This window comes from Eriocheir sinensis, chromosome 56, assembly GCF_024679095.1.
Source record: "Eriocheir sinensis breed Jianghai 21 chromosome 56, ASM2467909v1, whole genome shotgun sequence".
NCBI classification, from domain to species: Eukaryota; Metazoa; Arthropoda; class Malacostraca; order Decapoda; family Varunidae; genus Eriocheir; species Eriocheir sinensis.
Window position 1 is genome coordinate 1,467,320 of NC_066564.1, and position 144,179 is coordinate 1,611,498.

The 144,179-nt window shown below is 46.0% G+C and overlaps 3 protein-coding genes across 13 annotated transcripts in view; 1 reads left to right on the top strand and 2 right to left on the bottom strand.

Moving 5' to 3' along the window:
- Nucleotides 1-1,230, bottom strand: part of LOC126984157 (nucleolar protein 58-like) — an 8,110-nt gene extending 6,880 nt beyond the window's left edge. Inside the window, exons 1-2 of the mRNA XM_050837553.1 lie at nucleotides 1,073-1,230; nucleotides 465-541 (exon numbers count right to left, since the gene is read on the bottom strand). Of these exons, the coding sequence (XP_050693510.1) occupies nucleotides 465-541; nucleotides 1,073-1,117 (122 nt within the window). The 5' untranslated portion in view covers nucleotides 1,118-1,230. The remainder of the gene's footprint in view (nucleotides 1-464; nucleotides 542-1,072) is intronic.
- A 635-nt stretch (nucleotides 1,231-1,865) lies between these two features.
- LOC126984158 (solute carrier family 25 member 44-like) lies at nucleotides 1,866-7,640 on the top strand. 8 transcript variants are annotated; one of them, XM_050837560.1, is made up of 6 exons: nucleotides 1,866-2,015; nucleotides 4,042-4,722; nucleotides 4,933-5,231; nucleotides 5,372-5,504; nucleotides 6,052-6,179; nucleotides 7,101-7,640. In XM_050837560.1, exons 2-6 carry the CDS (start codon nucleotides 4,464-4,466, stop codon nucleotides 7,290-7,292), a joined length of 1,011 nt encoding a protein of 336 aa, XP_050693517.1. In that variant the 5' UTR covers nucleotides 1,866-2,015; nucleotides 4,042-4,463; the 3' UTR covers nucleotides 7,293-7,640. The 8 variants fall into 8 exon arrangements, with proteins under 8 accessions (XP_050693517.1, XP_050693512.1, XP_050693515.1 ...); XM_050837555.1 differs by having other exon boundaries at nucleotides 1,971-2,084; XM_050837558.1 differs by having other exon boundaries at nucleotides 2,014-2,148.
- A 77-nt stretch (nucleotides 7,641-7,717) lies between these two features.
- LOC126984154 (uncharacterized) lies at nucleotides 7,718-109,693 on the bottom strand. 4 transcript variants are annotated; one of them, XM_050837547.1, is made up of 11 exons: nucleotides 109,457-109,693; nucleotides 64,367-65,741; nucleotides 52,896-53,016; nucleotides 42,152-42,320; nucleotides 22,334-22,480; nucleotides 21,798-21,948; nucleotides 18,806-18,889; nucleotides 17,021-17,167; nucleotides 16,480-16,686; nucleotides 9,779-15,833; nucleotides 7,718-9,729 (listed from the first exon to the last, which is right to left on the bottom strand). In XM_050837547.1, the coding sequence occupies exons 2-10, from the start codon at nucleotides 65,310-65,312 to the stop codon at nucleotides 15,067-15,069; spliced, it is 2,739 nt and encodes a 912-aa protein (XP_050693504.1). In that variant the 5' UTR covers nucleotides 65,313-65,741; nucleotides 109,457-109,693; the 3' UTR covers nucleotides 7,718-9,729; nucleotides 9,779-15,066. The 4 variants fall into 4 exon arrangements, with proteins under 4 accessions (XP_050693504.1, XP_050693505.1, XP_050693502.1 ...); XM_050837548.1 differs by having other exon boundaries at nucleotides 17,021-17,125; nucleotides 109,251-109,693; XM_050837545.1 differs by having other exon boundaries at nucleotides 109,251-109,693.
- Nucleotides 109,694-144,179: the final 34,486 nt, after the last annotated feature.

Genomic DNA, 144,179 nt, shown 5'->3' on the forward strand with positions numbered 1-144,179 from the left:
TAGTCTGAGGATGACCTCTGCACTTAAGCTGGTTACTGTCCTGTTAATAAACCCTAATACCCTGTTAACCCTATTCCTCGCACTAATACATTGCTTCCTTAGTTTTAGGTCAGAGTTCACTAACACTCCCAAATCACACTCTGCTCTACCTATCACTGTGGAGTCTAAACTATACCCGTGTAATGGGTTGCGTGTTCCTACACTTAGTACGCTACACTTGGTGATGTTAAAATTCATCTGCCATTTCTCTGACCAAGCTGACAGTTTGTTGAGATCCTCCTGCAGTGATCTAGCATCCTCCCTTGTCCTAACAATGCATCCTATTTTGGTGTCATCCGGAAATTTACCTATGTCACTAGTTATCACATTGTCTATGTCATTGATGTAAATAATGAATAAAAGCGTACTAAATAAAAGTTACTAATACTATATGTAGTTTACATGTAACGCACAAAAGAACTTACACTTTACTTGCTTTCTCTACAGACACAAAGTCTTCAAATAGATTATCCACTTGCTGAAGCTTCTTTTCATCCAGCAACTGTAAACAGAAAATAACATTAATACAACACTTACTATTAAAGTTTCCTCCCACACAGATGTATGGAAAACGACTGGGAAAAAGTAACAGAACAGAATTGGAAAGAAGCGCAAAGGAAAAAATCATAACAGAAGAAACAAACCTATGAACATACTTTAACACAGCACTGGAGGTGAGTTTGCTTTGGCTTAAATCTGCATCTAAGGTCTTCGTTCGTATATATATGATGAAGAACAATGCCCTGAATCGGCCATTGTAATATTTGGTAAAACTCCAGCCCCCCCTCCCCACCAACACAAGCCTGGGGACCTGTGCTATTTTCTCGGTATATTAGAAGCAGCAGTTAGCTAGATTAACCTCTAAATTAACCCAAAATCTTGTTATCCCCGTGAGAAGCATGCAAGTGGAGCCGAGCCTGGGGTGTGCTAGACGGCCCTCACACTAACGGCCTATTTAGAGGAGACCTGTGAATGCCAGGGACGTGAGGCCACCACTGCAGGTTCTCTGATAACTAGGCAACATATGACTTACCTTGAAGACGGCAAAGCCCGCTGCGGTTTCAAATAAGACCAACATGTTGTCGCCCCTCAGTCTCTGCCGCCGCTGCTGCTCCCATGTGGTGGCGCCGCATGGACCAACGGAGCCAGATTATCGTACTCAGAGCCGTGTATTAAACTATTTACCGGATTCTGCCCAACAACTGCTGCCAAGAAACACCAATAATTAACCATTTAAACGATAACCATATATGAAGGCAGTTATCTGGGTGATCAAAGCAGTTTTAGGGTTGGATATCGGCAAACATAAGAGGCAGAGTACGACAATTTGGCACCGTTGCGCGGCACCCAAACAAACATTTTGTCCACATACATTACAAGTTAATTAAGAAACATTAAGTGGCCTAAAATATAGAAAACAATACTTAAAAATAAATGGTGCTAGTTTATTGTTGATTGAAGTTGAATACATATAATCTACAGTAAGGAAATGGTGCCAGCATTAACATTTTTTTAATAGGAAAGTTCCAGGGTTTCTTCCTCTGTTTCATATATGAGGCAGGTGGCGTCTTTTCATAGTAATCAAACTTGAGGCATAATTATGTAATGTCGCACTAAGTTACTTCACTAATCTTCTTGTGTAGTCTGTAGATACTTCAGTGTTACCTTCAGGTTTTCAATGTGTTTTAGGTTAATACTCGTGGCTGTCATCCTTTATTCATCTTATTTTTCCTTCTTCATGCAGTTTCATGCACTTTTTTCTGCTATTGCATGTCACGTCTCTTGCTGTGAGGTCTTTCAGTCTAAAACCAGCGACTCGATCGGCCTGCAGACAACTACGGCTTCGTTTTTCTTCACTGCTATATTCCTCCTGATTTTTTAGACGGAGAATAACAGTTTTAATAAATATAAAATGTATATATAGTGCTGCATAATGTGTCATCTCAAACATGAGAATAACGATGAGTGGCCCAGAGGTGAGTCAGTCCGGGGGCGGCGAACAGCTGATTGTTATACCATTACGTAACGCAATATTTCCCTCCACGGTAAGGACTCACCACGTTCCTTGTACTCACTGCTAATGTACGTACACTACAGCAGCTGACTACAGTAGGTACCGGCAGTTATTGATAAAATGTCAGTTATCAAGATTTTTTTTTACAGAAAACTCGAATTTATAGTTTCAGAGTATTCAGTTTGGCACGTTATAATTAATAAGTTTTGTAGAGGCAGTGTGTTGAGCTTTATCCAAAGAAAAGTGAGGCCCGCGGGTGTTGCGTCACTCACTGCCATCATTTCGTCTGCTCGGAGTCAAGACCTCGGTGGGCGAAGGTGAGGCGCCCACGCTGCCCGGTAACCACGGTGCCCTGCCGCTATTTACTGTTGCTTGCCCAGAACACTGTAGCCCGTGGCGGGTGTGTGTGTGTGTGCCAGTGCCCGGGGACAGGTGAGGGTCAGGGTGGGTGGGTGCCCGTGAGCCGCGGGTCAGGGGCTGCCGATGACCTTCCCCGCACTAGGTCTGTGTGGGAGCAGGTCAGGGCGAGGCTGCACGTGTTGTGGAAGTTCTTGAGCAGTGAGTCGAGAAGGAAGCACAGCAGCCATAAGCCACAGCTACTGGACGCCAGGAATAGACTGAAGGTCAGACTAACATAGAAAGTGAAAGTCACCCTCTGTTTTCTTGGCAAAACATATAATCTGAGCATACCTCAGTGACTGGCCTGCATGCTTGCTGACATTGTCACAGACAACAAAGAGCAATACCAGCCAAATTATTTCTCTAAGGGACAGTTATTTTTGACAACAAGACTTCTAGTGAACCGTTATCACTCAGTAATAATTCTTTAACCCCTAAGGGTTAAGTTTTGGTGCCCACACTACAGAATGGACATAAACTTGCTAGAATCAGTTCAGAGGAGGATGACCAAGATGATTCAGGGACTGAGGAACCTCCCATATCAAGATAGGCTGAAACACCTCAACTCACGTTCGCTAGAAAGACGAAGAGTGCGGGAAGATCTGATAAAAGTATTCAAATGGATCAAGGGTTACAACAAAGGTGATATAAGTGAAGTACCGAGAATTAGCCAGCAGGATAGAACACGCAGTAATGGATTTAAATTAGAAAAGTATAGATTTAGGAGGGAAATAGGCAGGCATGGTTTAGTAATAGGGTGGTAGGGGAATGGAATAGACTCAGCAATTACATAGTGAGTGCAGGGAGATAGCTTGATTTAAGAGTAGACTGGATAGCTTCATGGATGAGGGGAAAATTTACGAAACCTTAGCCACCTCTGGCAAAGTTAATACTTACATCATGGATTTCTTTTTGGTCCCTGAATGCAGTGCAGTGACAAGTGACTTCCGGTAAGGAGAAAGAATCTAATTCAGGGACTATTTATTGCTGAAAATAGGGGATAATAATTCACGAAAGCGTCGTCTCCTCTGGCGACAGTGCCGCTTCCGCAGCCGCAAAATAGCTCGCAGAGGGTTTAGGGTGGGTGACCATATTCAAACTATTCCAACCAAACTTTACGACCTAACAGCTAACGGGGGGGCTTTGCCCCCCTCGACCCCCCTTCTTATCAGCATTTTTCCCTTATATATGGTACCTAATATAGATTCTTAAAGCACTTAAAGCTGTGCCAGCTATGATGTCCCTCATTAATGACTTGTTTTATCTCCAGCAGTTCACTATTCTCATTTTTAGAATTCTTTCAACAATTTAGATGATGTGTGAGGTAATGGTGACTGGACAGTATCTGTTTGCCTTGCTTCTGCTTCCTCTTTTACGGATTGGGGGGATGGCTCCTACTTTGATGTCTTCAGGAATGGATCCAGAGTGGAGTGATATCTATGTCATCAGTCGTGCTTTTGGCAATGTACCTTTTACTCTTAGGCTTCATACACTGAGCACTCAGTAGGCGACCACACTTTTCAGACACCCTGAATGACATTTTAAAATTCTATATTAATCAAATTACAATTGCCCTTTCTTTATTTCAGGTATCACTGGACAGCCTGCACTGGAAGTCATGATGCCAAAAGGAGGACAAAATGCCAATGAAATGATTGTCATTGGAAAAACTAGTGTATTTTCATGAAAATTAACCTGTATGGGAAAAGAACAATAGAAAATGCTATGGCCACCAACAAGCTTGAATGTTTGCATTTTTATAAATCTTTATATCTTCAAGTCCTTGACACTAAGTGTCATAATATAAGAAAATACCCAAATTTTATATTTTTTTTGTAATGAAGTGACACTTGATACATACAAAGTGAACTAGTAGAATATGATTTCAAATAGAACTTCAATTATTAATATTTCATATTTTATGGAATATATTTTGTTAAACTATGAAATACTTATAAAAGATTTTAAAAATATGAAAATTATTTGACATTATTGTATAATTAAACGTGGAATGTCTTATGGTGTCACTCCAAGAACCATGGAGTCTCTTGGTGTGCCAAACATGGACAGCAGCGGAGGCTACATCCGCACCATTGAGTGGGACATGATGAACAAACACAAGTTTTTCCCATTATCCATGTTGAGCTCCTTCTCGGTAAGGTGCATGCTCTACCCCTTCACTCTCATAAAGACACGAATACAGATACAAAGGCAGTCTGAAGTTTACAAAGGGACCTTTGATGCATTCCAGAAGATAGTAAAAACTGAAGGTAGCTATGTCTTATGTGCATCATACTTTAAATACTTGAATTGTACATATTGAATAGCAAACATGTGGTTGATTTACTTAGACTAATTAATTCTAGAATGTCCATGAATCATCTGATTATTATGATTAGTAGGTTTAAAAATTCTGCTTTATAACCATTATCTTAACTCCAGTTTATGAAAGGAGGATAAAATTCATATCACTATTGCAGGGATGGGAGGTTTATACAAAGGATTCTGGATGAGTGCCTTCCAGCTGGTGTCCGGGATATTCTACATCACGACGTATGAGAATGTCCGCCACTTCCTGCAGCAGCGAGGGGTCAAAGACTCCAGGGTCAGGGCTCTTGCAGGAGGTGCATGTGCCTCCTTGGTCGGCCAGACTATCATAGTTCCCTTTGATGTTATATCCCAACACATGATGGTGCTTGGTCAGGCAGAGGGTTATGGAAAATCAAGGATTGTTGTCAATCCTCTTAAGATTGACTATGTTGGTCGCAAAAAGCCACAGGTATTATTTTATTAATGTCTAAGTTTCATTCCCTTTTCTGCTTTGATACAAATTTAAAAGTTCAGTACATAACTTGCAAACATAATTCATATACGTATATAAAAACTTTATAATAAAATAATTAGTCCACAATTTTTCAGATTGCACTGGACATTATTCGGAATATTTACAAGTTGGATGGTGTCAAAGGGTTTTACAGAGGGTACATGGCCTCCATATGTGCCTATGTGCCAAACTCAGCTCTGTGGTGGTCATTTTACCATTTTTATCAAGGTAAGCCATTTTTACTTTTATCTACACCAGAGTTGGTTATTATTCCCCTACTCTGACTAACCAAGTTAACAAACCTACAACTTTGCTCTCCTTAACCCGTGCACTGCATGTGACTTCAAACTTTAGTAAATTGGAGGCTATGGTGATATGTGGCAACCAGTAGGTCACTCCTGGTTCAGTTGACAGCAGGAGTGTCAGAACTGGATGCCAGCCGTCACCAATGGGTTAATTTTGTATCCAAAAATCTCTCTCTCTCTCTCTCTCTCTCTCTCTCTCAAGCAAAAGTGGCTTTAAAAAGCAGAAACTGAGCAGGCAGAAGAGATGTTAGTGTTGTGTTTTAGCAGTGCTTAAGATTATTGATACTATTGATATTATTATTGATACTATTTTATTGATACTAAAACGAACTGAAAAGAAAATGTGACTTCATGTGTCCATGCGCATTACCAGTGGGGGGCTTCATGCAAAGGATACCTGTCAAGGATACGGAGTCTATGGTATACCTATTAGAGATAACTAGTTTGTTTATTTGACTGTTGACTTTCAGAACAATTGGCTCACCTCGCACCTGAGGGCACCTCAACCCTTCTTCTGCAATGTGTGGCAGCTCCCTTAGGAGGTGTCACAACAGTATTGCTCACTAATCCCTTGGACATTGTGCGGGCTCGTTTGCAGGTCTGTATCTTGAGATAGTAGGGGATCCAAATTGCAGACTGAAAGAGAATAAGCTTATATGATTCTAGCAAATTCAGATGTAGGAGTCAAAACCCCCATGTTTAACTCTGAAGTGCTTTGCATATGATTATAAAATGCCATGATTTTTATGTGTCCTTAGCATACTTTGATACATTTTCCAGAATAACACAGTACTAATTGAATTTTAACTTTTCTATATATATATAGCTTTCATATCCTCCTACTGTAAATATTGTGAAAGTCAAATAGAATCTCAAGGGGTAGAAGGGAGACCACCTGCAAGGTAGATTGATAAGACTGAGGAGTACAGTCATCCTTTAACATTTGCAGTTTTAACTTTCATGGATTTGAATATTCGCAGATATGTCTGCTAACAAGGTGTTCATAAGTTTTCTTGGCCCCTTGAAATGGTCAGTCAGTTCATTCTCACCATTCTGTTGACCTACCCCTCACCATATCATCACTTTAGTTCCATGAGGAAAAGGGCAGTATAGGAGGGTTTTTAAGGCAGGCAGCATATGTTTGTAAAAATTTAACATTCACGGGGGTCTCTGTTACATACCCTCGCGAATGTTGAGGAACAACTTCAAGTGCCCTTTTGTTGGTAGTGTCTGAAACAGCCTTCCCTTGTCTGTATTTTCTTTCCCCTGCCTACATTTTTAGTAGTCTCAAGAAGGGAATATCAAAACCCCTCTCCAAATGATTCTGACTCTGTTTGGAATTCTAATGTTATACACTAATAGCAGGAGCAGCACCAGCAGGCTATTTTGTTATTTCCTTTTGATTCACCTTGAGTTGCCTCCTTTTCTGTAAAAAGTTAAAAGGAAATATACTATCTCCAGCCTACATAACCTTCTCAAGGTGCTTGTATCCACTGCTAACATGTCCTTTATTCTACAGGTGCAGAGAGCTGGAAATTTTGGACACACATTCAAAATACTTTGGGCAGAGGAGAAGATGGGAATTCTAAGCAAGGGTCTTTCTCCTCGACTTTTCCAGTCAGTCATCTTCTCATTCACCATTATTCTTGGATACGAGTCAGTGAAGAGAGTTTCTGTGAGTGAAGAGTACAAGGATGAAGTGAAATGGTGAATATGACCCTATTTAGACAGGACTACAATGTATGTATTTATGAAAGTGGCAAGTTTTGTACTGATGAAGTAGTCAGGGATTAGATGAAAATTTCGGGTTTAGTGAATGATTTTGCATAATTAGCTGGGAAATGTTTGTGGCAAGAAAAGCAAGGATCAAATCTGAAGGTGTATGTTACAGAACATGGATTCAGTGTAAATTATCCATGCTTGTTGTTTGTATATATTGTAAGTTTTGATATGTAAAAATTGTGTATTTCTTGCAGAATAGTTTTTGTAATTGACCAGCACAAATTACCACTTATTGTGTTACATGATGTATGCTGTCAGTAAACTATATTTATTATAAGTTATTTACTTATCATATTGTGTCAGCATATTTTGTTGATATAATTTAAGACTGAAAATGCATTTCACCATTAGAAATTGCTAGAAATTTGCAATGACCTGACAATTACATGGATATCAGAAACAAGGCAATACATGGGTAATCTATGATTTTTTCTACATTCTAGTCTGGATGCCTCATCATACTGTGTTTGGGGAAAAGAGTTACAGATGGAGAACAACAGTTTATCTCCTCTCTTCAAGCCCTTGATATCAAAATGAGTGTTGAAGCCTTTGAAAGTCCCTGTAATTATGTTAGCAACAGTTCCTCTTCACTCCTTTCAAGCATACATGACAAGATGCGACTTTTCTCACAATAATTACCTTGATATCTGGCAACGATTTTTTATTAAAAGTACTGAATTATTAATGTATTATTTTGTAACTTTTCCATGCTTGCAATGAAGTGACAGTTTTCAATAACTGCATTAGCATTTTAGAAATTTATTAATTTTCAGTGCAGCAAATGACTTAATCATTGCATGGAAACTTTATTGTGATGGGAAATCAGCATAGATATGATTCCTATAAACATTATGTTAAATAAATATTCCAGACAGACATTATTCTGTTCATATGATTGAGACAATTGTTTGGTTGTCACATGGTAATCTGACAAGAGTGTGACAGGTGCAGTCAATTAATGGATAATCTGACAAGAGTGTGACAAGTTCAGTCAATTAATAATTACAAAATGTATGAATAGTTTTGTCACTGCATTGTGCTACTTTTTACCCATGGCCCTAAACTATTATTACTGTGTAAGAGAATGAGGTGTATTACTCATAAGAGTATGTTGTCTCCTAATTTTTCAGTTTTATGAAAAATATGGGAACTGTAAACTATGCAGATGGTTAACATCTAAACCAAGAACAATATATTAATAAAAATGAAAATTGAATAGACTCAGCTGGTCTGTAGTCCATTAGTGAGTCTTTGCTTTTAGGTGTATTGTTAAAGCCCCTTGTGCTAGTTTCTATGTATATTTTTTAGCATTTATCTACTTCACTTGCTTCATTTCAGGAACCAGAATATCACCATGAACTTTAGGGTGATAGTAGCTCACTTAGGACCATAATAAAACAAAGTAAATGTTTCTAATCATTAAAGAGATTATTAAGTAAAAAATGAAGATTGTTAGAGTACAGGTCTGATGACAGAAGAGCCCAGAGTACTGAATAAGCTAAATATTTAGGCAATAATATGCTGGGGAGCTAGGCAGTCAAATAGAAATACAACCGGTTTGTTCTGGTATGTGAGGAACAGTCTGAAGGCTACTAAATAGTACATATATTTGTTTTCACATTAGCAAACTTGGTATTCTTGTACATTGGAGTCCCTGATTGTTACCTCAAATTTTTAGTACTCTAGTTCATCTATGATGCTAGTGATTGAAAAAGAAATGTTGATATGGGTGTATATATGTCATAATACTGCAGCATAGCTACTTGGTGACTTGTAGTATGGAAATATATAAACATAATGCTCAGAAAGTTTTGGAACTGCATCCGAGCATAAGCTGGTTTATGTACTGTACTTATGTTTTGTGTTACCAGCCGATTGTTAATGTATATGTAAAGGATTTGACATACCATAAACAAGTTTCATTTGCTTTACTAGAAATCCTTGAAGATGGGAGAGTTCAGATTGCATCAAAAAGTTGTCATACGTAGTGGTATCTTCTAAGTGGATCATTTTAAATGATTTTATCAAGAGCATGGGGACCCATGGGCATGGTACTTGGATATATTCATTCTCTATTATGAATTCCCATCCAACTGTATCTCACCCATAACTAATATATCACGACCCTATCAGTTTATATTTTAAGTTGTAGTGGTGGCCAGGGAATTTATCCTCTAAAGAAACCCGTGTCCCTGCCCACTACTAGTATTTAGTCAAACCCCTCTAAGGGATCCTGTGTCCCTGCCCACCACTAGTATTTAGTCCAACCCCTCTAAGGGATCCTGTGTCCCTGCCCACCACTAGTATTTAGTCCAACCCCTCTAAGGGATCCTGTGTCCCTGCCCACCACTAGTATTTAGTCCAACCTCTCTAAGGGATCCTGTGTCCCTGCCCACCACTAGTATTTAGTCCAACCCCTCTAAGGGATCCTGTGTCCCTGCACACCACTAGTATTTAGTCCAACCCCTGAAGTGGGACCTGCAACCCTGACCCATTTCTGCTGGGGGCCAGACTATGAGGCGGGGCCCCTCGATGCTACACGCTGGATGAGCCTGCCACCTATGACCAGTGCTGGGAAAAGCCACCTAGGCCCCTGTATTCCAAAAAGATGAAGGCCTCCAAGCCACTCTATTTGTTTAAGGGATAAATTTTGGAAAAATTTAGGTTCAGAAAAATAATAGGGAAAAACTGGTTCATGAACAGGGTAATGGACGAGTGGAGTAAAGTGAACAGGCATGTAGCTGAGGCAAACATGGTTGAAACCTTTAATTAAAGTTAGATATATTTATGGATGGGAAGAAATACATGTATGGTGAATAACCCATCTAAAGGAGCTGCCATGTGTAGGCCCTTGCAGCTGTTTCCTTTATCATAAAAAAGTGGTGTACCAAAGAGACTAAATGGTGAGGTTATTGCCTTGTGTTTATTCAGCATGACCCTCAGTTACCTCTCTGATCAATTAATTTTTCTTCCCAGTTTTACTTTTAGTGCTGGGAAACAATGGAACCTACCAGTGTAAAAGAAGCAACAAATAAATAATACTGAAGATAAAGGAATTGCAAGAAACAAAACAGTACAGATTTGACCAACAACATGATCAACCTTAAAACTTGGCGAGAAACAGTATAATAAAAATCAGATTGCCAGAAATTTAATTGGGAAGTAAAAAACAAACCAAAGACCAACAAAAAACTCCCTTGGTGCTTCTCACCCTGATGGGCAGCGCCACAACCTTGTACACCTTGGGCCCGGGTGTCTGGGTGCACTCCCTGCTAACTCTACTAACCCTAGGGCTTTTCCTTTTTTTTTTTCATTTTTCTCTGCTGAAACTATTTTCAACTTTTCACCTTGTCTTTTGATGCAAAATAAGAGTGGTAAAATACAAAACCGCTACTAAATATAAGATAATTCCTAAATTGGTTGGTAATATTTTTTAACAGTTTAGCAAACATTTGAGGTTTCAACTTTAATGAACATTTGGTTCAGCATACAGCACGTTCCCCTCATCCTTCCAGTATAGCAATGGCAAGACTTTAGTGCGTCCCCGTTTTCTAAGATAAATTATCTTTGATCAATAGCATATATATTGACTTATAATAGAATAAATGTCTCCCAGATCCCACCCTTCCCCTCACGGTGGCTTACCCATCCCCAGCGTTCCTATTCCTCAACCTGGCAGATTCTCCTTCCAACTAGCGGCGGTTCTTCAGTCCAACGGCTGTCCGGGCAAGATTTCTCACAAAAGCCTGCGACAGACCCTAAACCCGTACCTTGGGTTCGCCGAAACGACTTGCATTTCTTACATTTCTTACATTTCTTAAAACCTTTCAATCTATGAGTAAATTTGCCCCGAAGGAAATATTTGAATCACAGAGTTACATTAAGAGAGAATAAAGAATGAAAGAAGAGACAGAGATATTAAGAAGGAAGATGAGAGATGGAGAGTGACCTCCTCTTCACTCTGGCAAGGGATTCCCACACACGTTAAATTCTTTGTTTTATTGATAAGGAACATATCAAACTAGGAAATGCATAAACAAATGTGAACATGAACAAGGTTTGCTTAATTTTTATGGGATAACAGTTTTGGAAATTCTTAAGTTGTCTTTTCTGGGTCCGGTGAGTCTCCTGCCCCACCCCCCCTCACCTTCACCGCCACAACCATCACCACCGCCAGGCACGCTGACTCTCAGGTGCTGGCAAACACTGTGAGGAAATTATGTGCCTTATATATCAAAATTACTATATGCTTGCTTATATAAAGCAAATTTTACAAAATATAACATGTATTAAATTCTTCAACTAACAGTGGAATGGCTGCCTGTATAGAGCTTTATGAATGATGTTTAATTACTTTGAGAAGCTTAGAGAATGAAATCACACCATGTAAATTTTGATTACTTCAAAATTGTCTCAGCCAGACTGAAAAATATAACAAAAACTTTGAGAGGATATTCATACAGACATGAAGCATACAAGTGGAGTTCAGATGATGATATAGTTAATATTTTTAATTATATTGAGTATTGGCAAGGTACTTAGAAATCTCCACTTGATAATTTCACTCAAATTAATGTTTGCTAGTCAGGGTCATGGAGCAATAACTAACACAGCATCCCTGCAGAAGAGACTGCATCAGTTTTAGAATTTAACAAAATTTATTCCCTGCTTCACACTGCACAACCCTGAGAGACTGGAACAAATTTAGTTATTGATGTTTGTATTCCCATTAAATGTATATCCATGAGGGTACATAAAGGACACCCTGACGACTTAGTAACAGACATATGCACACACGCTTTCATTCTCTCCCCTTGCAACCGAAGACCTAACGAGACTATGAACAACAGGTAACGTTTCACAAATCATTATTACAAACTTAACGAGACAATAATCTTGAATATGAATACTTCACACAACACCACCTCTTATAAACATCATTAATTTGTAGGTTTGAGTCTACATTTGATTAGTGTTACTGTGATAATGATATCAAGGGTACATTTTTGCTGTTTGATCTACCTGCAAAGGAGACAATCACACCACCGACCACAGGATGGAGGCACACTGTTCTAGCAGCACACGGGGAAAGAAAATCCTCTGCGTGAAGCCCAACTGGAACTGGTCATTTGATTCAGGTTTCAAACACACTATGCTAAGGCCGCTTGGGCACTGGTGGCGCCTAGAAATTATAGTCAGGGCTGATGGTCTGTGAAATAAACTCGTAATAGGTGAAATATATGTGGTTGAAAATTCAACCTCCACAGTTGTAAATCAGATAAACTGTATTTCCATGACTACTATTAAATGTTTCAAATGTTTCCTCTGAAGCAGTACTGGAGAGTATTGAGCACCACCCGTAAGGCCACCAGTGTAGTTTCTATCCGTAGTTAGTGATTCAGTGTTTCATTTCACGTAGATGGTGAGCAATACACGCTTTATTTTAATACATAAATAAAATAAAATCGAAAACACTACTGATCATCTTCCAGTGTTTGCAAAGTAACAATCTGTGAGTCATAACGAATTCGCCGAATAAGGACCTCCGGTTCACGGCACACTGAAGGACGCCTCGCAGTTCGAGACCTCGGGTTTTGCTTTCCGTGGTGGTTCATGAGCAGAGCAGCTGGCATACTCAATTACATGGAATTAAAGTTTATTTTACTGTCCACCGTTTCGGCAAGATTTAAATTTAGAGAAACTAAAATTTCTTTTTACTACATTAATTTTCTTGACTATCAGGTTTCTGGAAGCGTCATATACACTCAGCTCTGACCAGCGTGTTGTTTGTGACAGTAACTTTTCAGATGAGAAGGCGAGATAACAGATGTGTGTCTGTGTGTGTGTGTGTGTGTGTGTGTGTGTGTGTGTTACGACTCATTTTTGTCTTTCGACTTCCCTTGCTTTATGCAGATCCTTGTCCGTTTGCATTACTGCTTGTTTAGCCGAGGCCAGGTTTGGGGGCCTAGGTTTGCACCCTTGAGTTACCCGCCATTGCAGGAGCCGGACCACCACCCGGGATGTGGGACACGACCCTGCCTGACTCCCGGTAGCCACTCACTGCTGGGTGGACAGGGGCACGGGTCAAGGGAGACTGCCCATGTATCTCTGCTCCGTCCGGTGTGTGTGTGTGTGTGTGTGTGTGTGTGTGCTTACTTATTCTTTATTAGTTAGCTGGTTTCACGAGGCTGGGGCGTAGCATTTACGTTCTTTGATATCATATATTCTTACGGTACACTATTACAAAACCGAAGCAACTTTTACCTGCTTTGGTCAAGGTTCTTTGTACATCCTCACCTCAGATATTTTACGGCTGAATACCTTTTACAAATCATCGTTGCTATACCAATTTCATATCCAAAAAAATTTAGTGCTGTGAACATTTCCTTCCTCGTCCCCGCAGTCTGCCCTCCCCAGCCCCCTCCCCCGCAGCCTCCACACATCACCAGCCTGGCGGCGCGGCACACACGCACGAGTGCAAAATAATGAAACAATTACTCAGTAAAAAATACTGTTGAAAATAAAGCTAAAGGTAACACATGTAGTACACTATGATATGAACGAACACAGCCTCAAGTAAGTTGTCAAAATAATCTTTAAGACATAATAATGATAAATGATTTATTGGTGGCTGTAGCAGTGGTTGTCTTCGTCATTCACTCTCACTTAAGCACCCAACGACTCATCGTTACGTGGCCCAAAACAAACACCGTCGGTTGATTATTGTTATGTGCTTAAGAGTCGCATTCATATGTGTATAAGGCAACCCATGTACTGTTTAATACTGAAATAAGATTAATATAATTATCTTACACTGAATAACAAGAATAACAGTAATAACAGTATCAGTTTGATCCTCAGATACATTTGATCTGGCAAAACTGAAATGTGTCTGTGCAGGAAAATATGATGACACTCCGACCCAACCTGACGGACACAGGTAAGACATGTCACCTGCGCCTTAATGGTCTGGCATCCCGTAAGGAGTAAATGTAATGATGAGTAAAATAAATATACAATGAATCTATACAGGTAAATGATGAAGCACCTTGAACAGCCTGGAGATTTACCACTTAGGTCTATTTTGAGAATATTCAAGAACCGATTAAATGCGAATCACGACGAAAATATAATTATACACGTGATTCATTGTTTACAAACCGACATCTGGAGGTCGCGAAGGCAGTTACAAACTGTTGATCAGCTTCATACAGGAATAATTTGTATTGCATAGAGAAGCGTGCACGGCAAGTCTTGTCTTTCATGGCAAACATCATCCACATGGTTGAGGGAGTTGAGATAATGTGGGATGCACCTATACACGTGGGGGCAAGTATTACTCTACGGAAATGGAAGATATAAATCAAAAGACACGAGGGATGCTTGCCACAAAACCTTGCCTTCCGAGACCACGAAGAAAGGCTCTAGCTTGGCACATTTCAGGCACGTAATAACAAGTTTCTCATCTAACAACAACAGCAACACTCTGGAAATTATCACATCAGTAACCACCACCATGATCACTTTCTTTTGACTTATTTTCACCTGGAAATTTGATTCAGTCTCACTTTGGTCTCACTCGCTCACACACTATGAAGTGAAATACGCTTCGAAAGAAGTTAACATAATTATATCGATTCGATAAATGATATTTTCGTATACCCCTCTGTCAAATGTTCACGGAGTTCATGACTGAGGGTCACTTAGTATCGCATGGGACTAAGTGCGTAGTAGTTCAAGCGTCCGTACTCAGCGTCGCCTATTTCGAACGGGAGCTTCAGGCCCATGTTCTGTTTGTTTATGCCAGGCTCTGCCGCTCCATCGCGAGGTGTCTTTGTGTTTTCCTTTGCAACCGAGTCCTGCCGCACCCCCTTAGGTCTGGGCTCCGGGTGCGACTGAGAATCCACAGAATCAAAGGACTCTCTTCTAATGACCTCAAGATCTGTACTAGAGTCTGAATTGTTAGGGTCCGACTGTCCCGTTTTCTTTAACCGAGGTCTCTTAGATCTAGATGAAGAATATTTGGGACTGGCACTCACGCTTAAGGAACTGATCACCTCAACATCCGACGGAGGAGTTCCTAAATCTCCCCTCTGAAGTTCAATAACCTCCGTGTGGCTCTCTTCAGCTCCTTCCTTAGAGCCTTCCGCACTCAAAGGGGGAAGCCTGTTTCTGGAGGGACTCGCAAATTCGCTCTCACGATCACTGCCTTCAGAAGCCTCGTGAATCACACTGGACTGGACGTCTGCAGGTGATACAGATGCCCTTGCTCTCAGCCTGAAGCTCGTAGGACAGCACGACAATTCGGGGAGACCAGCGAGGACATTTGTGGAAGAGGCATCAGACGGTGTGCGACCTGCGTCCGAGGAAGATCGTTTAAATGCCCCCCTCCTACGACCAACCTGCCTGGGCCTGTTGATGACCACCTGCAGCTCCTCGTCTGGGGTGTTCACCAGGGTGACCGTGTGTCCTGCGGAGGAGAAAGGAAAATATGAAAGTGTGAATATAAACAGTACAATAAATTCCAGAAACAATATACAATCAACCAGTATATAAGTGTCCATAGGCTGCAAACAAACAACAACAAAAATATGAAAGCTGTGTAACCCGGAAAAAAAACACCTACAGAAAATAATTACAGTAGGCCTACATCATGAGGCAGTGAGATTTCAGACCCAGTTGCAGAAATCAGCTTCCAGGGCAAGGACGAAAAGGAGATCAGTCGGGTTATTATGAGTGGTATTTTAGGGTCATGGTACAGAAGAAGGTTCAAACTACCTGCAGGGTCATAAAACTGTCCCTGGAAATGCCCACAAATCCTACGAAAGCATTGTCAAATATGTGTGCTTGGGCGCCGAAATGTTTTATAATCGACTCACATCAACTATTTCCAAAGGCCAAAATGGAGATCAGTCGGGTTCTAATGAATGTTTTTTTAGGTTCATGGTACAGAAGAAGGGTCAGACTACCACCAGGCTAAAAAAAAACTCCCTGGAAATGCCCACAACTCATCGAAAGCCACGTCAAATATGTTTGCTTGGGAGAAGAAAGGTTTTATAACACGAGTCTTAACCCCGCGGCAAGTTCTCTTGGGTGGGATGACCTCCGCCGCTCACCGAGGAGATGGGCGGCGATGACCTTGGTGGCGTTGCGTCCCGTGAGCCGCGGGGGTTGGGCGGCCAGCACGCGCATCACCCGCTCCACCGCCGGCCCGTCCGCGCCCTCCATCACGGCCGCGGGAGGAGGCCGCCCCAGGATCTCGGCGGCCAGGGCGCGCGTGTTGAGCGGGTGCACGTTTTCCTTGAAGTCGTTTTCTATGTTACCTGAGGGAGGGAGGACACGTGGGGGACCTGTTGTTGTGCTGTTAATCAATTATGTGGTTCCGACTATTTTTTCTCTCTATCTTTCTGTCTATCTATCTATCTCAATCATGTGGTTCCGATTATTATTTTCTCTCTAACTATCTGTCTATCTATCTATCTATCTATCTCAAGCATGTGGTTCAGATTTTTTCGTATCTCTCTCTCTCTCTCTCTCTCTCTCTCTCTCTCTCTCTCTCTCTCTCTCTCTCTCTCTCTCTCTCTCTCTCTCTCTCTCTCTCTCTCTCTCTCTCTCTCTCTCTCTCTCACACACACACACACACACACACACACACACCTGGCGGGGAGTAGTGTGCCACCACGATGACCTTGCCCGACCTGCTCCTCGCCTTGCCCACCCCGAACTCGCGGCTGCTCTGCCACACCATCTGCGTGAACGGGCCTGCGCGGGAGGACCTCGGTGAGTGGGGGAGAGCTGGCAACACTGGTCAAAGTTGAGGTCACATGGTGCAGCATGCCAACAAAAATTTGCATGGAAAAATATATATATGCATTTAAACTAGATGTCACACAAAAGCAGAAAAAAAACTATATATATTTCATGTACTTTAATTCATACGTTAAGAAAGTTCCAGTCATTTTCACACTCAAGGAAATATGAATAATAGAGGTCGAAATGAAAGTGAAAACACAAACAAAGACGGGAGTGAAAGTGAAAATAATACAAACGTTCTCTGCATAAGGGAAGAAAGTGAGGGTGGAGCGGCAGGTAGAGAGAGTCACGTTAGGAAAGGTAAGCTCGGATGCAACTATAAAAGGAAGGAAATGGAGGCGACAGAGCAAATATGGATGGATGAAAGGAAGAAGGGCGTGAGTGAAATACGGTGAGATGGAAGAGATAAAGTTGGAGAAAGAAGAATGGCGAGAGAAAAGAAACATACGAGGGGAGGAGGGAGGAAGAGGTGACATAAGGATGCAAAACAAAGGATGCGGAGAGAGGGAAGGATGGAGAAATAGAGAGACAGGGAAATAAGGGGAGGCGGGAGAGAGTTCTGGAATGATAGAGAGAGAAAGGAGGAAGGGATAAAGGTGAGGTGAGGAGGTACATGAAGGAAGGAGAGACGGAGAGTGAGGAGCGGTGGAAAAGGATGAGGTAAGGAGAGATGAGGATAAGCAGGAGTGAGATAAGGCAGGATAGAGTGAAGTACAGAAGGGAGGAGAGAAGGAAGGTGAGGAAGGGATATAAGTGAAAGAAAGAAGATGAAGAAGAGGATGAAGAGTAAGTAGCGGGCTTTTTTTTCACATTTGTTTCCTTTTTTTTATGCCCTTGAACTGACTCCTTTGCTTAAAAAAAATAATAAGGAGAGAGGAAGTGAGATTTAGAGAAGATACGAGATGATGAAGAGCAAGAGTGAAATGAAGAAAAAGATGGACAGTAAAGATGGAAGGGAGAAAGATGATGTGAGGAAGAGAAGTGAGATAAAGAAAGGAAAAGAAAGAAGGAGCATGACGATAAGGAAAGAAAAGGTGAGATTAGGGGAAAAACGAGATGAGAAAGACCAAGAGTGAAATAGAAAAAAAAAAGATGGATAGTGAAGATGGAGGGAGAGAGAGATAATGTGAGGAGAGGCATAAGAGAAGAAGGGTAAGGGAAAAAAATGTGAGACGAGAAAGAGCGAGAATGAAAAAAAAAAGATGAATAGTGAAGATGGAGGGGAGAGAGATAATGTGAAGAGGGGCATAAGTAAGATAAAGAAGGGTGAGGAGCAGGAATATAAGGAAAATGAAGGTAAGATTAGGGGAAATAAATGAAGAAGAGCGAAAGTGATAATGATGGAGGGAAGAAAGATGATGTGAAGAGGGGAAAGGGGATGAAGAAGAAGAAGAGCGAAGTGAAAAAAATGGAGAGGAGAAAGATGATGTAAAGAGAGGAAGAGGGATGAAGGAGAAAAGCGAAGGTGAAAAAGATGGAGGGGATAAAGAGGATGTGAAGAGGGACATTGGTAAGATAAAGAAAGGAACACGAGAAAGGAGCAGGAAGGTAAAAGCGAAAGTGAAGGGGAGAGGAAGGGAAGGTCATTGGGGGGAGGGTGGGGGCGGGGGGGGGCTCTCTCTCTCTCACCCTGACTGGCCTGTAGTTTGTTGGACGGCCTATTGAATCTGTACTGCCGGACGCTGCTGTACCAATAGGCGGCCACTTCCTCCCCTGCGAAGGAAAAAAAAGAGTGTTACGTGACTCTCTCTCTCTCTCTCTCTCTCTCTCTCTCTCTCTCTCTCTCTCTCTCTCTCTCTCTCTTCGACAACCTCCTCCATCTCATATCTAGAATCGTATTTCCTGAAGGTTAAGAGACGAGCATAATTATTTTCCTTACGATAATTTCCCTTCTTTTCATTTTTTCCTTACATTTATCTTTTTTTTATTTTTCTCATTTGCTCGTGGGGTGGAATATTTCAGTCTAGCACGAGAGGAATGGTAAAATAAATAAATGCATAAATAAATAAACCCATATGTACTTGCCGAACGTAAACAAACCTCGATAATGTGAGTGAATTGAAATGAGTGTGTCGCCCTTTCCAACTTTCCGTCATCTAGTTTCTGTGTGTGGGGGGAAGGAGGGGGCGAGATGATTTTTTTGTGGGTGGTGGTGGGTGGGGTGGAAACAGCCTTGCCCTGACGTAGTAAAGGAATGGGGTAAAGGAGGAGGAGGAGGAGGAGGAGGGAAGGAGGAGGTTGAGGCGTGGCAGGAGAGGGCGGCGGCAAGCAAGACCCTCCCCCTCGCAGCGCTACCAACACCGCCACAAGGGATCAGAAATAGAGCCGCATGTTGCAGAGGAGAGCTGTTCCGACAGACAAGGCGCCCAATCACTCCCCGCACCCGCTCCTCATACAATCCCAGCCTGAGCGAAAGTGACATGCCGTAATCCAACAAATTTCAGTGTCATGCAAACGCCTGGCCCAATTATGGAGCAGCGCCGGTGTGTTGATCAAGGTAAAAGCGTCAGCTGTGCCTCCCGACGGTGCAGAGGCCGTACGCTAGCTCGTTCCCTGCAGCCTCGTGTGGGAAGGACGTCTCCCTCCTCCCTCCTCACTCAGTGCTCGCCGTGGAGGTTATCTTACATTTCCCGAAGGACGGCATGCATTCAGAAGACGAGCTCAAGAAACATCTAAGACGCGTGTTTCCTTCTTCCCCCGGCCTGGCCTGGAGGGCGAGGCGCGGCCCACCTGGCGGCCGGCGAGCCCCGCTTGGCGGCCCCACTAAAGGGGACGAATCCTCCAGGTCCTCTCGTGGACAGGCCGGCGACGCGTGCTCAGCGGGATCATCAGGCAGCATCCACACTCACTCTCCTGATTATGTATACTCACGGCTGCCTCAATATATAGTATTTATGCCCTCTGATTGATAGGAAACGGAACATATATCAGTATAATCTCATCAAAGGTGCTGGATTCTGTTAATCGATCCTGAGATCCTTAAAATTCATCTTTTCTTCCATCAAAACGTTTATTAAGACCAACATGACGGACATCAAAAAATCACGCCCCAATCACTGATACGAACCGGCTTGAGCGTGAGGAGGAAGAGAACACTCGTTTATGTTGCTTGGCGGAAGGAACGTCACAGTGGGCCTGGAAGCCGAGGTGCTGAGGGGCAAACGGGAAGAGGAGTGCCGTCAGGGCTGGTCACCGGGAGGCATTTGGTCCACAGTCATCCCGGAGAAATACCTTGCAGTGTTAAATATGAAGGAGCCGGGGTATGTATGAGTTTACGAGGCGCCGTGATGGCCCACTGGTGAAGTTTATGTTGGGGGGACACAGCTGGGAGTCTGCGCTCTGTTCCCGCTCAATGCTACTGTTACTATATATTCGAGCTGATCACCCTTCATTCACTCGCCCACTCCCAGGATACATACTCTTATCAGCAACGCTGTAGCTGGTAGTGGTGTGTGGGCCGTGGCCTCTTAGGGCTGTGATAGGGGGCCACTCCGGCTACTTTGCTGAAGTTATGGGCGTCGGGGAGGGCTTAGGGCGAGGCCACAAAGGCTTAGTTACTCTACTTGCCGAACGTGGAGGGGGGAAGGTGAGGGTAATGGGATGTAGAGTCAGGGATGGGCGGAAGGGGGAATGTCGGCTACAGAGTGAGGCAAGGATGTTTGGAAGACTTCATGAGGCCTCGGAGAGGATCAAGCACTGAGTGCTGAGCCTTAGTGTGGGATGTATTAGACACCAGAACATCAGAGAAAGACTGAGAGCTGGCTTGGTCCCGGAGTCTCAGCTTCCCACAGCCACCTTGGACTCGCGAGGTCTGTGATTGTATGTTCACACTGATATTGGTTTATGAAAACGTTGTCGCTTCTCCCTTGAAAATGACCTGAAGAAGGCAAAAAAAAAAAAGACAAGTGGAGGAAAGATGAAAGTGAAGAAAAAAATCTTTACAGGCGAATGAACAGCGGTGTCTACATGAATTAACCAATAATTTCCACAGTTTTATGTCCGAGATAACGATTGCAAATACAAAATTGGAGCAACGAAGGTACGACTCTGTGTTTAGGGAGCACAATAATGCACCAAAGATATTTACAAGACGTACAATTATCGGTGATAATAAATGTTATCTTTTAACATGCGTGTCAAGCACCAGTACATTATTCTGTCTCCTTTAAGAAGAAAACAAAGACAGTGTTTTGGCTGTGTTTGACGATCGCCTTGACACTCAGGGTTGGAACACTTCACGCCGCGACGCTGCCCGTGAATAATGTTGTACAAACAGCTAATGACAGACTGGCTGGGGCCGAGCTGCAACGAAGGAACGAACTGCTGTAATCAACGTCTCGGGTGACCGAGAACAACAAATGAACAAGAAATATTTTACGCAAAAACACTGCACAGAAAAACGAGCGGCATAAAGTGAAGACCGACTATTTTAAGGCGACAGAAAATATGAGCCACTAAATCCGACTGTGGGAGTATCTGAGCCAAGATGCGTGACCATCGGTGGAGGTGTCGGTGTCAGTGGCTCATCGTGCCAAGACGCGCATCATTCTCGCACTCCTTTGAGCATAAATAACCCCGAGCACTGCACCTCCGTCTGGCGGCGCGGCGGCGAGGAACTGACCTGTGATGTCGGGCATGACGGAGGTGCGGCCCCGCAGGATGAGCGCCGTGTTCCTGCAGAAGAGATTCTCGCCAAGCTCTGGGTCGCCGCGGTGCCTGAGGGTGCCGGTGTGGGCCAGGTGGTTCACCCATTCCTGGGCCATGCCGCACAGCTGAAGGGGAAGAGACACATTCAGTATGGCGGCGGTACACTGCCCTACCCCTACACATCTCCGCATACTCCTGGCACCGTCAAGTCTGGATACCTGGCCACGTGACGCAGCAAACATACACCTGTCACACACCTGAACATTGATCAACACCAAATGCTTGCCTCATATGTTTACCTGTCTAACTCGTGCCCACTGTTCCTACTTTACGTGTTTATATTTAAGGGCATAAGGAGCTAGCGTTGATTCCCGCCAGATTCAGCCTGCTACAGTAACCCTCCTCGTTTATCCAGAACACTAAACAACTTTTACATGTCTTTATTGCATGCACACGGCCGACGTTAGCAGGGACACAAGGACACCAGCACACGCAGACGCCAGCACCCACCTTGTTGGAGAGGGTGAGGGGCGCGGAGGAGTGGCGGGCACGGTACAAGTTGTGGGCTTGAAGGCACGACTGCACGAACTCACTCTCCTCCCAGCACGGCTCCGGCTCCAGCCCGCGCGGGGACACCACCGGCCGCAGGGAGGCTATCTGAGGGAGGCGGCGGGGGAGTGAGGGCTGTGTGTGTGTGTGTGTGTGTGTGTGTGTGTGTGTGTGTGTGTGTGTGTGTGTGTGTTCTCTCTCTCTCTCTCTCTCTCTCTCTCTCTCTCTCTCTCTCTCTCTCTCTCTCTCTCTCTCTCTCTCTCTCTCTCTCTCTCTCTCTCGGCAGGACACTTACATAGGGCGCCTCCGATTGCCGACACATCACACAGCACATCTTCCCTTCCTTCCTCGGGCCTCACTACCTCCCTCCTCACCCAGGCCGCGAAGTTTTCCCCGTCCTTGGCACTCCGATCTCACCAAGATTATGTATTCTTCCGCGACACACGGCGGCACTTTTTAGCACTACGGGGCGGTAAGGGCGTAAGAAGGGAAAGAAAGAATGGGAGTGGAAACAGATACTTCCTCAAACACCGAATTCTATTTTTTTAGTAGGTCTTTGATTATTATTTTGAGGGGAAGTGCGTGTTGGAGGCGGCCGTCAAGAGGTGAGGGTTTCTCTTACCTAGAAAACACCTGAGGGATTATAATGAAGTGCAGGTGCAGGTGACGTAACAAGCTAGGGGCGGAGAAGGGGAGGGGCGGCATCAGCAGGTGGTGGCGGTGGTTAGGTGCCAGGTAGAATGGACTTGCGGGGGGCGAGTGCTAGGGGGCGGGGGGGAGGTGTCGGGGGCGTCGGGGGTGCCAGGGCTGGGACGGTGAGGTAAAGATGAAGTCTCTGATAAATTTAGATTGTGCCTAAATTAGTATAGCGCGGTACTGGTGTGAGCGGCGTGAATAACAATACAAGCGTGACAGGGCCGGAGGGCGTGGTGGGGGCGGTGCGGGAGGGGCGGGAGACAAAGGAGTGGGGTGCGGCACTGCGGGGGTGGCTGCGGTCCATTGGGTGTTCACAGGGACAGTCAGGCAGGCACGCTGAAGCACTACAACAAACACGTTCAAAGGAAGAGACTCGGGCGGTAACTCAAGGTCGGCAATCTTGACGAGTTCAGGCAAACGCTTCGCTAAAGTAAACAGTTGGCTTTGTGGTGCACTGACAACCATGACGTCCAGACAAGGGTGTTTGTCTGTCAGGTTTCTGTTGTTTCACGACACAACGCAGAGCAGCTCCCAGGAACAGGTGTCGCCGCCGTGCCAGTGCAGCGTCTACTCCAGGGAGCAGCGGCGCCACCCACCACACTGATGCTGGCGGAGTACCGATCATGGGCCACTTTCGACGAAATATACTTGAACGGCAACAATGGATTGTATCAACACCTCTCGACGGTCAAAAATAGAAAACGTGTCAGAAAAGACAGCTGAGAAAAGCCATCGTGCCTGGACGGAGGCCAAGAGAAGCGGTAAAGGGAGAGCACTGGTGCCAGGGGACGCGGCCTGCCCACCACACTGACTGACCGCCGCTCTGGCGCGGTATCTTCAACACTTCACTCCTTATGCAGCAAATTTCAACTGTACACATTAATTCAACATTACATACTTATCATTTTAAACAGAACTGCAGCAAAACAAACTGAAACAACGGGGATGAGCAGCTTGCACCTCAAAACTAAAACACGTATGTACACACGTCCGCGGAGGAGTGGGGTGGCAGGGGAAGTATATTTATAAGCGGCTCGCGGCGCACCAACACAACACATGAGTCGCACCGCCCCTCGTCCGTCACTATCTACACCCCCGAGACTTTAATGGACCAGACACGAATTCCATAACTATTAATGATGAGTTTAGCCGAAAACAAAGTGAATAACAAATTCAAGGCTTTTCCTGCACAACTCATCATTAGTGTTGCTTCTGGCGCCCCCATGGAGTTGCCACCGTGACGCAGGCGACTCAGCTGATCACTCAACTAACATGTTGCAGACACACCTTGTTACTCTACCTCATGTAACAAAGAAGGATGCAGGCGGAGGGGACATGGAAGGAAGCGAGAACCATCACCACCACCACCACCACCACCACAGCTACCATGAGCCACCATCACCACCATCCCCTGGCCATCACCATTCCTCCTTCAGGCAGACACTATAGGGCCGTACAAGTGCCCATCAAGACTCAGTGCAGCAGCAAAGGTCACGCCCAGAACACACACACACGTAAGAATGTTAATATGCAGCCAAGGAAAGGTCAGAGGGTCATGTTAGTGGTGCACTCGTCACGGCGCTGTGTGGCTCACGTTAGTATCAAGGGGAATGTGCGTGGCGTGCTGCAGACCATCACACATTTCACCTCTATTTTAGCCCCTTCCCGGCACATGCGGCGGCTACCCCCACCCCTCTCTCTCTCTCTTCCACCTCCCAGCCTTCCCTCTCCCTCCCTCCGCGCCTCCGTCCACCCACGCAGCGCCACACACCTTCGCCAGGCTCCACGTCAGGTGAGAACGTACCTCCTCCTTGTTGCCGGGTTTCGATCTAGTCGGGTCGATGGTCTGGTGGAGTGGTATTTGATATTATTCATTCTATCTTTTTTTTTTTTACAGTACAGGAAGCAGCTCAAGGGCAAAAACTACTGAGAAAAAGTCCACTAAACGCTGCCGCTAAAAAATATAGATTTGAAGAGTGACTAAAAGAGAGGTCAACTTTCTTACTCCCTTTCCGTCGCTTCTGTTGACATTTCTTTTTTACTTTCCTTTCTTTCTACCGTCCATTTACCTGTCTTTACCTTTTTCTTTACTTCTTTACCTGATTGAGCCTCTATCCGCGTCTTTATCCCCCCTTTCTATCCATCTTTACAGTAATATTCTCTACATCCTATACTTTTTATTTTATACTTCTTTATTAGTTCGTGAAAAGTTAAAATAAAAAAAAGCTAATGACCGAACGAAGCAAGAGCATTTCCTATCTTCATCTCTTAACTATTTCCTCCACGGGACCAAACACACGGAAAAAGAAGTCTGTGGGAAATTTTGCAACTTAAAGCATACAAATACTAATCGCACCAAAGAAAAAAAAAAGACTGCAGATACAACGGTTATGCAGGCTCAGGCACTCTAAAAAATGGGAAGAATGAAGAGTGAGAAGTAAATGAAGAAGGGATGTAGGGGGTGAAAAGTGGAAGAGAAAAGATGAAGAATGTGATAGAGGAGTGATGTTTAGGAAGGGAGAGTTAGGAGAGGAGAGAAAAGGAGAGGAGAGGAGAGAAGAGGAGGTAGGGATGTAGGAAATAAAAAAGAATGTACGTGGAGATATGCTTTAGAGAGTAACAGAGATGGGATGCTGGTGAGAGAGAGAAAGAGAGAGAGAGAGAGAGAGAGAGAGAGAGAGAGAGAGAGAGAGAGAGAGAGAGAGAGAGAGAGAGAGAGAGAGAGAGAGAGAGAGAGAGGAGGAGGTGAGAGGAGAGAGAGAGAAGACCATGGGGAAGATATTGAGAGCTGAGGATCGAGGAGGAGGAGGAAGAGGAGGAGGAGGCATGTGGGGTGGGTGTAGGCATGGAAAGGGAAGGGGTGTCAGGGCGGGATGTGGAGGTGGGGGTGATGGTATGCCACTGTGAAGGCGTAGGAGGGGAAAGGAGGGGAAACAATGAAACTCTCTGGAGTGAAATGCAAAAGTAAAGTGGAAGAAGGAGGATGAAGAACTTAGATTTACAATAGGAGAGAACGAAAAAAAAAAGAAAGAAAAGGAAAGTGTGCGTGGGAAAACTAGAGAGAAAGAAAGAACGGAAAGAAAGCAGCGAAGAGGAGGAGGGGAGGGGAGAGGGAAAATAGGAGAGGAGAGTTGATGAAAGTGCATGAGGGATGAGGAGGAGGAAGATGAAGGAGTGGATACGAAGGAGGTTCATGCGGAGATACAAAGACGCTGAAGGAGGGTTAAAGGTGAAGGATGGATTGACACACGAAGGAAAGGAGAAGGTGGAGGAGGAGGAGGAGGAGGAGGAGGACCGCAGAGAGAAAGAAAGGAAGAAGATGGGAGGGAAAATCACGCATGGGAAGGAAAATTTGAAGAAGAGGGAGAGAAGGTGGAGAGACGAGAGGTAATAGAAAAGGGAGGAGGAGATGGGAGGGAAAATCAGGTAAGGGAAGGAAAAATTGAAGAGGGAGAGAAGATGCACAGGAGAGGTGAGAGAAAGAGAGATGGGAGGGAAACTCAGGTAAGGGAAGGAAAACTTGAAGAGGGAGAGAAGATGCACAGGAGAGGTGAGAGAAAGAGAGATGGGAGGGAAAATCAGGTAAGGGAAGGAAAAATTGAAGAGGGAGAGAAGATGCACAGAAGAGGTGAGAGAAAGAGAGATGGGAGGGAAAATCAGGTAAGGGATAGAAATATTGAAGAGGGAGAGAATGTGTACAGAGGTGAGAGAAAGGGAGGAGATGGGAGGGAAACTCAGGTAAGGGAAGGAAAAATTGAAGAGGGAGAGAAGGTGCACACAGAGGCGAGAGAAAAGGAAAAATCTGATGAGAGGGAAAAAAAATCGCATAACAGAAGGAAAAAATGATTCGTAATTATTCTCGTGTACTTTCTGATCTTTTTTTTTTTTTTTTTGCTACCTGGAAGAAAAAAAAAAAAAAGCAGTAAATACGAAGGGGAGAAAATGATACAAAAAGTGACTATTACAACTGCATACTGAACACACACACACACACACACACACACACACACACACACCTCAAAGGGCAGAGAGTTTGCGGCAACGAGAACGAAAAAGCACAGGTGATGATGAACGAACCGCCGCATAATTAAAACAAAACTCTCTCTCTCTCTCTCTCTCTCTCTCTCTCTCTCTCACGACACCTTCGGAATGTCTCGCACCTGGTCGTAAATCTTGCTATCACGGACACTCCTGACGCGGGATTACAGGACGGGACTCACCTGACGACACCCACACCTGCATACCTGTAGTGGCGGGAGGGGGGGAGGGGGGCTGAAGGGAGGGGTAAAGAGAGGGGGGAGGAGGAATCTGTAAGGAAGAACGGAGGGGGCTGGAGGGGGGAGAGAAGAGGGAGGAAAAGGTTTGAAGGGAGAGAGAGAGGTGTGATGGAAGGGAGGGATCTGTAGGGAGGAACGGAGGGGGCTGTGAAAGGAAGGAAGGGGGCTGGAGGGGGGAGAGAAGAGGGAGGAAAAGGTTTGAAGGGAGAGAGAGAGGTGTGATGGAAGGGAGGGATCTGTAGGGAAGAACGGAGAGGGCTGTGGAAGGGAGGGATGGAGGGAGGAAGGGAGGGGAGAGAAATGCCCAAAACACCCAAGAAAGCCTTGTCAAATGTGTTCTTGGCCTCCGAAATGTTTATGAATTTGACCCGGAGTCTGTGTAAGCGACCAACCCACACTCGCCCTTCCCTCCCCCGCCCGCTTCTACCCCTCACCTCATCCTTTCTCTCTCCACTTTACTTTCTCATTTCCCATTTTAATTATCTCGGCCAGACATTATCATTCTCTCTTCCCTTCCCTCATATGCTCTTCTCCACTCCTCCATTCTTTCCTTCCTCTCTCCACTTTATTTCCCATCTCTTTCCCCATTCCACTCCTTGTCCTGTCTTCCCTGCCCTTCCCTTCCCTTCTCATCTCTCACCTGCTCGTATCTCTCTTCCCCTCCCTTCCCTTACCACATATGCCCTTCTCTACCCGTTAACTTCTCCTTCTTCCCTTCACTTTCATTTACTCATCAGAGGTTTCTCCCTTCCTTACCCTTCCTTCACACCTGAGCTACCCTTTTCTCGTCCCCTCCCTTCCCTTCATTTTAACTATTCTTCTCTACCTCTCATTTTCTTTCCCCTCTCCATGTTAATTTTCCCTTCCCCTTTTCATTCTCCTGTCCATGGCCTCCTCCTCCTCTCCTTTCCCTCTCCTTCTCTTCCTTTTAATTAGGTTAGGTTAGGTTAGGTTCTATTCTTCTCTACCCTTCATCTTCTTTCCTTTCTCCATATCAATTCCCTCTTCCCCTCCCACACCACCGCGGGGGTCCCCAACTCCCCCTCCCCAACACCGCTCTTCCCTCTCACTCACCTGATACAACACGCACAGGTGATCGTAAATTTTCTTAGCAACACTCGTGCTAACCTTTGCTAATGAGTTACACGTGTCTGCAAGGTTAAATACTCCTTCCAAACATGCCTGTGTAGAACTTTATTATAGTGTCTGAACACCTGCACTGAGGATATACACCTTTCGTTTTATCTGCCACCTACATTGCAAGAAACCGTAACAACTGAAACTATAAATATCTACGTGGATTTTCATGTTGTAGCGCAGGAAAACGTTAAAGCTCTGCACACACGAACAAGTTATATACACGCTTTACATGGCACTTGGATTAAAAGAAACTGTAGTGGGACGATAATTGAGACACCATGAAATATCTACGTGGATTTTCATGTTGTAGAGCAGGAAAACGTTAAAACCTCTGCCACACGAACAAGTTATATACACGTTTCACACAGCACCTCCATCAAAAGAAACTGTAGTGGAACGATAATTGAGACACCATGAAATATCTACGTGGATTTTCATGTTATAGAGCAGAAAAACGTTAAACCTCTGCCACACTAACAAGTTATATACACGTTTCACACGGCACCTGCATTATAAGAAACTGTAGTGTAACAATAATTGAGATGTCATGAAATATCTACGTGGATTTTCATGTTATAGAGCAGGAAAACGTTAAAACCTCTGCCACACTAACAAGTTATATACACGTTTCACACGGCACCTGCATTATAAGAAACTGTAGTGTAACAATAATTGAGATGTCATGAAATATCTACGTGGATTTTCATGTTATAGAGCAGAAAAAACGTTAAAACCTCTGCCACACGAACAAGTTAGATATACGTTTCACACGGCACCTGCATTATAAGAAACTGTAAACAATAACTGACACGTCATGAAATATCTATGTGGATTTTCACGTTGTGGAGAAAGTAAATGTAAAACCGCTGCACAGGAACAAGTTACAAGCTGATAAATAAACGAATGCTTCACTCTGCGGGATCAATCACAGAGGACGTCATGGAGGGTGTGTCATCGTTATTAGGTCTGTGGCGCCGTCTCGAGGAAGCAAAACACAACTTTCTATGTGGACTGAGTTTGGGAGGGATGAGTCTAGGTTGAGTTTATGTGCTCCTAAACTCAACCCTCTTTGTGGATTGTGTTTAGGTTGAGTTTATGTCCTCCTAAACTCAACCCTCATTGTGAATTGAGTTTAGGAGGGATGAGTTTAAGTTAAGTTTATGTCCTAAACTCAACCCTCTTTGTCGATTGAGTTTAGGTTGAGTTTATGTGCTCCCAAACTCAACCCTCCTAAACTCAACCTTCCTTAACTCAACCCTCCTAATTCAACCCATCTAATCTCAACCCTTTAGGAGCCCAAACATGTCGGGGAGCGTGAGGGGCGCCGCGTGATGGGAGCCTAACCACTTGTCACGGATGATGAGACCCCGAAGAAGGTCACGAACTCATAATCAAACGAGTCGTGGAGGGCGTACGTACGAGTGTTGCTTAGTGTGTGTGTGTGTGTGTGTGTGTGTGTGTGTGTGTGTGTGTGTGTGTGTGTGTGTTTTCTGTTGGTGGGCACAAACACAAACGGGAAAGGAGTGTTTTTTTTTTTTCGAGGGTTAACTCAAGACTAAAGAAAGCAATGACCAAAGAAACACAACAGGGAGCAGAGGATGATGATCTCAGAAGAAGAAAAAACGAGCCCCCCCCCCCCACGCACACACACACATGCACACACATTCGACGACGGATAACACGAAATTCCTAAAGTCAACTGAACCAAGTGAGGCACGCCCGGCACCTGCCCTCACCTGTGCCACCTTACCTGTCCTCACCTGGCTGTCCGCGCACGAAGGAACCAAGGAACAAGCTCTCCCCGGTAACCCTTCCTTGCCTACACGCCACTGGCAAGGTCCCGAGGTTCTCCGCTGCCCTAACTTCAAATTACCTTCCTCATGGCACAATAAAATACTAGATACTGCTATGCTTCGCTGCGCCGGCAAAGCTATACACCCCAAGACGACCTCCACGACTCCACGACGCTGCCAGATGTAAAAGTACCTCTCAACCCCCCTCAACGACCATGCCCCCCCTTCCCCCGACACAGCGCTCCTTGCGTTCTGGTGGCAGGTTGCGTGCAGGCAGGAAGCTCACGGGGTCATAAATTATAAGGACTTTCGAGTGATTTTTAGCCCTCCCTTTTCCTCCTACAAGCAGTCGTTTTGCGTGTAGTGTTTAGCTCTGGCCTCTCGTGTTACGGCGAGGGCGATGAAGGATCATGGCGCCACGGTACCTGTCAGTGTCATGCCTCCCGCGCCGCTGTGTAACCCTTCAAGAAGCATGTGTTGTGTCCCCCATAAGTGCTCCTCCTCGCCACCCTTGCCGCCGACAGTCTCCACTCCGCCATCATTCACTGCACGACGCACCAGACACACCCACCCGTCCACTGCCTTCCCTTACACTCCTGCCTTCCGCTACCTGTACCACGCCTTCCTGCTTTTCCTTCCCTTCCCTTCCCTTCAACACCCACCCGTCCGCTGCCTTCCCTTCCACTCCTTCCCTTCATGCTTACCTTCCCTTCCCTTCAACACCCACCCGTCCGCTGCCTTCCCTTCCACTCCTTCCCTTCCCTTCCCTTCAACACCCACCCGTCCGCTGCCTTCCCTTCCACTCCTTCCCTTCATGCTTACCTTCCCTTCCCTTCAACACCCTCCCGTCCGCTGCCTTCCCTTATACCCTTCCCTCTGCTACCCATGTCAGGCCTTCATGCTTTCCCTTCCCTTCCCTTCAACACTCACCCGTCCATTCTACTTTCTATTTCTTTTCTATCCTATCACACCTTCCTCCATGTTGTTGTTTTTTTCTCCCCTTTCCCTCCCACGAATACCTACCAATGTCACTTGCCTTTTCTTCCAATCATCTCTTCTTCCTCCACATCGAATCTTTCTTCCTTCCTATATCGCCATTTTTTTCCTTCCTATTACACATCAAACCTTCCTTTTATTTTTCTCTTCCACTCTCACTCCTATGCAAATCACTCTCCCTTCCTCTTCCACTCTCGCTCCTATACATATCACTCTTCCTTTCTCTTCCACCCTAACCCTCTTCGCCAGTCACGCCACAGCCACCCACAGCCACCCACACCCACCCACCTCTAATCAGCAGCAGGGAATAGCGTGGCATACGACTGTGACCCTTAAGGCAACTGATTAATAGTTCAATTATATACGGGTCTTAATTTAGCCTGATGTTGGAGCGTGACTCGGCCAGACAGCCAGAAGGACAAACGACAAACATTAGGACACACACGCACGTCCTTCAGCCTTCTATGGTGATGAGGGGCCGGAGGGACGAGGGGAGAGGGAGAGAGAGAGGGGAAAGTAATGTCAGTGTAATGAAACAGGTGAAGGGTGTAACGTTCCGTCGTGACACTTATGTATTGTAGTAAGCCCTGAGCACGTATAGAAGAGTAGGCCTAAAGCAAGATACGTAAGATGGCATAAGAAAACTATACTATTTTTTTTTTTGGGGGGGGGGCATTTGTTGGACTTTAAGGACAGGTAGTTGGAGAAAATGAGTGCTATTCATGTATGTATAAAAAGATTCTTCCATAAAAACTCCATATTTTTCTTATTTACTTAACGTGAGATGGCATAAGAAAACAATACCTCTTATTTCTTAGCATTTGTTGGACTTCTAGGACTGGATGCTGAAAAGATTCTAATATTTATGTAGGTATAAAAATTAACCTTTCCATAAAACTCTGATCCTTCATTTTCCTTTTTATTTATTCGTAAGATGGCATAAGAAAACTAGACTCCTGTTGTGTTTTTTTAGCATTTGTTGGACTTCAAGGACTGGTTGCTGAAAAGAGTTTAATATTCATGTATGCATAAGAATAATCTCCCATAAAAAACTCTGATCCTTATTTTTCCCTTCTTACGATAGAATAGAAGGACCGAAGGACGAGAAAACTGTCCGGAAAAATACTGCTCCTGATAAAGTGCACAGAATATGCAAAGAAAAAAATGTATATACGATGAAATTTAGTTCCAAAGATGTCTTGATCCTCCCCTCATGAAAGAGATATGCTCACACTGAAGCTGCATCTGTTCCTGCCCTTAGAGAACAGACAAACGAGAGGGATGTAGTCTGATATACTTACATGCTCTTAAGTCTCTGTATTACTTCAATGTTTTCTTCTGGTCCCTATGTTCGTACACCTTTGGGCAACACCTGTGAGTCGAGGCACGCCAAAATTACGGTGACGGGGCGGCGCCGGCACTCGCCCGTGTGAGCCAACAGGGTGTAATTTGGGTCCGAGTGTGTCCCCCGCCAGGCACACACACCCCTAGTCTCGGGTGGGCCATGACGTCTCCCCCCCCACCCCCCACCCCACGCGCCTTGGCTCACCTGCCACCTGAATCACCGCCAATTACACTTTGAACTCAAACACCACGACGATAACACACACACACACACACACACACACACACACACACACACACACACACACACACACACACACACACACACACACAAAAGCTTGAGGTCCTTTTTCTCTACTTTTTTTTTCTTAGTCTTTATGTCGGTGAACAAGGCGGTTCATGTGTTGCGGTAGCATTTTTTTCAGTGTTGCATTGAATGTTGCAGACGCAATGGTGGCGGGAGGGGGGGCGGGGAGGAGGGGGGCAGGGAGGGGGTTGGGAGCGGGAGGAGGGGGGCAGGGAGGGGGATGGGGAGGAGGGGGGCATGGAGGGTGGGAGCGGGGAGAAAGGGGGGAATGGAATAGGCGAACGGGGAGGAGGGGTTTCTGCATGAGGGTCGTTACTCCCTGAAGTCTGGCAAGGGTGTGGCAAGGGGGGGGGGGGGGTAGAGGAAGGGAGGTAAAAGGGGGGGGGGGGGAGTGACCAGAGCCGACGTGCGATAAAAAATAGAAAAGAAAAGACTGATGGGCGGACCGCTGAACTCATGGAAGGAGGGATGAACAGCCAGGAACATCAATCAATTATGGCACACGTGTTCTGAATGGAGGTATAGTAGAATAGAAGTATAGTAGTAATATAATTTAGGAGCAGTAAGTACCGAGCTTATTCTTTCATCATTTTCTTTTTTTTACGCCCTTGCACTGTCTCCTCTTCTGTAAAAAAAATATGTATATCTAGGTAAAGTTTGGGACCAATGTTATAGGAAAAAAAAAAAAAAAGGAAGTTAGGGGCAAATACTGTGGGAAATAAACATAAAAAGAGGTACAGTTAGCGGTATATTATTTTTACAGTGAAGAAAGCAACTCGAGGGGCATAAATTAAGAGAAAAAAAAGCCTGCTGATCACCACCCCTATATAAAAAAGAGTATAGATGAGAGGCCAAAAGAGCTCAGTTTCAGGTGGAGGGATACAAAAAAAGGAATGGTCTACGTACGCTGTGAAGAAACGCCAAACCACAAAGCCGATAATGATGAAAAAAGTTAGAGAAATTATTAACACATTATTAATACTTGGAAAACACAATAGGAAAACACGTACAGTACACGACCCTCGAAACAATGTCAGCAATAAAAAAAAAAAATAATAATAAATAAATAAATAAATAAATAAATCTTGCGTTATTTCTGAAGGGACATTGAAGTGAAGGAAGTTGCAGTATTCTCTCTCTCTCTCTCTCTCTCTCTCTCTCTCTCTCTCTCTCTCTCTCTCTCTCTCTCTCTCTCTCTCTCTCTCTCTCTCTCTCTCTCTCTCTCTCTCTCTCTCTCTCTCTCTCTCTCTCTCTCTCTCTCTCTCTCTCTCTCTCTCTCTCTCTCTCTCTCTCTCTCTCTCTCTCTCTCTCTCTCTCTCTCTCTCTCTCTCTCTCCCCCCCCCCCTGTGCGGCAAGCGAGGTCATTCTTCTATCCGTTCTTTTTTTAACCTGCTGTTCTGCATTCCCACTTAGGATCGTGCTGCTTCTAATCTTAGTTCGCACCTGACTCGTGTGATCGCCGTTGGGGGTATTTTTAGAGCGTTTCATGGTAATAATAGCGACAGGTGATGAGGGGGTGGGAAGGAGAGGGGGAGGAAGGAGGGAGGGAGGAAAGGGAGAGAGGGAGTTCAGCAAAGGGAGGGAATAGTTTTGCACCCTGAAGGTAGGACGCGACACCATGGAGAATCTGAGGCAGAGCAGGGGAGAAGGAGAAGGAGCAGGAGGAGATGGGGGGGGGGGGGGGGGGCAGGGGACTCTCCTTCGGCCCCAGCAACACCCCGGGGTAAATACAGATAATCAATACTGAACCCGGTGGTGGCGAGGCGAAGGAAAGGTGAGGGGACACACACACACACACACACACACACACACACACACACACACACAAATCATTACAAACATTATCAACACTGAAAGAATGAAGGAAAAAAAATGCAACGATACTTAACTTGGACGTCCAGCTGAAGAGTCCAATGAGAGGGAAGGGAGGGAGGGAGGGAGTCAGGCAGTCGAGCAGGTTAATAACAGGTGAAGTGGACGAAATCAAGGAGGATCAATAGAGACGATGAAAGAGGCGTTTTGAGGAGGAGGAGGAGGAGGAGGAGGAGGAGGAGGAGGAGGAGGAGGAGGAGGAGGAGGCGAAAGGGTTTAACTGTTGGAGGGTCCCCGCTGGTTAAGAGGCAACGGTGACACTAATTCAAGAGGGAAGAAAACAAGGGGAGGAGGAAAAGGTTGAGGAGGAGAACGATTAAAAAAAAGGAGGAAGAAGTGGAGGTAGAAGAGGAGGGGGAAATGCATCGCAGGAGAGGTTGTACGTGGAAAAAGAAGATAAAAGGAGAGAGGAGGAAAGAAGGGAAGCTTACGTGGCAGGTGTGAAGGGAAGGAAGGAAGAGCTACAACGAGGGGGGGCGGAGGTCACGACAGGCAGCTTCATCACCCTCCTCCTGATGTTGACTACACTGTTATTACCTGATACTACTACTTTCCTGTATTACACGCGTTTGTTTATCCTGAATAAGCCATGAATCCTGTATGTAACACTTATATTTGACGGTACAAAACTAATGAATTTTTTTTTCTATGCGCTGGGCTGCCGGACCGCTTGTAATCAATCCGTTTCTAAAGAAAGCCCGAGCCGGGGTGAAGGGCGCACCCGGGAGGCGAGACTCGGCGAGGGAAGAGGCGTGGTCCACGGGGCCCCGCCACCCGGGGCTGACACGCATCCTCCTCCTCCTCCTCCTCCTCCTCCTCCTCTAGGCAGCGGAGTTGGGCGTGGCTGTGTATGTGCGAGTGGATGTGTAAGTGTTACTCCACATGCATACATGCATGCATGCATGAATGCATACATACATACATACATACATATATACATATATACGTACATACATATATACATATATACGTACATACATATATACGTAACACACACACACACACACACACACACACACACATCAAACTAAAATTAAATGACACACACACGAAATTTACTGAAGCCGTTATACGTAATTCTTAATCCAGGTAAACGCAAGAGACCAATCCACCGCCGACCTTGACTTCCTGAGCGACACACGAGATAATGGAATCACGCCGCCGGGACCCGTGACGTGACCTTCGTGAGCGTCCCGGCACCACTCTGCCCCGGCCGAGTGGCGGGGGCGGCAGAACGGCCAGTGAGGAGGCGAGAGGATTATTTTGGCAATATCCACTGAAGTGCATATTTCTCTTCGACGGGATGACGATGATTATGAATTACGTAAGTGCTGAGTCTGAATGCGGTCTTGAAAACGTGGTTAATCTTGCTTTGAATTAAAATAAAAAAATAAAAAGGAAAAGGAAAATGCTGCTAATGACATGCCCTCAAGTCGCAATGGCGCTAATTCGTTCAGGTCTCCGTGGCAGCAATACGCGCAGGGATAAATTGCATAAACTGAGATAAATTGCAAAAACTTCGATCTTTTTAAGGGCAGCGTAATTTTAGCCCACGCCCGTCTGGTCATGTTAAGGACGGGAAGAGCCCTGGGGGATTACCTGTGACGGTGATTATGTTATTTGTCTCACACTTTCCCTTGAGTGCATTTCGGGTAGGGTCCTGCTCACGCCTCTCTTGTCCAGGCTGACTTTCACGGCAATGACGAGTATGTGTGGAGTACAACACGACGGTAACCTAACATATTTTTATCTTTTTATTTTATATCTACCTCGATTTTTTTTCTTTGTTTGTCTGTTGTGTATTTTAAGACATTTATTACCCTACCCAACTCTCCCTCCATTTTTATAATCTTCTACGTTCTCTCGTCCTCTTTCACCTCTCGTCACTCTCACTTTCATTTCTCTTTCTCGGCGTCTCAGGTGTTTGGGGGCAGCTGAACAGGCGGCTTATAGTGTCCGCATTCCTCCCTCTCTACCTGCTTCATCTCTTATATTGATGATAATAATAATAACTTCATTATTGATTAGATGCTGTTTCGGCCTCACATATCTGGCATTTCCCCATCCAAGGCCAGTGACGGAGACAGGCTGAGGCACCGAGGATATGAACCAAGCTTAAGGCTGTCCAGGGGCGGGGTTATGGGGGACTTGATTAGGAAAGATCATGGAACCTAACCTACGGCGAAGAGACAGATGAGTTCAAGCTTTTTTCACAGCTCAGGGGCAACAAAAACATGAAACAAAAAAGTCCTCAAACTCAAAAGAGACCCTGAAACCTTTATTGGTGTTGAAGCCTATAGGACCCAAATACTGTAGGGAACAATGAGCCGTTTCGAATATTGTACCGCCACCAAGTGAAATAAACATCGGTAAGCTCTGCATGTAACAGTCTCCCGTTGGCCAAGCTCGCCTTCAACTCTGCCTCGGCCATAACACACCTCATTAACGCACACTAAAAATAGAAATCGTCCATAGCTTGATATGCTGATACCACCGCCCGCCCAGACGCCGTCCCATCAAACTATATCAATGCCCTCCTTGACATGAGAGGCAACATTAATGCATCACACACATGACTTTTAATCAGCAGGAATCTATCGAGCATGAGTAACCGGTGTATTTTTGGGCGTCGTTTTAATGGCCCGCCGCCGCTTCGTGCCTTCCCATCATCGTCGGGTTTGCATAACGTGGTGTGTTCGGGCTGATGGAGCGCGTCACCGGTCTGATCGATGGACGGCCGCCGGGGAAATAAAACTCATTCAGCCGAGCGTTGCGTGTGTCGGTGAAATAATAGCGCGTGTTACAAGGAAGCTCAGGGCCATATTTTTAAACATTTCTGCGCCCAAGAACACGTAATTTACTAGTCTTTCGTGGGAGTTTAGGGCATTTGCAGGGGTACTTTTATGACCCTGGTGGTAGTCTGAGCCGTCTTCTGTACCGTGAACCTAAAAGAACACTCATTAGAACTCGATTAACCTCCTTTTGGCCTTTGGAAATAGTTGGTGTGAGGGGTGGGAGCATCTGACAATACCAACCTCCGACACACACAACATAACTATGATTACCTCAAAACAAGCCACTTTCGCCACGCTCACATGGTCTTCGCGGCAGTCACCAATAACTCAGTGTTCATTTCGGGTGTGTCTCCCCTCCCTCCCTTCCTCCTTCCGTGCATGCGACGTCTCAAATGACACATCAAAAGACTTCATTATACGCTCTTACAGTCTTTTTTTTTTTACAACAAAGGAGACAGCTCAAGGGCACAACAACAAGAAAGGAAACAACAATAAAAAAAGCCCGCTACTCGCTGCTATTTGTCGTTGTTTTGATTGAAGACATAAGCCATTAATCCATTTTTGTTATCAATCCATGTTTTCCTCGTGTAACAACAAGCTTTTTTTTCTATTTTCGTTCAGTTCTCAGTCTCCTCTCTTGCCGGAAATAAAAGAAAGACGTCCGTTAAGCGCTTCGTAATCAATCAGTCAGCGGCAAAAGTCTTTGGGGAGCAAGAAAATGATAAATGGGCGAAGGAAACGCGGCTCAGGTATTAAAAAACAAGTGTGCCAATCCATAACAGTCCCGGTCAGCGCTTTTTCGCGTCACGGAGTTAGTCTGAGAGGGCAAGAGGCGAGGAGGGAGGGTACAAATAAGAGGCGCTATGCTTTCTAACATACTCAGTTTTCAATACGCAAATATACGAAAGTTGTAGACCGAAGCACAATAAATAACGCAACTTAACACTAGAATTTTAACCAAAGGGGCTATTACAGTAGGCATACTTTCCGTGGATCTTCAGTCAAACCACGATTTCCGCTGGCGTGATTCTCATATTTCCGTGGTTTTCTGACGTGTCCACGATCTGCCAAAGCTACAGTAGATTTCACCAAAGGACAACGGTATTACTCACCATCATCATCAGCAATAACAAGAAACAAATGAGAACCACGCTAGCGGAAATCGTGGTTTGACTGAAGATCCACGGAAAATTTGCCCAGTGTAATAGCCCCTTAAGTAATGCAATAGCCGGCCTTTACAGTAGTTAAAGTACGCGTGACATTGACATGCTTCCACTTATATACATTCTGATCTTCATGTCTATATATCTGCTTCAGTCCTAGCCAATCTACATTCTACCTTCCTCCTCTCCTCTCCTTGCCTCCTCCTCCTCTACTCATCCTCCTCTCCTCTACCCTCCTCCGTTTCCAGCGTCTTACTTGTTGTGTCTTGTCGCTAGTTTCATTTCCTCAGTTCGTCTTTCCACCTCTCTCTCCGACTCGACTTCTATATATCAAAATCGGCGACAAAAGTATTTTATTCAATCTATGCATTCCAATCCCCCAAAACAACGCAATATTTCTTCCCAAGGACACGCATTTTTCCACATACATATTTAACTTTGCACAGGTTCGTTGTGTATTACAGGGCGAGAAGAAAATGTGAAGAAATACTTAAAAATAAACAAGGACATTACAGTCATTTCACGCCCACGCAAATCTCGACCTCAGCAAGACACAGCGAGAGAAAGAAAAAGAAAATGAGAGAGAGAGAGAGAGAGAGAGAGAGAGAGAGAGAGAGAGAGAGAGAGAGAGAGAGAGAGAGAGAGAGAAACAGACAGAGACAAACAGACAGAAAGACAAACAGACATACACAGACAGACAGACATTCAGTGACCGAGTGGGTATAGTGAAAAAAAGGCAAAAAAAAAAAAAAAATGATGAAGACACAAAAACAACAACAAAAATAAGGCAAAACAACTAAAAAAAAAAGGGACAAAACATGATAAAACGTGAGAAAAAAAAACGTAACCAGGTAAGTGTCGTGGAAAAGGGGCGAAAAAATACAGACGTGGCGTGACAGAATGCCATATCCTAGTGATGCAATGGCCGCGGAATGCATATCAAGGTAAAGAGGGAGAAAACGCTGGGAAGAAGAGAGAACAAGAAACCACACACAAGACAAGACACAACCATGGCATTTTAGATCACATAAAATAAAAAATAAAAACTAGAAGAAGCGTAACAATGATAAAATGATAATAATGATAGTATTTGTAATGCAGTGAAAATAAAACCAGAAGCAGTGATTTGAGGGCCTTACTATTTTTTTTTTTTTGTTTATTGCCCTTGAGTTGTTTTGTTAACCGTAAAAAGAAAACGAAAACACTAATAAATTAAAATATCAGTAATAGGGAGATGGTGATGGCGAGGAGGAGGAGGACGAAGGGAAGGAGAAGGACGAGGACGAGGACGAGGAGGAGAGGAAGAAGATGAAGCCAGAGGAACAGCACAAACACCTGACACATTGAGAGCAGCGTTTACCTGTCTGGCGGTGCAGGTAAGGTGCGTTACGTGCGGCTGATTGACTAATGAAGTGAAGAGAATCTGCATATTGATCACCCGTACCCCCGCTCCTTCCCACCCACCCCACACACACCATGCACAGTAACAAACCCAGCCCACCTTTGTCATTGCACCTGTCCGTTACCGAGTACCTGTCATGGAGCAACTAATTAGTATACCTTTCCCTATACCTCGTTAGTTATATGTTTCTGTACCCTGATATTTTGTTTCCCTATCATCAACTGTATGTCCTTATAGTCCAACCATTTCAAATAGTCCGTTTGGGCGGTGGATTTCGCGGGTCCTTTCCTCCCCTCTGTTTTGCCACACTGTCCCAACACCTATTTTTCCCTCTCATACGTTACCTATAGCTAGCATATGAGAGGAAGGGATATGTGTTGGGACTGTGTGGCAGAGCAGAGGGGAGGAAAGGACCCGCGAAATCCACCGCCCAAACGGACTATTTTTTTTATAGCTTGACTTTACTTACTATAAAAAAAATTAAGACTGGTTACTTTGTCATATAACTCATACCAAATACTTTTGACAATTCTTAGGACAAAATTATGGTATGTCTTTACGGTGCAGGAAAACGTCTGGCCTCCGATCAAGACTTACAGTAGGCAGAACATTGGATAAATAACAGTTCTGACCCTCCCGTCTTATACATGTTCTCTCCCTGTTAGTTTCACCTTTCCTAGCTTAGTTTTCCCTTACCAGACTCTCTTCACGTGTATCAAGCATATGTGACCCATCTTATGCAACAAAGCCTGTGGACGTCTTCCTATAGTACTTCTCCTACTTTTTCCTCTCCTTCCTACATAAGCATAGTTGTGCGAAAACGATGAACTCCTTTATGAATCACACTGGCGGATATTTCGTTGCGAGAGGAGTAAATTAACGAGCTCGGGCGTAAGTACAGCGAGTGCAAAGCAGGCAAATCCGTTACAAATGAACAGAATTTACGTTGCCTGTCCTTCCGTGTATCTATGTTTCCACCCCTCTTCCCCTCTCTCTCCTAAAGAACACCACCGCGGAGCCCAGACGCACGGCACATCGTCTCTCATGACCCACCTACACCCTGCCTCGCAAACACCTGTTATCGCAGCTGGGGCCCCGCAGTACAAGTGATGGACTCGCGGCTGACGTGCTGGCCGCCGCTCCCCCCCCCCCCCCCAGTAGTCATGACGTGAGGAGTGACGTCACGAGGGTAGCACGCCAGGAGGCTCCCTCAGGTGCCGCCCATCAGCCTGACTTAGTGGCTATGTGCCGCCGCCGCCTCGCCGCCAACACACGAGTCCAAATCCTTGAGGAACAACGACCCACCGATACCAGGCGTCTTCCATCTTGCTCCTGAAGGATATGTGCCTCGGATGTCTTAAAGCCGATAACCAGGGACGGCTCGGTGCCGCACGCCTAAAGGACGCTCCATAAAACGTTAACAGTTCCCGCAACGTGATACGATGCCATTTGGGAACTGTTGGTGGCTTCCCTCCCGTGCCGCTGTTGCAGTTTACGTTTCCTGATGATTTCATTTGCCAAACAGACTCGCAACATTCGAAACGGCCTACGTGATGCGCTCCGGGTGGCGGCGGCCGCGGCGAAAAAGAGGATCCAGGCAACCAAGAGTGAAAGGCGGGAGGACGAAGAGAAGTAGCGGGGCGCCGGGGTTTGCTGCAGCGATGGGGATCATAGGACATAAAACTGGGGAAGCCTGAATATCTTGAATACGAAATGCCCCGTAAATGAAGTTTATGTGCGATGCAGAGTTCATAATGTTTGCATATGCTTATACATAGGTGAAACATAAACACTGAGAGGTAGGACTGTCACAGCGTTGGCCTCACCAACTAATCATTTAGCCGACTACGTTGGATAAAATTTCACAGTGGCTGGGCGCGCACTTTTGTTGGGGTAAAAAGAAAAAGAAAATATGTTTTACACTGCACGGGGCCCGTGAATAGCACCAGCTCGTCGCGCCATGACAGTAACGGCAGCAAGAAATGTAACTTTACCTTTCTAATGAGTTTCTTCCTCGACTCCCGCGCCCTCAAGTCGTCCTGGGTGACGGTGTTCGAGGGGGAGCCAATCACGCGGCGCAGGGGCGGCGGCTCCCCCACCGCCCCCTCCCGCTGGAAGATCTGGCCGGCCTCGCGGTACACAAGCTGCGACACCAACTCCCGTCTGTGCCACGCCGCCGCCGCCCGAACGAGGTGGACGGAAGAGATAAAAAAAGAAAGATTAGAAAAAAATTACGAGGACTATACTATCTATTTTATGAAGCAGTTATCAATCAACCATAACAATAAACAGATAAATATCATATAAACAAAATGTAGCTTAGAATGTGTGGCACAGTATTATCTCTACTCACTTGAACCATACAACAACAACGTGTTCTGGAGGCTACGTTATGAACTCCGATAAACGTTTTGTCAGCCTCTGAATTTCATCATGACACGCATCCATTGGGGAACAGCATTTGTACTCGTGGGCATTATTACCCCCTCAACCCCCCCCCCCCCACACACACACTCCCCCCTCCCCTCTCCAAACACACAGCTAAGGGTCCTAATGCGAGAGGTGTGAGACGAGATTAATGATTCTCCTCTGTGTGTGTGTGTGTGTGTGTGTGTGTGTGTGTGTGTGTGTAAAATTCCCTACTTACTCCTCGGTAACACACCCTAAAAAAAAAAAATACACACACACACACACACACACACACACACACACAGTACACGGGCTGGGTGTGTCCTGCGGCCCCACCCAGACGAGGCAATTAAGGGGCAGGTGATATGGGCCCCACCTTTGCCTGCACGCGCCACGCACCACGCCCAAACTACTGCCGGGGGTGTTTAGGGTGTCATGGCAAGGAAGGTGTGACGGTAACGTTGATGTAGTGCACCGAAAAGTGTGTCTGATGATAATGGTGGTGTTGGTGGCGTTGCAAGTGCTGGTGGTAGTGGTGTTGATGTTGTTGTTGATAGTGGTGGAGAGGAGCGGGTAGGACGGTAAGAGTGGGTCAGACGGCACTGCAAGGGAGCATAATCTGGGGCAGTGCTGAGCAAAACAGAGGCGCAGGTGCTGAATGCTGGTTATGATCGTGATGGCGTGGCTCAAGGCGGTAGGTAAATGGCGCGGACCACAAAGTGACTACCAGCCAGGTAAGTAAGTAAGGGAAGGCGAAGTAAGGGAACAGACAAGGGAAGGAAGGTGAAGCGAGGGGGAGCAGCGACCTTGGAACACCTGAGCCGTCTTGTTATGGTACCGCACAGCATAACGGAGCATAACGGAACACAACGGAACACAGCACAGCACGCAAGCAATTAAAGGCTGGAATGAAAGGATGGAAGGAAGGGTTGTATCTCGTGTCCTGGGGCCGTCAAGTTACTACCGTGTGTGTGTGTGTGTGTGTGTGTGTCACTTGGCATAGCTCCACTGACTCAACTGGAACACGGTGAAAAAGTAAAGCAAGAAAACAAACATTCAGGAAGAGAGACGATGACCGCCGCGACGGAAAGTTACAGACGCCAAACAACCGACCAAGTATGTCCGGAAAGAGAGAGAGAAAAAAAAAAACGAAACAAATAAAGCAAGCAGATGGGCAAGAAAAAGCAAGCAAGCAAGTAGGCAATAAAGAAAGAAAAAAAGAAAGAAAACGAAAGAAAGAAAGAAAGAAAGAAAGAAAGAAAGGAAGGAAAGAAAGAGAAAAATAGACAGCAAGCGAGGAAACAAGAAAGAAAACAGAAAGAGGAAAGAAAAAAAACAGAGAAACACTAAAAACACAGACAGAAAGACAGGCATAAATAAAGGAAGAATAAATTAGAAAAAGAAAAACAAGAAGAAAAAAAACTAACAAAGACAAGGAAAGAAAACAACGAAGAACAAGCAAGAAATAAACAAAACAAACACTCACACTAACTCCACCACCCCCACCAACCCAAACAAACAGGGAAACACAAACTAAAGAACCCCAAACAGACACACAAACACACATACTCACAAAATAAGGCGGACAAATCAACGCCTTATCAACCGACCTTGACTTTAATCCCCTTTCCATTTTCCTTCCTTCCTTCCAGCTTGTTTCCGTTCTCAGTGGGGAGCAGCCCCTTGAGACAGCTTCCTAACGCCTCACGCTACGCCCGGGACCTAAAAATCCACAATAAAATAACTTCGGCTCTCTCTCTCTAATCATCAGGTCTCCGCCGTGATTCCCGTCGTCCTGAGAGGCGTTCACTCAATAAGTTCGGGAGTCAGAGGAAAAATTGGCGGCGCTGCGAGAAGATAAACAGAGGAGAGAGGCTGGGACGAGGCAGGCGGCGGGAGCAAACACGGGAGTGGATGCAGGAGTGAGGAATTGGAGGAGGTGGCGGAGGATGGAGGAGGAAGAGAGAGAAGTAAAGGAGTGATTTTGACGTTTTTTATCTTTCCTCTATTTTCCTCCAGTGCATGACATATATTGGTTACTTTGTGATGTGGATGTTTTAGTTCACTTTCTCTGTCATGGTTTGTACTGCTAGAAAGGTACGTGAATGAGGATTAATTGTACTTGGTGTGGACACAATGCCTTATGTTTAGGGTGACGGGTTTCCTATACAGTGTTCTTAGCCAATGAATAGCGAACTGAAAAGCAAAACTATAAAACGGTCACAGAATTCTTTACACACACACACACACACACACACACACACACACACACAGATACAAATAAAGCTTAGGTGATTAGATCCAATAACCATCACGACACAAACGGCTGCAATACCTGTAGCGCTCCAGATGAGGCGAGAAGACGGAGAAGAGGGAGCGGAGACGAGGGGGCTGGAGGAAGATGGAGGCGGAAGAGGAGGGGGCGGGGAGGAGGGGCTCGTTTTCCGCCATGACCCACCTTCAGCACGACACAAACACGGCACAAACACGACCACAACCGATACTCAAGACGAAAAGTAGAGGGCAGGGCGTCACATAATGGCCGGACCCTCCTCGGCCGGCCAAGGCATGGAGGCGGCGGCGGCGGTGGCAACAATGGTGGTGACTGTGTTGGTTTGATTTGACGGACGGCGGAACGGAGAGCCGCGTTACAACATAATATTATCACACGCGACCGAGGCTGATCGTCCCTCACGCACACACTCGGTCACGCATGTTCATGAGGGTGAGGGAGGCGGCGAGAACGCAGACAAGGACCACAGACAAACAGGTTCCTGCACACGCGAGTACTGAGAAATCAAGGGAGGCTCTACGATTTAAAGGAGAGAGGATCGTGGGCGCCGCAACACACATGCAAGTCTGTCTGTCTATTGTTCCGCCGCTGCACAAAAATAAGCTTTTCGCGGCGTTTAAATGTGTGCCGCGCGTTGACTTTTATTGGCGTTGATGTGCCGCTGTGTGCCTGCATGCTGTGTTAGTGTGTGTGTGTGTGTGTGTGTGTGTGTGTGTGTGTGTGTGTGTGTGTGTTGTTATAGTGGCCCTCCGTGTTGCTGGAAGAGTCGGTTCGCATGCAAAATGACCAACATCGACTTCGCACATTTTGCATTAAACTTTATTCCATTATTGATATTGAAAGCATCGCCTCAATCACCACCGCCACCACGCCTCCCCGCACCTGTTCCCTTCACATCCACCTTCCTCTTCTCTCCCCGCTCACCTTTATTAGTCAGTGATTGTCCATCGTCACCTGTCCCTCCCCCACAACACCCACATCGCCGCTCACCACTCATTCCACAGACAACCATCCTTCGGCTCTCCTTCCCCCACCATCAACCACTCATGTCCCTCCATCTGAACTTTTCGTAAACACCTTCCGTATGATATCCCCGTCCCCCTGTGACCCCTCACCCGCTGCCTGCCCCACCCACACCCACGCCCAGACCCATGTCCTCACAGCATCATGACACACGCACTAGTCTACATCGCCGCCGCACGCAGCTTAAGCAGCCCCACGCGAGACCGTTGCCCCGCCACGGCTCCCCCGACGTGACAAAGGCAACACCGCACGTCACGGTACACTCGCTGTATTCCCTCCCGGACCCGTCTGGCGGCCCTGTGCTTATATGCATACACGGACGCGTACATACATGCCTGCATACGAGGATGCGCACGTATACACGTATTATGAAGATATGCTGCATAGATAAGTACAAATATAAGAATAACCACACAAATTCATACACACAAAACACACACACACATACACACACACACACACACATACATACATACATACATACATACATACATACACACACACATGCATATAAACATACAGGTAATCCAACAATACAAAAGCTCCCTTTCATTACACAAAGAAGCAGAGTGTAGCAAGCTGCACACCAGGACTCGTACGGCAAAAAAAGTATCTCAGGTCTGTCCCGTGACCGACAATCCTCTTAGCAGAACAAAACAGTCCGACCATCCTCGTCTGGCCCATCAAGGCAGGGCGAGGTTAAGACGAGCGACAAAAAATAACAATTTGAGCGTCGCTTCTTATATGACGCATTCTTGTGGAGCGACCCTGGACGACGGGACGCGGACAGGAGCAAGGCCAGGGAGGATGACGAGCAGGTGGACAGACGAGCGGGTGGTATAAGCGATCACGTAAGGAGGCAGGGTGGCGGCCATTTGGGATACAAGTGCGGTAGGAAGGGAATGCGGTACGTAGGGCATTAGGTAGTGAAGATAGGTAGCAAGCTTGTTAGGTAGGTAGGCAGGTAAAGATAACAGGTATAGGTGAGTAAGAAAGTTCGTAAACATGAATATGAGTAGGTGAGTATCTAGGTAGGCCAGTTGGTAGGTAGGTAGTGAATATGAGGCTGGGTGGATAAGTAGGCAGGACAGGTATTTAGTATGACAAGCAGAGAGAACAGGTAGAGGACAAGTAGGGAGACTGCAGAACAGGTAACTAAGTGAGAGGATAGGTTAGTCAGCGGGTAAGCAGGTAAGTAGGTATAAATAGGTAAGTAGGTAAGACAGGTAATAGTTGAAAGAAGGACGAACAGAGATGCCAGGTGTAAGTAGGTAAAAATGGGTAAGCAGGTAAATGTCTCAGTAGGTAGGCCAGTAGGTAGGCATGCAGACAAACAGGATAAGTAGGTCAGGTGGGCAGAGAAGTAGGATAAGCAGGCAATGGGTAACGAGGACATACTAGCAGACGCATGAGTAGGTAAATACGTGAGTAGGTAGGGCAGTAGGCAGGCATGTAGAAGTAGGTCACATAGGCAGAGAAGTAGGATAAGCAGGCAGTACGTACCAAGGACAGATAGACGCTTAAGTAGGTAAATCAGTAGGTAGGCATGCAGATAAATAGGAGAAGTAGGTCAGGTGGGCAGAGAAGTAGGATAAGCAGGCAGTGGGTAACACGGACATACTGGTAGACGCATAAGTAGGTAAATAGGTGAGTAGGTAGGCCAGTAGGTAGGCATGCGGGTAAATAGGAGAAGTAGGTCAGAGGAGTAGGATAAACATGCAGCGGGTGTGAAGGTCAGACAGGTAGGCTGGTAAGTAAGGCGGTGGACCAGGTGTGTTAGCGCGGACAGGCGGGCAGGTAAGGTCAGAGTGGTGCCTTACCTGTCTGTGTTTTATTGTCCGTGTGTTCCCGACGTCCGTCTGCAGATTATCGCGCAACGAGGCAGCGCCGCGTCGCCTGCCGTGTCTCAAGGTCAGAGTGCTCCTCAATCCTCTATCTAGGTCTGTCCTCAGCCCCGCATCCCCCCCTCCCTCCCCCCCCTATCGGGCTTCTTCGCTGCACGTGACCGCTACTCCCCTAATACCCTCAGCTCCTCCCTTCCCTCACGTCCTTGTCTCCTTCCTTACCTCCATAACCCCCCCCCCCCCGCCTTCTTCCATCAAGGCTGCACCTCCCTTCCCCTCTCCCTCGCCCCCTTGGCCTCCTCACCAGTACGCCGTCCCCTGGCCCCCTCCTTTCTCTGCTTCCCGCCTCCCTGCTATTACACCGTCATCCCTCCTCCTAATGCGCCTCTCTTTTCCTCTCCCGTGACCACGACCTGGCCAACAACGCAATCCAAGACCAACACGAAGAAAAGGAGAAATCGTTGACTCAAACCGTCTCGTCCTCATGATCACGGCAATAAAGGTTCCACGTGATCGCCATAATAAAAGTTAATATCTTCGCCGGTCCCATTTTCCTTCGCGAGGCATCGTAAAATAAAAAGTAAAGCCCCCTCAGATTATACCCTGACTGACGTCAACGACTGCAAGCATTCATCAGTTACCTTTACAGGCAGCGAGAAAAGGTGCATGGCGCCGTGCGTCACCATAACCACGAGGCGTGAAGTCAATTTTCCGACACAAAACTCTGTATATCAGAGGCGATGACTCCTATTATTTAGTAATGGCACGGAGTCACAGGCGCTGAGTAACCCACAGTGTCTCCAGACGCAGTGCATTACAGGGTGAAAATCACCCTTGCTTCACCGAATCCCTCGGAGGCCATCTTGTGCCTCCAGGAACTTCCCAGAGCATGGCTGCCGGCCGCTGTTGGCTGATTCCTCGTAGACATTCCCGGACCACGAGCGTGAAGAGCAACACTGCGGCGGCCGAGGAGGGGCGGCTGCAGGTAAACACAGCCTACGCAGGACACACGCGTTCGTGCAGCCCAAAAATGATAATGGCTAAGTAGCGTAATCTGTCACGCGACGCAGGACGGTGGGTCGTGAAGAGTCCTGCCTTGTTCACTGTTCCACGGCCTGGCGCTCTTCACTCCTCCAGCGCCCACCTTCCCGTCCCCTTTCCTTCCGTTTCCTTACCCTTACCCATTCCCTTTTTGAAACCCTTACCTCCCCCGACTTGGAAGGGACAAGAGACCCTGACAAGCCATTGGGAGGGGCGTGAGGCAGACGCTGAAGCACCCGAAAAAAGTTTCCGATTCACGAGGAAGATGACGCCAAGTTTGCAGATTTTGAAAACTGAATTCTCAAAACAACTTGAAAGTCTTAAGTGCGTGGTGGTGCCTGAGAGCGTGAGGCCCGAGGAAGGGGAGGGAAAGGATGAGGAATGAAGGAAGGAGCAGTAGTGAAGGGAGGGGGAGGATGTAGAATGGAGGAAGAAGCAGGAGAGAAAGGAGGGGAAGGATGAGGAATGAAGGAAGGAGCAGGAGTGGAGGGAGGGGGAGGATGAAGACTGAAGGAAGGAGCAGGAGAGAAAGGAGGGGAAGGAGCACGAGTGAATGGAGAGGAAAGATGAGGAATGGAGGAAGGATCAGGAGTGGAGGGAGGGGAAGGATGAGGAATGAAGGAATGGAGGAAGGAGTAGGAGTGGAGGGATAGCAGACGAGGAGGAGAATGTTGTGCCTGGGTGATGACCGAGAGTGAAATCAACTGAAAGACGTAAAAGTCACAAAAGGAAAGAGGCGGAGGGGACGAGGGGGCGGTGGTGTTGGCGGCAATGGGGATAGAGCAGGGAGCGAGGAAAGGGAGGTGGTGGTGGTGGTGGTGGTGGGGGTTTGAGGCTCCAAGGTTCATTCGGGAACGTGACAGGCACACCTCGCAGGGACATGCTGAGGTGGGCTTTACAGTGGCCATCAACCCTCAATGCTTCTCTCCTTCAAATTACTCTGAGCCTTCCTGCATCCCTTCAACCCCTGTTTGCGTCCGCCCTTCCTATGCGTTCTCCTCAGTGACTTCCTTCTCCCCTCAGTGAGTTCCTTCTGCCCTCAGTGAGTTCCTTCTGCCCTCAATGAGTTCCTTCTCCCCTCAGTGACTTCCTTCTGCCCTCAGTGAGTTCCTTCTGCCCTCAATGAGTTCCTTCTGCCCTCAGTGAGTTCCTTCTCCCCTCAGTGACTTCCTCCCGTGTCACTCTGCGTCCATCAGTGCCCATCTTTTTTGTTCCCTTCACTTTATTCAGTACATATATTTTTTTTTAAGGTTCTTCACGACTTCTCAAATGTGTGCTGTACCCGTCCGTTAGTCTTCCCATGCTCTATTCGTACTTTCTGCTCTTTATTTTCCTTGAGGCTTTATTATATACTAGTTAAATGTCCTCCTTCGTTTCGTATTTTTCCGCATCAATCTTGAGGGAATTTTCCGTCATCCATTCAGTTTCGTCCTCCAAATTCCACGGAAAGCTTTATTCACTGTTTACTGTCTCCCTGAGAGCTCCCGCGCCCCATTACGCCTCTCCTCTCCGCCCTGCAGCGAGGACACCCGCCCCCACACCACACACCAACAGGACCTCCACCCGCACGGCCCAAAAACAAACAGATCGCCGTAAAACAATAAAACGTCCGTCACCGCCGCCCTCACTTCGCGTCTCCTTCACCCTCAACACTGGAGACGTGTGCCAAAAACTGCCTCTGATTAACGTAAAAGCACAAACCTCTAATTAACGAACATACAGCTACGAAGAGGGAATTACAACGAACGAGTATACAAAGACAAGCAGAGACACCCTCAAAAATCTATTTACGAACAGGCATTATGATTTTCTTGTTTACTTTTTAGAGGATGTTGAGGATTCGCTGGGAAATGGGTCACAAGTATCTTAGCAGCACGGGAGGAAGAGGGAAGAGGAGAGGAGAAAGAGAAGAGACGGAGGGAAGAGAGACATAATATTTTCTAAAGTTGGTGATATAAACTACGAGTAGCTCCCTCCAGACGCCTCTTCTCTCTTTTTCCATCTCCGGCAGGCTCAGAGGAAGAGAAGAGAAAGAGAGACAGAGAGGGAGGGAGGGAGAGCCAACAGAAGAGTGAGTGAGGAAGGGAGGGGAAAAATGGTGGCGGTAAAGAGAGTGAAGGGAGGAGAAACTAAGAGAGATAAGAGGAAGGAAAAGTGAAGGAGGAAAAAAAGGAAGGAAATGAAAGGCGTGCGTGATGGAGACGGTGGAAGAGGGGAGGTGGCTAGGTGGAAAGGGAGGAAGGTAGGAGAGCGGGAAGTGGGTGAGGGAGGAGAGTGTGTGGGTGGACGAGTGGGTGGAAGGGGTAGGTATTTTTTTTCCCAACAAAGGAGACAGCTCAAGGGCACACAAAAAAAAGGAAACAATAATAATAAAAAGCCCGCTACTCGCTGTTCCTAGGTATGAGAGAGAACAGTGTGTGGGTGGAATGGTGGACGGGTGGAATGGTGGGCGGGCGGGTGGGTGGAGTTGTTTAGTATTCTCGAGGGTGACATGTGGTCGTCTATGCGCGCGGCGGCGTGGAGTGGTGGCAGGTAATGACGTGCGTGTGTGTGTTCCCACGCCACACCTGAAGCAGCCCGCCACGCCCTCGCAATCTCTCTCTCTCTCTCTCTCTCTCTCTCTGTTCCTCTTTTTATCTCATTCTATTGGCTTATTATTCTTTTTTTTTGTCATTTCTCACTTTTTTCTTTTTTGCTTTTTTTTTTTCTAATGGGGTCTGTTACTCTCTCTCTCATCAACCAACCATCTCACCCACACCCACAAGCAAACAAACAAACAAACACACGCGATATAATATGACAAATGCACGCCTTGGTTAGCGCACGCGAGCACACAAAAGATAATATTACTCTCTCTCTCTCTCTCTCTCTCTCTCTTATTACACACGCTTAATCATATATATTTACACAGAACAGTCATCCCTCACACCTCCCTCACACCTTCTCATCTCTCCCTTCTCTTCCACTCACCACTCACCCCTCTCCACTTCTCTCTCCCTCTTCCTTTCCACTTGTCACTCCCTCTTCCTCTTCCCTTCTCTCTCCCTCTCCCTCTTCCTCCTTCCAAGTTCATTTTTCTTTCCCTCCCTTTTCCTCTTCACTTCTCTCTCCTTCCTTATCCATATCCTCCCTCTCCACTTCTCTTCTCTCTCCCTCTTCGCTTTTTTCTCCCTCACCACTTCACTTATCTCTCCCTCTCTCTCCACTTCTCCCTCCCTCTCTCTCCATTTCTCCCTCTTCCTCTTCACTTCTCCCTCCCTCTTCTTTTCCACTTCTCCCTCCCTCTTCCTCTCCATTTCTCCCTCTTCCTCTTCACTTCTCTCTCCCTCCCTCTCCCTCCTTCCATCTTCACTTTTCTCCCCATCCCTCTCCCTCTCCCTCTCTCTTCCCTCAACACCCTTCTCTCTCAGTCCTCTTTTTAGTTCTCAACAAATCGACGGCGGGCCACGCACTCCTGTCATTACACAAACAGACAGACAGACGGACAGACAGACGGATGAGTAAACAGGAAGGAAGAGTGACAAGAATCGAGAAGTGACACCTCAACACCTGCTTAAGAATGATGGGAGGAGGAGGAGGAGGAGGAGGAGTGATGGTGTGAATGAAAGAAAGAGAGAGAGAGAGAGAGAGAGAGAGAGAGAGAGAGAGAGAGAGAGAGAGAGAGAGAGAGAGAGAGAGAGAGAGAGAGAGAGAGAGAGAGAGAGAGAGAGAGAGAGAGAGAGAGAGAGAGAGAGAGAGAGAACAAGACAGACACACACGACGAATGGGGTAGAACACTGAAGACAATACACATCTTAAAATTACAAACAAACAAACAAACAAACAAACAAGAGACAGAAATAGAGAAAACAGAAAATTTCAACACACTTATTTACAACCTTTAAAAATCTACCAGTATAAATCTACGTCCACCCCCCGCCCCCCCAATCAACACCTGTGTCACCTGTGGGAATGAAGCTTGAACTCGCATGTAGGAAATAAAAAAGAACACACACACACACACACACACACACACACACACACACACACACACACACACACACACACACACACTTATCCCAGACCTCTCAACACCTGTCACTACCTATGGGAAAAAAATCTCCACCGTGGGAACGTAGCCACACTCACTTGTATATGTTGTAGAGGACCCGTAGATCGTCCTGGTAGCGCGCGGGGTGGAGCTCAGCGCGTTCCTTCTCCCTCTGAATGTCCAGCAAAGAGCGAACAGCCCGAAGCTCCCTGCCGCCCTCTGTCGGGTAGGGGAGAACACGGTATAGGGGGCAGGGTGGCATGGAGGGAACGAAGGGAGGAGAATGCAGGAAGAAGAGGGAGAGAGGAGGGAAGAGAAAGAGGGAGGGAGAAAACCGTGACATGTGGAGGCAGGGTGGCATGGAGGGGGCCGAGAGAGGAATGCAGGGAGGAAATGTAGAGAGAAGGCGAAGAGGGAGAAGAGAAAGAGGAAGGGAAGCATAGAAGAAAAAAGGGGTGGTGTCTTCAGGGAGGGAGTGCCATGGAGGGAGAGGAATGCAGGAAGGAATGGTGGACGGTAAACAAAGAGGGAAAAGAAAAAGAGGAAGGAAAACAGAAGCAGAAAGGCTAGAGCATAGAGGAAGACAGGGTGGTATTTGCAGGGAGAGAAGAGAATGCGGAAGGGAAGCACAGAGGAAGAACAGAGAGTGGAGAGAAGAGAAAGAGGAAGAGAAGTAAAGAGAAAGGGTGGTGTGAAGGGAGGGAAGAAGAGAGGGAGAAGAAACGAGAAAGAGGGAGAAAGGGTGATGTGTAAAAGAAGGGAAGAAGAGAAGGAAAATAGGGAGAGGATGTGCTTGAAGAGAAGAAAGGAGGACGAAGGGAAGTGAGCAAATAGGAATGGAAGAAGAGGGGGACGAAATGAGAAGTGAAGGAAGGAGGGCAAGAAGTGAGGCAGGTTTGCAAAAAGAGAAGAGGAGAGGAAGAAAGATATGCAGTGCGGTGAGAGAGGAAGATGAGAAGAGAGGAAGAGTGCAATGGAGGGTAAAAGAGAGGAAGGAGAGAGGGAAGGGATGCAGGAGGGGATGAAGAAGAGAAGGAAGGAGGGAATGCAAGACACGAATCTCTTGCCAACCTCTGTATGTTAGGTGAGGAATGAAAGGAATGAAAGAAAGAAAGAAAAAGAAAGGAAGGAAGAGGAAAGAAGGAAGGTAAGAGGGTAAAGGAACAGAAAAAAATAAGGTAAGTAATGAAATAATAAATGGAGAAAAAGCATGAAGAAAAGGAAGGAAGGAAAGAAGGAAGGAAGACAAGGAAGGAAGGAAGGAAGGAAGGAATGGAGGAAGGAAGGAGGGCAGGAAGGAAGGAAGGAATGGAGGAAGGAAGGAAGGAAGAGTTAATGAGGGCAGGAAAGAAGGAAGAAATGGAGGAAGGAAAAAAGGAAGGAAGGAAAATAAGATGGCAAGGGAGAGACGTGACGGGGAAAATAAAGAACGGTGAACTAAATGAATGAATAAAAAGAGAAAGTGAGACCTTCTGATCATTATTATTACTGGCAGGTGTGTGTGTGTGTGTGTGTGTGTGTGTGTGTGAGAGAGAGAGAGAGAGAGAGAGAGAGAGAGAGAGAGAGAGAGAGAGAGAGAGAGAGAGAGAGAGAGAGAGAGAGAGAGAGAGAGAGAGAGAATACACAAACCACTTAGTACATACGCTATACAACCTTCTCTACAACGTAAAACAAAGGTTCACTCAAACATCTCCCTCCTTATTCTCCACACCTCTCCCCTCTTCCCCCCCGCCGCCACAGCGTTACCAACACCCTCACTGCACCCTCAACACCCCTTGTTCCACCCCCTCCCAATACACACACTTCAGAAGACAGACTAACCCTTGACCCTTCCCTTACATTCCTATATAAACACCAGTATTTTCGAACGACGAATTAGCATTTATTTATAGTTATGTGAGGAGGTAAGATTAGGTGTTGTTGTTGTTAATGGTGGTGGTGGTGACGGCGATGTTGTTGTTGTTGTTGTTGCTGTTGTTGTTGTTGTTGTTGTTGTTAGTGGTGGTGGAGGTGCCTGTGATACATTCCCTCCCTCCCTCCCAACTGGTAAGACTTCCCTCCACCTCCCTCCCTCCCAACTGATAAGACTTCCCTCCCTCCCTTCGTTTAGGCCAAGGAGAATAAACAGTCTTGGTAATATAGGTCAAGGATTTTTTTTAGCAAGTGTGTGTTTGGGGGCGCAAGTTCTTAGCGAGGATGGGATACAATTACCGAACTTGACGTAATTATAGGCTTGGGGCGTGTTGTGGTGCTGATGTAAGTGGGAGGGGGACTGGCTGACCAACTGACACTCTCTCTCTCTCTCTCAATCTCTCAATCTATCTACCTATCTATCTACCTACCTACCTACCTATCTACCTGTCTACTTATCTACCTATTTATCTATCTATTTTTCCATCTATCTATCTATCGTAAACCTGCATCCCTTCACCACTGCATATAACGGTTGAGTCATTATAATATGTTTCTTCATTACCGTCTATTATTTTCATTCTTTTTATTTCTTTACCCCAATTGTTTGTTTTTTTCTTCTTTTATTTCCTTGCCCCAGTTGTTTATCAGGAGCTCAATCTTCGCCTGCCCTAATTAATGATCGACCCTCGGCCTTTACGATATTTGTTTTCATTCATTCGTGGCAATTATGGTGCCAGAGGTCACTAGCGTGTTAATTAAGATGACCACTCGCCGGCCCGGACTCACAAACAAACACAGGAGGAGGAAAATAATAAAATGATAAAATGATAAAAATAATAAAATAATGATGACAATAATAATAATAATAATAATAATAATAATAATAATAATAATAATAATAATAATAATAATAATAATAATAATAATAATAATAATAATAATAATAATAATAATAATAATAATAATAATAATAATAATAATAATAATAATAATAATAATAATAATAATAATAATAATAATAATAATAATAATAATAATAATAATAACAATTGTGGCTTGAGTCGCTCTTATCACGGCTGTGCCCTCAACAATGACAATTTCGTGGCGCGTCGCTGTACTCTGGAGTAATTCGATGTTCTTGTGACTGCGGGACCAGAACTCCACTGCGCATTCCAGGTAATGTCTCAGCATTGAGTCATACAAGGTTTACATAACTCCCGGGGTCCTACATTCAAAGTTCCTCGCGATGAACCCGAGCGTAGTATTAGCTTTTCAAGGGGCAGACTTAAAATTCCTTGTATGTTTCAGGTCATTCCTCATAGCGACATGTTGGCTATTTCTGGTGGCTATTCATGGTTTCCGAGTGGTCAGCGTTAAGACCTTTCCACCCGCTTTGGTGTCATCTGCAAACTTCCATACGGAGAATCATGGTCCGATTTCAAAGTAGTTGATAAAAACCATAAAGAAAATGTGTGAGAGCCACTCGGAAGACTGTCCATCAAGTAAGTTAGTTATTTCAGTTGCTAATCTAGTCTGTTATTCACCCGATCAGATTGTCTCCTAAACCCGCAGGCTGTAGCTTTTATGAAGAGACGTTCGTGTGTTACCTCGTCAAAGGCTTCCTAAAGGACTAGATATTATAACGTCGCTGGGTTGTCAATGTTATCATATACACAGTGAAGGAGCCTAAGAAGTGAGGAGTTAAACAGTAGGAAGGTATAAAAGAATAAGAGAAAGAAGGTAATCGTGGAGAACATATGGAACACAAATGAAAAATGGTTGAGAATATGACTGTAAGAAAAGATAATGAATGGAGAGGAAAGGAGGACGAGGAGTTTACGAATGGGTAGTATACGGAGGAGGAGGAGGAGGAGAGGAGGGGGGCGGGAGGGAGAAAATGAGACTATGCTTCTTGGGGTAAAGGAAGGGCAATTTTTCTTATCAGGAATGCAAAGTGGAACACCGATACTTAAACGACCCGACCCAGTAGTTGTGTCGACCTACTGAGACCTATTCAGCAAGCGGGGGAGGAGGGAGGAAGATTAGCAGGGGAGGGACGACACGGAACCTGGGGGGAGAGAGGAAGATTGTTTGTGGGACGTCAAGGATAGGAGGGGAGGTGAAATTGAAACGCTTGGTGAGAGAACGAGCGAAGAGAAAGTTTGAGGACAGTTAAAGAGGCTTGCATGAGTGGAGAAACAGGGGTTTGCAGTAAGAAGACAAATGGGAACAATGTTTAAAGACAGCGAGAGAAGAGTGGTGAGGGAAATAGATTGTTTGTAAGTACGAGGACCTTTGAGTTGAGGATCCAAAAGAAGGTAAGGCCTGTGAGTTGAGGATCCAAAAGAAGGGTAAGGCCTGTGAGTTGAGGATCCAAAAGAAGGGTAAGGCCTGTGAGTTGAGGATCCAAAAGAAGGGTAAGGCCTGTGAGTTGAGGATCCAAAAGAGGGGTAAGCCCTGTGAGTTGAGGATCCAAAAGAAGGGTAAGGCCTGTGAGTTGGAAGACGAAGGTGGGTTGCTGGGGAAGGGTTTCAGGACGGATCAGGTGAAGGTTGATTTTGGGGTCAGTAAAAGAGGGAGGGGAATCAAGGCTGAGTCTGTAGACGGTGGACCGATAGCTAATATAATAAAACAGTTTATGAGCCTGCGTGTGTGGGTGGGTGGAGGAGACTGACTGGCGTAGGGCGAGGGGAACAATCATGGGGTGCGAGGTGGAATTTTAGGGGGCGCGACAGAGTGGATCGTGTGGATTGCTTTCACTGTTTACACTTTTCACAGTAAATCAGAGTGAAGTTGCTCCATAAATGTATTTCATGCACTGGAGTAAATGCATATAAATTTAAGTTCGACCCGTAGTGTTGTATGTGATTCGATTTGGAGTAAAAAAATATATTAGACATCTTTAGCTTTAAATGTGATTACTTTTATAGGGAGTGCGAACATTAATCAAACATCTCCTAGGGGTGTGGGGAGTAAAGGCAGGGAGTCAATGGTGAGGGAGGGAGGGAGGGAGGGAGGGAGAAGGAGCCTATTATGGTGAGTGGTAAGGTCAAGGGAACGTGCGACCGTCAAGCAGCTGCCGGGTTAGAACTGCACTACATCACTACTACGTGTTAGGATCTTTTTAAGGCATGTTCTCACGCACACATGCTCTCTCTCTCTCTCTCTCTCTCTCTCTCTCTCTCTCTCTCTCTCTCTCTCTCTCTCTCTTCGTACCCAAAACACACACGTAAACACACATCGAAAACCCTGACCTCTTCCAAAGTTTCATGACGGACCTAACAACACGCTGGATGGAACAATTCAACACCCCACACCCCCGCACCCACGCCATGCCCTTCCCTAGCCACCCTTCCCACGCCCAAGCCCTACCTTCCTCCCTCCCTCATACCTAACCTAACCCCGCCCAGCTACCTCCACCCCCTCATCAATACCATGCAACCTACGCTACAACCCTTGAGTCTTCCTAGGTCAGGTGTGGTGACGTGGCAGCCTTGACTTCGTTCTTCGTCTCACCTGTCCTGTGCCTCACCTACAAACACATATTCTCAGGTAATTGCTTCTCCGTTCGTCAGGTGTGTGTATATAACCGGTTTTTTCAAGGTTAGGGGGTGTGGGGGGTGTAGGGGGGCGTGTGTGTGTGTGTGTGTGTGTGGGGGGGGGGGGGGGCTAATAGGTATGGCTGACACATCTTTTTTTTTTACATGGTTTTTGCTGTTGTTAAGTGACTGTCGTGATGTGTCCGAAGCAGTAACTCTCAGAAAGGAAAGATAAAGACACTTCCCATTCTACTTATACTTTTTTTTTTCCCTTTTTCCTTCCCTCGTTCCTTTTTTTTTCTTTACAGTTGTCTCCTTCTCTTTCAGTCACTCCCATCCTCCTTCACTTTCTACCTCTTCCCTCCATTCATTCCTTATTGTTTCTTCACATTTGCTTCTCTTCTCTTACTTTCTCATTCTCTTTCTGTCCTTTTCTGCCTCGCTATTCCCTGTGTTTTCTTTATTTATTCTTTTACCTCCCAATCACTAATTTTCCTGCCCTCGCCTTTCTTTCTTGTCACCCTTCTCTTCCCCGCCATGAAACCTCCCGCCTCCCTCACCCTTTCACTTATCTCTCATTCACTTTTCCCCGCCATTACCTTCACCACCACCCTTTCAAGTCATCCTCCCCTTATCCTTTGTGTCTGTTATCCACTCTCACCCTTTTATTTTTATATGCTCCCTTATAAGCTTCCTCTCTCCCTTCTTTTTCCCTCAACCCCCTTTCCTTGACCGATCCCCTCCCTTCCTTCCTTCCCTTTTTCTATCCCTTGTTTTCCTCAACCCCTTCCCTTTCATCTGTCTCCCCTTCCCTTTCTCTCTCCCCTCCCTTCCGTAACTTCCTTTTCTTCCATTCTCCCTTCCCTTTTACACACTCTCTCCCCTTTCTTCTTCCTTCCTCAAAACCTCTTCCCCTTCTCTATTCCTTCTTTTCCACCGACCCTTCTTCCCTTTCTCTCCCCTCTTTTCCTCCAACCCTCCTTCCCTTTCTCTCTCCCCTCTCTTCCCCTACCCCCTTTTCTTTATCTCTTTCCTTCATCAGTCCCCCTTTTCCTTTCCTCTCCTTTCCCTTTCTCATCTCACACACCCTTCCTTCTGTTCATCACCTTTCCTTCCCTCTCTCTCTCGCTTCCTTCCCACAGGCAGCGAAGGGAAGGCGACTGACAGAGCGGGGCGTCGTGGAGGTCGCCGCCACGATCACTCCATCGTCATCACCGCGAAAAAGTGGAAATCTCGCCCCGGAAAACTGGGATCACTCCACTAGCTTTTGACTCCTGAGGGATGATTACTTCAGCACGGCCCGGGCAAGAGCGTCACGCAGAGGTATTTGTTAATCTGAACCTTCATCTCCTGGGCGCTTCTCCGAAAAGAGTGAGACGGCTATGACGGAAACGCAAACGGAGGATGCTGAAAAGGCTAGCAGGTTTGACTGTGCTCCCGAATAGATATAAAGCAGGGTAAAAAAAATAGTGTAGCGTACTGAGGCTTAAGACTGTATGCACACACAGGAGCTTGAGTCGACCATGTGAGTTTTTTTTTTTTTTTTTACAGCCTATTGCCCGGTAGGCTTTTTCTTTTCTGGATCCTGATGGTCGGTCGGTCCTTTTCTTCCGGTAGGTGATGGTGATGGTCCCCCGTTCCCGCAGCGCAGGCGTATAGTGTTTATAGTGGCGCCATCTGCTCATGCTGCCTCCCAGAGCTCTTCTTCTTGATCCTAGATCCCTAGAGTCCGTGATAGTGGTGGGTCTTCTGGACAGCATGTATTAGTTTTGCACAGCGCGGCGCTGAAAAAAGCTGAAAAAGTGGGCACCGGGGGGGGATTGAACCTCCTCCTGAGAACACGAGGCACGGACTCAGCTTGACCCACCCACCGCCTCCCCTGAATGATGAACGAAAACAAAAATTGTCACTTCAGTTTTATCGCTATTTGATGTAAATGAACGGAACAGACCAACGGAACGAACGCCTGCACCAGGAAAACTCACGGTGAGGAGCGGCTCAGATGGACGGAGGCTGAAGGACACAAAATGGACAGCAGCATAAAGCCGGTTCCGAATCAATGTAAAATTCTCGAGGCAGGCAAAGTGAGGAGTTACATCAGTAAACATTAAATTCCGAGTCCCGGGCTTAAAGATGGTGGTGAAGGTGTGTGGTGGGGACGGAACATGTGACGGGCTTGTGGAATGCCAATCAACAGACAGAAACCTCAACCATGATAAAAACTGTGTCCGGAGCACCACTAATGAATACCACACAGGCTCAGCACTCAAGAGGGGAGTATCAAGACACCTGCCAAACCGAAATTAACCTTTCCTCCAGCCTCTCACTCATTACTCTTTTGCTGGAGTAGTGCTTAGCAGACTTTTTTTTTGTTTTTGCGTGTTTGTTGTGCCATTCAGCTGTTTCCAATGACGTTAAAAAAAAGGCCCCGACCTATGGTGCTGCCCGGGCCCCGCCGAGAGCCGGGCCACGCCTTGCTCACCCGCTGCCGCCGTCGCCGGCCTGGGATCCGCCTGACTCTCGGGTCGAAGAGCAGGAGGGCTAAATATAGCCGGCGGTGAGCACAGCCTCCCGCAGGACCACTACGCCCCGCCTCCCTCCCGCTGCAGGTGTGTCTCCCTCTCCTTCCTCCGCCCCGGCCCTTCATCCCCCACAATGCACTCCGCGGAGGCTACGAGTTTTGGTTTGCCGACACGTTCATGCAATACGGTGCTCGAGCGTGAAGCCGACGGGTCTATATCTGGCAGCCATCAAGGAAGAGGATGAGGGAGGCTTTGCCTGAGCATTCAATGCAGGATCATCCGAGCAGGAGAAAGCAGACACGTCCAGAGCAATACGAAAACGATGCCCGGCTCCATTACTAAAGGACTCGCGGCGGGGCGGACGAGCGCCGAGCGGCGGGACGTAACGCAGGAGCGGCGGCCGTTTGGAGGATTTTACTGAGGAGGGAGAGACTCGGCGCACACAGGGCCGCGAAGGAAACACGGAAATCTTTAAAAGGAGATGGAGGCAAAGCAGAGGGGTGGCGGGACACAGGCAGGGGCGTGGGGTACAACCTGTTTGTTAACTATATATATATATATATATATATATATATATATATATATATATATATATATATATATATATATATATATATATATATATATATATATATATATACGTGGATTAAAGTTGACCTTCAACTTATGAACTCATGCAAACTATTACGGTTTCACGACTACTGCTTAAATTATCAGTTAGCATGAATTATTTATACTGAAATATATAGTTTCATACAAATGGTATCTTATATATATATATATATATATATATATATATATATATATATATATATATATATATATATATATATATATATATATATATATATATTCAGTTGAACAAGAAAGAATGAGTCAGTGAAAGAGGAATCACGCATTCCTCTCCAATGAACGAAAAACCTTGACTTTAATTAATATCTGATACATGGCCGCTCTAAAGTAAAGCAGAGGCTATGCGTTGGTCTTTCTATTTGGGAACGTCCGGCTCAGATAAAACAAAATCAAAGGATAATACAAGGCATCAGCAAGCATGTACACGGCACACAGTCAACAACACACCTCTCTACAAAGCCGCCACCCCTGGGCTCCGGTGTGGTGTCATCTGCCATCCCGTATCGTGAGACATCCCATCCTTAACTTCGCATCGCGGAACCCAAAATTTACTATCATAGAGTAACTAAGTGAAGCCTCTAAGTGTAAAAAAGTACCAAGGAAAACCTAAAACGCGATGCAAAGCGGAACAGGTCACAAGAAGAAGAGTGACCGTTGATATCCTAGTTATATACATAAATGCGTGTCGGAATTCATGCATGTATTCAGGATGGGATGTCTCACGATACCCGGATGTCTCATGAAACCACACCGGAACAGAGGAAGGACACAACCTGAGCAAGTCTACAAAAGTTTCAGAATACGTGTACAATACCGGGGCGTCAAGAATTAATGGAACACCAAGCGAGTCCCCGGCAGTAAAGCCCTGAGTGTGTGCGGCAGCCCGGGGAGAGAAAGCAATCAGCCTCCCGCGGCCAGGGAATTGAGACTATTAAGAGACAATCAAGGAATCACTCTGGATACACTTTTAAGGATTACCCGAGAGTCTTCGCTTCGGGTGGAAATTACACGAGTCACGAAGGCGGAGGAGGACGAGGAGGACGAGAAGGAGGGGGTGGACGAAGACGAGGACGAGAATGAGGAGGAGGAGGAAAGAAGAAGAAGAAGAAGAAGAAGATGATGCTGATGAAGAAGAAGGAAAAGAAGAACAAGAAGATGAAGAGGAAGAAGAAAGAGAAGATAAGCTGAAACATGGAAGGTCAGGCAACAGAAAGTTTTAGCTTACAAGGCGACTGATGATGAGGAGGGGGAGGAGAAGGAAAGGTGAGAATGGGTGCAGGAGAAGGAGGAATAATCTGACAAGGGGGAAGAAGAAGAGAAGGCGTGCGAGGGTATTAGTGAACGCCCTCAGATGTGCCGCCGTGACCAAGGTGTTACTCGTCACCTGGGAATGTGTTAATTAAGGAAGGTTCTGTGAAGGGCCGCCACCACCACCACTGCCACTCCCGCCCCCGCCACCACCACCACCCTCCCCTCGCAGGAAACCCTTCCAAGGACGAGTTCATAAATGTTTCAGCGGGATGACACCCAACACGCAAGCGGCCGACGTGGAGAGATAACAGGAAGAGATACACGACGACAGGAAGAAGAGGAGGAGGAGGAGAGAGGAAGAAGAAGGAGAAGAGGAAAAAGAAGAGGAAAAAGAAGAAGAAAATGAAGAAGAAGAAGAAGAAGAAGAAAGAGAAAAAGAAGAAGAAAAAGAAGAAGAAAAAGAAGAAGAGGAAGAAGAAGAACAAGAACAAGAAAACATCAACAACAACAACACCCCGCCCCCCACCCCTACCAACACCTACAATAACAAAAACAAAACAAGAACAACAACACAAAGAGAACATGAACGACATCAGAACAGACTGACTCATGACATATACTGACTGATTAATTACCTGACTGACTGACTTACTGACTGACTGACTGATTGACTAACTGACTAATTGACTGACAACTTGACTGACTGACTACTAACTGATGGAAAAACTGTCTAACCGACTGACTTACTTACTGACTGACTGACTGATTGACTAACTGACTAATTGACTGACAACTTGACTGACTGACTAACTGACTGACTGACTGATTGACTAACTGACTAATTGACTGACAACTTGACTGACTGACTACTAACTGATGGAAAAACTGGCTAACTGACTGACTGACTGACGAACTGACTAACTGACTGACTGACTGACAAAGTGGAAAGGCAAAACACAACTTTCGGTCCGCTCTAAGCTAAAATAAAGCAACTCTGTGACCTTTGACCTTATGAAATGTATTCTCTAGAGCCTTGGTGGAAACATGCTAAAAAAAAAGAGCTCGTATCTAGTTATTACGTGTGTGTGTGTGTGTGTGTGTGTGTGTGTGTGTGTGTGTGTGTGTGTGTGTGTGTGTGTGTGTGTGTGTGTGTGTGTGTGTGTGTGTGTGTGTGTGTGTGTGTGGCATGATTCGTTTCGATTATCCTCAGTGTGATGGAGCGGCGGACAAGAAGAATATCCCTTGTAATTTTCTCTTTGATATCTCGCACCATAACACAATGAAAAACGAGACAGTAAGACGAGGAGGCAGAGTGCTGGAGCTGGAGGAGGGGGAGGAGTGGGAGGGGTTCGCTGCGTGCTCCGGAAAATAAACACGTAAAATGGATAAAATGAAAATGAACTGAGGAATGTAATATTCAAATGGCATATATTAAATAATGTTGTAAAGTGAAACCAGCATCAGCATTAGCCATAGCAATGCGTTTATCTGCGTTGAATAGAAGGACAATTAAGTATAATTTTTGCTCACGTAATTGTTGAGTTGGTTTGTATTCTTTTAACTTATATAGACTTAATAAAACTGACTAGAAATAGTAAAATCTTAATTATATAAAAATATATTGTCGGCTGGTATTTAGTTTTAACCCTATGCCGTGTGTGTGTGTGTGTGTGTGTGTGTGTGTGTGTGTGTGTGTGTCCTCACATTCACCTGTGGGGGGCTGCAGGTGCGAGGCGGCCCCGGGGCTGCTGTAGATCGGATCCGCCGACGAGGAGGAGGTCGGACCTGCTGAGTTCTGCTGCGTCGCCAGGTCACTCAGCACCCCCCACGACGCCCGGGACCTTCTGGCGCTCTTCTCAGGAGTCACAACCACCTCTGGCGTCACTATCCGGCCCGCAGCGGACGTCATAGGCGACGAGGACGCCACTGGGTTGTCGTAGCCGCGCGGCGTCTCCTGCGTCTCCACCAGTCGCTGCGTGGCGTCATGTCCTTCTGCTGGGACTTGCTCTGGCTGGTCGTCCGTCACCTCAGCCTCCTCTCTCCTTTCCGGTTCGGGCTGGTGCCCCTCCCCCTGGCCGCCACACAGATCACCACTCCGGATGGAAGCCACCAGACGCCCCAAGAAGGATCGAGCTGCTCCGAAAAAGCTGCATCTGAGCTCCTGAGTGTCCTGAGTGGCCGGTTGAGGCTGTGTGGGAGACAACGGGCGGCGGGGACTCAAGGGGCCCTGAGTTGCATGCTTTTGAAGGTCGACGACAGAGAGTTGCTGGATGTCGGGTGTTGGGTGCTGGCGGGCCCGGACGGAGCTGGTGTTGAGGCTCAGCTTCGGGTTGTGATTGAGGCAGATGTCGGTGATGATGACATCATTCGGACCTTTCGGCCCAGTACCAGTCTCGCCCCGCACCGTCCACACTCGGTCGGGCTTCTCGGCGTCCGGGGACCTCCCCAGCCGGGTGAAGCGCTCCGGCAGTTGCTGCAGGTGAAGGGGGCGGGGCGAGGGTTTGGTCAGGTGGCCGGAAGGGTTCCCGCCGCCCCCAGGCCCTGGCAGACTCCGGGCTGATGCCGGAGCCTGCATAGCGGCCGGAGGGGGGCGTTGCCCTGGAGCGCTACTGGGGTGGCAGACATCCCCCTGGGGGCCGCCACGAGCAGCACACATGGGATCACCATCCGTCAGGGCCCCGGCCACTCCCCCCGACCTCGCCCCCCCTGCCCCCTTTCCCCGGGAACCCCGTCCCGCACTGCATGACCCGGCCCCGCCCAGCTGGCGGCGTTGCGAGGTCCCGGCCGATTCACCCCATCATGCCGGCCCACCGCCGACGGCCGGCCAGCGACTCGTTCTTCCACAGTTCACAACACTCTCGGGTATCGTGCTTGGAGTTCCCTGGTCATCGGCCTCCACGCAATTGTTTCCTGAGGGAAAAGTCACTCGGCGGAGCTCCGCCAGGTAAGGCTCCGCCGCCTACCGCCACTGTGTTCCGCTCTGCACACCGCTGCCATCTTACCTCAGACGATCCACCTCAACTGCTGCCGACAACTCACATCGGCTTCGCTTCGGCCCATAGACACGGGGGGGCCAGATCCTTACCTGGAAAGAACAAGTCAAGATTAACGCAGTATCCAAAACCTGCAGGAGCTGCTGACACATGGACTCGCAAAGAGCAGTGTCACACAAGGACTCCAACACAGCAAAGCCTTAGATCCTAAACTATACTGTATCTTAAGGTCATGCTTAATGTCACCAGCAGTCAAATGTATACCGCGCGTTCCCAAAGACCTGGACGTGTAGCTGTTATGAATGCCGAAACTCAGTTCATCCAATCAGAGCTGACGACAGCACAGTGGATGAGCTATAAAATTAACCTGATGTGTTATTATCAAGCCTAAGTGTAAATTGCTCAATCTTAAGATGACTAAACTAATAATAACAGCACAAGTAGAGTGTGTAAGTACTCTGCAAATATACGATAATAAAACAGAAACTAAGCAACTACAATTCGACTCTTGGCACCACCACCACAGCCCCGCGGCCCCGCACAGCATGGCCATCAATAGGTGCCCATCACTCACGACCCTGTGGCAGATGCGTCCATGGGGGGCGCCCACCGCAACCCGTGTCGTGAGGAACTGCCACCCATCAGTAAGGTGACAGACAAATGGCGTGCTAAGTGCTTCCCGGGAGGATATTTGGAGGACATAACAGACGAGAAAAGGGGAGGCATAATGACGCGCTATGGGTTAATGCTGCCATAAAAACAGGACTGCGGCATTTCTAGAGTGAAAAGACGACACGACATAACCGCGGCCACGCCCTTCCCTTCCCGTCCCTTCCTTGCTGTTCACTGTATATAACACCCGAGTACCAAGTTGTGGCACCGCAGGTATGGGCCGTGACGTAACGGATCCATACCTGGGGGAGAGCAGCGTGGCGTAATGAGGCAACACGTCGAGGGAGTTATGAGACCACCCCGCCTGTCACCGATCTACCACTTGGACGAGAAATGACCGTCGTAATGGCCGTGGAAGGACGAAGATGAGCAGGAGTATTAGAACTGACAAGTAGGAAATGGAGAAAAGCTGAAACAGACACAGAGACAAGGCAAACAAGGAAAGCCCATAAGTTTAGAAGAATGAGGATATGAAATTAAGACACCAAGCGAAAGATGAAATAGAGAATTATACTACGAGAACAAAGGCAAGTTAAAAGACCCACGACAGTACGCGTAATTGATTGCTCTTTCGGCCACCTCTTCGGATTCTTTACAGGAGCAGCGAGTAGCGGGCTTTTTTTTTTATTGTTTCCTTTTTTGTGTGCCCTTGTGCTGTCTCCTTTGCTGTAAAAAAAAAAAATAAAGGGAAAGGAGAACAAGGCAGGGTGAAACGAAAATATAAAAAGGAAAGAACAACAATATCATCAAGAGAGAGAGAGAGAGAGAGAGAGAGAGAGAGAGAGAGAGAGAGAGAGAGAGAGAGAGAGAGAGAGAGAGAGAGAGAGAGAGAGAGAGAGAGAGAGAGAGAGAGAGAGAGAGAGAGAGAGAGAGAGAGAGAGAGAGAGAGAGAGAGAGAGAGAGAGAGAAGGAAGAACGAAAAGGCAAAGCAGGAAGGGAAAAACAGAGATAAATAAAAAAAAAAATATCAAGCGAACCAGAACGAAGGAAAAGACGGAGCAAGTGTAATGCCAGAATTGAATTAAGAACGAGAAACTGTAAACTAGGGAGGAATAAGTAGTTTAAAGTATTATAAGTACATGTTCCAATTCTTATTAAATTCTGGCATTACACAAGAAAAGAAAAACAGATTAATAAAAAAAAAATAATAAAAAAAGACAAGGAAGAAGAAAAAAACACGAAATGAAGAACCCTTATAAAAATAATGAAAGGAAACAAGGGAAAAGGAACACACGAAGCAGAAAATGAAGAACGGAGATAAATTGACCTCTCTTTTGGCCACTCGTCTGAACTCTTTTTTTATAGGGGCAGTGATGAGCTGGCTTTTTTCTCATTATTATTTTTTTTCTACCTTGAGCTGCTTCCTTTGATGTTAAAAAATACATATATGACAGACAGGATAAGACAAAAACGCCCAGGGCAGGGAGGAATAAGCCTGTCTACCCAAGTGACAGCCTCATAAACCCTACCTGTTTTTTTTGTTTTGTTTTTTCCCTCCTCTAAACGCCACGTAAAGGTAAGTCATGAAAACCCAGATAGACGTACCCCATTTTCTTTTACTGCAGTCCTCTGACGCAGGAAAACTACAACAAAAAACGGAGTCGTAAAAATCACGTTCCGCGCGCCCACGCACATACATACACACACACACACACACACACACACACACACGCAACGTAAGAATACCTCCTCCTCCTCCTCCTCCTCCTCCTCGTAACCTATTATCCATTAACATATTCTCTTAAATATAATATCGATGCTTACGTCACGAGTACCTAACCCGTACTACTGAGCTTTTTTTTTTTTATTATTTTTTTTTTTACACCGTTACCCCTCCTGCTTACCTCTTGCTGCCAGGGAGGGAGGAAGGGGAAGAAAGAGGAGGAGGAGGAGGAGGAGGAGGAGGAGGACCAAGATATCACGGCATGTTACACTCAAGGGGAAGAATATTCTGTAGTAGTGGTAGTAGTAGTAGTAGTCTGTAGTAGTAGTAGTAGTAGTAGTAGTAGTAGTTGTAGTTATATCGTTAATAAAAAGTAAAACAAGTAAGAATAAACAAATCTATACAAATCAATAAAATCAATACTCTGCTTCGATGAGTAACTAAAAGAAGTCTGAAAATACGCCCCCAGAAACACACATTCAAAGTTTTCTCTCGCGCTTAGACAAAGAAAAATGACGGCCACGCTTCAATATCCAATCAGCAGGTCCGGGAAGTCCCTCATCAATAGACATGTTCTTTACGACACCCTCAGTTCCTCTCCCAGCAAGATCACGGCAGATCATAAGGGGTTGGCAGCCGTCCTGTTGATCATAGAAGGGACGATCGACTTAGCGTTCAGTATACAGTTGTTTTTTTCTGGCCGAGTAACACCTTGGAAGTCTGTTTGTATATTTTTACTGGGGAGAGAGGGGAGAGAAGTGTGTGTGCGTGTGGTGTGTGTGTGTGTGTGTGTGTGTGTGTGTGTGTGTGTGTGTGTGTGTGTTGGCTACCCTTCCCATCCCCATTCACTCACTCACTGTCCTGGAGAAGCGTGTGGCGGACCTAGAAATCAAACCTAACAACATCGAGAAGAAAACAAAACAACGCTTATGTCAACCAGCAAAGCAGACCAAGGAACACTTAAAACAATCATTAGCCGCACCTGGACGCCGAGTTAACGAGTACCTGTGCGTGTTCTGACGTCACGGCGTTTGTTGACATCTTAAACAGCGTATTTCGTGACCCTCGGCGTATAAATATTTGCTGTTGGTTTGCCGCAGGAGGACAAACCCACCGCCCCTCCTCTCTGTCTAGTGTGTGTACCTGTGCGTGCGTGTGTGTGTGTGTGTGTGTGTGTGTGTGCTGGCATGGTCCCCGGCGCCCAGGGACTAACATGTCGGCGCGGTGACTGAAACAAGCGTGTCAACAATTCCTTGAGCGCCATCTGTCCCCTTGCGTTGAGTTATTGCCGCTATTAATGAGATACGCTGCCGAGGGAGGGACGGAGGGAGGGAGGGAAGAGTGGGAGGGAGACCTGAAGGATGGATGGGAGGAAGGAAGGACATATGTGAGGTAAACAGGAAAGGAAGGACGAGCAGAAGGGATGTGAAGGATGAAGGAGGGAAGGAAAGAGGAAAGGGAGAGGCTGAAGGAAGAATGAGAGAAGGGAAGGAGATAGTTGGAGAAAGAAAGGAAAAAAGAACCAACAGAAGAGATGTGGGAGTGAGGAGGGAGAAGGAAAGGAAAGGAAAGGAAAGGAAAGGAAAGGAATGGAAAGGAAAGATTAAAGGGCTGAGGGAGGGAAGGAAGGAAAGAAGGATGGGAGAGAGAGACTGAAGGATGAATGGGAAGAAGGAAGGAAATATCAAAGGAGAAAGAGAGGAAAAGTACGAACAAAAAAGATACAGGGATGAGAGAAGGATGGGAGGGTGAGACTGAAGGATGAATGGAAGGAATGGAGGAGATATTTGAAGGAGAAAGAGAGGAAAAGAATGATGAACAGAAGGGCTGCGGGGTGTGAGTTATGAAGAGAAGAGAAGGTAGGGAGAGAGTGATGAATGAATAGGAAGGAGAAAAAGATATATAGTTAGAGAGGGGAGGATGGGCGGACGGAGAAGGAGGGAGGGAAGGGTGTGCAAGGCATGTTTAGTGGTGACGGACAGGAGAAAGATAACTGTAAGGACCCTCTCTGACTGTCACAGGTCCGGAGCGCTTTATCAGTCTATTAAAAACATGCTATTAGGGTGCCAGTGACAGCATGGTCGGTCCACTTCGGACGCGACCCAATCCAGTCATCAGTCATCCCATTTATATATAAGAAGAAAAGCTCAGTGGAGGATGGAGTTGAGGTCTGTAAGTAAAAATACACTCAAAATAAAGTTTCGTCATATATTAATTTTACTTTTTTTTAGGTGAATCTTCCAATGAGTTTTTTTTTTTTCTGATACAACAATATAATTTCACCATATCTTATTTTTACTTTTCTTTTTTAGGTGAATCTTCCAGTTAACATTTTTTCCTGATATAATAAAATAAAGCTTCATGTTTTTTGGGGTCTTCTTTATAGTGAAGGCGAATATTTCTTTTTATTCTTTTTTCTTTTTTATTATTTTACTGATACGAGCATAACACAAAACGACGCACCTAACTTAATTGAGAGTACCTGGGAACACTTGAGAGCACCTGAGGCCACCAAAGACTCCTCTGTAAATAGCACCCGGGAGCACATGACGGCGCCCGGCATTCCCTCAGCAAACCCGGCGGCTCCCGAGGCCCCGCGGCACGCTGCTGAGCCCACGATCTCCGGGGGACGCTTTGATGTTCTTATTTACGGGGATGGTTGTGGACGTAGAGAAGGAAGGGGAGGATGTGTGGATGTGTGCGTATGTGTGTGTGTGTGTGTGTGTGTGTGTGTGTAATAGTGTACGGCATGAAGCAACTCTTCCTTAGGCACACACGAACTTAAATTAAGACAGACATGATAGCATAGAGACAGCGGGGGGACGGCGGGGTGGGGGGGTGGGGGGGAACGGCGGGGGCGGAGGGGGACTGGCCAAGTTCAACAGTATTAAATCAACAGACTCTTGGCAGACGCGGGTATCTCACTCTTCCTGTCACCTGTCATCCCCTCCACATCCTGTTACCTAACCTGGGAATAACAAGTGAGTTCTGGGCTTAGGTAGCAACCCGATTAGACATGACAAGGCTGAGGTCGTATAGCGCGCGGGAAGACGGGATAAGGAACAGTGCGCAAGGAGATGACATGAGGAATAGTGAGCGGGTAGAGAAGATGGGGCTGGGTGTGAGGAAGAACCAGCCACAGGGCGTGATCAAAACTGACTCGGGAGGCAGCTGGGGAGGGAATACCAGCTGGCGTCACCTTCGTGGGATGTCTCAAGTCTGCCGACGACCTACAGCTGTTCGCGGCACCTCCGGGAAAGCGGATGTCGCTGAACCCTGCTATGGTGTGAAAATGCCGCACACGAAGCATAAAGGGATTGTGGGTTTGGTGACGGAGTTGGTAAAGATGTAAGGGCATGAGGGGAGTACGCACTGCCCTTGCGCATCTTCTCATTAACACCATATAGATTTTGTTCAATGTCTTCTATTCATGAGAACCAATACTAAATCACACGTTAATAAAGAACACAAATATGAACGTAAATTTAAAGAAAAACAGAAAACTAAGTAAAAAGAAGAAATAAAGACGTAGGAGTAGAAGTAGTAGAAAAATAAAATAAGTAAAATAAGTAAAAATAAGTAGAGGTAAAGTAAAGAAGAAGTCATCAAATATCTCAGCAGTGGCCAAGGATAATAAAAAAAAAAACATAGAACATAACTTAAAATTAGTGCGAAGTATACAAATTATATTCTTTCTCCTTGATTTACGGATAAAGAAAAAATAATTACCTTATGCTGAGTAAGGGATATGAGCTTAAAAACCCTCAACCGCACAACACAGAGGTCGGTGTTCTCAGGCGCTTCTACTTCTTATATCAACCATTTCCAAAGGTCGAAAAAGAGATGAATCGGGTTATAATCAACGTTGCCAGATTGTCGTACTCAGCCGCTTATATTTCCCGACTTCCTGCCCCAAAACTGTCTTCTGAGCCCCAATAACGAAACTCATTTATAGTTATCGTTAAAAGTTAGATTCTGATGTCTCTTGGCAATAGTTAGGCGTCAGAAACCGGTAAATACTATGCTCTGAGTACGATAACCTGGCAACGGTGGTTTTAATCGGTGTTTTTTCACGTTCAAGGTATAGAAGAATACTCACTCAACCATCAAACTCAAAACTACCCAGGAAAATGCTCAAAACCCTTACAGAAAAAGCCTTGTCAGATGTTCAAGAATATGACCCACCACAGACACCTCACCTTGACTGACCTCCCTCCAGGTGAGTCAGCGTTTACCGAGACTTGCCATCGTTACGTGGCCAGGTGGAGGTAACGAGACCGCCGCACTGAGACAATCACGAAAGGCAGACAAACACGAAACACAACCATCACGAAGGAAAGGGAGGATTTCGGGGAAGGGGGGCGCGTGAGTGGCCAGGAGCAAACAAACAAACAAACTCTAATCGGCGATTGACCTGAAACTTCGACATGAATCTGTTTCTGATGACAAGGCAAGGCAGATGTTTCGCCTTTCTGAAAAGAGTGGCCGAGTGGTCAGCATGCGGCGTGGTGAGCTCGAGGACCTAAGTTAGGGTCCCACCGATGCACGCTGACAATTTTCAAGCATCACCGAGTGGCGGAAAATTACCTACGTGCTGCCCAGACCCTCAATCAACCCTATCTTCAGCGATGCCGTTCAAGTGGAGCATCGGGGGGCAGCATGGGGCGAGCAGGATTCATATATCACGGCAGAGGAGGGTATCAGGGCACCTCTCCTCCCGAAATTGACCTCTCTTTTTGGCCACTCCTCTGTACTCTATTCAGGAGCAGTATGTAGCGGGCTTTTTTTTTCATTATTGTATTTTTTGCGCCCATGAACTGTCTTCTTTGCTGCAAAAAAAAAAAAGTCACTATAAATAAAATTCGTCTGCGCTACTAGTGGGTTGGGGTCGTCCAAAAGACCCCTCAAGAGTCTACAAGCGCCATAGGAAGCACCTAAAAAAAAAAGGATAAACGCTTCCCTCTCCAGCAATAACAGATAAAAAAGAAAATTTATATACACCCTTTTCATTCAGATCTTTCCAAAAAACGCAACATCAACTCTTACTTCACCAAAAATTTAGGGCGCATTATGCTATATCAGAAAATAAATTGCGTCATGTCTTATCCACCTCGGGGCAATCTGGTGACAAACTCCTGACGCCACGCGGCCTGACGGGGCCAAGTGTTGGGTCCTGCAGGGCGGCCGCGGGTGACAGGGCTAAATAGGCACTGATAATAAACACGTCGGGAATGTATGGAGCCGCCGCCGCCGCCGCCACTGACGCCAAAAGGGTACACCAGCACGCTCTCCGCCGCCAAGACCCCTCACAGCCTCCTCGCCTCTCCTCGCTCCCTCTCCTATCAACGTTCTTTGTCCTTTTTTATGGCTGAGAGATCTCCGCTCTTGCTCCTACTCCTCTTCTTTTTCTTGTTTTTTTGTTTGTTTTTCCTTTCTTTTTCTTTCTTTCTCTCTTTCCTTCTTATCCTTCTTCTTCTTCTTTTTCTTTTTCTTCTTCTTCTTCTTCTTCTTCTTCTTCTTCTTCTTCTTATCATTATTATTATTATTATTATTATTATTATTTCTTTATTTTTTTCTTTCTTTCCTTCTTCTCCTTCTTCTTCTTCTTCTTCTACTTACTCTTCCTCTTTCTCCTCCTCCTCCATCATCATCATATACTTTTCCATCTCCATCTACGTTTATTTCCCCTTTCATTTTTTATCTCCAAGAATTAACTTTCCTCCATTATCTTTTTTTCCACACTTCCCGCCATTCAGTTTCCCTCGCCTTTCCTCCAACATCCTCAAACCTTATTAACTTTCTCCTTCGTCATTCTCCAATTTTTCTCTAGGCTCATCTGTTTTTCTAAGGCATTTTTCCCTCATATTCGGTCATCCTCCTCTCCTCCTCCTCATCTCAGCATCCTACTTTAGTTTCGTATTCCCTCACCCAGACTTTCCTTCCTCCGCCTTCCTCCCTTCCTCACACCTGCCACCAGAAACCTGACCTTCATACCTTGAGGTGAGACAAGAGACAGGTGACCTTCCCACGCCAATTACCCCATAAATCACAGGTGAGCGAGACACCCGCCATTATGATACAACACCCTCGCACGCCTTCACTTTCTTCACGCCATGCCACGCTCATTGCCCCTCACGCAATTTTAAAAAGAACAACAAAAATCAGAACAAGGAAGTTAGAAAAAATGGGAAGAAATACAGTGATAAAGAGGGATAATCGAAGCAGAAGAGTGATGGATAAGGGGAGCTGGAAGGAGCGGAGATGGATATACCAGAACGAGGAAAAGAAGATAACCGAAAAAAATAAGGAAAACTGGGATAAAAAGAATTGAGAAAAAAGGGATAATCAAACCAGAAGGATGATAGATAAGGGAAGCTGAGAGGGGCGGAGATGGATTCAGCAGAACGAGAAAAAGAAGATAACCGAAAAAAATAAGGAAAACTGGGATAAAAAGAACTTAAAAAAGGGATAATCGAACCAGAAGGGTGATGGATAAGGGAAGCTGTGAGTCGCGGAGATGGATTTACCAGAACGAGAAAAAGAATCACACCGAGGAAGGAAGAGAAACGGGGAAGAAGGAAAGTGAGATAATCGGCAAGAATTAAACAAGTAAAGAAGTAAAGTGATAAGGAGAGATAATTGGCTTAAAGAGGGAAGATTATGCCTTTGTTCCTCGCCTTCGCCCCTCGTCTGCGTGGCCGAGGCGAGGGCGAGAGTGCAATCCTCGGGGCGAACAAAAGATTATAATAAGAGGCAATTGTCGATGTTGCTTTCCGCCGTTGTGTGGTGTTGTGCAGGACGTGAGTAACATTTCTATTAGCAATGATTCTCTCTCTCTCTCTCTCTCTCTCTCTCTCTCTCTCTCTCTCTCTCTCCCATCTACTTCTCAGCACTATTATTGTTAACTTTACTTTCTTATTAACACCAGGATATGAATGTCAAAATACCTGTCCATTCTCTTACCTGGGTACCACATCACCTGTTACCTCATTCACCTGATTACCTGTTCCCTCACCTCACTCTGCCATCCATCTTGCACCATATCATACATTTTTATTGTTTACTCTTACTCATTTTATTCTTTATTCATTTTATTCGTCCATTCTTCACCAGCAAGCTCTTATATTCTCTACCTCACGCTGTTTACTTGCACTTCACACCTGTATACATGAATATCAAAACACTTGTGCCCTGCTTTACCTGAACACCTGCTTCTCGCCCTCACCTCACCTTGCCTCACCTCACCGCTAAGCTCTCTCCAAAAGAACTCGCTGACTCGGATGTCTTAGGAAGCGAGGAACCAGATGTGTTGCCAATTGATTCCTTAGCCCAGCAAGGTCATTCCCACCTCGTGAAAGATTCAGGTCAGCGAGAAACACGCATTGTGCTAGACAAGGCCGCCTGAACTCCCACCTATCTGTTGGCCCATGTATGCCTGTCTGTCTGTCTGTCTGTCTGTCATCTGTTTTGCATAATACGAGAGAGAGAGAGAGAGAGAGAGAGAGAGAGAGAGAGAGAGAGAGAGAGAGAGAGAGAGAGAGAGAGAGAGAGAGAGAGAGATTATTTAATATTCTCCTAAGAGAGGTGGAGCGTCACGTTATCGACGGATTATCTACCTCGGGGACGCCGCCACGACGCTTGAACGTGCACGATACACGAAGAAACTCACCTGAGCTCTGTATTGTACACACACACACACACACACACACACACATAAAAATAATACACTTTAAACCTGTTCTTTATTACCTGTAGTTTTTATTCGCAATAATTACAACGAATGCTTGAAAGAGAAGGAAAATTAAAGTCATGTCAAGTGTGTGTGTGTGTGTGTGTGTGTGTGTGTGTGTGTGTGTGTGTGTGTGTGTGTGTGTGTGTGTAAGAAGAATATCTCTCTCTCTCTCTCTCTCTGAAGACTAGAATCACCTGAGCCTCATCGCCGCCCAACCCCCTGTCCACAAGCCCCCCCCCCCCTCCCCCACCTCCTCTCCCCTCTGCCTCGCCTCGTGCCAGCTGTGTCGTATCTCGTGCAAGCATCTCACACCCTCGTTACAAAGGGACGTGACTGGCCGCCCCGCGCGTCCACTCCGACAAAGGAGCAGTGTTTGCGAGGGACAGTGACGAGTGGCCTCTTAGAGAACCTCATTAGTGCATCACACCTGAGAACTCCTGACAGGTGAGTCCGCTAATACACCTGTTCCCTGCTAGACTCTCCACCTGCTGAGGCGACGCAGGTGTTTAAATGTAAAACAATTCTGGGTTCAACGATAAATGAAAGTAACGTGTTTCTCCTATTTCTTTTTCTTTTACTGAATTGGGTCGTGACATCAAAATAGGTTTGGCTTTGTTAACCACACAAAGAAGAAACAATTAAAAAATATAAAAATAGCGTCAAGAACAACAATACTAATAACAAGAATGATGATGATGATGATGATAACAATAATAATAATAATAATAATAATAATAATAATAATAATAATAATAATAATAATAATAATAATAATAATAATAATAATAATAATAATAATAATAATAATAATAATAATAATAATAATAATAATAATAATAATAATAATATTAATAATAATAACAATAATAATAATAATAATCATTAATAATAATAAATAAACAAATAAATAAGAAATAACAACCATAAAACCCACTAACCTAAACAACATCAAATCAACACCGAAAATAAGCAAATACATGACATCTATAAATACAAATACCATGAAAACCAATAAATGATATAATCCAAACAACAGGAAGTAGGAGCAGCGAGTAGCGGGCTTTTTTTTTATTATTATTGTTTCCTATTTTTTGTGCCCTTGAGGTGTCTCCCTTGTAAAAAAGAAAAAGAAAAAACAAACAAACATAGAACACCACCAGATTGTATCACAGCAGGCAGACACAGGCACGCTACCACAACAGGCACAGGTACTACGGTAATAGCAGAGCGGGTACACGGAAGAGAGGGCGACGCAGGAAGGACTTGTGCCCGAGGAAGCGACTCCCCAAGAACCGATTCCACTGATAAGACAAAACGTTTTTACCCCAAAGATCAGTGTGTGTGTGTGTGTGTGTGTGTGTGTGTGTGTGTGTGTGTGTGTGTGTTGATATGTAGTGATCAGGAAAGCATGTGGGTTCTCTTCAGTCACTCGACGGGCCAGCTTGGGGATCACTCCAGGTTATAGCCAATGGTACACAGTTTCTTTATTACACATATTAAAAGCAAGTCATAAAAATCTATTCGCAATTTCTTCTACTAACTAATCTTTTAGTAGTTTGTATTTTTGTCCTTACGAATAAATCTCCTTCAACCATTTACACTTGTGGATATATATATATTTTTTTCGATTCTGGGATTTCTCTCTCTCTCTCTCTCTCTCTCTCTCTCTCTCTCTCTCTCAATTTTCTATTCCGTACTCCCGCCTTCCCTTCGTCATTTCCTCAGTCGTCGTCATTGTCCTCCTCCTCCTCCTCCTCCTCCTCCTCCTCTTCTTCTTCTTTTTCTTCTTCTTTTTTCTTTACTTTTACATTTTACATAGTGCAATTTTCTTCTTTTTCTTCTTTTTCTTCTTCTACTTCTTCTTCTTCTTCTTCTTCTTTTCCTTTTCTTTTTCTTCTTCCTTTTCCTCCTCCTCCTCCTCCTCCTCCTCCTCCCTTTACTACGACTCCACTTCCTAATAAGAGGGGAAAGAGAGATCAATACAAACTACAGCATTATGAAGCAACACTGTAATTAGATAATGCAGGCGAGAACACCGAGAAGGGGAGGGAGGGAAGGGCTGAGGGGAGGGAGGAAGGGAAGGGCTGGAGGGAGGGAGGGGGTGGAGGGGAGGGGCGGTAGCAAGAAGAGGTGTTGGAAGGAGTGAGGGGATGGAGAGGAGGAGGAAAAGAAGGGAAAGAGGAAAGGAGTTATGTGTTCAGAGTTCTTGTCTTAATCTACTCTTCTCTTCTCTCTTCTCTCTTCTCTCTCTCTCTCTCTCTCTCTCTCTCTCTCTCTCTCTCTCTCTCTCTCAGATGAGGTAATGCCAGGATATCATGTTCTATCCCTTATACAATTCATGTCTCCCTACCTCCCTCACTCTCCCCATAAATCTCTCCACCTCTCTCTCCCTTTCTCCACACTCTCTCTCTCCTCTCTCTCATTTACACTCTCTCTCTCTCTCTCTCTCTCTCTCTCTCTCTCTCTCCAACACCTTCCTCTTCCTTTCTTATTTTCTGATCTGTTTCTTTCCCTTCAACTTTACTTAACTTATTTATTCCTTCTTTCGTCCTCTTCATCTCACACTGAATGAACTTCCCTCCCACGCTTCATTCAAGAAACTAGCCGCTCTCCTCCTCCTCCTCCTCTTCCTCCTCCTCTTTTTCTCTTCCTCGGAGTTGCATTTCCCCTCCAAGTATATTTTTATATTACCACTATCATCCCATCTCTCTCTCTCTCTCTCTCTCTCTCTCTCTCTCTCGAAATTGCATTGTGTCCATGTTGCAGGTGAAGGAAAGGTGGGTCTTGTGTGTGTGTGTGTGTGTGTGTGTTATCTTACGCACTTGTTACATACCTAAGAACACAAGCACATGGGAGATAAAAAGGTAAGGTACGGTAAGGTAAGGTAAGGTAAGGTAAGATTAGTAAAGGTAAAACAAAACAAAAAACAAAAAGAAAAAAAATAGAAATCAATAGTTGACTTAACATTATTTTATCTTACGAGAAGCCTCCAAGGGAACCCAAGACAAACAAGAGGACGCATTTATCACACACCGCACCAGACTTTCCCGCCGCTGACCTATCCCAGTTTTTTGCCGCCTGAGACACAAGGAGCCATGAGGGGACGCCGGCCACCTGGGCACTAATGAACCAACACCTGGGACGAGAGTTATGAGTGGCTGCTGAGAGAGAGAGAGAGAGAGAGAGAGAGAGAGAGAGAGAGAGAGAGAGAGAGAGAGAGAGAGAGAGAGAAAAGGAGGTAGGTGAAAGCAACCTGATTCTTCTCTAGTGACTGGGTTTGTGTTAAGATTGTTCGTGTTTAGTGAGTGTTCTGATGCTAATTGGTTCACGGGTGCAGAAAAGTCAATATCCGTCAGGGTTCCTTTATTGACAAAAATTACACAAGGTCATTAAGACAAACACAACATATAGAAAAGGTGTTTGTGTGTGTTTGCGTGTATATGAATGTTATGGAGTGTAAGTGACATTGAGGTGTTGGTGTATGCGTGGAACAATATGTAAAAGAGAACTGAAGCAGAACGAGGACAGACAGAAGAAGATGAACAAGTAACAAGAAAAGTAAACAATTAGGACACACAAGACACGGACGCGGCAAGACAGAATGCTTAGATGGCACAGGAAACGCAGGACGAACGATAATCAAAGTCTGTGCTGTAGCACCATTTTCTATTGTCACCGGGGAGAAAAGCACACGGCTATTTGTAGGGGTTACTGCTACAAGAGAAGGAAAAGACTAAAGAAAGGTAGGTTAGATCACGTCAGGTCAGGTAGGGTTAGGTCAGGAAAGGTAAGATAAATTTAAGTAACGTCAGGCAAGGTTAGGTAAGGGATAAGTTTAGGTAAGGTTGGGTTAGGTAAGGTAAGGCAAGGTAAGGTAAGGTTGGGTTAGGTAAGGTAAGGCAAGGTAAGGTAAGGTTAAGTTAGATTACGCCAAGTTAGGTTTGGTTGAGTCACGTTAGGTCAAGTAGTCAGATCAGATTAAGTTTGGTCAGGTTAGGCAAGATTAGGAGTCGGGCCTGTGACTAGAACAGGAAGAGATTTAGGAGTAAGAGGTTAGGGTAGCTTGGGTCAGGTTAGGTTAGGTTAGGTCAGGTCAGGTCAGATTAGGTCAGTTCAGGTCAGGTTAAGTTTGGTAAGGTTTGGAGTCGGACGAGAGGCTGAAGAAGTTTGGCCTTGAGAATCTTTTATATCTCCGTTAGTTTCGTCATGTCAGGGTCGTAATGTTGATGACCTTTCGCTGCCGGGGTCAGGTGGCGTCTCAAGGGTGGAGGGCGTGGCTGAGGAGGGAAGGGAGGGCGGGGCGTGTGGCTGGGGGTGGGGTGTGTGGATTGGCCATACTATTCTCTCTCTCTCTCTCTCTCTCTCAGGTACGAATGAAGGAAGAAAGGAGGGAAGGAAGGGGGGAGGGGGGGTCCCTGGCGAGGGGCGGAAGTGAAAGGCTCGGCCAGGCCTCGCCATCCTTTCTTTCACCTCACCGACACTGAGGAGAGGAACGCAGGACCTGAAGGTGAAAAGCAACACTCAGATCAATACAACTGCAGTGCAAAGAGGAATTCCTGAGGGCTCTGCCACGTCGCCCGTGCCCCGTCGCCTCCCAGGGTAGGCAGGGAGGGAGGAAGGTAGGCCTAACGATCCACTTGCCTGCCTTCATACTCTTATTCAGATGCTACTTCCTCAATTGTCGACTTACGAAACAGGTGCAAAGGAGTTTCCTTTCCTGTGAATCTATAATTTCAACAATTTCCACAAATATACTTCCACATAAATAATATTTCCTACCAAGCTTTGTTATTGTCATATCTAATTGATGAAATGTTTGCTTAATTAACTAATATCTTTCTTTAGAGTTTAGAGCGTAGAGAAGTATCAGCTAATCCCAGGAGATGAAAGTGTATCTCACCACGCACGTGTGTGCAGTGTGCGCACCTGGCGGGGCAGCACCGTGCAGAAGGGGCAGGCCGAGGTGCTGCAGGGGGCGGCGAGGAGGGCGTCAAAATAAGCTGAGCACGATTCCATTGAACACACGTTTGCCTGTCAAGATCAATTCTTACCAGTCCAACACAGATGCATTATACGCCAATGATTATTTCTCTGTACAAATCCACCCAGAGTTCATTAGGGAATAATTTCGTTTCGCATCCCGTCATCTACATGTTATCTAGCGACAACACATTCCTCCCGTTCCTGTCGAGCCCGAGTGCCGCGGTGCCGCCGAACACTACAAGATAAAAAAAAAAAAAGAAAAAAAAAAAAAAAAGAAGCGGCGAGCTTCGGGGAGCGGGGCGCGGCCCGCCGCTCCTCCAGGGCCTCGTTCAGCGTGGATGAGGCAGATTCAGGAGTGAGAGGTGAGAGCTGCTGCCGCTGCCGCCTCGCTCTGCATTCACCGCTAAGAGTGGGAGGGGAAAGCCTCTCCATCCTCCACATATTACTTTCTCTCCTTTTCTATTCTCCTTATTCTCTCTATTTTTCAATCCTCCTCCTCCTCCTCCTCCTCCTCCTCTTTTTTTTTTCTTTCGTCGTCATCATCACTATAATCTTGCATGCTTTCTCTCTTTTCTTCACCACCTCCTCCTCCTCCTTCTCCTCCTCCTCCTCCTCTTCCTCCTCTTTTTTCTACAAACCTCATTCTCGTCCATCTTTTTCTTTTCTTTCACCCCATGGCGAGGGATAACTTGACTACTATTATCGGTGCCCTGAGGGGAGAAAATGGGTATCTCTTACCGCGGAGGCAGAAGAAGAGGTGTGAGGGGAGGGAGGGGGGCGGCGGAGGCTCAGAAATATTAATCCCAGAAGAAAGATAATTTATGAAGGAAGCTTGAGACGGTACGTATACAAAAAAGAAAATGAAAGAAAAAGAAGAAAAGAAAGAAAGGACACAACTAGGCTCCGGGGCAAGATAAGTAATGTAAGAAGAATGCAACGTGAGTCTCCGGCAACAAAGAAACAATCAAGATATATTAGGAACGGAGGAGGAGGAGGAGGAGGAGGAGGAAAGAAAAGAAAAGAAAAGAAAAGAAACGAAACGAAAGAAAAAGAAGAAGAAGAAGCAGAAGAAGAAGAAGAAGAAGAAGAAGAAGAAGAAGAAGAAGAACCAAAACAAGGAGAAGAAAAACAATTAAGAGGAACAATAACGAGAAGATGAAGAAGAACAAGCACAAGAAGAAGAATTAAGAGGAAGAGAATTAAAACCCAGAAGAGGGAAGCGGGACAAAAATTAAGGTACAAGACAACAAGGGAACAAAGACTCTGGGATTGGGTGGGGCGGGCGGCCGAGGAGAGAGGAGAGGGACACAGACGCAGGCAGGGACCGTGTAATTGGCGGTGCTGGCGGTGATGTGCGGGGACCACCTGCCCTCCTGACGGCCTGATTGCGGTGGCGCTGATGACCACGGCGGGGCGGGGACAGTACGGGACCGGGGCGGGGACAGTACAGGTGAGCGGGCAGGGGACGAGGCGGTGCGGGGACAACACAAATAAGGAAGTAAAAAGACGCCAAAACAAAAGTAATTATAAATGAGCAAACAGCAAAAGGAAGGTAAAGGAAAACACGAACGAACAAGGAGAGAGAACAAAGGTGGGTGTGTATATATTTTCATTCACTTATTTATGGTTGTAAGCGCGTGAGTGTCCAAAGAGAAAAAGTGAATAAAAATATCCTCAAAGCCACGTAGCAGCATCAGGATGGGCCTCAAATCAAGGGCAACAGACTGAGCCAATAGCGCGTAGACGAACGAAAGTAGCGGAATATATATAAAAATAATTAGAGGTGAAAGAAACGAAGTGGACATGAGTGAAGGGTGAAAAAAAATGACATACCAGAAGACTCGCGGGAATGAGGCTTTTTGGGGGGCAGGGGGAAACGTGTGGTGGACTCGACGACCCCTGGGCAGAGCATTACACCGGGGAGGGGGGGGGGGAGACGATGGCAAATATAAAAAATGTGTGCACTTCTTTAAAAAAAAAAAAAAAAAAGACAGACAATAACAAATACACATTCATGGTGATAAACGAGATAGATAGATAAATAAATAAATAAATAAATAAATAAATAAATACAGATAGATAGATAGATAGATAGATAGATATAGATACATAGTTACATACAGAGAGAGAGAGAGAGAGAGAGAGAGAGAGAGAGAGAGAGAGAGAGAGAGAGAGAGAGAGAGAGAGAGAGAGAGAGAGAGAGAGAGAGAGAGAGAGAGAGAGAGAGAGAGAGAGAGAGAGAGAGAGAGAGAGAGAGAGAGAGAGAGAGAGAGAGAGAGAGAGAGAGAGAGAGAGAGAGAGAGAGAGAGAGAGAGAGAGAGAGAGAGAGATATTCATGGCTCCTCAGACTTTCGTTACCGTCCCACCTCAGATGTGCCGCAGGTAAGGGGGAAGGGAGAGCAACGGTGAGGCTGGCGGCGGAATACAGAGAGGAGGACTGTGAGGGCAAGGGGAGCATACCTGGTGAGACATGCCTGGCTGGGGAGACTAATTTATGGGCGGAGCGGTGACATGGGGAGAGAAGGAGTGAGAGGAGGTGAGGGGGTTGATAGGGGGAGAGGGGAGTGTAGGTCTTGGAGAGGGGAGAGGCAGGGGGAGAGGGGGGCGACATGGGAAGGGAGGGGAGTATAGGCATTGGGGAGGGGAGCAGCGAGGGGAGGAGAGGCGATGCTTGTGGCGGACCATTCTGTAAACTCCTCCGTCGGCACACACACACACACACACACACACACACACACACACACACACACACACACACATACAGGTTACTACTTTCCTCGGTAACGGATGACGCCACTATCGTAAAATAATAAACAATCGTAATAAATAAATAATAATACATCCAACAAAATAATAATTAATAAGTAGAATAAAATAATAGATCGCAAAATAATCAGAGCGCCAGGTAAGTGTTTTCACCAGGTAGTTGTTTTCCCTTTCCTCTCGATGTCTCTGAAAACCACCTCGCCTACACTGAAGACTCTGAACGATGGACGGAAGGCACCTCTCTTTTGACCGCTCATCTATACTTCTTTCTATAGGAGCGGTGATTAGCGGGCTTTTTATGTTCTTATTTATTTTTTTGCCGTTGAGCTGCTTCCTTAACTGTAAAAAAAAAAAAAAAGAAAAGAAAAAGAAGAAAAAAAAGATAAAATAAAACTCATACACTCAACACACACACACACACACACACACACACACCACTTGGCTGCTGGCTGGGTGTACGCGGGTTTAGACTATTTCCACTCTTTAGTAGTACTGACACTTAAATATATGACTTTACTCGACGCAAAGGTTTGTAAGCCACGTTTATTTTGTTTACTGTTGCCGCCAATGTTTACTTTCACCCCCAAAGTGCACGCTGATTGAGGCTAAAGAATGAAGGGTGTCTTCTGAGCAGTGGTGGTGGTCAGCCCCGGACCTTGGTGACGCGGGTGAATATTTTTTATACTGACGCCGTTGTTGTTTCTGTCCCTTCATATCATCATCATCATCATAATTTGCTTCTGTGGTGTTGTCTTTCTCCATCAAAGGCAAAAGCGTCTCAAATGTGCATCGCGATATCAAGTTTGTGAAGCGTTTTTATTTTATTTTTTATTTATTTATTTATTTATTTATTTATTTTTTTTTGGTGTGTTGACGAGTGTTTTCTTTTGTCGCCGCACGAGGAATGTCTTTTTCCTCCCTCACTCGATTTCTTTGCGTTGTTTTCTTGTGGCATCTTCCTACGCATTGGCTGTAACATGATCCTTGCGTTAGTAAAGAAAAAAAAAATCACTGATGACTCTCTCTCTCTCTCTCTCTCTCATAAGCAACACCAATTTCTCAGCGTTGCCACACACATGCAATTCGTGGCTCACTGGCACACAACACCTCGCTTCTCCTCCTCCTCCACCTCCTCCTCCTCCTCCTCCTCCTCCTCCTCCTCATCATCATCATCATCATCATCATCATCATCATCATTGTGCTTCCTTGCTCGTGCCCACAAGACTGCCCTCCAACTGCCTCCTTGCCTGCCTCTCTCCATCTATTATAACCACGCACTGTCTGGCTCTATGGAGAACTCCCAGCCTCACCTCTCCCCTCGCTTCATACAGCATCTGCCTCCTGCTCCTCCTCCTCTTCTCCCCTAGCCTCCTCCTCCTCCTCCTCCTTCCCCATCAGTCGCATCCGTTTTCCATCTCCCGCAACCTTTGGGCATACTGAGTAATTCTTGTCCCGAGAAACACGAATATCATTGCTACGCGTAATCAACTTTGCTCAGGACCAATGCGAGGATGCGCACCGATGTTGTTGCCTTTGTTCACTGCCCTTGAGCTGCCTCCCTTGCTGTAAAATAAATAAATAAACAAATAAAAAGAAGGATCAGCAAGAAACCTTAACCTGCGTAAGAGAGAAGCAGTTAGTAACTTCCCCGGCCAATTACTTTTCACACTTTTTCGCACCACGCTGAAGTTTTACTAAGCGGCGAACACTCTCCCTGCCCCGAGACTGAGCAGCCCGCACGCAAGGTTGCCACATTGTCGTACTGAGAACATCGTATTTTTCGGTTTCTGGCCCATGAGTATATAGAAAAAAAAACATCGATACTTTGCGGTGTTAACACTAACCTTAATTGGATATCATTAATGGTGTGTGTGACAGTTTTGGGGGTTTAAACTAATAAATGCAATGTTCTGAGTACGATAATCTGGCACCGCTGCCCCCACGTAGTCCAGCTGGGCCCACTGTATGTACGAGCGTCTCCATCTCGCGCTAACGAAACCGAAACGAATTATTTCAAGGAACAATTGCAAGTGTGGCAAGACTTTCTTTCTGGCTAATTTGTAGAAAGGGACCCCGCCTTCTGATCCACCCCCCCTCCTCCTCCTCCTCCTCCTCCTCCATCCCATCTACTTCTTCTGTTTCTATTTCTACCTTTGTTCTTCTTCCTCTTTTTCTGCTTCTTTTTCTTCTTCTTCTTTTCCTACTTCTACTTCTTTCTCGTCTTGTTTTTCTTCTATTTCTCCTCCTCCTCTTCCTCCTCCTCATACTCCTCCATCCCATCTACTTCTGTTTATATTTCTACCTCTGTTTTTCTTCCTCTTCTTCTGCTTCTTTTTCTTTTTCTTTTCCTACTTCTATTTCTTCCTCTTGTTTTTCTTCTATTTCTTCTTCTCCTTCTCCTCCTCCTCCTTCTTCTCCTTCTCCTTCTCCTTCCCCTCCCCCTCCTCCTCCTCCTCCTCCTCCTAGCCAGAGAGCAAACGCAGAATCAGAAAGCCTAAATCAGACTTCAAACTTCATTAAACAGAGCTCAACAGCATCCGGTTTCACTCCTTTCTCTCTTTATCTTCGTGTGTGTGTGTGTGTGTGTGTGTGTGTGTGTGTGTGTGTGTGTGTGTGTGTGTGTGTAACAACTACCAAAATCACTAAACTTCCTCCTCCTCCTCCTCCTCCTCCTCCTCTTGGCACCTGGACGGGGAGGAGGAAGGGTGGCGGGGGGGAGTAAGAGGTGGTCGAGGCATGGGGTAATAATATTCTCCCTAAAGACGTAATGGCAATGGGGAGGAGCCGAGGGTGAGTGATGGGGGGCAAGGGGCACGCGAGAACCCTGCCCCCTGCCCGCCCCTCCCCCCTGCCTGCCCCTCCCCGCCTTGCTCAATGACGGATGGAAGGAAATAAGAAGGTGGAAAAGTAGTGGTATTTTTGTAATGGTGGAGGGGGGAAGGTGGCTATAAGGGTGGTAGTAGTAGTAGTAGTAGTAGTAGTAGTAGTAGTAGTAGTAGTAGTAGTAGTAGTAGTAACTGTTGTTTTTGTTGTTCCTTTTGTTGTCTACATCAGTAACAGAAGTAACAGCAAAAGAGATAATTGCTATGATGATAACAACCTTGACTGTGATGTATTGATAATTATAATAGCAATAATAATAATAAAAATACATAAATAAATGAAAATAAAAATAATAATAATAATAATAATAATAATAATAATAATAATAATAAGAAGAAGAAGAAGAAGAAGAAGAAGAAGAAGAAGAAGAAGAATCACAATAATAATAATAATAATAATAATAATAATAATAATAATAATAATAATAATAATAATAATAATAATAATAATAATAATAATAATAATAATAATAATAATAATAATAACAATACCAATAACAATTCCTACGTGATTGTTTACTTTTACCCTCCACAGGAAACGGCTCATTCTTTGCATTCTTGGGTTCTGGGAATTCCATCGCACGCTTCACGTTATTTACTTTTCTCCAGAGTGTTCCGCGGGAGAGAGAGAGAGAGAGAGAGAGAGAGAGAGAGAGAGAGATTGTTGTTGTTGTTGATGATGATAGGTGGTAGTAGTGGTAATTCTGATGTTGATGATGATGCTTTTTTTTTTTGTTGTTGTTGTTGTTGTTGTTGTTGTTGTTGTTGTTGTTGTTGTTGTTGTTCATTTCGCAGAGGACTTCACGAATACGAACAAAAAATAAAGCTTCGTAAATTCATAACTCCTTCGTAGGGACATAGATAGACAGATAGATAGGCAAACAGACATAGACATAAACATACAGACAGATAGCCATACTTAAGGACCACTCAGGCAACGGAGCTCTACACGTCACAAACCATAACACTTTAAATCACCGCCTCAAAGGAAAATTCTCCCATGGTAAATCCACGTGAGAGCCCCCTTACCTGTCCCGCCCGGGCGTATTTCACCTCAAATTGGCCTGACATATCGAGCGCGAGATAACATGTGTCAAACTTTCCTTCATCAGATAGGGAACAGACTCCGCCATGAAGCATCTGAACCCCTTCTCATCACTCTCATAAAACGTCCACTCAGGCAGCTTATTAGAAGGAAGGTGAGTTCGTTCGTGAGGTTATGAGTTCGGTGTTAGCTTTGAGGGTGTACTTGAGACGCCAAAAACGACACTAGTTGAAGGTTATTAAGAAGTATATGAAGGAGATTTTGAAGCTCAAGATCTATTTGATTAACATAACGAAGAAGCTTAATAATCCTCGGCCATGACAAACAGGACATCACAGAGGAAAACAGAACACCTCATTTTCTCCATCGCCATTATCTTCATTATCTTTTCTCCATATTTTACCTCCTCCTCCTCCTCCTCCTCCTCCTCCTGCTTTAACGTGAGGGCCCCGCCAAAACACCTGTCGGGAGGAACACCGTCGCCCCAGCCATCACAATTACCACACACACACACACACACACACACACACACACACACACACACACACACACACTATTCTTGGCACCGCGGCGTCGCACGAGCGGCGGGGAGCTGCGTGTGGTAATCCAAGACGCTTCAGACAGCACATCTCTCGTCATACCCAGCGGCGGCGGCCTCCACGCGCCCGCCAGCACCAGGCCTCCACGGCGGCACCCAGCGGCAGGAGGGCGAGTGCCGTAACCCAAGACCAGCTGGGACGATATTCTCAGACGCTTTGGACGCACACATCGACTATTTCTTACGGCCACAAAGGAGATTAATCGGATTATCATGAGTGTCACATTGATGGTGCAGAAGCCTCGCCAAACTATCAGAGGCGTCGTAGCCTCAGACCATGGAGTGTACCCTCAGACGCTATGGGCTCTCAAAACCACTATTTCCCAAGGCCACAACGGAGGTTATTTAGGCTCTCAAGAGTGTCTTTTACATTGATGGTGTAGAAGACTTGTCAAACTATCACTAGGCTTACAAAAATACCCATGGCAATACCCAGAAAGCCTTAACAAACTGTGCGTGTATAGGCCACGGTGTCAGAGTATAGGCCTGGCAGGTTCCTGACAACATGACCCGAACTTGGCCCCGCTTCCTCCAGCAGAGTCTCTCCCGCCCCCCCCCGCCCCACCCCTTAGGCATGACGGGGGTTGAAGGGGTATAATGAACTTCGCTTGCCGTGCCGTTACAGCTGGAGGAGACACGTAAAGGGGAAATTAACATGAGAACGGGGAAGATAAACAAGGAGGCCTGCCGGTGGTGAGGCGTCATGGCGACCGGCGGCTCCATCCTTTGCCTTCCTGTTTAGGGTCAGGAAGGAGCAGCAAAGGTCTACAGGATTTTGTGTTCACCATCACCACCTTATCCTCCGCTTCGTCTTGACTAACTCCCCCACGAGTCCTGCCGCGCCAACCATCACAGTAAAAAGTATATGTTAACCATTGACATTGGTTTATATTCAGACCTACCTCACAAACAGTATCATGAGCGCTGCCACTCTCACAAGCACAACTACCTCACCACCAACACCACAACCACCACCAACCCTATCACTACTAGCGCCGCCACCACTACAACTTTCGTCACTAATCTCACCACCACCACCACCACCATGCCGCAGTGGAGCCAGCGAGCAACAGGCACCGGCGCGGAATGAATGAGCGACGTGAACCCAGATGATGGAGGAGTCGGGTCCGCCAAATTGGGCAGAGCGGAGTAAGGGTACAGGAGGGAGACAACAGAACACAGGAAAGCAAAGGAGAAGTGAGGAAAGTAAAGGGAAACGAAGTAATCTTGAAGAACTCCACTGATGAAACTTGTGTGGCCCAGGACCCTAAGAAGGGAGGCGCAGTGCCCCGGAGTAAAGTAGACCCATCCCGCCCCGCGCCGCCGCCCGCGACGCTCACTGCCTCAATTATGTATCACGGCCGCCAAGGTGTGCGCCACAACTTAATTCGCGACTCGAGTGTCACGATCCTTCCCTCTGTTTACCCCTTGCTTGCGGGGCGGGGCGGGGCGGCAGGTGTTCGGGTGCCCAACCAAGATTACCTCGTTAATAGTACTGCTGCTGCATTTGAAAGTTTGTCTCCTTCTGCCATTCTTTATGATCCGCTTGTAAACTCTCCGTTTCGTTCTTCTATATATGCTGCAGTTCACCACTAGTCTTACTAACAATAAATCATTATAATATCCAAATCGAGGAGTAATTACATATTAATTTTCTTTTTAAAGTCCTTTATTACCCCAGTAGAGCTTTTTGAACATTTTCGTTAAGCACTCCGTAAACCGTTTAGTGACATGGTAACGCCCCGTCAAACTCCATACTCTACTGTGACTTTTCCGGTATCCGTACGAAGTTAAATAGTCCCTGTATTGTCTTTGTATATGTCCTGTGAGTACGCCCTATCGCTGCGTAACATTCAGCATGGCTACAGTGTTCACAGAGTCGAAGGGATCGTAGTCAATGAATGCAAAACTATGTTTTTTGGTAGTTTTTTTCATTTTTTTATCTGATTTACTGTCTGGATGTGATCCATGGTTGAAATCCAACGATGAAAACCAGCTTGTTTCTTGAGCTGGTTAGAATCGAATGTGTCGAATGTGTCACAGGATATATATATATATATATATATATATATATATATATATATATATATATATATATATATATATATATATATATATATATATATATATATATATATATATCCTGTGTAGGCCACTCGGCCTCTTGCAGTTTCCCTCTGTTCTGATGTTCTTATGTATATGATCTCCGCTTGCCATTATTTGTCAGCTCACTCCCTCCCGGGGACGAGGCCAGGCTTCAAAACAGCGGTGACGCACACCCCATTAAACACACACAAACTAGATAAGAAAATGGTTTACTGGCCCAAATACTTAACTTCCTCAGTGAGACCCGAGATATGCCAAAATAAATGTAGGTAATACGTCCAAGCGTGCGCGCGCGCCCCCCCCCACCCCCCCACACACACACACACACACACACACACACACATAGCGAACAAATATGATATTCCCTAAAATATCTCGGGCTACAGGCCTCTGCCATGAAACACGACAGTTGTCCCTCCCGCCGATAAACACAAAGAAGCTAAAATCCACCAGAGTAAAGCGAAAGCAAAGACAGCCGAAGGCGTGACGAGCCAAGCCGTAGATCACGCCAAGGGCTCCACGTGTCCTCACCAAGTACTATTTCTCCGCCTCTCGCTCCAAGCAGGGACAGAAACACCTTCCCAACGCTGCCCAAAAACAACCGACGAACAAAAGAACACAAACTCAGACTCCGCTACGTGTCCCTCGGAAGAACACTTGCCAACACACGCAGACACACCCACCCACACCCAAGGGACCCTGAGAGACGCCCGACACCCGACACGATAAACTGACACAGGGCGACACGAGAGAGGGCTGAGGAGAGGCGAAAGGCCGTGAGCAAGTGTTTGAGAGAGCCCTGTCAGAGGTGCCACTCGAGCGGAGGTTGAGAATAGTCTGGCATGGGCTAGAGGGTGTCTGGGAGAGCGGCCAGCCCTACTGTGGCACCCCATCCCCCTCAACGTCACCCTTCACCCCCCCCACCCCTAAAGCATTCACCCTAACCAACTCCAAAAATAACAATGCTCCGGGTTCCTCACTGTTCCCTCGCCGACACCCCTTCCCCTCTTACGCTCCCTTACGTTCACCTCGTCCCTGTACCCGATCTGCTCCATTTCCTTCCCCTCAGCGCCTCTTCCCTCCCCTCAAACCTTCCCGTTACTCCCGAAGTATTTATTGTGTTTATTCCTTCGTATTAGCTTTTCCCGCCTCCCAATTACCGTCTGTTATCCCTTCCTGACTGCCTCCTCCTCCTCCTCCTCCTCCTCCTCCTCCTCCTCTTGCAGGGCCACATAAAGGAGGGAGGAATCTACAAGAGTTCTGCATGAGATCGCGACCCTAGCAGTGCACGACAGGCAGAGTTAGCATACAAACAGACACACGCACACAAACACTACCTCAATGTGCTTCGTTTTAGCGTTAAGTGTGTTGTTTGTGGTGTAAAAACAGGCGTCGGAACAAGCCCCATAAAACACTGAAGAAGAAGAAGAAGAAGAAGAAGAAGTAGAAGAAGAAGAGGAAGAAGAAGAAGAAGAAGAAGAAGAAGAAGAAGAAGAAGAAGAAGAAGAAAATGATGATGATGATGATGAAGAAGGCTTATAGCAGGTGGAAGGGCTGAGCAAGGGAGGCGAAGCTTAATATGAGGATAAGGTCGACACTCTGCCAAAGTTATCCTCGTCGCGCTCAGCCAAGTCCCAGACACACATAAGGAAGGTGATGGAGATACCGTCCCCGCCGCCGCAAGTACGTGAGAAACATCTGCGATTGTTTGTGTTTACCTGTGTGTGTGTGTGTGTGTGTGTGTGTGTGTGTGTGTGTGTGTGTGTGTGTGTGTTACGACCAGGAGACCAAGCCACACCCACTCACAGCCATACTTATTGCCACACCCACACTCATACTCAGAGCTCCTAAGACACCCTATCCACCTACACACACACACACACACACACACACACACACGCCATGAGAGAGAAGCCAGTCACCACCACCCATACATATTGCCACCCCCACCCCCACCCCCATCCACCCTGCCACCCACACATACACCCGCCAAGACACCGAGTGAGGAAGGAAAGGAGTGGAGGGGGGAAGGGTGACACGGCCATAACTCACCCACTACCGAGGCCTCAAGCGCTTCTTTGACTGAGCAGGAAAAATGACTGTTTACGAGATTTAGATGAGCTTGGAGTAAGGGGCTGGCGATAGGGGGTCGTGATGGTAGGTGAGACAGGTGAGTGATGGAAGAGGTCTGCAGGTGAGATCTTGGTGACTTAATTAAGGGTTGAGAGATAGTGAGTACAGGTGAGATGGGGGATGCATGAATGGAAAAGGTGAAGTGAGTTTTGGTGTGATGAAAGGTGTTTGCAGGTGAGATTGGTGAATTAATTAAGGGACGGGAAGTAGTGAGAACACGTAAAGTTAGGATGCGTGAATGGAACAGGTGAAGTGAGTTTTGGTGTGATGAAAGGTGTTTGCAGGTGAGATGAGAAGTAGTAAGGACAGGTAATGTTAGGATGTATGAATGTGATGAAGATGAGGTGATGAAATTTGTTTGTAGGTGAAATTTTGATGATTTAATTAAGGGATGGGGGTAGGTGATGACAGGTAAGGTACAGATGTAAGAATGGGACAGGTGATGAGGTGCGAGGTGGTTACAGGTGTTGTCTTCAGGTGGGGTTCAGGTATATGAGGAGAGTGGTATGTAGGATGAGGGAAGAAAGGGGAGGAAAAATATAAGAAGGAAGAAAACGGAGGAAAATGAGAAAGGAAGCGCTACAGGATGAAGGGATGAGGTATGGATGATGGCGTATATTACTAGAGTGTGATTAGGAGTGGGGTAAGGATATAAGTGTGTGTATAGGATGAGGGTGATGACGTATGAGTATGGCGGTGTATAGGAAGAATAGAAGAGGCATTAAGGTATGTCACTGTGTATGGGAGAGGTATGTCAATGTATAGGACGATGAGGAGAGGAATGGTGATGCAAGGAATGAGTGTATAGGAAGCGGGGAAATATGTCAATGTATGGGATGACGGGTGAGGGGAACAGGTACGGTTGTGTATAAGGTGTGAGGAGACGTGTGCATGGTGTGGTAAGGTTAGTGGGCGTGGCAGTGGGCGTGGAAATCGAGGTTAAGTGAAAGAGTTCTAAGAGGAAGTAGAAAGCACTGTCACATTAGCACAGTTCAGGATAATACAGCAACACGAGGAAAGATAAACGAGAAGAAAAACGTACTGACCTAAACACACACACACACACACACACACACACACACACACACATACCAGCAATAATAAAACGAAAGCGTGTCACCATTCAACATACCAACTTGGTATGCATAACGGGTAGGGGGGTAAAGGGGAAGGGATAGAGGGGTAGGAAAGAGCGGAAGGAGAGGAAGGAAAGGGAAGGGAAGGGAAAGGAAGGGATGGGAAAGGACGGGAAGATGAGGGAGGGGAAGGGAATAGAAGGGAAGGGAACGGAGGAGAAGGAAGGGAAGGGAAGGGATGGGGAGGGAAGGGAAGGGAAGGGAAGGAAAGGAAAGGGAAGGGAAGGGAAAGGAACGGAACGGAACGAAAGGGAAGGGAAGGGAAGGGAAGGGAGAGGAAGGGAAAGTAAGGGAAAGGAAGGGAAAGGAAGGGAAGGGAAGGAAAGGGAAGGGAAGGGAAGGGAAGAGATGGCAAATGTAAAAAGGAAGAAATTTAAGAAAAGAGGGAAAGAAGAAAGGCAGAAAAGGAAGGAATGGAGGGAAGGAAGGAGGAATAGAGGGAGGGAGGGAGCATGTAAGTGTTTCGTCCTGGAAATAACACGAAGTAACAAAATGCTCCCGAGTTACTCCAACAGCAGGAGGAGGAGGGGGGGAGGGGAAGGGGGAGGAGGCAGGGGAAGGGCCAGAAGCAGAACATGCAGGTGGAGGCACTGGGCGCTGGGAGGGTGAGGGACAAGCGGCCTTAAGCAGCGACAGCACAGGCCCAGCGTTGGTGTGGCCCCACCCCGCCCTAAGCCACGCCGCTAATCCACCGCCACACCCCCGCCACATTTACACTCGCCGCACTCGCACGCCGCTCGAAACGCCGCCGCTCCTGTTGCTGCTGTTTTTGGTCGCTGCCCGATGACCGCCGCCGCTGCTGACACTGAGGGAGCCGCTGTTACGGTCCCCTGGTGCTGCTGAGTGTTTTATGATAGTTTTGTTTACTTTTTTGATGACGGAAATAATAATAGTAATGAAGATGATGATAATAGTAGCAGTAGTAGTAGTAGTAGTAGTAGTAGTAGGAGGAGGAGGAGGAGGAGGAAGAGAGGATAAGGTGTTATGAATAGATTTAGAGTTAAGTAGTATTAGTGATATGGTTGGATGCCACAGTCATTAGCAAACAGAGCTGGGGCTAATGACCTCCAATTTAACAAAACATGGGTGGAGGTATATTTTGTAGTAGTAGTAGTAGTAGTAGTAGTAGTAGTAGTAGTAGTAGTAGTAGTGGTGGTGGTGGTAATAGTAGTAGTAGTAGTTGTAGTAATAATAATAATAATAATAATAATAATAATAATAATAATAATAATAATAATAATAATAATAATAATAATAATAATAATAATAATAATAATAATAATAATAATAATAATAATAATAATAATAATAATAATCTTGGTACACTGTTCACTTATTACTTCCTTCGTCCGCGGGGCGCGTGTCGTCGCTCATCAGCACTTGCTTATTAAGGATAATGTTAATTAAATATTGGCTTTATGCAAAGTGTAATCGAACACCTTTTTCTCTCTCTGACAAGAACTCAAGGGTCCACTGACGCTGCCAGAGGATTGTTGTGATTTATTTTTCTACTGACAGATTGATAAGCTTTGTAATCGTCTTCTCGTTCTTAAGATAATAATAATAATAATAATAATAATAATAATAATAATAATAATAATAATAATAATAATAATAATAATAATAATAATAATAATAATAATAATAATAATAATAATAATAATAATAATAATAATAATAGAAATAATAATATGCATTCCTTACATGACTTCACAAACAAGGGGCCGATCGATGGAGGGAAAGGAAGGGAGGAGGAAAGGAGGGGCGGGGTGGTGGTGGGGGGGTGGGGGAGAGCAGGAGGTGATGGAAGGCCCGTAATGACCGCTCCCTTAAACACTCCTCCACCTGCCGTCCGCCGCTCACGTGTGGAGGAGGATTATTTTTCGCTATTGATTCAGAGTTCATCTCGATTGGCCACCGTCAGGAGCGAGAGTGGAGTCTGAAGGCTGTTGTTTAAGTGCCCCCTACTCCCTCCTCCTCCTCCTCCTCCTCCTCCTCCTCCTCCTCGTCATTATCATCATCATCTTTCGTTTTTTAATGTTGTTTTCTTTCGTATTCATAATTGCTATTTTCTTGTTTGTTATTTCTCTTCTTTCACTTTTTTTCTTCTTCTATTCGTTCTTTTTCTTTTTCTTTCTTTTTCTTTCTTCTTCTTCTTCTTCTATTTGTTCTTTCTTTCTTTCTTTCTTTCTTTCTTTCTTTCTTTCTTTCTTTCTTTCTTCTTCTTCTTCTTCATCTTTTTCTCCGCCACCACCACCACCACTACCTCCTCCTCCTCCTCCCCTACCTCTCCCCCTCCTCCTCCTCCTGTAAATGATATGGATCGAGTAAATTCTTTAGCATTGCGGACAGCGTGTCACCTGGGGCTGGTCGGCGGCGAGGTGCGGGTGGAGTGACGTTGAAGTGACGTCACCTGTGGCACACCATGACTGGCACTTCTGCTTCCTGACGTCACTCCAGCGGTGATTTACACAGTGGAGGTGGATGGGGGGCCGGGGAAGGGAAGGAGAGTGGATAAGTGGATGAAATGTGGGTGGAATGCAAGTGAGGGAGGTTAGAGAAGGAGGGATGGGAGAGGGAGAGAGGAGACATTAGTGGAGAGGAAATGGAGTGGGTAGAGGCGGGGGGGAAGTAGTAATGGGAAGAGGAAGACGAGAAAGAGGAACGATGGTGAAGGAAAATGAGTGAGGTGAATGTGATGGAGGGCGAAGGGGGTTAAACGAAGGGGTGGTGAAGGGAAGAAGGGTCGAGGAGGACGAGTGTAATGAGAACGGTCAAGGAAGGGGGTTAAACGAAGGGGGGGGTGAAGGGAAGAAGGGTCGAGGAGGACGAGTGTAATGAGAACGGTCAAGGAAGGGGGTTAAACGAAGGGGTGGTGAAGGGAAGAAGGGTCGAGGAGGACGAGAGTAATGAGAACGGTCAAGGAAGGGGGTTAAACGAAGGGGTGGTGAAGGGAAGAAGGGTCGAGGAGGACGAGTGTAATGAGAACGGTCAAGGAAGGGGGTTTACCAAAGGGGTGGTGAAGGGAAGGAGGGTCGAGGAGGACGAGAGTAATGAGAACGGTCAAGGAAGGGGGTTTAACAAAGGGGGGGTGAAGGGAAGAAGGGTCGAGGAGGACGTGTGTAATGAGAACGGTCAAGGAAGGGGGTTAAACGAAGGGGTGGTGAAGGGAAGGAGGTTCGAGGAGGACGAGTGTAATAAGGACGGTCAAGGAAGGGGGTTAAACGAAGGGGAGGCAGAGAAAAAGGTTGTGGAGAACGCGAGTAACGAGGAAATGAGTAAATTGGTGAGGGGGGTAAAAAAAAAAGTTGTCATGAGCTGCTAAGGGAACGCCATTGGTTTCTATTGAAGTTTAACACCCGCTATCAAATATGCACAGAACAAAGCGTAAAAACACCCGTCGCTTATGTAGTTGTGTTGAGGTAATTCCGAGAAACGTAACTCATGCAATGGATTAAAATATGCTCGGTTAGATTTTTTGTATGTGTGTGTGTGTGTGTGTGTGTGTGTGTGTGTGTGTGTGTGTGAAAACAATAAGGGAGGAGACAGCGAGGAAGGAAAGTAATGTAAGGGAGAGAAGGGAGGGGGAAGGGAAGAGGAGGGAAGGGAAGGGAACGAAAGAGAAAGAAAGGGATGGGATGGGAAGGGAAGATAAGAGAAGGGAAGGGAAGGGAAGGGAAGGGAAGGGAACGGAAGATAAATGAAGGGAAGGGAAGGGAAGGGAAGGGAAGAGAAGGGAAGGGAAGAGAAGGGAAGGGAAGGGATGATAAACGAAGGGAAGGGAAGGGAAAGGAAGGGAACGGAAGAGAAAGGAAAGGAAAGGGAAAGGAAGGGAAGGGAAGGGAAGGGAAGGGAAGAGAAGGTAAGAGAAGGGAAGAGAACAGCCTGAAGCACAGAGGCAAGCAGGGAGTAAATTTTCATGTTCCAAATAACAAAACAGAACACAGTAAAATATAAATAAAAAAAATGAAAATACGAGAAAATAATAAATCAACAGTGAATGGAAAAAGAATAAAATAAATCATGGGAAGAGTAACGAGACGCAGAAACATGAAGACAGAGAAAGGAGAGACGAAGCAAATGAGAAAACAAGTAAAAAAGGACGTGATGGGAAGAGAAAAAAAAGAATCTTCCTGCAAGTGGGGCCACAAATCAAACTCCTCCCCTCTCCCCTTCTCGTCCCCTCCACCCCCCTCTCCCTTCTCACCTGCCCCCCCCCACCCACACACACACCAAACACACATCCATTAAGACAGAGAGAAGACTATACGAACCTCTATCCAATTTGCACGCACCTTAACAATTCATACTCCTATCAGAAAGCATGCAATGGCGCGTACTAAATGGGGAGCACTTCCTATTTATCTTTTAAAAAATAAACATTCACATATCATTACACGTGTGAGAAATTCCCTTCGCCGGTACACGTTATATACATGTGACTACTACCGCACAACTGAGTTACATATCCGACATTCACAAGCCGCCGCAACATATTTACCGCAACACACACCCGACACACACACGCAGGAAAAGTCAGAGAGTCACGTGTAAATTGGAGGGGAAACAATTTGAAAGTCAATTATTCACGGACGAAAAAAGGGAAAATAAAAGCAAAGAGAACTAACTATATTCATAATTCCACTCAGTGAACGAAATAAACTGCGCCAGGCTCCGAAGAAAACACGTCAACCCTGATTAGTCACGGATGCAAAACAAACACAACTCTATCATCGAAACTAAGTGGACGAAAATAATATATGCGATGCGGCCGAAGGGAGCGAGACAGGTGGACGAAATGAGGGAGGAATGCAAGTGAAGGAGGGAAGAAATGGAGGGAGTGGAGGAAGAAGTGGAGGAAGTGGAGTGGGTGAAGGAAGCGAGGTTGTAATGGGAAGGGGATGAGGAGAGAGAGAAACGAAGAGAGAGAGGAATGAAGAGAGAGAGGAACCAAGCGAGCGACGACTTATTAAACGAAGGTAAAAGTAGACAGACAGGTGTTCGCCAGGTATGAGGGCTGAAAGGGTGTTAATAAAGGTATCACTGGTATGCTCCCTTTACACTAGCCCTTTAATAATAGTGATATGTTAAGCGTCTCGCCCTTCTTGTCTCTGTAGCAGTTATCACATTCTCCCTAACACACCCCTTTAGTTCCTTCCCTATGATCTTGTGTCTTCCAAGCATCATTTTTTCTTCTCCTTTACTCTCCCTTCTGCTTCCCTTCATTTGCCCTCCCATTCTCCTCCTATTCGTTTCACCTCCCTTTCTTCTCCTCCTCTTCCTCCTCCTCCTTTGCCATTTCTCCCTTTCTCCTCTTCCTTTGCCTTCCCTTTTTCCTCCTCCTCACTCCCTCTCCCTTTCTTCTCTTCCTTTGCCATCCCTATCTCCTCCTCCTCCTCTTCTGCCCTCCCGTCCTCCTCCTCTTCCTCGTCTTCCTTTCCTGTTACCTCAGTGAAGAGTCCAAATCCGTCACACTTTAAATCCCACCTTCGACAACACCTCCCCCGCTACGCCGTACTTTACCCACCTACCCTTGCCCCGCCCCAGCCCCGCATCGCCCCGCCCCGCCCCGTAACAAGCACTGCTCCACACTTTATGAAGGCAATGTTTGGTGTCATCGGCCGCCCGTCTGCCCTGTCACTTAACGGGTTTCAGGAGCTTCGTGGAACAATAAAAAAGCATTATGAAAGACTTGTTATTGGCGTGGGTGGCAAGACTGGAAATGCTGGGAATGTGTTTGCTATCTCCCTACTGTTAAACCCTCCTACCGTTAGCCATCCTTCCTTTTCTTTTATATTATTATTCCCCATTTTCTCATTTTTCTTTTTCTTCTTTTTCTTTCTTCTTCATCTTCCTCTTCTTTTTTCTTCTTCATTTTTTCTTTTTCTTCCTACTGCTTCTTCGCCTCTTCTTCCTCAGTCTCCTCCTCCTCCTCCTCCTCCTTTTTCTTCACCTCCTCCTCCTCCTCCTCTGCTTCTCGTTTACGACACCTGAAGTAGATCAATCAGTTATGAAAGTACAACACGCGCTCACAACTACTGTCTGAAATGTTAAAATGTCTATCTGTCTGTCTGTTTTGCCCCCTTAACCCCCAAATCTCTCTCCCTTTCCCTCTCCCTCTCTCTCTCTCTCTCTCTCTCTCTCTCTCTCAGTATGTGGACAATATTTTCACTGGTCATATCTCAGCCCGGAGAATCGAACAACACACTTCTGTTTGTTATATTTTACACACGCGCTATACAAACTACATATCATCACGCGTCTCTCTCTCTCTCTCTCTCTCTCTCTCTCTCTCTCTCTCTCTCTCTGTGTGGGGGTGTGTGTGTGTGTGTGTGTGTGTGTGAGTGTGTGTTGTAAAAGAAGGGGAAGTGGGGGGGAAGGGATGAGAGAGAGAGAGAGAGAGAGAGAGAGAGAGAGAGAGAGAGAGAGAGAGAGAGAGAGAGAGAGAGAGAGAGAGAGAGAGTCATATCCTTTTCTTCATTGTTTATAAGTTATTATTATTCCGAATTAAATGATCTTCGTCTCCTCCTCCTCCTCCTCCTCCTCCTCCCCCTCCGCTTTCCACGAACACTGACCCTCTAATGTATTCAGTAATGGGCAAGAATTTCAATGGATGATGTTTTGTTTCAAATTGCTTGCAGCTCCCGTTAGTGAATCGAGGGTTACAGACTTCTCTTCCTCCTTCTCCTCCTCCTCCTCCTCTTCCTCTTCTTCTTTTCTTCGTCTTTAGTCTTTCTCCTCCCATTCCTTGCTAACATTTCTTTCTTTTCCTCAGTTTATCTTTAATTCGCCTTCCCTTCCTCGTTTTCTTCCTCCTCTTCCTTCTCTTGTTCTTTATTCGTTACTTTATTTTTTTCATTGTTTTCTTACGTCTACTTTTTATCTTTTTGTTTCTCCTCATTTTCTTTTTTAGTTTTTGTTTTTTGCTCCTCTTTTACCTGTTCATTCCTTGCTTCTCCTCCTCCTCCTCTTCTTCTTCTTCTTCTTCTTCTTCTTCTTCTTCTTCTTCTTTTCTTCGTCCCTGTATTCGACATATCACCGCACACAAACTCTCCACATCACTCCTCAGTATTCTCCGTACACTCGGCCTTCAGCATAACTCTCACCACCAACACTACCACCACCCGATGCACTCTGTTTCGAGGTATTCTTCCTCACCCAAGGCCTTAGTCACTTCTTTGGCAATAGGATCGAATCGGCCTTACTCATGACCTCTTAGTTTTGCGCACTTAGCATTTATTGTTCAGTATGTTTTTTTTTCAAGCAACGTTTATGATAATTAACGTGCAGTAAAAGATAACAGCATATTTTCCTCTCATGTAAAGAGCGAGAGATAAAAGAACCTTCGTGTATTACAGAATAAATGATGCAAATTATATATAAAAAACATGACTAGCGCGTGCATGCTGATAGAAATACTAATCCTGTTAAGGGACTGAGAGGAGAATTTTAGTGTTTTTTTATTACTTAACATTTACATAATACTAATTGCGTAGTCTCTAAACAGCCAACTGAAACTGACCTCCATTTTAGCCACTCCGATTTGCTTTTGCAGGAGCAGCGAACTTTTTATTTTATTCTTTTTTTACAGTAAAGGAAGCAACTCAAGGGCGAAAACAGACGAAGGATGGCTAAGTTTAGGAGAGTCATTACAGTAGGGAGATAACAGATGAATTTCCAGCATTTCCAGTCTTTATACTCACGCCGCTAGGAAGTCTTTTATGCTTTTTATTGTTCCAAAAGAGCCCGCTGATCACTGCTCCAATAAAAGAGAGTAGGGAAGGGTCTCCAGAAGAGGCTTTTTTTTCCTTTGTTTATTGTCCTTGAGTTGTTTCCTTTTCTGTAAAAAACAATAAATACTAATCACGAAATAGCTATGGACGCAAAACCTCTCCCTGGGGCGGTGATGGGCGCGTCGCAGTGGCCAGGAAGTCAATGAAGAAGGACGCTAATTGCCTCATAAATAGTGAACACTAATGCCCGAACGCCTGATACGCCGGGCCGTCCATCACACCTGACCGTTATCGTGACGGTCCTCTAATGCCTGGCGGCCACGACTCGCACATCAAACGAGTCTTGGCACAGTTTGCTGACCTTAAATAGAAACGGAATGAAGAGAACTTAATCCTCCATGAACCCGTTTATCTCCAGTACTTTTGTCCTTCGCTTCCCTCACCTCTCCTTCGCTTGTATTGAATGAAGAAAAAATTATCCTCTTTGAACTCGTTTATCTCCAAGTATGTTTGTCCTCCCTTCGTCTCTCTCACCTCTCCTTCGCTTGCACTGAATGAAGAAAAAATTATCCTCTTTGAACCCGTTTATCTCCAGTACGTTTGTCTTCCCTTCGTCTCTCTCACCTCTCCTTCGCTTGCAACACTGAGAGAAGAAAAATATCATCCCTCTTTGCAGGTGTTCATCTCCACTGCGTCTTGTCCTCCTTTCGTCCTCTCCTCCTCACCTGTCCCTCGGTTCTATTTCTTGCCCTCACGATATGTATACCTCTCTTGACTTTTCCTAACACGCTTTATATAAAATGTTCTTCCCTTTGTTTGTTTTTCCTCGTGTTTCATTTCGTTGGAGTTATGGGCCTTTCCAGGGACAAGGCTTCTGTACCATGAACTCTAAGAGACACTCAAGAGAACGCATTTCACCTCTTGTGGCCTGCTAGAAATAACTGATGTGAGAGTCGGTAACATCTAAGAAAACCGACCCAACTCTCTACCACAAGACCCTGCGTGTAAAACCTCCGATGAGAATCAACCCCTTCACATGGCAATCGCTCGACAGACAAATTCCACCGAGTCGCGAAGCTTCTACCAACAAGAATAAACCTTAGCAGTAGTAGAGCGTGCATGTGGGACAAACCGGGGACACGACCTTGCATGATGCGGCGACAACTAGAACTAAGGCCACGGTGGAGTGATGGAAAACGGTGACAAAGTTAAGTAAAGTGGGTCAGGGACGGGATCGAGTACAGCAACGGGCCAGGTGAAGCAAAGTAAGGTGTGCTAAGCTGAATAATGGTGGGACGAAACGAAATATACAGTGTTGGGGCATGCCAGGGAGAGAGAAAGAGAGGATGGGGCGGAGAAATGACAGGGATGAAAATAACAGGCAAAAAAAGAGGGAAAGAAAGACGCTAAGATGCATTATGGTAAAAAAAAAAAAAAGAATAATGGTGAAAAGAAACGAAATATATAGCGTTGGGAAATGCCTGAGAGAGGATGGGACGAAGAAGTGACAGAGGTTAGAATGACGGGCCAAAAAAGAAGGGGAAAGAAAGACGGCACAATGAAGGGACATCTGGCAGGGACACATGAAGGGGAAACAGGATAGGGGTACGCCAAGGTAGATCAAGTAAGAAAAAAATAAAAAATGGAACAGGAGAGAAAAGGGTGCAGGCAAGGAAGAGCACAGCAAAGAAACGGAGCAATGGAAAGTGTTATTATGGTGGGGAGCGTTAAGGTGAGAAGTTGAAGGCGGAAGGAGAAGGGGGATGAAGGGGTTACGACAGGGTGTAATCAGGGAGTAGTCAACAGGGTATGCAAGAATGAATGAGAGAAAAAGTTGGAGGCAAGGGAGGACACAGCAATGTAAGGGGACAATGAATATGAAGGTGAATTTTAAGGTGAGGAGGTGGACGCGAGGGGGGGGTGAGGTTACGACAAGGAGGAAGGAGGAGTGGGCAGGGATAAGGAGTGAGAGAAAAAGGTAGAAGCTAGGGAGGACAGAGCAAAGAAACGGAGCAATGAATGTTAAGCTGGACGCGAAGGGGGGTGAGGTTACGGCAGGGTAGGCAGGGATGGAGGACAGGTAGAAAGCACGACAGGGCAGAGTAAAGCAGAACAGGTCACTTGGGACTTGGCAGAGCAGGGTGAACGGGAACTGGGGAGACACAGAACTGATTATGGCAGGGGCGGAGAAGGGAGGGGGGAGGAAGAGGGGGGGTGGGGGGAAAGGACAGACCCTACAAACAGGCAGAACAGGGGGCTTGGAACTTGACAGGGCAGCGTGAATGGGAACTAGGGAGACACAGAACTGATTACGGCAGGGTGGGCAGGGTAAGGAAGGGGGGTAGGCAGGAGGTGGGGCGGAGGAAGTGGAAGGGGTTGAAGAGGAGAAGCCAGACCCTACCACAACGAGGCAGGGAAGGGGACTTGGCAGGGCAGCGTGAAGGGGCAAGACACAGAACTCAGTATGGCAGGGTGGACAGGGTAAGGAAGGCGGGTAGGCAGGAGGGGGGGAGGAGAAAGTGGAAGGGGTTGAAAGGGAGAAGCCAGACCCTACGACAGCGAGGCAGGGAAGGGGGCTTAGCAGAGCAGCGTGAAGGGGCAAGACACAGAACTCAGATGGCAGGGTGGACAGGGTAAGGAAGGCGGGTAGGAGTAGGGAGGAGTGGGGAGGACAGACCCTACCCTATTACACCGCCGGGACAGGAATTCTACTCGTATATGCAGACCGGCAGAATCGCGGCTGTAATATTCATGAAATTTATCTGAGGCCATAATGGGAGACGTTCAGAGGTAGGAGGGGGAAGAGGAGGAGCGGCTGAAGAGAAGAGAGGGAGGGAGGGAAGGGAGGGATGGGAAGTTGAGGGGAAGAGGTGAGGGAGGGAGGAAGGAAGAGAAAACGGATATAAAGGAGAAATGGAGGAGTAGGTTGAAGAGAGGATAAGGAGGAGAAGGAAGGGAAGTAGAGGAAAGGAAGTGAGGACGTGGAGGAGGAAGAGGGGAGAGAAGGAAGGAGAAAAAAGGGTGGTGAGGAAGAGGAGGGGAAGTAGAAAATGATATAAAGGAGAAAAACGGAAATGGGTCGGTAAAGGTAAGGAAAAAGAAGAGAGGAGACTTAAAAACAATACAAGAAGAATAAAGAGAAAGAGAGACTACTGAGGAAGGCAAGGAAGAAAGGGAATGATAAGGGTGAAAGCAAACAAGTGAGAGGGGGAGACTTAAGAATAATGTAGAAGAATAATGAAGAGAAAGGGGTCGGAGAGGAACTACTAGGGACGGTAAGTAAGGAAGGAGGGAGGTGATAAGGGTGCTGGGGAGGGTATACAAGACGTGTTTATGGGGTGCTAGGTGGGGTGTGAGGCGGCAGGGGCGTCTGAACCCTCTCTGGTGGTCGCTGAACAAATACATAAAACTCTCCGTCAGGTTCCCGGCTATAGCAATTACACTCCCACCTGCGAAGAGTGTGAAGGGTCAGGAATTGGTCTGTAAACTAGTTATATTAATTGCAAATCGGTCACGGAGGATTGAAGTACCTGAGCACGGCAAAACCACTCCGTCAGGTTCCCGGCCAAATCATTTACACTCCCACCTGCGAACAGTGTGAAGGATTCTGAATGGCTCTGTGAACGAATTATTTTACCTGCAAACTATTTATGGAAGACCGAAGCATACCTGAGCATGGCAAAAACGCTCCCAACTATACCAATTAGACCCCCACTTGTGAAGACTGATGAGAACTATACAAATCTCCACTATGGCCTCCGAAAGTGTTTGATGTGAGAGCCGAAAGTGTGAAAATAGGGGACTTAATACTGTTTACGATACTGACGCTAAAGACACTGAGTTATCACGTTACGATATCCAGACTCGTGTTGTGGCCGCTGGTCGTCCGCGCACGCTCAGAAGTTCAAAGGGGAGTCTGTGTGCGGTGAAAGAAACACTGTGCTTTTGTTTTGTCTATATATCACCCGGCGACTGGAGGCGTGAATTATGTCCTCCAATTACCTCGTCTAGCTTATTAACGGCCTCAGGTACCTGGCCAAGGGTGTGGGTGTGATATTAACTGTTACCTATATGGAGCGTTGACCTACCTGTGGATAGTTTCTTGTTCTAGGATGCTGTTTTAAGGTGTGTTTTTTTGTGTGTGTGTTTTAAGTATTGTAACTCTATTTATAAGTTATTGAATGCGTGTGATATACCATGCTCTTTAAAATGGTCACAGGTACATGGCCAAAGGTGTGGGTGTGATATTAACTGTTACCTGTATGAAACATAGAACTACCTGTGGATATTGTGTTTCTTGTTCTATTTATAAGTTATTGAATGTGTGTGATATACCATGCTCTTTAAAATAGTCTCAGGTACATGGCCAAAGGTGTGGGTGTGATATTAACCGTTACCTGTATGGGGCATTGAACTACCTGTGGATATTGTGTTTCTTGTTCTATTTATATGTTATTGAATGTAAGTGTGAAATGTTATGCTCTTTAAAACGGTCTCAGGTACATAGCGAAAGGTATGGGTGTGATATTACCTGTAAGCTGTATGGGGCACTTAACTACCTGTGGATATTGTGTTTATATTTTATTTACAAGATATTGAATGTGCTTGTGTGATCTGCCATGCCCTTCAAAACGGTCATGCCTGTTTATTATATGGATGATTGAACTACCTGTGATATTACCTGTGAATTGGATGGAGCATTCAACTATCTGCGTACGGAGGAAAGGTATTGTTTTCATCTATTCATAAGTTACTGAATATACGTGTGTGATATGCGGTCTTAAAACGGTTATGCCTGTTTATTATATGGATGATTGAACTACCTGTGATATTACCTGTGAACTGGATGGAGCATTTAACTATCTGCGTACGGAGGAAAGGTATTGTTTTGTTCTATTCATAAGTTACTGAATATACGTGTGTGATATGCGGTCTTAAAACGGTTATGCCTGTCAAAAATATATGGGAGATTGAACTACCTGGGCATAGCAAAAGGAATACTGCGTTCTTGCTCCCTTTACAAGTCCCATAATTTACCTGTCCACCTTGATGACGGGCTGAGAAGTGTGTCAATAAGTGTGGGTGTGATATAGTGATCTGCGCGGTATGAGTTCCCCCTCGATCCTCCTCACCACGTCTTGATCTTCACACCCCTTCTGACACACTTGATTCGCGCCTTAACACCTCTTGTTTTCTTTTCACGCCTTCACGACGCCCATTTGTCTCTCTCTTCCTGTCCTCACACACCGCCACACAAACCACACAGCCGCGTCACAATGGAGGCGGGAATTAGTAAGCTTCACCTAAACAAAGAATGATATCCCACATTTATAAGATCGTAATTTTCCGTAACACAATTCATAACTAAGCCTTCAGTTGTTTCCTTTACCGAAAAAAAAAATCCGGTCCAGCTAAGAGAAGAATGTCACTGTTTTAGCTGCAAGGCGCCTCGGGGACTCCAATACATCCATCTCGCTTCACCGCAGTACATAATCAGGAGTCATTTATTTCCTTTATTTGCAGAGGATCAAGAAGATAAACCGAACCCCGCATCCATAAGGCAGAGATTTGAGATATAATCGGCGTGGCATGACCCAGACGCTAATTAATAGATTGAAATATTGAAGAAAACAGTCCGATCAATCAGTGCATAATTAAGGGTCATTTATTTCCTTCATTTGTAAGTGATCAAGAAGGCAAACCGAACCTCACATCCATTAGGCAGAGATTTAATCAACGTGGCATGACTTTGACGCTAATGAATACACTGAAATATTGAAGACAGCCGTCCGGTCAATCGGTATTTAATTAAGGGTCATTTATTTATTTCATTTTCAACGGATCATGAGGGCAAGCCGAACCTCACATCCATTAGGCAGAGATTAAATCAACGTGGCATGACTTTGACGCCGCCGAAGAAATTGAAATATTGAAGAAAACTGTCCAAATTAATCATCAGCAGCAAATTTAAAGGATATCATGAACACACACACACACACCACACACACACACACAGACACGCCATAAGTTAGTCGCTATAAAACACAAGAAAAAGTTGTTTCGCAAAGTTTCGTGTTTCAGAAGACGAAGTTTGTACATTTTCGAGAATTTAGGAAACCCTTTAGAGATTTTTGCTTGCTTGCTTGCGTGTGTGTGTTAGTGTGTGTGTGTGTGTGTGTGTGTGAGGTGTACATAACAAAGAGTGTAGGAGTGATATTACCTGTAAATTGCCTGGAATATTTATCTATCTGCATTTTTTACAGCAAAGGAAGGCAGCTCAACGAAAAAACAGCAACAACAACAACAACAAAAACTATACGCTGCCCCTACAAAAGAAAAAAAGAAAGAGAGATCAGAATGGAAGTCAACTTCGAGTGGATATTGAGTTTTTGTCCTATTCATAAGTTATCGAATGTATGTGCGTGGGTGTGGAGGAGTTAACAGGGAAGGAAATTCGTATAAGAAGGCGGAACAGCAACGGACGATGTGAAAGCAACTGGGAGAAAATCAGGTGAGAGAGGAGACAGGTAAACCAAATGATGAAGTGAACAAGTTGAGGGGGGCAGAGCAAAGGCAGGTGCGGCGCGTGATATAATGTCGCCAATTAGCAGGTTAACAGGTGGGACAAGTAGCCGTGTGTGTGTGGCGGGGGTGGGGGGAAGGAGGGGGAAGGGTGTTTAATCTACATATAAAGGGTGATGGACTAGGTCGCCAGCACACACACACACACACACACACACACACACACACACACACACACATGGTAATATAAATAAAGAACCAACCAACATGCATCAACCTGACAACAACACACACACTCACACACACACACACACACACACACACACACACACACACACACACACACACACGACTCCACTGATAATATAAAGTAGAAATAACTGAAATAACTGATATGCAAAAATCTAACACAACACACACGCACAAACAAACAAACAAACAAACAAACAAACAAAAGAAACGCTGCTGAGGGGTGCTAACAAAGGTAAAAAAAAAAAGAAAAAGAAAAACAATCAAAAATCAAACAATTATAACAGGATCTAATAACAACCTCCACTCATCCGTAATACACCATCAGGCCGTCATTATTACAAGGTTGTCACATATACGAAAATTCTTAAACAACACAATTATCTACTTTTTTTCGATCGCCTGTCTTTTCTTCCCACATAAGGACACGCTAGGCCTATGACTCCCTCTGTTTCTCTGTATAATTCGATCACTGTAGCGGCGAATGATCCCAAATTCAACTGTATATAAGGGAAGGAGAGAGGGGAAAGTAAGGGGAGAGTGCAAGTGTGAAGGGAGAGGAGGAAGGAGAGTGTAAGGGAGGAAAGGAGAGAAAAGGGAAAGTGAGGGGAGGAAAATAGGTGTGAAGAAAGAAGAGGAAAGGTGTGAAGGAGGGAAAGTGAAAAGGGAAAGTGAGGGGAAAGGGAGACGAGTAAAGAAAGTGTGAGGGAGGGAAAATATGAACGAAGAGATGGGTCAGGACAAGCAGGAAAAGGAAAGGGGAGGAGTGAGGGGAGAGTGAAGACAGGTTGCAGTGTGAGGGGAGGAAGGGCGTGAGGGGAAAGGGACGGCGAGAGAGGGAGGATGGGCGGGTCGGGGAGTGAGGGGAGAGAGGTATCGGTCACAGCAGAACAGGTTTAGCCCACTGACAGCTGACTCTTCGGCATGTCAAGACTCTAATGTACTCCGGCCAATTCTCTTTTTATTCTCCGCTTCATTATAGTTTCGTACTCTCCCTCACTCACTCACGAGGAAGAATTCACTAACTCGGAATCTCATAAAAAACAGGAATAAAATGTAAAGTGTCTCTGGCGCTCTATGTGTGTGTGTGACCCGATCCACTTTTGTTCATCAGCAACTAAGTGGATTTATTTTCCTTTCCCCGAGACAAGTTTGCATCACTTTACATTCTTCTTGACGGGCAAAAAGGAGTGAGCAGCGTCTAGTTTTAAAGTTTATTAATCCGCGCCGCTCAGGAGTTAGTGTTGGAGTCTTGACGGCAGCTGGTGCATTGTGTTACACCGTAAGTGTCAATATTTACAGCAGAGAATTGAGTGGCTTGTGAAAATATGCGCCAAGAAGCCCCATGCAGAGACAAGGGTGTGTCAAGCACGTTACTTACATGGGAAGGCGAGGCGGACAGCGTGGCGAGATGAAAAACCCGTCTCTATGGCTACAGACTACAGGGAAGCTACACCAGCCCGGCCAGAGCACCGCCACCAGAAAGAAGCAATGAGGGCACGTGAGGTAGACAGCTCAGGTGTGAGGGAAGGTTGGTAGGAAGGTAGGCAAGCGGGAAACACCAGCGGCACTGCCACGCACACTCACACACACCCTCCCTCCACCACAGTCAGGGGCATACTGGCCTCCTCTCCGCTCCGCCCCGCCCCACCTCCACGTGTCACATGGGGCATTTACTCCCGCCCTGGTCATGCAGTGGACGTGTCGCCAGGTGTAGAGTGCGGGAACTTCCCCATGCATAGTGAGCGTAACTGATAAGAGGGCGGGAGCAGCGGAGAGGCGGAGACCCTGGCCGAGGTGCGCCATGGTGGGTGTGTGGGAGAACTTGGCCGTGAGCGCCGCCCCGCCCGCTGAACAATGTGTTAGGGTCAATTGGCAGAAACTTTCGTCGACATTGTGCACGTTCCCGGCCTTGGCGCCCCTGCCTGCCTGCCGAGGTGTTGACGGCTTTACTTTACTGGCGTTGGCGGCGGCACGTCACGAGAATCCACTTACTGGAGGTTCGGCCCTGCGTCATCGGCGTCTCCATCACAGTGCATGACGCTGATGAGCCTCGCGGCAGTGTATTGGCGGGGAAGGTGCGTCATTAGGGAGCCAACGACGTACCGTGTGGGGCTGATCACAACCGTTCGTGGCGGAGAGATCATCACCATCTCTCCCGAGGCCCCCTGCTGCTGCCGCCCTCAGCCCGCCTGCTGCTGCCGCCCCCGCCCCGCCCGCCTGCCTGCCGCCTCTACCTGCTGCCCTGTGGTGGCGAGGACGAAGCGCTGAGGGGCTGTGGTTGCCGCGGTCATTCACAACACTCTACGGTACGCCCACGCCGCAGGATGCCTTCACGGGGCCGCAAGAGCTTAGGATGCAAATGATGTCACGACTCAACTATTACCATCGCCACCTCGGGCACGGCAACTCAAAGTACCCCGCCCGTAACATCCACGATAAGCGGCGCACGGAAATTAGCACATCATGAACACGAGATATAACAGACTGAACACTTCTCTTTGCGCCGATTAATGGCCTGGGAGTACTAGTTGGCGCCGGGAGGCAAGTACCGAGGCCAACACTGAGGCAACGTCCCCCGCCGAGCCAGCAGTCCGGTGTTTGCTCTGTTCATAACCCGGTGAAGGCAAGCAAACCCTCGACGCCACCCTCGGCCCTGTGCACACGGCAGCCCATTACGCAGCGACGGGCGTCTGTTGGTCACCTGTTTAGCGCCTTAAATCAGTTCACGGCTAAGTGTGCGGAGGGGAAAAAAGGCTTATGAAGTTGTTTGTAGAGGTAAAGGTTTGTGTGCGGAGAGAGTGTAGGGCGTGGAGGGGCTGGGTGGAGGTGGGGAGGCCTGTGATGGGAGATGAAACAGAAGTAGGGAGAAGGGAGAGAAGGGAGGGGAGAGCAGGGCAGGGAGATGAAAGGAGGGAGGGAGGAGGGGCCACATCGGGTTTGTCTTCCTATAATTTGTCACCCGCGGCTACCTACGTGAAGACACCGGCGAGGGAAGAGGAAGGAAGGAGGGGGAAGTTAAGATGATGGAGAGAAGGGAGAGGAGGAGGAGGAGGAAGAGGAAGAAGAGGTGGGGAGGGCCGAAGGGAGTAACGTGAAAAAAAAAAATTACTTTCACTTCCGCGCGCCGGCAGGTGAGTCCCCCCTCCCATCAATCTTTCGTCACGGGCGCGGCCGAATATACACTCGCGCCATTACGGGTTATTCAAGACACTCACTCGCACGCGTCAATAACCTCCATGCAATACCTCTCTCGTTAGGACCTATTCTCAACTTGACTATCTGTTTGTTGATTTGTTTGTTGTGTATTTCAAGATATTTATTACCTCACCTCTCTGTCATTTCATTTTTATTATATTCTCTATTCTCTTGTCCTCTTCTCTATTCTGAACTTCTGGATTTGTTGTTTGTTTGATTGTTTGTTTGTGTGTTTTAAGGTATTCATCACCCTGCCTTTCTGTCCCTCTGTTTATAAAATCTTCTATGTTCTCTCGTTCTCTTTCTTCATCTCTCTCCTCGCTTTCACTTTCATTTTCTCTCTCTTAGTGTCTCAGGTATTGTGGGCTCCTTTTAGTTTCCGCACTCCTCCCTCTCTACCTCCTTCGCCTCTTAAAATAATAATAATAATAATAATAATAATAATAATAATAATAATAATAATAATAATAATAATAATAATAATAATAATAATAATAATAATAATTTACTTGGGTGTTGTTCCTTTCTCATCGGTTACACTTCAAGATCATTCATTGTTTTCATTCCTTTTCTTTCACGTGTATCAATAACCTACGTTTCTCACCTTATATTCATTCTTTTCTTTCTTTCTTAATTTCCTTTCTTTCTTTCTTTCCTTTTCTTTCTTTCTATCTTCCTTCCTTCCTTCGTTTCATCCTTCCTTCCTTCCTTCATTCATTCAATCATTCCTTCCTTGCTTCCTTCCTTCCTTCCCTCCTTCCTTCTTTTCATCATTCCTTTCTTTCTTTCTTTCTTTCTTTCTTTCTTTTTCTTTCTTTCTTCCTTTCTTTCTTTCTCGTTCCTTCCTTTCTTCCTTCATTCATTCATCCATTCATTCATTCATTCATTCAAGTCCTATTTTAGACAGCACCTATCCGTTACCTTTCTTTTTTTTCTTGGCTAGACTCTATGACGATTTTTTTTCTCTCGTCTTTTTTAGCACTCCCTCAAACACGTACCGCGACATAAGCAACACCACTATTTTGCAAGTACATTCTTATGGTTGCTTTTGTAGTTTGATTCATAACACTCCACCTCATCAATTGCTTTCCATTCCATTACGCTAACGCCTCTGCGCTGTGCCTTTCGCTCGTCATTTGTTACATATTATTAAACGATTTCTAGACTTCACAATCACCACCATCGATCTCTTAATTTCGCCCTTGGAAAATTGCAGAGACACTGAATTCGACCAACCAAATGAGCAAGGTCGGTGGTGCATTTTCATTTTGTATCATGTATTTTCTCGGATGATCGTTGCCCTTTCATCATCATTATCATTATCGCCATCATCATCAGCCATTAATAGTCCCCTCACCTTGTTTGATGTGAGTGTGGCTGCTCCATCATACTCCGGGAAATGATCTAAACTTCATCTCTCCACCTGGTCCTCTGCTGGTTTTTGTTACAGTAAAGGAAGGGGGAAAAAATAAATGCGAATAAAAAGTCCTATAATCACTGCCCCTATATAAGAGAGTATAGAAGAGTGGCCTCCCCTGACTTATCTTTATTTCTTTCTCTTTATTTCCCCTTAATTTTTAGAGTACACGAAGTAGCTCAAGGGGGAAAAAATAACAGAATAAAAAAGTCCGCTAATCACTGCCCCTATATAAGAGAGTATAGAAGAGTGGCCTCCCCTGACTGATCTTTATTTCTTTCTCTTTATTTCCCCTTTATTTCTAGCCACAGAGCATAAAAAAGGAATAAAATATCACCCGCCGCCAGGGAGTGTCGGAAAAGCATTGAAATTCGAAGGCAAGCACCGAGTTGAAGGTTACAGAGTGGCAAAGTTTTCCTCCACCTGTGTGTGTGTGTGTGTGTGTGTGTGTGTGTGTGTGTGTGTGTGTGTGTGTGTGTGTGTGTGTGTGTGTGTGTGTGTGTGTGTGTGTGTGTTTAAAAAAGAGCGAGAAAAATATAAAAAAAGAGAAAGAAAGAAAGAAAGAAAAAAATGAATGAAAGAAAGAAAGAATGATTGAATGAATGAATGAAAGTGAGAATCTGTGAGAGTAGGAAATAAAAACAAACAAACAAACAAACAAAATGAAAGAAAACGATGAATAAATATAAAGTAAAGTAAAATACGAAACAAAGAATCATAAACAAAAAGAGAATGAAAGGAGGAAACCAGTCAAGAAGAAAGAAAAGAAAAGACGAATAAAAATAACGAAAGGAGAAGCAATAAAAGAACCAAACGAGGAGCAGGACACGTGAGAGACCAAACAAGAGAAAACCGAGACAAGGCCAAACGAAACCGGAGCCAGGACGACACCGTGACAGCGAGACCGGGCAGGTAACAGCAAGGAACAATGCGTGCGTATAATCGAGAAGAGACGCCCTCCCCTCCCCCCTCCCGCACAGGTGACCCAGCGACGCCAGGTAAACCGCGGACCACCTGATACTTGACAACAGTGTAACTCAGCCACTCCACAAAGGTCAAGACACAGAGACAGACATATAAAAACAGACATAAACACTAAGGTTCGTCACTGCGCAGCTTCAAGCACCTTCTGGCGGGCAATCGCGAGTCCAGCGCACACACACACACACACACACACACACACACACACACACACACACACACACACACACACACACGCAAACTTCCTTCGAAAACGCTGATTGGAAGCAAATGAAGAATCCCACCACCGGCTTACAAGAAAAATAGGAATTCCTCGTAAAAGTATATACGTTAGGCCTTGGTGAGAAAACACGCTCTAAAAGTCTTCCAGTAAAGTAAAAGGAAAGAGGATGGTACAACGGCTAACGCGAGAGAGCGAGGATTGAAAGAAAGAGGAAAGGGGTAAGATGTAAAAAAAGATATCGTAAAAGAGCACGGAACGATTATATAAAAACAAGATTATTAAGATTACGAAAAGATGAGGAAAAATCTATGAGGAAAAACATTACGGATAGAGGCAGAAATTAACCTAAACATTTTACAAATTTATAAACATCAAAATAAAAGTAAATATGATTGGAATTTAGAAAGCTGATGCATAATATATAAAATGGCGCAAAAATGAAAATGTTGATCAAAAGTTTTCAGACAGTATTTACAGCAGAACCGGTTTTTGAAGAACCGGAATTTGAAGAGGAACAGGAATCTATGGAAAATATGAGCTAGAAAAAAAAAGGTGCTGACACTGATGCAAAAAGATGTCAGGAAAGCCGCGGGACCAGACGAGCGGCGGGATGGGTATCAGGTGTGCAGAATAACTCGTGACACAGAGGTAACGAGCCAGGTCGGTAAAAGTGCCGCACAGCGATATAAACTTACTTGTAACGAGAGAAAGGTCATGAGCAAATAAGTTCATTGATTAATAAAAACAAACAAAAATAATAGGTAAAGGTAAAGTAAGGGGCATACGCTATAGCTGCGCGTGGCCCCGGTGCTCGCTTCCGTCGCATTGGCCCTTTGAGCCTGTGGCGGGTGGGAGCCCATTTCCCAGTGACACAGGGCCAAGTAACTTCCGGGTTAAGACAGTTTACCTTCCCCAGGTTTCCCCAGGTACCCATTCACCGACCAGCCCGCAAGGGACGATGAACAGCTGAGTGGGCTGCACGTCGATTACTAGGGCCGAGATTCGAACCCTCACCCGCGGATTCGTAGCTGGTCACGTTACCCCATGGAGGGGTAAGAAATAAGAATAGTTTTAGTATTCTTCTTAATCCTCACCATCACCACCAAAATCCCTACCACAACCACCACTATCACCACCACCACTAACACCAACAACAACAATCCTACCGCTACCACCACCAAAACCACAAACACCAACACCAACACCACCCAACAACCACCACCATCCAACTACCACCACCATCCTAGCCCCCCAAACCCCCCACCCCACCACCACCAACAACACCAAAGCCCACCAGGCTACCTAAGCGCCCCCTCGCGTTATAATCACTGCAAGAAATTAATTTATGATCACTTCCCGTGGCGTTTCCTCTTCCAATTAGCGCTCTGGGAAGGCTTTAGTATCGATTCCCGTCTAATCCCTCTTGAAACAAATAGAAGACGCTCTCTGAAGAAGTGCAAGCATAAAGAGGCGGAGCAGCGGATGAGTCTCGTCGTCATGACAATCGCGTGGACACACATTCGAGTCCCACCTCACTAACCTGCTTGTAAAAAGGTGAATGAGAGAAAAAAGAAAGACAGACAGACAGAAAGAAAGATAGAAGGGAAGAAAAAAGTAGTATATGAAACGAAGAAACATATAAAATGAAAATCAGAGAAAGGAGAAAAGCAAAAAAGAAAAAAAACTACGAAAGAAAGGATAAAAGAATAACGGAGAGAGAGAGAGAGAGAGAGAGAGAGAGAGAGAGAGAGAGAGAGAGAGAGAGAGAGAGAGAGAGAGAGAGAGAGAGAGAGAGAGAGAGAGAGAGAGAGAGAGAGAGAGAGAGAGAGAGAGAGAGAGAGAGAGAGAGAGAGAGAGAGAGAGAGAGAGAGAATCGTCGTGCTGGAGGAGGGGGGCAAGGGGGGCAGGGGGGGGGAGGTGTTCGGGAAAGTACTCGGCATCGTGAGGGAGACTAAGTCGAAAGTCACGCCCAGCAGCCTCAGGTCAGCCGTGTCAGGTGCCGCGTCGCCGGTCCCCTTTCCCCGCCACGCAACTTCCTTTACTTGCCCTCCTAACTTCCTTCCATCTATCGAACTTCCCCCCCACTACCTCGCCCATATGTAGGTTCCATCCCCCTTCCTACGACTTCCTATACCTATACTCCGAACTTCCTTCCCCGTTGCCCTTTCTACAACTTCCCATGCCCACCTCGCTATATACCCTCACTTCCTTTCCCTCTTCAACTTCCTCTGCCCTATACCACTTACTTTACTTGCCCTCCTAACTTCCTTCGCCCGTCTCCATTTCTATAACCTCCCATGCCCATACTTCCTTTCCCTCTCTAACTTCCTTTCCCTTTCATATCAATTATTTGACTTGCCCTGCTAACTTCCTACCCCCGCTTCCATTCCTATAACTTCCCATGCCCATACTTCCTTTCCCCTGCATATGGCTTCCTTTACCTACTCTGCTAACTTCCTTGCCCTGTTTCTATTCCTACAACTTCCCATGCCCACGCCCCCATTTGTAGGTTCCTTTGCCCACACTTCCTTTCCCTCTCTAACTTCCTTTCCCCTCCACACCACTTCCTTTACTTGCCCCCTAAACTTCCTTCGCCTGTTTCCATACCTGTAACTTCCCATGCCCAAAGCACCATATGTTAAGCTTCTAGACCCTCACTTTCTTTCCTTCCTTCCTTCCTTCCTTCTTTCCTTCCTTTTTTTCTTCCATCCTTCCTTTCCTTCCCCAACTTCTTTTGCCCAGTCATTGTTTTTTTTCTCTACAGTAAAGGAGGCAGCTCTAAGGCAAAAAAATAAAAAATAAATAAAAATAAATAAAAATAAAAAGAATCCCGCTATAAAAAAAAAAGCCCAACATTCCTGCTAACTTCGTTTACTCACCGCTCGTAACTTCCTTTGCTTTTCCTATTTACACTTCCTTCCTTGCTAGCTTTAATTTACTCACAATATATCTCTTCTTTTGCCTTGCTTGTCCTGTTAAGTTAATTTCTTCATATTGACTTAACTTCCTCTGCCTTCACTGCTAACTTCACTTACTCGCCTCGGTACTTTTTGTTGACGCCTTCACTTCATTTACTTTGTTACACTTTAATTAACTTCATTTAATCATTTTATGCGTGTAACTTTCTTTGTCTTCACTGCTAACTTCAATTTATCACCTCATGTAACTTCATTTGTCTCTCACTACTAACTTCATTTACCAACCTGATGTAACCTTCTCTTTCCTCACTGCGAACTTCAATTTTTCACCTCATGTAACTTCATTTGTCTCTCACTACTAACTTCATTTACCAACCTGATGTAACCTTCTCTTTCCTCACTGCGAACTTCAATTTCTCACCTCATGTAACTTCATTTGTCTCTCACTACTAACTCTACTTACCAACTCAATGTAACCTCCTCTTTCCTCATTGCTAACTTCCCTTGTAACTTCCTCTCCGCTCATTGCTAACTTCATTTACTCACCTAATGTAACTTCCTTTGCCCTCACAGCTCAACTTCTTCTGCCTCACTGCTAACTTCATTTACTTATCTCCTGGAACTCCCTTTTTGTTATCACTTAAATTCGTCTGATCAACTGCTTTTTATATCTTTTATCAGTTTCTAATCTAATCACTTCCCCTCTTTGCAAACTTCTCCTAATTCTTCCATGTATAACCTTTCAAACGCTTATTAATTCTGTACTTTTACCTTATTAACCTTATACTTTCTGATCCTCTTTCTGTGTATTTTTTGTCTGTTTCTAAATAAATCCCTTTCCCCCTGAGCAAACTTCTCTTAACCCTGCAATGTGTGGCTTTTCAAACGCTTATTAACTCTATACTTTTACCTTATTAACTTTACTTTCTGATCCTCTTTCTGTGTATTTTTTGTCTGTTTCTAAATAAATCCCTTTCCCCCTGAGCAAACTTCTCTTAACCCTGCAATGTGTGGCTTTTCAAACGCTTATTAACTCTATACTTTTACCTCATTAACTTTACTTTCTGATCCTCTTTCTGTATATTTTTTGTCTGTTTCTAAATTAATCCCTTCCCCCCTGAGCAAACTTCTCCTAATCCTTCCATGCATAACTTTTCAAACGCTTATTAACTCTATACTTTTACCTTATTAACTTTACTTTCTAATCCTCTTTCTGTATATTTTTCGTCTGTTTCTAAATTAATCCCTTTTCCCCTGAGCAAACTTCTCTTAACCCTGCAATGTGTAGCTTTTCAAACGCTTATTAACTCTATACTTTTACCTCATAACTCGATACCTTTACCTTCTTCCATGTATGACTTTTCAAACGCTTATTAACTTTTTACTTTTACCGAACAGATACTTTATTAAACCCTTTCAATTTCCAACACATTGCTATCTCCTCTTCGTGCTGCCTGCCTTAATTGTGTACCATTTCTTTACACTCCTCCTCCTCCTCTTCCTCCTCTTCCTCTTCCTCTTCCTCCTTCACGTCACCTTTCTCGTCTTTATCCTCCAGCTTTTTATCTCTTCCCTCCTTCTTTTGCCACCCATCGCATTGCTATCTCCTTCTTCTGCCTCACTTGTTCATCCTCTCTCCACACTCCTTTCCTCCTCCCCCTCCACCTCCTCCACGTCATTTTTCTCTTCTTTATCCTTCATCTATTTACCTCTCCCCGTCTTCTGCTTCTTTTACCTCTCACCTATTTTTTTTCTGCCAACCTGTTTCCTTCATTATTTTCTATTTTGTTATTTTGTTCGTTGTCTTGAAGTGCCTATGTTTTTGGTCTTCTTTGTTCCTTGACCTTTTTCGTTTTATTTTAGTATATTTTCTCTCTCACCTCCGTCATTTAATGGTTCTTCTTCATCATTTTTTCTTTCTTTTTTCTTTCTTTTTTTTCTATTTTATCTCTTTTCCTTTGTGCGTTCCTCCACGACTCTGATGCAACTGTCTCAATTTTCTCAGCATTTCCTCCTTCCTTTCTCTCTCTCCCTCTCTCTTCTTCCCTCTGGTCCAGTTTTTTTTTGCTGCTCATTTCCTTCCTTCACGTTTACTCTCTCTCTCTCTCTCTCTCTCTCTCTCTCTCTCTCTCTCTCTCTGCAACCTTGAGTCCTGGCAGTTCGACCCCCGAGACTTTTCACAATCACCACCACCACCACCATCACCACCATCACCACCACCACCACCACCATCACCACCGTCTACCGTCACCAACACCACCTACAATAAAACTATCACTTCCACCAACAATAATTCAGTCACCACCATCGCCACCACCATCACTATCACCACCATCACCACCCCATCCGTGACAGTTCGGGCGTGTGTGTAATGGTGTCACTGCTCCTCCTCCTCCTCCTCCTCCCGTAACTATCACAGCTATCGTCAGCGTGTCGTAACTGTCACACAATCACTAATGCGGGACCTTAGGAAGTAAAGGTCCCCACTTATCGAGACCTTTCATTATCGAGTCTGTCAGTATTACCAATTTAAAACAACTACTACTATTACTACTATTGCTACTACTGTTACTACTACCACTACTATTACTACTACAGCTACATTTTCTAACTGCTCTTTCTATTCCTCTGCTGGTACTGCTATTACTACTAACTCCTCGTAAGTAGAAATAAAGGTGGGATTCTTATTGATAACTCGACTAGTTTTACCTTTTTGTTACACCTCAAGGTCAGTAAACAAAGACAAACAACAAAAAGTCCCGCTAGACGCTGCTCCAACAACAACGAAAATAATATAAATAACAAGAGGCGAGAAGGGAAGTCATTTTAGGTGGAGAGATGTCCTGATACTCTCCTCTTAACACTTCCCATCACTTACCGAAAGAACGTCTCCACCCAAGTCACGTTAATCTTCCTTTGACGTGAGTAATAGTGTGGGCGGTTGAATCATGTCCCTGTAGTACGTTAGCATTGTTTTGAGTTCACGAGAATGTTGAGCAAGTGGTTTTCTATTCATATTCTTCTTTTTTTTTCTCTCTCTCTTGATCCCCTTTGTTCCTGAAGCGCCGGTTTTCCTCTCACTCCTCCTATGGCGAACCTTCCCTCTCTCTCATTCCCTTTCACCCTTGTAACTTTCCTCTTCTTCCATCATTACCTCTCTCCTCCTCCTCCTCCTCCTCTCTCTCATCCTCCTACTCCTCGGTTTCCCTTCTCTTTTATTTCCCCTCTCGGTTGGTTCAGTTTTCTTCCAGCGATTGTAAACCAGCGCTAACCGGTCAACAGCGGAAACGACAGGCATTTGAAGCACATTGCACACATCCTCCATAACATAATTCAATCTTGCTTTATATAGCGTTCGTATAATCTCGCTTTTCATAACGCTATTAGAACCTCGTTTTTCATAACACTGTACCGTCACCTTCGACTCCGATACAACGGACAACTTCATCTCGCTGGGTCTGCTCCGAGGCGATGAGCGCACCGTGACGCAGCGCATCAACGTGCGGACCGCCACGGAGACGTGCAGCATCATACTTCTGGCTGAGAGTGAGACAATCAGCCTTGAGGGAAAAGTGACGGTCCGCAACCCTCTCAGAGTGATGCCCAAGAGTACTGAGCAGGAGTGCGCGCCTTGCTACAGGAGACTGATTCTGGGCGTCGCAAGCTGCTTCACGGCGGTGCAATGCGGACCCCCGGCTAGGACTGAAGCCACCTCTACTTCCTCCGAACGACAGTTACCTTAAAAAAAAGCTAGAAAAATTCATGGAGAGTGAGGATGAGTAGTGACAGGGGAGATTAGTTTTACAGGAGCTGCTATTTGCAGGCCTACTGGTCTCTTGCAGACTCTTTAGGACGTTTAGGTTCATATGGTTTAACGTTCTTAGGTTCATGTTTTTGTTTTTTGTTTTACGTAAATATTATGTCCTCCTTTTTATATGTCCTTAGGTTAGTGCGTTTTTTTAAGTTCTTAAGTTCATGGGGTTTTTTTTATGTTCTTATGTTCATGTTTTATTAATGTTCTTATGTTCATTTTTTTATGTTCTTATGTTTAAGTGCTTTTATGTTCTAAGGCTCATGGTTTTTTAATGTTCTTATTTTCATGTTTTTTTGTCTTTATGTTCATGTGATTTACGTTTCGGTACCCGTCTCAGTCTCCATCCCTCTCATCACACCCTGAAGGTCCCCGGAGCATCGTACGGAGCCTCGAAGGGGAACGTTGTCTGCGGGGACGTGAAAGAAAACGGGCCCAGACGAGAACTCAGGGGGAACTACTCCAGGCTAATCGTGTTAGTGCTTATGACCCCAGACGGCGGACTAAAAGAGTTCTTCATTACTGTTTTTAATCTATACTTCTTTAATTTCCTTATACCAACACACACACACACACACGTAGCCTACAGTAAGCCAGTTAGGGGAAGTTATCTTGTTCTTCGTGCACATGACTGACAAAACTCGGATATAAACAGCCTCTCGTTCCCTTCCTTCATGTCAACAGTGCCCTGAAAGATGCCTATGTATGGCTGGGTTCCGTCCACACACAAGAAGTCGATGAGTAAGTAAAAACATGACTCATTTGCCTTAAAACTGCTACATGATTAGGAGAACAACAACAACAACAACAACAACAAGAAAAAGAAAGGAGCAAACCAGTAAAAAACGATGATGGGAATGCCTTAACCATTAACCTATACATACATACCCAAGACGACCATTCCTGCGAGATGCTTCAGACTGACGTAAACAAATGATTATCCGCATGAAAGTAACCACCCACACGTCCCCTTCATCCTCCACCCCGAAAGACAACTAAACTATAACAAACACTATAACGTAACTATTCCTACGAAATGCTTACATAGACAATGATAAAAAAAAACGCACATGATCAAGGATTCAAGGAAGACGAGCACACCCACCCACCCACACCCAACCCACCCACACCCAACCCTCAAACACACAGCACACCACCTCCCGCAGCCTCGATAAGTAAAGAAACACATGCAGACAGAACACAGACAACGGGGCGATTAAACACAGACAAAGACGCTGTAAACTCGGCCCAGCAACAAAAGGTTCCTCCGCGGTGAACACAATGGCGGGGAGGCTGTTAATGGCTTGGTGAGGGAGGTGAAGGGAGGTGAGGGAGAGAGGCTGGGTGAGGTGAAGCTGAGGGAGGTAAGGAGGGTGAGGGAGTGGGTGAGGTGAGGCTGGGTTTGGTTAAGGAGGGTGCGTGAGCGTGCTGTGTGCTGGGGGAAGGGATGTGGTAAGGCTCGTCAGAACAGGTATATGGTTGGCAACACTGTGTTTCAGCTAGCAGGGAATGGTGATGGCTTTGTAAGAGTGAGGCGAGGTCTGGCTGGGTAGGGTGAGGATGAGTTAGGTTAGTTGGGCTAGGTGGAAGGCTGGGTTAGGTTAAGTTAGGTTAGGTGGATGGTTGAGTTAGATTAGTTGGGCTAGGTGGTAGGATGGGTTAGGTTAAGTTAGGTTAGGTGGATGGTTGAGTTAGATTAGTTGGGCTAGGTGGAAGGCTGGGTTAGGTTAAGTTAGGTTAGGTGGAAGGTTGACTTGGGTTAAGTCGGGTTAGGTGTTGAGTTGAGTTAGGTTAAGTTGGGTTAGGTGGTAGGCTGGGTTATGTGGTAGGTTGGGTTAGGTGAGGTTGAGTTAGTTAAGTTGGGCTAGGTGGTAGACTGGGTTGGATAAAATATGATTAGGTAAGGTTGGGTTAGGTTAGGCAGGAGGGTTTACGCATGTGTTGTGTGTCGAGGGAAGGAGTGTGGCAAGGTTGGGTATGGCTGGGGACAGTACGGGTGGGAATATGAGGGGGCTGGCAGAGATGTGGTAACTGAGGTAAAGGATGTGGCAGCGCTGACAAGTGGAGGTGGCCCTAACTGGGGAAGGGATGTGGGTAGGTGTGTCAGGGAGGGACTAGGTGGGTGGAGCATGATAGGGACCGTGGCAGGGTTGGCAGGGGGGGTAACTTAGGTAAAGGATGTGGCAGCACTGACAAGAAGCGGCCCTAACTAGGGAAGAGATGTGGTTAGGTGTATCAGGGAGGGACTGGGGGGGTGGAGCATGATAGGGACCGTGGCAGGGTTGGCAGGGGGGGTAACTTAGGTAAAGGATGTGGCAGCGCTGACAAGTGGAGGTGGTCCTAACTGGGGAAGGGATGTGGGTAGGTGTGCAAGGGAGGGACTAGGTGGGTGGAGCATGATAGGGACCGTGGCAGGGTTGGCAGGGGGGGTAACTTAGGTAAAGGATGTGGCAGCACTGACAAGAAGCGGCCTTAACTGGGGAAGAGATGTGGTTTGGTGTGTAAGGGAGGGACTAGGTGGGTGGAGCATGATAGGGAATGTGGCAGGGTTGGCAGAGGGGGTAACTTAGGTAAAGGATGTGGCAGCGCTGACAAGAAGCGGCCTTAACTGGGGAAGAGATGTGGTTAGGTGTGTAAGGGAGGGACTGGGGGGGTGGAGCATGATAGGGAAGGTGGCAGGGTTGGCAGGGGGGGGTAACAATGACTGGTGATGCATGTGAGAGACTGGACTGATACGATGTGATAACAAACAAACCGAACGAGTGTGATGCGGAGGAGAAGACTAAAGATGGTTGTTAAAAGGATGTGGTTGGCTATTTAATGAAGCGATACGAGAAGTGATCGCAAAACAATGAGCGCGGTGTGGCTGAGAAAATGAAAGATGGATGTGGAGAGGATGTGGCTGGCTGCGTAACGAGGTGGCATAAATTCATGGATAGTGAGGTTAGGTGGGGTTAGGTTCACGGGAGCTGCGTTGTTTATGCGTACCGGCCTCGTCCAGACTCCTGACGTTCTTATGTTCTTATGTGATGTTAGGTGGGATTAGGTTCACAGGAGATGCCTTGTTCAGGTGTACCGGCCTCTTGCAGACTCCTTGCGTTCTCCTGTTCTTATGTGATGTTAGGTAGGGTTAGGTTCACAGGAGCTACCTTGTATGGGTCTACCAGCTTATAATCTTATGTTCTTATGTTCTTATGAGATGTCAGGCGGGGTTAGGTTCACAGGAGCTGAATTCGTATGGGTCTACCGGCCTCTTGCAGACTCTTTACGTTCTTATGTTCTTATGTGATGTTAGGTAGGGTTAGGTTCATAGGAGCTACCTTGTATGGGTCTACCAGCTTATAATCTTCTGTTCTTCTGTTCTTATGAGATGTCAGGCGGGGTTAGGTTCACAGGAGCTGAATTCGTATGGGTCTACCGGCCTCTTGCAGACTCCTTATGTTCTTATGTTCTTAAACTAGGATACAGCAGAGGACAGAGGAACATTTAAAACTTTATATTACAGTACAAAGGCACCCAGACTCTCCTGACATGAGACATTACCTTTATTCCTTCATGGCAAAAAAAAACATAAGCATCGAGATATACAGCAACTTGAGGGCATTGTTATATATACGTATTTGTGCAAGTCTATCTGGGTATCACGTGCAAAAAAATCGGGCTGACTATACCCCTTTCCTGCAACCGTCGAAGGCTTGCCAAGGGTCGGAGTAAGGCGGGCATGAGAAGGCGTGGGCGTATACGTGCATTTTATGGGCACCCCGGAGCCGCCTGTTTACCCCCACCTTATTATTGGGCGTGTTCGTGGAAGGGCGACGACGCACCTCTGTTGAGTGAGAAAACAAGACTATCGGGCACTGATATATATTTTTTTACAGCGAGGGAGGCAGCTCAAGGGTAAAAACAAAACTAGCAACAACAAAATAAAGATCCCAGACGCTTCTCCGACGAAAGATAAAAGAAAAAGAGGCCAAGAGAGGTCAGTTTCGGGTGGAGAAGCGTCTTGATATTCTCCTTTTTCTTGTCCTATACCTGTCCTGATTTACCTGTTGCTTCTCTCCCCCCGCCGCACCTGGGCACGCCGGTGAAAGGTGTGAGGCGTGAATACAATAGCCATCACCTTAACCTTTAAAGAAGTATTGAGAATCTCTGTTTAACGTTGGTCCAGGGTATATAATTCTTTGTCTGGTTGTTTGTGTGAATCCTTGTATGTCCCTTTTATTTTCTCTCTCTCTCTCTCTCTCTCTCTCTCTCTCTCTCTCTCTCTCTCTCTCTCACACACACACACACGAAAGCAAACACCGCTGTCTAACGAGTCTCCGCCGTGGGTCAACCCAACCCCCAACCCCCCACCCACCCCCACACACACACGTGACCTCGGGGGACCACACGACACCTCCACACCTGACCCAATATTTGATTGATTCCGCGCCGCTGAATACCTGTCTCTTTGTCTCGCTCTCTGTTACCTGTCCTTACCTGTCCGTCTGTTTACCTGCGGCTCCGGTGAAAAGAAATCAAGCTCATGTACACGTCTGTCTTAACCTGTCTTTTTTAATTTGTCTGTTTGTGCGTTTGTACATCGACTTGTTTCATTGCTTTGTCTGCCTGTTCCTCTGCGCATATCTGTCTGTCTGTTTGTCTGTCTGTCTCTGCCTGTCTCTGCTGTATGAAGCAAAGAGGCTGCCCATGTTTCTTTGTTACTCCACGTCTGTTGGTCAGTAAGTTTAGTTTGTCTGTCTGTCTGTCTATCTATCTGTCTGTCTATCTATCTATCTATCTATATAGCTGCAGTGATTAGCGGGCTTTATTATTTCTTTATTAATTTTTGCCCTTGAGCTGCTTCCTTTACCGTAAAAAATCTCTCTCTCTCTCTCTCTCTCTCTCTCTCTCTCTCTCTCTCTCTCCCTCTCGCTCTCCCCCACCCCCTTTCTGAACACACCCCAGGCCCTTTATGATCCCTTTGTACGAGCGAATCGGTGCCAATGCCGTCCGGGAGTGAATGGGAGTCATGCATAAGCTCCCCTTGAACCCCCCCCCCCCTTCGGCACCCTCAGAAGCCTCGGGGGGCGGGGGGGAGGGGGGCGCATTAAGAGTAATTGGCGCATCTGCATCGTGCCACATGAGGTGTAATTGGGCTATTAACATGATTATTGTGGCCAGGTGATAAATTGGAGACACCTTCTTGCACTTTCTCCTGGCTGCCCGTTCTCTCTCTCTCTCTCTCTCTCTCTCTCTCTCTCTCTCTCTCTCTCTCTCTCTCTCTCTCTCTCTCTCTCTCTCTCTCTCTCTCTCTCTTTTATTCCATCTTTCTGTTACCTGAGCCTCTACGTCATCTACCTATCTACCTCTACCTTCTCCTTTATACCTTCTCCTTCTACCTCCTTCATCGCTGCTTCACCTCTTCCCATTTTCATTTCCTTTACTTCATCTACGACAACTTTTCATATCTGCAACCCTTCCAACTTAACTTCCTTTTCTTAACGCTATATACAACTTCCCTCACTTCTATACCCTTTCAATGTTCTTTCTCTATTCCCCTTTCTCACAACTTCCTTCACTCCTGCACCCCTTCCATTTTCATTCCCTTTCTGTCTTTTCTTCTTTTAATAACTCTTTTCACCTCTTCTAACTCTTCCAACTTGACTTTTTTTTCTCTATGCCTTTATTCATAACCTCCTTCCCTTCTGCACCCCTTCCATCTTCTTTTCTATTTCTTTCTACAACTTCTTTCACCTTTCCCACCCTTCCAACTTAATTTCTGTCCCCTAAACCCTATTTCCAACTTCCTTCGCTTCTGCTCTGTCTATGTTCTGTCTCTTATTTACTTTCTCACAACTTCCTTCACTCCTGCATTCCTTCCATTTTCATTCCCTTTCCTTCTTTTCTCATTTCAACAACTCTTTTCACCTCTTCTAACCCTTCCAACTTGATTTTTTTTCTTCTATGCCCTCATTTACAATTTCCTTCCCTTCTGCACCCCTTCCATCTTCCTTTCTAACTTCTTTCTACAAATTCTTTCACCTTTCCAACCCTTCCAACTTAATTTCTGTCCCCTACCCCTATTTCCAACTTCTTTCACTTCTGTACCCCTTCCATCGTTCTTTCTAACTTCTTTCTACAACTTCTTTCATCTGTGCAACCCTTCCAACTTAATTTCTTTCCCCTATCCCTATTTCCAACTTCCTTCACTTTTGTACCCCTTCCAATTTTCTTCTCTTTATTTCTTTCTATAACTTCTTTCATCTCTGCAACCCTTCCAACGTAACTTCCTTCCCTTTACCCCTTCTCACATCTTCCTTCACTTCCCCTGTACCCCTTCTAAGTCCTGCCATCCCCCTGTAACTAACTTCTTCCACGTCTCCTGCAACCCTTCCATCTCATCTCCTTTCCTTACCTTCTCCAGCACCTCAAGCATCTCTTCCACACCTTATATAATGATACGCCAGGCAGAAGCGACCCCCTCTCCTCTCCCTCCTCCTTAATTTCGTCTTGATTCCCTCCTTTCTTTCTTTCTTTCTTTCTTTTCCATTGTTAGTTCCTTCGTCCGTCCCTCTCCACCGCCTCCTAATCTATTTTTTTTCTTATTTCACTCATTCGTTTTCTCTCCCTGCCTTTCATTCCTTCCTCCTCTTTTTTCTTTCCTTTTCTCTCTGTCCTTTATTTTGTCCGTCCCTCCTTGCCTCCCTGCCTCTCTTCCACTCTCTCTCCCTTCTTCGGTCTCTACTTCTCTTCCTTCCTTAGCCTCTCCCTTCCTTCCTGCCTCTCTTCCTTCGTCTTCCTTTAGCTCTCCATCTCTCCCTGCCTACTTTCCTCTCTCCCCCCTTCTTCCTCCCCTGCCTCCCTCTCCCCCTCGTCTTTCTCCCTTTCCATTCCTTTCTCGCTTTCTCTCCTTCCTTTCTTCCTTCCCCTCCCTACCCATCTCTTCCTTTCCTTCTTTTTGAACTCTCCTTTCCCTCCCTTTCTTCCCTTCAGCTGCCCACCTCTCCCTGCCTCCCTTCCTCTCTCCCTCTCTCCCTCCCTTAACTTCTCCCTTACCCCTCCCTTCGTCCGCCCCCCTTCCCAGGTATTTACACACCTGTCAGAGGCACGCCAGGGGTCGCACGCCCCCCGCCCATCACCCTCCGTCCAGAGACTAATTAGCCAGTACCAGGTCGCCATGAAAACTCTCCCTTCCCTCTCCCCTTCTCCCTCCTTTCTTTCTCCCCTCCTATTCCTCTTTCGCGTCCTCTTCTTACTTTCTTCCTTCCTCTCCATCCCTCTCCCTCTTTCTTTCTTACCTTCCATTCCTCTTCTCTTTTCCATCTTCCCTTTTATTCCCTTTCCATTCCTTCCCTTCGTCTTCCCTTTCCTTTCCTCCATACCTTTCTACATATACCTATAAATCCTGTACTGTCTACCCCTCCCTCTTTCCCTCCATTCCTCCCTCCCTCTCTCCATCTCTTCCCTCCCTCCCTCCCTCCTCACGACCTTGCATGATAGCCCTCCCTCCTTCCCTCCCTTCCTTCTCCGCATGACCTGATAGCGAGCCATCAAGCACGAGCGCGTAGTAGCCGGGAGCCGCAGCGTCATGCACGGGCGGCCGCAGACTGCAAATATATGCGGTCATTACACGGGATTACGGCGGGACAGCATCGTGGGGGGGGGGAGGGGGGGGCGACGGTGCGGCTCTGCGTCAGGTGAGGGAGTCGAGAGGTTGGTTGGGAGTATACGCTTGTGAGGGAGGGAGGGAGGGAGAGAGGGAAGGTAGGAGGGAAGGAAGGACGGAGAGAGAGAGGGAGGGAAAGAAGGATGGAAGGAGGGAAGGAGGAAGGGTAGGAAGGAAGGAAGGAGGGTAGGAAGGAGGGAAGGAGGGAAGGTAGGAAGGAAGGAGGAGGGGTAGAAAGGAATAACAAAACAGAAAGAGGACGGATGCGGAAGAGAAGGGGGACATAGGAAGCATAATAAGGAGAAAGAAAACAGCAAAACAAAGGAGGGGAAATTAAATGAGTGCGGTAGTTTGAGAGTAAGTGGGAACGATATAATTATGACGACAATAATGATAGGAGAGAAAGGAGACAACACGGAGAGGGGACAGGTAACAATGGCAGGTGATTAGATTATGGAAGGGAAGGGAAGAGAGGAAAGAATTAGAGGAAGAAAGGAAGGAAAGGGAAGGGAATAAAGGGGGAAGTTATGAAAGAGAAGGGAAGAGAAGGGGGAGAGGAAGGAAAGGGAAGAGAAAAAAGGGGAAACTGATTAAAAGAAGGAAAAAGAAGGAAGAATTAAGGGAAGAAAGGAAGGAAATAATGGGGGAAGTTATGAAAGAGAAGGGAAGGGAGGGAAGAGAGGAAGGAACGGGAAGAGAAAAAAGGGAAAACTGATGAAAGAGAAGGGAAGAGAGGGAAGAATTAAGGGAAGAAAGGAAGGAAAGGGAATAGAAAAAAGGAGAACCTGATGAAAGAGAAGGGTAAAGAGGGAAGAATTAAGGAAAGAAAGGAAGGAAAGGGAAGAGAAAAAAAGGGAAAATGATTAAATAGAAGGAATTAAAAAGGGACACTGGGAGGGAGGGAAAAGAAAAAGGAAGAATAAAGAAAGAGAAGGATGGAAAAGAAGAAATGGTTAAATGGAAGGAAGAAGAAAATGGCATAAAGAGAAAAATGAAAGCCGTGGAAAGGAGACCAGAAAATTGAGCAAGAATAAAAAATAAAAAAAAACAGGTAGAAGACGAAAAATAGGGTGACTAGATGATGAGGTGATTGCAAAGGGAAGATAAGGGAGAGAGAACACTGAGAGGAGAGGAGATACGAAGAGTGAACAGGAGATAATTAAGAGGCAGACAGGTGGGAGGAAAAAATGCAGGTAACGAGATGATGATGAGTGGGTGAAAGGAGGTGAGAGGGTGGAAAGGGAGGGAAAGGAGTGAGGGAGGGAGGTACTGAGGGAGAAAGAAATGATTGTCTACAGGATCTTGAAAGTAACGATAGAATGCTGGGTGATGGGAAGAATAAAGAGAGGGGAGGATGAAGAAGGGAGAGGAGGAGGGAGAGGGAAAGGAATGAAAACAACAGGGAGAGAGGAGAAGGTGAGGGAAAGGAGGGAGGGAGAAAGATATGACAAAACAAGAGGAAAGGATGAGGGAGGGATGGAGGGAGGAGGGAGAGGCAATGGAATTAAAACAACAGGGAGGGAGGAGGAGGTGAGGGAGAGGAGGGAGGGAGAAAAACATGACAAAACAAGAGGAAATAATGAGGGAGGGATGGAGAGATGAGGGAGAGGGAAGGGAAGAAAGAGGGAGGGATAGGGAGGAGAGAGAGAACAACAGGGAGAGAGAACAAAAAGGAGAGAGGAGGTGAGGGAAAGGAGGGAGGGAGAAAGAAATTACAAAACAAGAGGAAAAAATGAGGGAAGGAAAGTAAAAGAAGGAAATAAAAGGCGTGTACTTAAAGGATGGGATCAGGAAACTCAGGGCCGCATCACAAGTCGAATCCGGGAAGGCATTTTTTGGCTCCCACAACGTAGCCTTTCAAGGGCCACAAAGGACAGTATTCGGGCACTCATGAGTATTATTTCACATTCACGGTGCGGAAGCCTTGTCAAACTGTCTGTCCTGAAGGCCACCTATCAACCTGGACTCTTAAATTCTAACTCTAATTCTTCTTCGTCGTCAGCTGATTAGCCCGTCTTTATACGAGGTCGCTGTTTTTGATGAGTCGCTTCCATTTGCCTCTGTCACCGGCCATGTGGCAAATGGAAATGGAAATTCTAACTCTAATGAGAGGGTCAAAGCTGAGTTCCGGGGGACAGCATGAGCCAAGCAAGATGGTGCCTCTATAAACACCTGTCTGCGTCATAACAAGCTAGGGCCGACCAGCCATAGGCGAGACCCACAAAAAATATATATCACCGGGCTCATAAAACTACTCATGGAAATACTCATAACTTCTCTGAGAGCCTTATCAAAATAATGTGAGTGACATTTTCCTTCCTAATTTCTTCCTTTCCTCTTTTTCTTCTTCCTCGTGTCTTCATGTCTTCCTTGCTTCCTTCTTCTTCTCTTCCTCTCCGTTATTTTCATTCTTTTTTTGTATATTCATCTTCCTCAATTTCCTTTTCTATTGATTTTCTTCTTCCTCCTTTATTCGTGTCTTCGTTTCTTCCATCTTCTCTTCCTCTCCGTTATTTTCATTCTTTTTTTGTATATTCATCTTCCTCAATTTCCTTCCCTATTGATTTTCTTCTTCCTCCTTTATTCGTGTCTTCCTTTCTTCCATCTTCTCTTCCTCTCCGTTATTTTCATTCTTTTTTTTGTATATTCATCTTTCTCAATTTCCTTCCCTATTGATTTTCTTCTTCCTCTTTTATTCGTGTCTTCCTTTCTTCCATCTTCTCTTCCTCTCCGTTATCTTTATCTTTTTATCTTTTGTTCCTTTCTTCCTTCGATTTTTATCTTCCTCTGTACATGAGTAAGAACCAAAATGTTTATAAGTGGAATGATTTAAGTGAAGGGAAGGAAGAGACACCGGCATGAAAGAACAGTAGAAGAACAGAATGACGGTCAGAAAAGGTAAGGTACACGTTTAGAATGTAGAAGCAAAACAGGCTTACATAACACTGAGCAACACTTCCTTACGTCATTCAATTAAAGATGACTGAGAGGCAACACACCAGGAAGAGGAAGAGAGAGAAAAGTCCCAGGAAGAGGAAGAGAAGGAGGCGTAATGGAAGTGAAACGGAGGATCAACAAAGAGAGAGAGGAAATGCACTTAGCTGATAGTGAAGATGCAGGATGTAACCCCCCCCCCCATCTCTCTCTCTCTCTCTCTCTCTCTCTCTCTCTCTCTCTGATAGTGGTATTTATTTGTGTGTGTGTGTGTGTGTGTGTGTGTGTGTGTGTGTGTGTGTGTGTGTGTGTGTGTGTGTGTGTGTGTGTGTGTGTCGACAGCCCCTCAGCAGATGCTCTACACCGCCGCGTCTCGCCTAACTTTCCAGCAGCGAGTGAGTGAAGGCGACACAGGTGAGCCACTAAGCCGCTCACTGAGTCCCCCCTTAAGTAAAGGCGCCTCTCGGGCTACACTTTCCCTACCAGCGTTTGCCGCAACTGATCTCCATAGACAAACAACGAGGCGCAGACAGCTTTATCGGCCACGCAGCGACCTCAGCGAAGGTGCGTTTGCCCGACACACCGAGGGCAGGAAGACGCCGCAACGACCTCCAGCACCGGCAGAGGCGGCGGCGGCACGCTGGGCGGTGGGGAAACCGGCCTTACACCGCCCGTCGCAGCTCAACGTTCTTCCTGGTTCCAAGCCCGCCCGTGCCGCCCCGCCCATCCACAGCTCCAGTTTCGGCGCGGCGGGGCGTCGTGGTGGGGCGAAGAGCGGGTTGGCTGCTCTGATATTTCCAAATCGTCGGTGGAAGCGTCGGGCCCGTGATGCAACACCTCGGGGCGGGAGATTCCTGCCGCCGAGCGTGTTTTTGCCGCCGCTGGATGCCCTGGGGGAGGCCGGGGCGTGAACCCGGCAAAGTTCAGGGTTCCTGCCTCCGATGCTGCTGCTCATCACACGTGGAGCGTCTTGTGTCCCAGGAGGCAGCCACTATATATGTATACAGGCGTTCTGATAAGATCTTGCTCTTATTTCTCCAAGTGATGATCTTCCAGGAGACACCCACGTGGAGGCGACCACAGGCGACGGCACCGAGGGGCGTGACGCGCGGCACCTCGCTGGCGTCCTCATGTGTCGCTGATGTTATTTGTTGGCATGACTGGCAGCAACATGTAGAAGTAGCGCCATTTTGAAAACTGATGAGGTACAACGCAGTGGCGATAACAGTTTAAAAGAAAGTCGGACAACACGTAAATTGAAGCCAGATGATTAGAAATGGATATCCTGCAACAACCTACAAGAGGGGGGGGAGGCAGGGCAACACCATCGGGAAGGGAAGGCTGCGGACGGAGAGATATGAATGGAAGAAAAGGCAGCGAGGAGGATGCTGAAAGAGCCCTCCGCTTGTTTCTTTTCAATCCTTTCGTTTCTGTTACGCAAGAACTTTTATGAGCGCGGTTCAGGAACGTAAAATCTTAATGTTTATTGCGGTAAACCCCAAACTTCTCTTTTTACAAGCTCATCGCTGTCATTTTAATTTTCTTGGCAGGAAGCGACTCAACAAGACGTGACGGCGTGGAGGACGTGTTCGACGGGCGATGAAAGGAACTGCCGGGACACGAACCCTGGTGCACGCTGGCTCGAGTCGGGCGTGAAACCAATGAGTCATGAGTGATTCAAGGTAGGGATGACTTGCTGGGAGGAAGCGATTAAAGAAGAGAGATGAGAAAAAGAAAGAGATGAAGGAAAGGCTTGAGGTGGGTCTTTAGGGCAGCTTAACATCAGTGCCTAAACGTATAAAAGTGAAATCACCCTCAAGGCAGAACCACCTCCTCCTCCTCCTCCTCCTCCTCACCTCCTTACCTATGACACAATCTGGCCATCTTAATTCTTCCGATATTTATGCATTTATCTTATCTCATCAGGCATACAGATTTCTCACCGCCGGAACACTGATAACGCGAAGAGGAGAGGAGGAGAAGGAGGAGGGAATGAAGCAAAGGAGGAGATGGGAAAGAACGAAGAGGAGGAGGAAGAAGGAAAGAACGAAGAGGAGGAGGAAGAAGGAAAGAACGAAGAGGAGGAGGAAGAAGGAAAGAACGAAGAGGAGGAGGAAGAAGGAAAGAACGAAGAGGAGGAGGAAGAAGGAAAGAACGAAGAGGAGGAGGAAGAAGGAAAGAACGAAGAGGAGGAGGAAGAAAGAAAGAACGAAGAGGAGGAAGAAGGAAAGAACGAGGAGGAGGAGGAAGGAAAGAACGAAGAGGAGGAAGAAGGAAAGAACGAAGAGGAGGAAGAAGGAAAGAACGAAGAGGAGGAGGAAGGAAAGAACGAAGAGGAGGAAGAAGGAAAGAACGAAGAGGAGGAGGAAGACGAAAAGAAAGAAGACGAGGAGGCGGATGAAGAGGAGGGGCGGACCACCTGGCGTTTGAAAAGGGAGAGGCGGCAGATCTCCAGGTGAGGCGAGCGTCAAGACTTTCACTCTCTGTTAATTAAGAAAGACAAGACAGGAGCGATAACTCGGCCACGCCCTTCCCGCCCTCAGGCCCTCGAAGATAAGCCCCCGGGAGCCACTTTAAACCCACCCCCTACCTCTCTCTCTCCTTCTCCCTCCCCCTTTTCCCTTTGCGTTGTTGTATAAATTTAGTGGAGGATAATTTTGAGAGATGAGTTGTGTTTTTATTTGGACAGAAAAAAAATATTGTGGGTTTTATAATGTTATGGTTTTTTTATGAAGCATTTTTTTTAGTATTTTGTTTCTTTTTATTATGTATTTGATGTGTGGAAAGATTCTGTCGATAAACTACAATACTCTCTCATTCGCTTTCTCCCTCTCCCTCTCTCTCTCTGCATCGCCCGCCCTTGAATTCACTGCACTAAGGTCGTTTGAGACATGCACAGAACACGTCTTTAACGCCTTGCCGTCACGTTGTGGTTTCCTGTTGACAGTGAGGAAGGTAAACAATGAGTGATAACATAGATCCTTCAGCGCCCCTTGGATAGTTGATACGAGGCCTTCATAGTGTTGTTTGTGAGCGCTGGTTGTTAGTTTAAGTTGTTGTATATAGGCGTGAAGGCGTGATAGAGGAAGATTGTGAGTTGAGTTCCTGTTGCTTCCTTCCTTCCTTCCATATTTTTTTCTTTTTCTTCCTTTTTCTCTTTTCTTTCTTTCCTTCCTTCTTTTTTCCATCTTTCTTTCTTTCCTTCCTTCTTTCTTCATTTATTCCTTTCTTTCTTTTTCTATTTATTGTTCTTTTATTTTTTTGTATTTAGTTTTTTTTTCTTTCTTTCTTCCTTCCTCCCTCCAACCCTCCTTCCTCCCTCCCTCCATCCATCCCTTCATCCATCCATCCATTCATCCTTCCTTCCTTCCTTCCTTCCTTCCGCTCCCCCCCACCAAGGCTGCCTAGTTACTGCAGGTTACTTGTTTAAAGGCGGTAGTGAGGAAAGCCAGACTGTTATGGTTCTATTGTTTGTTTGTCTGTCTGTCTGTATGTATGTATTTATGTATGTATGTATGTATGTATGTATGTTTCCTATTGTTGTTGTTGTTGTTGTTGAAGCGCTGTGACGGTCTAGTTCTGGTTGTCTGTTTTTTATTTGTCTATGTAAATCTGTCTATTTTTGTTCTGTCTCTCCCGTTTCATTGTCTTTCAGTGTATAAGTCTGTCTGTGTGTCTGTCTACCTTTCTGCCGGTCTACATTTTTCTCTCTGTCTGTCTATTTATCTATCTATATATCTATCTACACACACCTTTTTTCGCCCCTTCCATCCTACGCCTTACCCCTCCACACCCCCCACCCCTCCCAAAGCACACACTACGCCTACGTCTCCTCGCAGGGAATCTTCGCTCCTCTAATAAAGAGAACTCAGGCTACAAGAAGCCGAGGGACATCTGCGGGATTATCCTGAGCCAGCCATAAGCCGCCTGCAACAAGGTGCCGCTAAGTTAGTGTAAAGTCTGGGTCCCCGGCTCCCTCACGCGATGCCTCCACCACCACCACCACCACCGTTACCACCACCACCACCACCACCATCATCATCGTCACCCCCAATCATTATTACTACTGCTTATATTACTACATACTCCACCGTTACTATCATCATCTCCAGCATTCCAACATCACCATCACCACCACCATCACCACGGCCACAACCACCATCACCTCCACCATCACCATCACCACATCCCTTCCATAACTCTCTTATGCTGATCTCCTTGAAGGTTTGAAGGTTACTAGATCATTACTTCTACTACTACTACTACTACTACTACCACTACTGACCTCACCTATCTCACGACCCGCACCACGACCCAGGGAAACACTGAAACAACAACGATCATACTAACAAGCAAAACAAACAAAGCAACAAAGAAAACTATAGGTAAACATATAGCAATCAACATCATTTTTTTTCTCGGCATCACAATATTTCCTATTTTTTTTAGGGCGAAAGTTCAAAGAGTGTGTAAACAGCGTGTCAACTTTTCACCTGCCACGACTTGGGCCCACAATGCAGGTACGCGGGAGCCCCAGGTGAGCGTGTGACTCAGGTAATTAAGTGTGAGAACCGATAGTGACGGAGGTGAGCCACGCGCGTGACTTGCCCAACGCGAGCAAGGGGGAGGGGAAGAGGAGGGTTGGATGCAAGTGGGAGGAGGGAGGGGTGCAGGAGGGAGGGAAGAAAGGGTTGCAAGAGGGAGGGAAGGAGGGAGGCTTAAGAGTGAAGGAAGGAAAGAGCTCAATGCAAAGTGGGGACGAAAGAATGAGTAGGGAGGGAGGGAGGGGGGAAGGAGGGAGGCTTAGCAGTGCACAGATGTGAAGGAAAGGAAGAGCTCAGTGCAAAGTGGGGATGCGGGAAGGCAGTGGAACGAATGAGTGGGGAGGGAGGGAAGAAGGGAGGGAAGAAGGGAGGCTTAGAAGAGTGTTTACCTGGAGGAAAGGAAGAGTTCAGTGCAAAGTGGAGATGCGGGAAGACTGGAAGGAAAGAATGAGTGGGGATGGAGGGAGGGATGGAGGGAGGCTTAAGCAAGTGTTTACGTGGAGGAGAGGAAGAGTTCAGTGCAAGGTCGAGATGCGGGAAGACAGTGGAAGGAAAGAAAGAGTGTGGAGGGAGGTAGGGAGGGAGGGAGTAATATAGGGAAGGAGGGAGGGAGGGAGTCAGGGAGGGAGGGAAGGAGAGAAAGGAATACGTGAACGAAAGGAAGAACTGTGGGAGGGAAGGAGAAGGGAGGGAGGGCTACACGAGACAGGTAGATGGAGGAAAGTGAACCTACTAAGGCACTACTCCTCCTCCTCCTCCTCCTCCTCCTCCTCCTCTTCATCTCAACACTGTCTTCGTTGTAAAAAATCGATATCAATAAACAACACAAATACACACTCTTTATGATCCAGATAACTGCTCAAGTGTCTCAAGGTTCACACAGCCTCCACAGTGGCCTGACGACGCGCCGCCACAACCCCTTCAGTCGATCCACTCCCCCAGAAGCTCATAATTTATCTCGTGGGAAGCCGCGTAACACTTTCCTAATTCCGGAAACACTAATAGCCATCATCATCATGTTAATCGTCTCCAGTGGCTCCATTTCCTCCAATAAACCGCCAAGATGAATTGAGGCGAAGGGGAGCGACGGGGAAGGAATCTAGACAACGGAGAATAGAAATGTGAGAGAGAAAACTGAATTGAAGCGAAGAGGAATGACAAGGAATGGATCGTTGTGTGCAGAGAAAAACTACGTGTGAGAAAATTGAATTGAGGGGAAGGGGAAGGACGGGGAATGAATCTAGACAACGGAGAAAAGAAATGTGAGAGAGAAAACTTAATTGAAGCGAAGAGGAATGACAAGGAATGGATCGTTGTGTGCAGAGAAAAAACTACGTGTGAGAAAATTGAATTGAGGGGAAGGGAAAGGACGGGAAAGAATCTAAACTACAGAGAAAACAAATAAGAGGGAGAAAAACTGAATTAAGGCGAAGAGGAATGACGAGGAATGGATCTTGAGTGCAGAGAAAAAAAAATATTGAGTAAGAAAACTGAATTGAGGCGAAGGGGAAGGACGGGAAAGAATCTAAACTACAGAGAAAACAAATAAGAGGGAGAAAAACTGAATTAAGGCGAAGAGGAATGACAAGGAATGGATCGTTGTGTGCAGAGAAAAAACTATGTGTGAGAAAATTGAATTGAGGGGAAGGGGAAGGACGGGGAATGAACCTAAACAACGGAGAAGAGAAATGTGAGTGCGAGAAGTGAACTGTGGTGAAGGGGAACGCTATGGAACGAATCTAATCTACAGGGAAAAGAAATATGAGTAAGAAAACTGATTTGAAGCGGAGAGGAACGACGAGGAATGAATGTAGACTATAGAAAAGAAATATAAGTGAGAAAACTGATTTGAGTCGAAGGGAAGCAACGGGGAACGATTCAAGTCTACAGGGAAAAAAAATATGGGTGAGAAAACTGATTTGAGGCGGAGAGGAACGACGAGGAATGAATCTAGACTATAGAAAAGAAATATAAGTGAGAAAACTGATTTGAGTCGAAGGGAAGCAACGGGGAACGAGTCTAGTCTACAGGGAAAAGAAATATGAGTAAGAAAACTGATTTGAAGCGGAGAGGAACGACGAGGAATGAATGTAGACTATAGAAGAAACATAAGTGAGAAAACTGATTTGAGTCGAAGGGAAGCAACGGGGAACGATTCAAGTCTACAGGGAAAAAAATATGGGTGAGAAAAGTGAATTGAGGCGGAGGGGAACGATTGGGCAACGAATCAAGGCTACAGAGAAAAGAAATGTGACTGAAAAAATTTGATTGAGGCGAAGGAGAAGGACGAGGGAGATGTTAGACTACAGAGGAAAGAAATAAGAATGAAAAAAATTGAATTGAGACGAAGGAGAAGGACAGGGAAGACGCTAGACTACAGAGAAAAGAAATGTGACTGAAAAAACTGAATTGAGACGAAAGGGAAGGACAGGGAAGATGCTAGACTACAGAGAAAAGAAATGTGACTGAAAAAACTGAATTGAGACGAAAGGGAAGGACAGGGAAGATGCTAGACTACAGAGGAAAGAAATGTGACTGAAAAAACTGAATTGAGACGAAAGGGAAGGACAGGGAAGACGCTAGACTACAGAGGAAAGAAATAAGAATGAAAAAAATTGAATTGAGACGAAAGGGAAGGACAGGGAAGATGCTAGACTACAGAGGAAAGAAAATTAGTATGAGCGAAAATTTGAGGTGAGGAACGACTTGGAACGAATCTACACCACAGAGAGAAGACTTTGGAGATAAAATTGACGCTTAGAAGTGGATGACGTGGATAAATCTCCCCCACATTTACACACATTATTACAGGTAAGTGGAGGTTTAGCCAAATGAAAGTAATATACAGCGCCTGGAAAAGTAACGAAATCATTGTCTCTCTGTCCCTCCTTGGACCTTAAAATAGCCATCACAGCCTACCCAGCCACACACACAAAAAAGTAAATTAAACTAAACTAAACTAAAATAGATAAATAATAAAATAAAATAAACGGGTGAGCTTAAATTTGGGACTTCTCCGTAACCCTTCTAATTACAGAACAAAAAAAAGAGATCGTAATACAACACAAGAGTAACCTTGAAGTAAAAATATGCCGCACACGCACACGCACACACACACACACACACACACACACACACACACACACACAAACAGTCCCACCTCAAAACTAACAACTCCACAATCTCTCCAAATTACTTAACAAAACGCAATGATAATAAAATAACCAACAATCACTTCAGTTAAAATAGACGACGAATTCACAGCCTTTAAGTAAAAAAAAAAAGAAAAGAAGAAGAAGAAGAAGAAGAGAAGAATAGTACAGCTGAGCCCACCCTTATACTATAGACGTCCCAACCTTTCTCTACTCTCTAACCACGACACAACAAGAGAGGTTTCAAGAGGTCACCGCGACAAGACGACACCAGCAACACGACAACGTAACAGTACACCCACGACAACCTTCCTTCCTTCCTTCCTTCCTTCCTTCGTCTGTTACGCGGCACCTCACCTCCTTACCTCATCCTCCCCCCCTCCCTCTCCCCTTACACATACACCTCACGTCACTTCACATCACCTGTCTTCTTTTTGTCTTCTCTCATCTCACATCACTTCTTTTCATCTCACTTTTCTCTCCTCTTTTCTCCTCTCCTCACTTCACATCACTTCCTCTCACTTCTCCTCATTTTCTCTTGCCTTTTCTCTCCTCTCCTCTTCTCTTTTCTCTTCACATCATCTTCTCTTCTCTTCTCTCCTCACTTCACATCACTTCTTTTCACCTCTTCTCATGTTTTCTCTCCTCTCCTCACTTCACACGCTTTCGCTCATGTCTTCCCTCTTCTCCTCTCGTCCTCTCCTCACTCATGATACACACCATGTTTTGTTTTGTTTCCTTCTCTCTCTCTCTCTCTCTCTCTCTCTCTCTCTCTCTCTCTCGTCCCTCAACACAATGACACAATGCAACACACTCTCCCTCCCTCTTCCTCAATGCTTCTCACTTTTCCTTCATTTGCATACACTTCTTCCTTCCTACACTACTCCCCTACTACACTTCTCCTTTTCTACACTTCTCCCCTCATACACTTCTCATCACCTCCGTTATCTCTTGTGTTTTAATTATCTCTTACCTTTTTCTCTTCTCAGTTTTCCATCTCTTTTCTTCTCTCTCCTTTAAACATCTGACTTTGCTTCCTTATCCTCCCGTGATTCTGGCTACTCTCTCTACATTACTCTCCCTCCCTCCCTCTCTCCCTCTCTTTCTTCTTCTCTCCTTCATTCTCTCTCCATCACTCTCCACCCCTTTGTTACCCTTGCTATCCCCCCCTTCATCCCTCCCATATTTTCTCTCCTCTCCCTCACTTTCCCTCCAAACGCTCCTCCTCTCCCTCTCACCCCTCTCCTCCATCCCTTTGTTACCCTTGCTATCCCTCCCTCACCCTCCTCCACCCCTCCAATCCCTCCTCTCCTCTCTCTCACTTTCCCTCCAGCGGCAGATCACACTCTCCCCTCCCTCGTGACCTCGCCCCGGCCGTGACTCGTGACCCCGCCGCCGCTCTCCCCGCAGCCAAAAGAGGGGGAGGGGGGGTACCTCGCTACTCGTGGGAAAGGATACTGACTGGTGCACGTGGGAGGCGGGGGGAATGCCCGGCCCTCCTCACCCCCGCACCGTGAACGAAACCCTTCTGCAACACGTGAAATACTTGTTTATAGTCACTGTATGATTGTGGTAAGTGTGTTCATCTGGGTTAATCTGACGAGCTTCACCTCCCCCCCTTTTTTTTACGGCAAGGGAGGAAGCTCAAGGGCATAAAACATAAACAGGAACTAAATGGCCCGCTAAACGCTGCTCTAACACACGACAACAGAACGAGAGGCCAGAGGATAAGTCCGTTTCGGGTGGCGAGGCGTCTTGATACTCTTGTGTCGGCAAAGCTCTCGACTCAAAAACAGAAAACAGAAAAAAAAGTTAAGAATAAAAACATTGAAAAAAGTTAAGACAAAACAGAAAAAAACATAGAAAATAAAGTTAAGAATATAAATAATCGAGGAAAAGAATATCTAAACAAGAACATAAAAAGAGACAAGAGTTAAAGATCGTATTTTTAGACGTTTCCGACTCTCACAACAAATATGTCCAAAGGCCCAAAAAACAGAGGAGACGTCTTCTCATGAGTGATTTTGCCATTTGTGGTGTAGAAGCTTTGTTAAACTCACTAAGCTCTTGAAACAACTCCTGGAAATACCCACAATCTCTATTAAAGCCTTGTCAAATGTGGGTGTGTAAGCCCCAAGATGTTTGAGAATAAGGGCCAAGGCTTTTTTTCTTTAGTTTTGCCTGTAGCGCGGGTAGGATCTCTTGAGGGGCCTCTTGGACGGCCCCAGCCTGTTAGTGGCGCGGGCGAATTATATTTATAGTGGCTGATATGACTCTTTGCACGGCCCATGCTACCCCCCGGTGCTCCACTTGAACGAAGTTGCTGAAGTTAGGGTTGAATAAAGATTTGGGCAGCATGTGGGTAATCTTCCGCCACTAGACTTGAAAAATCAGTCTGTTTTGGTGGGCTTCGAACCTAGCTGACCGGGTTCACCACGCCCACACGCTGACCACTCGGCCACCGTACAGGCCTTACGGCTCATATTATCGAACTCATCAAAACTTTAGTACATCTATATAGAAAGGCTCTCGCAGAAGTTGTAGAGTTCACATGGGTGGTTTCTTGACCCTTACGATGGTCTTTGAAGACGTCTGCGCCATGAACGGAAAAAAAAACACTCATGACAACCCGACGTGTCTCCTCCGTGGCCTCTAAACACGGTCGTAACAAGGATCCGACGTTTAATAATATCACCCTATACGGTCGTAACAAGGCCCCGACGTTTAATAATATAACCCAACACGGTCGTAACAAGGCCCCGACGTTTAATAATATAACCCAACACGGTCGTAACAAGGGCCCGACGTTTAATAATATAACCCAACACGGTCGTAACAAGGGCCCGACGTTTAACAATTTAACCCGATGTCTCTGGATTAAGCGAGGGTGTGGAGTTAGCACGCGTACGCACCTTTTTCTGAGTCACACCGGCATTATAAAGTCATGCATCCTTACCCTTCAATTAAAGCCTCAGGTAAATGGGAAGGCTAGATGACTATCTCTCTGTTTTCATGACTAAATTACCTCGTGAGAATCGTGATCCCTGTGAAGCCTCGGTAATTTCATGTAATTCTCAGCGACACTAAAAACCCTCAAGGACCGGGGAGAGCTGTGATTTGAGGGGCCTTCCTTAACGCAGCGGGAGAAGGGAGAGGAGATGACGTTAGAGAAGATGAAGGGGAGGAGGAGAACAAGATGAAAGGGAGAAGTACAGGGAGGGAGAGCGATGATGACAGATAAGATGGAGGAGAGAGAGTACTAACGATGCAAGACTGGGACGGGAATAGACAAGAAAGAGAAAATTATGCGAAGAGAGGAAAGAAGAGAACAGGCGAGAGGAAGAGTGTGAAGTGAAGAGACAAGAGAGGAGGTGAGAGGATGTGATGTGAAGTGACGAGCGGAGAGAAGTGAAGTTAGAAGAGATGAGAGAAGAGGACGGAATGAAAGTAGAGGGAGACAAGAAAGTAAATGCACCTGTCTAACTGTGAGACGTAAATCTTAAGTGAGGAAAACCCGTAAAAGAAAGCCCGACACTACCTGGGGTGAGGGAAATGGATGTCAGAGTTCATTGAGACCATAAACAGCCGAGAGAGAGAGAGGGAGAGAGAGAGAGAGAGAGAGAGAGAGAGAGAGAGAGAGAGAGAGAGAGAGAGAGAGAGAGAGAGAGAGAGAGAGAGAGAGAGAGAGAGAGAGAGAGAGAGAGAGAGAGAGAGAGAGAGAGAGAGAGAGAGAGAGAGAGAGAAAAAAAGAGAAAAAGAGAAAAAAAGAGAGAGAGAGAGAGAGAGAGAGAGAGAGAGAGAGAGAGAGAGAGAGAGAGAGAGAGAGAGAGAGAGAGAGAGAGAGAGAGAGAGAGAGAGAGAGAGAGAGAGAAAGAAAAAGAAAGAAAGAAAATAGAACGAATGGAAGGAGGGAAGGAAGGGGAAGGAAGAGAAAGAAAGAAGGAAAGAAAGAGAGGGAGTATTTTTTAGTGTGTGTGTGTGTGTGTGTGTGTGTGTGTGTGTGTGTGTGTGTGTGTGTGTGTGTGTGTGTGTGTGTGCGTGAAGCTACAATACAGATCCACCCCAAGAGAACGGAGAGAAAGAAGAAGAAAAAAAGAAGATACGAGAGGGAGATAAAGAATGAATGAAAAAGAAGAAGGAGAAGAAGGAGGAGGAGAAGCAGCATCCATCAAATCCATAAAGAACGAAGAAGAAGAAAAAGAAAAAAAACTACTCACGATACGCCACCATCACAGGTCACGACCCACAGGTCCGGTTAGGGGGGGAAGGGGAGGAGGAAGAGGAGGAGGGAAAGGGGAAGAAGAGCCTCCAGCTGACCCTGACACCTCTTGTTGACCCCTCCTCTCCCATCGTATGCAAAGTGGAGGAGGAGGAGGAGGAGGAGGTAGCAGAAGAAGAAGAAGAAGAAGAAGAAGAAGAAGAAGAAGAAGAAGAAGAAGAAGAAGAAAAAGAAGAAGAAGAAGAAGAAGAAGAAGAAGAAGAAGAAGAAGCACAAGAACAAGAAGAACAACATCAACAAGAACAGGAAGAACAAGAACAAGACCATGACCAAGAAAGAAGAAAACGAAGAAGAAAAAGAAGAAAGAGAAAGAGAAGAAGAACCCAACAAAAAAAAGACCGCAAACAATGAAAGTAAACAAAACCTTCAAACCTAATGGCAAATGAAGAAAGGTCAGGTAAGAGAATGGGGAGGGGGGGGAGAGGAGGGAGGAAGAGGGAGGAGGAGGAGAGAGAGGGAAGGGGGTGAAATGGGAAGAGGTGGGAACAGGAGGAAGAGGGGGGGGAGGGGTCTTGCTGCTGCTGCTGCTGATGATGATGAGAGAAAAAGAGAAAGAAAAGGACGTTTATTCCACGACAACACGACGGATAAACACGCCCCGGTTTTCCAAGGATACGCTACAGGATCTTGCGGGAGGGAGGGAGGGAGAGAGGGTGGGAAGGGGCAAGAAGCGTGGGCGTGAAGGAAGAAGGAGTTGAGTGGGAGGAGGAAGAAGAGGAATGCATGAACTCAAGGGCCTGAAGGAGACGTAGAGAGGAGAGAAGAAGAGTGAGAGGGGAAGGGCAAGAAGAGTGGGCTGGAAGGAAGGAGACGAGAGGGAAGAGGAGGAAGAAGAGGAATGCATGAACTCAAGGGAAAGAAGAAGAGAGGATGTTAGGAGAGAGGGGGAAAGGGAGAGAGGAGAGAGGGAGGGGAAGGGCAAGAAGCGTGGGCGTGGAGGAAGAAGGAGTCGAGTGGGAGGAGGAGGAAGAAGAGGAATGCATGAGCTCAAGGGCCTGAAGGAGACGTAGAGAGAGAGAGAGGAAGGAAGGAATGGTGCAAGAAGCGTGGGCGAGGAAGAAGATGGAGGAAAGTGGGAGGAGGAGGAGGAGGAGGAGGAGGAGGAGGGGGAAGAGGAGTGCATGGTGATGAGTTAAACCGCCACATGAAGGGACTTTGGGCCACTTCACAGTCCGCCATGATGGGTTGGTAAGCTCCCGAACCAA

Coding starts and splice junctions, on each gene's coding strand:
- LOC126984158 (XM_050837560.1), top strand. CDS start 4,464: ATGTCTTATGGTGTCACTCCAAGAACCATGGAGTCTCTTGGTGTGCCA. Junction 5,232..5,371: donor TTGGTCGCAAAAAGCCACAG/GTATTATTTTAT, acceptor ACAATTTTTCAG/ATTGCACTGGACATTATTCG. Junction 5,505..6,051: donor ATTTTACCATTTTTATCAAG/GTAAGCCATTTT, acceptor GTTGACTTTCAG/AACAATTGGCTCACCTCGCA.
- LOC126984154 (XM_050837547.1), bottom strand. CDS start 65,312: ATGTGTGCTGCTCGTGGCGGCCCCCAGGGGGATGTCTGCCACCCCAGT. Junction 21,949..22,333: donor CCCTCACCCTCTCCAACAAG/GTGGGTGCTGGC, acceptor CTTCCCCTTCAG/CTGTGCGGCATGGCCCAGGA. Junction 18,890..21,797: donor CGTCATGCCCGACATCACAG/GTCAGTTCCTCG, acceptor TTTCCTTCGCAG/GGGAGGAAGTGGCCGCCTAT.